At 36.1% G+C, this 108,028-nt stretch overlaps 4 protein-coding genes and 3 pseudogenes across 4 annotated transcripts; 2 read left to right on the top strand and 5 right to left on the bottom strand.

Moving 5' to 3' along the window:
• Positions 1–5,101: 5,101 nt before the first annotated feature.
• Positions 5,102–5,432, bottom strand: LOC122105690 (TP53-regulated inhibitor of apoptosis 1-like). Its single transcript, XM_042677019.1, has one exon. It carries the CDS (start codon positions 5,430–5,432, stop codon positions 5,202–5,204), a length of 231 nt encoding a protein of 76 aa, XP_042532953.1. The 3' UTR covers positions 5,102–5,201.
• Positions 5,433–40,817: 35,385 nt separating this feature from the next.
• Positions 40,818–42,017, top strand: LOC122105501 (annotated as a pseudogene).
• Positions 42,018–52,689: 10,672 nt separating this feature from the next.
• LOC122105629 (olfactory receptor 183-like) lies at positions 52,690–53,631 on the top strand. Its single transcript, XM_042676950.1, has one exon. It carries the CDS (start codon positions 52,702–52,704, stop codon positions 53,629–53,631), a length of 930 nt encoding a protein of 309 aa, XP_042532884.1. The 5' UTR covers positions 52,690–52,701.
• A 10,924-nt stretch (positions 53,632–64,555) lies between these two features.
• LOC122105500 lies at positions 64,556–65,453 on the bottom strand (annotated as a pseudogene).
• A 14,050-nt stretch (positions 65,454–79,503) lies between these two features.
• Positions 79,504–80,469, bottom strand: LOC122105634 (olfactory receptor 5H8-like). The gene has a single exon (XM_042676959.1). It carries the CDS (start codon positions 80,428–80,430, stop codon positions 79,504–79,506), a length of 927 nt encoding a protein of 308 aa, XP_042532893.1. The 5' UTR covers positions 80,431–80,469.
• A 17,914-nt stretch (positions 80,470–98,383) lies between these two features.
• LOC122105622 (olfactory receptor 5H2-like) lies at positions 98,384–99,322 on the bottom strand. The gene has a single exon (XM_042676940.1). The coding sequence runs from the start codon at positions 99,302–99,304 to the stop codon at positions 98,384–98,386; it is 921 nt and encodes a 306-aa protein (XP_042532874.1). The 5' UTR covers positions 99,305–99,322.
• A 7,096-nt stretch (positions 99,323–106,418) lies between these two features.
• Positions 106,419–107,319, bottom strand: LOC122105649 (annotated as a pseudogene).
• Between the last annotated feature and the right edge of the window lie 709 nt (positions 107,320–108,028).

The following is a 108,028-nucleotide window of genomic DNA, read 5'->3' as shown; positions in this document are numbered from 1 at the left end:
GGACACAATCAAAGAGACACCCATGGCATGGCTTAATGACTTGTGCTGGTCCAGGCCTAAATAGGGTCAACACAGGGCGCAGGTCCACAGGAAATTCCCAGTCCCAGGCAAGTACTGACAAGTACAGTAACCTTATCAGCCAAGTGCCCTCACCTGCCTCTAGAGATCCGGGCATGACCTTCACTTGGGAGGTGAGGGTTTTTTCCTTGCCCCAACATGAAAACAAGGTGCCAGACCCTACCATCCATCATGTGGTCAATATGGCACCAGCCAGACCTGACCTCCCTACTTCATTCCCCCTTTTTTTCTTATGTACATGAGATCAAATCATTGATTTCTCTGTAGGAGAGCTGAATTTTTGCCTGGGCTATTCTTGCCTGTAATTTAAGAAGTTGCCAGCCATTAAATTTGGCTTCAGGGGACTTTGTGAATTTTCTTTTCCCAGGTCAGGCAGGGGAAGGTTTACAAACCTATGCCCCATGGAAAGAATGTCTTACAACCAAAGTCTTAGGTTTGTCAGATACAAAGCAGTCTTTCACCAGGAATCATCTGCGTGTGATTGAGTTGGGCAAAAGTTCAGTCTACTTTCTCCACGGTGGAGGTGGTCAGGATGAGGATGTAGTCTCCTCCAGATTATTATGATTAGTAGTAGTAGTAGCAGTAGTAGTAATATTAATTATTTGTAGTAGTTGTATTTTGTTGTATATACCAACTGCTGAGATTTCTGTTCATTATCCAATAAGTGAGAAAATAATATTTTATGCTCACATATTCATAATAGTATGACATTAGTCTTCAAATCAGATTCATTTCCTTCTTTTGAAATTTTAGGTGCTCCATACTCTTTCTGAATCTCTCTTGATTCTTCCTATGACTCTCAAGAACCATGCCAGGTACAGAACTCCAAGGTTCCTCCTGTTTTGGTTAATAAAGTTGATAGTAAATTATTTTCAATTAATAACTTCTTTCACTTTCTCAATTTCAATTCTGCTCACCTTTGAAATGATATATGAAGTCATCCATAATAACTTGTCCTTGTATTTGAAACTGAGTTGATTTTTCCTCCTCTCAACTGACATGGTACTTATTTGCCTTTATAACACAATTTTCATTTCACCAATTGTTGCTTGTAGGTCATACCTGATTGTATAATCTGTATTAAATAGCTGAAAGTCAGCAATCAGTTCATAGATCTTCAGAATTTTACTTCTCTGCACTCTCCTTTTGCCCCCACCTCCCTTTGATATATCCATTCCTGGTGATGATTTTGTTGCACTTAAACCTAGTCTTCCCAAAAGATTATACTATTTGAACTCTCCATAAAAATTTGTCTACAACAAATAAGGGAAATAATGCAACCTTTGTTTTTCTGGATCTGGCTTATTTCACTTAGTCTAATTTTTCCAAGTCTTTCTATTTCCTTATAAATGGTACAATATCATTCTTTGTGATAAGATAAATTTCAATAGTGAACATATACCACATTTCTTTGATCCACTTGTCAACTGACAGGCATTTGGGCTGATTTCTTTTCTTGCCTATGGTGAATAGTGCAGCAGTGAACATGGTTGTGGTTGGTGACTTAACTGTAGCCTTATTTATCTTCTATTGCATCAATGCTCAGGAGTGGGATTGCTAGGTAATTGGGTAGTTCTACATTTAATTTTTTGAGAAACCTCCATATTGCTTTCCAGAGTGGTTGACTAAACTTACTTTCCCACCAACAGTGTATTAGAGTTCCTCTTTGGCCACATCCAAGCCAGCGTTTATTGCTGTTTCTTTCCTTGATAATGGCAATTCTAACTGGGGTGAGGGAGTAATCTCAATGTTGTTTTGATTCGTATTTCCTTTTTGGCCAGAGATATGGAACTTTTTTCATGTATCTATTGGGCATTTTTTTTTACTTCTTCTGAATAGTCACTTTTTATGTCATTAGCCCTTTTATCTATTTGATTGTTGTGTCTTTGAGTATTTTTTTTCAGGGTTAATTTTTTTTTAATTTTATTTTATTTTATTTGAGAACATACTGTACAGAGGGGTTACAATTACATGGGCAAGATAATGCATACATTTCTTACCAAGCATTGCAGCCTCCTCCTTTGTTTACCCTTCACCTCCCTTCCCAGCCTCCCCCCTCCCTCCCACCCAATCATACCCCCCTCCCCCCCCCCACACCGACATTGTAAAGCCGGTTTTGACATGACATTTTGTACTTCTCATTGTTGCAACAGGTCCACCTGAATCCTTAAACGACTTGTTTGTCCCCATCTCCTCCACATGTTATACTGACATCAAATATAGTGAAAGCGGGGGTTACAAATGCGTTAGAAACACATGCATGAAAGAAACAAAAACATTAAAATACATATTTGAGGGTTCGTTTTCCTAACATCACATTCTCTGACTTTTTCTGCTTGACTCATACCTATACTAGATATTGCAAATAAGGGAAACCATGGGACCTATGTTTCAGGGTTAATTTTTTGAGCTCAGAGTATCTTCTGGATATTACACTCTTGTCTGATATATAGCTGATCAAATCTTCTCCCATTCTGTGGGATATCTAACTTCAAACTCTATTAAAAAGCTATAGGAATGAAAAAAGCTTGGTACTGACACTGTCGTAGGCCTGAAAACCTAGATATCTACATGCAGAAAACTAAAAGCAGAACTTCATATATCCCTTTTCAACAGCATCAATTCAAATGGATCAAAGACCTCAATGTAAGCCTGGAAACCATCATACTGTAGCAGAAGGGGTAGAGCTTGTTGGCATAAGTCAAAATTTTCTTTCTTTATTTTTTTAATTTTATTTTATTGTAAAGGTGTTGTACAGAGTGGTGACATTACATATGTAAGGCAATGAGTACATTTCTTTCTGAGCAGTGTTACTCCCTCCCTCATTTTCTCCCACTTTTTCCCCCCAACTCCCTTCCAAGTTGTAAAGTTCATTTCCAACATGGTGTCCAGTGAGTATTGTTGTTGCATTGGTTCACCCTTTGTCCCACCATTTCAGTGATTCCCCTTCTCTTCCTCAAGTCAGATAAACTTATATACAAGAAAAAGGGTACTGAAAACAGAAACAGTGACCACAGGGAACAAACCAGAGGAGAGGAAAAAAAAGAAAGAGTAATAACTGCAAACAGTATACTAACAAAAAAGAAGGAAAAAGAAAAACAAAACAACCACAAAACATCTTCTTTCTTCCATATCACAGAGATCATTTTGATTAATGAATATTTCAGCACATTCAGCTCACTCCTGATTTATGTTGATAAATAACATTTTGTTGTATTTCTAGCAGAATATCACACTGATTTGATCTGAAAATTTTAATATCTTGATTATAAATTAGCATTCTCTAATTTTCCATTTCCTGTAGTATTTGGAGAAAATTATTATCAATTAAAATCATTTTTCCAAGGGAGGTATTTGTTTCAGAATGTTGAACGATTTTCTCTTTATTACTTCTAATTTCTTAGACTATAGATAAAAGAACTTAATAACAAGATTATTAAACTATAAAAAATGGCAATGCAAATATCTTTATCCACTTCACTAATTGAATTTGGTCTTGTACACATAAAGAACAGAGAACCATAGAATATTGACACAGAGAAGAAGTGGGATGCAATAGTAGATAAGGCTTTGCCTCTTCCCACTTTGGATTTCATTTTGAATATAATGAAAAGGATATAGGAATATGATATTAGGACTATAGCAGTAGTGAGAATTAGATTTATATTGTGAAGTATTCATTAATAATACTCTGAATCTTACATATTTCTGTTATGTTCCCATTTCCATCTCTAATTTTATTAATTTGGGTATTTTCTTTTTCTTTTTTAGTTAAAAACTTTTTGGCTTATAGTTTATTTTCAGAGCTTAATAAGACAGTCTTGTAATAAGGTTTGAGAGAATACAAATATTTCTTAGTACATCATTAAGATAGGCAGTTTATGGGTATTACATGACATTCTAAAGTATGTAAATGCTCACTTGATTCTAGCATTGTTTTGGTACCAGAACAATGGAAAATTTTAGATAATTCATATAGACTTACTATGGAAAGAATATTTAGATTTTTTTGCTTCTTCAGTGCTGAAGATTGAACCCAAGGCCTTGAGTCCCCCAACCCTTGTTTTCTGAGATAAGGTCTAGGTAACTTTACCAAGGTTGACCTTAAATTCTTGATCCTCTTGCATCTTTCTCCTGAGTACATGGGATCACACTATGTGTCACCACCAGGTTTTCTAACTGCTACTCTGTACTACACTTAGATAAATCTTCACCTTTTAAGTTATAAAAGATAAAGCTCTCTGCAGTGTATGTGTGTGACACCACGTTAACAAGGTACTAGATGTACCATAAAGTGTACTGGGTAATAGGGGCAAATGATGAAAACTTAATGTTCGAATTTTTCATCTTGATGAGTGTAGACATAGGGTAGGCTAGGCAAAAAAAAAAAAAAATGAACCAAAGCACCCATCTCCCACAATTAAGCAGATGCATTTTGCCTGTTTATAATGCAGGTTGACTTAATTCGGATGGAAGCCATTAAGGAAATCTTTGTAATTTAGGTTCTTCTGTAGTCATTCCAAGTATCATAATTCAATTTTTCCTGTGAATTCTGAGACACTATTCATTTCAGTGGGCTTGAAGCATTCACATCTTAAATCAGATAGCTCTTGCTAAGCTGTCAAATGTTGTCTTGCTCTTTGTTAACCCCAGCCATTAGCAATCTTAAATATTATGTAGAAGTAAATCCATGCTCACAAGTATTGATAGAAATGTATGCTTGGATCCCTTTTCAAAGCATCAGATCCCTGAAGAAACAAAAAGGTCCTGACTGCTTTCATGAACAAGGACCCCCATACTGCGTTTGCAACGTCTTTGCAGCAGAAATCAGAAGGTCAAGGAGCCCGGATCTCCTTGACTAACTTATCATAATTTGCCCAGAAGGCATATTTGAAGTTGATTCCAGACCATTGCAACCATAATCCCAAGAAACTGTTTACTTTACCACACAGAATTCCAGCAAGATGCAAAAGCAAGTGAGAAATCATCTCAAAGCAGCATCTTCTACACATTAAAAAATCTCATTAAATCGCACTGCAAACTTCATAGCCTTAAGCTGATAAATTCCAGAGTCCTCTTAATTTCCTGATATGAGGAATCCATTTTCAAGGTGACAAGCAAGGTCAAGAAGAATTTTCTGGCTTTTCTTTGCCATGGCCCATGAACTCCAGTCCTTCAATCGGAATCTCTTTCTCTTTTATTGTTTTCTGAACACAGTGCTGGTAATGCTTGAAGAGATCAGTACGAGGGTCCCTGGAACCGTCCCCTTTGAGGAACTTCTTGGCAAACCAGCTGTTGAAGCACTGGTTGTACTTGAGCTTCATGTTGGTGCAAGCCTCCCCGACGCTGTTCATGCCAATGGCGGCGGCATCCTTAGTTAAAATGTTAAAGGGTCTGTCAATTTTGTTAATTTTTTCAAAGAAGCAACTCTTGGGATATTTTTTAAAATAATTTTTTATTAAAATTAAGTGATCACATACATTTCACAAATTTTACAGTATTATAGGATAGTAATGCTTAAAGTCACAAACACATTTTAATCTTCACAAGGCAAATTGTCATTATATTGGTCTATAAATTGTAACTTTTATAAACTTTGACAATACTATTTCCTCCACATAGGGTGAGATGTACATTTCTTTCCTTTTGCTTAGTGTTAGCTGTTCCCTCTTTCTTTGTTTTGTTTATTCTTTCTCTGATTTTTAAATTCTCTAATTTACTTATTTATTTAATTTTCATTATTTCTGTCTATTGGTTTAGGGTTTGGGCTTGTTCTTGTTTTTTTGTTGGTTTGTTTTGTTTTGTTTTTGTTTTTGGTTCTGTTACGGGGCTTGAATTCTGGGCTTATGCCCTCTTCCTCAGCTCTTCAGCTCAAAGCTAATGCTCTACCATTTGAGGCACACTGCCACTTCTGGTTTTCTGGTGTTTACTGGAGGAGTCTCACAGACTTTTCTGCCCGGGCTAGCTTTGAGCCACGATTCAGCAAACTGAGTAGCTAAGATTGCAGGTGTGAGCCACGGTGCCTGGCTTGTTCTTGGTTTGTTTGTTTTTTGGGGGGGTGGGGGGTCTGGTCGTGGGGCCTGAACTCAGGGCCTGGGCGCTGTCCCTCAGCTCTTCAGCTCAAGGCTAGTGCTCTACCACTTGAGCCACAGCGCCACTTCCGGCTTTTTTCTTTTTGCTTATGTGGTGCTGAGGAATCGAACCCAGGGCCTCATGCATGCAAGGCAAGCGCCCTACCACTGAGCCACCTTCCCAGCCCTTGTTCTTGTTTTTGAAGGAGCATGAGGTACATGAAGTGTTGGTTTGACTTTTCTCTAATTTGTTGATTTAGGCATTTAGAGCTATAAATTGTCCTTTGTGTGCTGCTTTTTCTGTGTCCCAGAAGAGTGGGTCTTTTTATATTCATTTTTATTAAATTCCCTAAATGTTTGAATTTCCCTTTTAATCTCCTCAATGACTCACTGATCATTCATCAATGAGCTGTTCAGTCTCCATGAGTTAGCGAGTTTCTGGCTTTTGCTGTTGAGCTCTAATTTTATTCCATTGTGAATTGAAAGAATGCAAGAATAATTTCCATTTTTTAAAATTTTTCACACATGTGATTTCTGACCTAACATGATCTATTTTGGAGAATGTGCAATAGGCTGTTGAGAAGAATGTATATTCTGATGCTATTGCATGAAATAGTCTGTAGATATCTGTTAAGTCCAGTTGTTTCGTGTTGTTATTAAGTCTGAGTTTCTTTGGTGAATTTTTGCCTGGATGATCTATTCAGAAGTGACGATGTGTTGAAGTTGCCAACGATCAATGTGTTTTGAACAATGTGTATTTTAAAGTCAAGTAATATGTGTTTGCTAAAGTTGGGTGCTTCAGTGTTTGGTTCATGGATATATAGAATTATCATATCATCCTGTAGTAGAGTTCACTTTATTACTATGTAATGACCTTCTTTGTCTCTCTTCATTAATTTTGATTGAAGTCTATTTTGTCTGTTTACTTGGGTCAGTTGCCAGAAAGATTTTATTCCAAACTTTCACTTTGAAAATGTGTCTGCTTTTGTTGGCAAGATATGTCTGTTGTGAACAACGGACAGACAGGTCTTTCTTTTTGAGCTAATTAGTTACTCTGTCTTTTAATTGAAGGGTTAAGTCCATTGATATTGAGGGTTAGGACTGATTTATCTTATAATGCCTGCCATGTTATCTACCTTCTTAGGGGCTGTGCCTCCTCTGTTCTTACTATATTTATCTGGTTCTCTGGTAAGGAGCATTTTCTCTGCAACATCATATTCTTGATTTTCTTTGTGAAGAATACCTCTAAGTATCTAAGTTTGGTGGAGCTATGATATAATTTTGTTAACGTGACAAAGTAAGATTTTGAGCTGGACTTGAAATCATGATCTAATGCTCCAACCACTTAGTAGACTTTTCTATATAAAATTAACTAAGGGATATTTTACAAAATGATAGGCTAAAAATGAATGATTTGCTAGTGTTTAATTATCACATTAAAATATTTTCACTTTCATTTTTACATAATCTAAATCATATCCAGTTTTCTCTGACAAATATCTCAAGGCTTTAACATTTAGTTATCCATATACCATAATAGAGCTGTGGCTAGTTTTAAGTCTTGTATTTATATCAGACATTAGGAAACTTGGTATTAAAGTCTCCACCCACAGTGTGCTTATTCCTTCTGATGAATACCAGCCTATATATTTCCTTAAATCTTTTGTAGAAATCAGTCTTTTTTTGCTGATTTCCATGGACATTTTTTATTTACTTGGTCATTTAAATTTTTTGACTCACTTATTTCCAATCTACTACATTTATTAGAGTTCAATATCATTCAAATTAATTATAGATGTAATATAGTTTAGCAATTATAACAATATTTAGTAATTATAACAATATTTCAACTTTAGAAATGATATATGTTTTTAAAGAATGATAAATATGATTTTTCTTCCAAAACTGCTAATGCCTATGATTTCAGAATATTTCAATTATGCAATTTTGGAGGAGTCAGAGTAGTTATACAAAGGGCATTGTTTTCAAATTAGTTTTATTAGTATTTTCTGCTTCTAATTCTTGTAGAGACCGACCTTAACATAGTTTTTTGTTCTATTCACTCCTATGGTATGATATTATCTTTAGTTTTATTATTAGATAGTTAAATGAATAAAATAAATTTCCCCTTCTTTTTTCACAATTAGCATTTATTAAATATATGAGGGAGGGGGAATTCATTGTTATATGGTCAGATACTTCTACACTGGTTCTAACTTCATTCAAGCTAAAAAATTGCCATAATTTGCCTTTGTATTTTAGTTGCTTGCCTTTGTATTTTAGAGCTACAATTTTTTGCAGGTCCTGAATTGTGAACTCATGGCCTGGGAACTATCTTTGAGGTTTTTGTTTTTGTTTTTTCTCACGGTTATAACTCTACCACGTATGCCATAGCTCCAATTTGGGAATTTTGGTGGTAAATTGGGAACAAAGGTCTCACAATTGCCTTCCTGCTTAGAACCAAAATCCTCAGATCTCAGCTTTCTAAATAGATAGGAGTACAGACATGAGTCATCAGTTCCTGTATCTATAACAATTTTTAAATATTCCCTGGCATTATAATAGTTTGGAAACATATTTGTAGAAATATAAAACATACTGCTTTTGATCATTGTAACATCATAGGATGGTAATTCCACAGAAATAGTTTCTAACAGTTACTACTTGGCTTGAATGATACTGAATCAGAACATAATAAATAAAAATTCATTTTTCTCTTCACTAATACAAAATTTAATAACTTAGGCGAATCACAAGTCAACCTGACTTAAGTCTAGAGTTGTTTTTTAGAACAGCTACTTTATGAATTTACCTCTGCATTTGCTGATATTCAGAATGATCACTTAGGGTTGCATTATTTCTATCCATATGGCTTTAATTTAGGGACAAAAAAGTAGCTAAGCAATAAATGTATTAAAGTATTTTAGAGGTATATATTTTTCTCAGTGCTTACAAATATATTAGAAATCAATCCTTATGTTCTGAATTCACTGATCAAACATCTTATAGAATTGATTAACCAACTAATGTCCTTTGTTTTAGAGACAGTAAGAAGAAAGATTTTTTGTCTTTAAAACTTTGGGGAACATATTTTGAAAATTCAGAAAAATGTCTGTACTTATAAATCAGTGACAATAATATGGTAACTATAGGCCAAAATTAAAGTTTTTCATTGAATCTAAAGGGATTCCCTTGGCATTGACATCAGAATATTTATGTAGAGATTTCTTTTCCTTTTTTTTTTTCAGTTATGGAGTTTGAACTTTGAGCTTGAGCACTGTCCCTGAGCTCTTCAACTCAAAGTGAGTACGCTACCATTTGAGCCACAGCACCACTTCCAGCTTTCTGGTGGTTAATCGGAGATAAGAGTCTCATTGACTTTACTGCCTGGGCTGGCTTTGAACCATGATCATCAGATCTCAGCCTCCTGATTAGCTAGGATTACAGGCATGAGTCACCAACACCTGGCTATGTAGAGATTATAATCCGAGAAGCATGACCCCCCAAACAGCAGTAAACCAGACAAGATTAATTATAGACACATTTTGAGATTCTGAGGTAAAGTCAAATTGCCATCACTGAAGTCCACTTAAAAGCCATCAGTCTTGTTTTTTTCAACCATGTGATCCTACCTCCCAATTTTGAAAACTGCAAAATAATCTTGGATAGAAAAGCAAGTTCTGCATTAATCATTTTAAGTAGGAATTAAGCCTATTTGGAAAAAAATTCAGATTTGTGGATAAGTGGTTGCATCTATACCTATAATGAATGTGATAATAATCCTGCAGATTTATTCTTTGAAACAATTCCAGCACTGTGTTCTTTAGGTCCACTTAAATATCAGAAAATAACTGAAAAGAACTTTTTTGAAGTATGATTGGCATGCCAAAGGCTTTGAATACTAAATATATAAAACTATGAGTTTAGAATTATGTACACATGTATAAAACCATTACAATTACTAATGACATAATCATAAGATAACTTTCCGTTGGTCTCCCATATCCATCTTTTCTCTTGTATAGCTATGATTTTATGCACTAGAAAAGTTTTTAGCTCCTCATTAGTCTTCACAAATTTTACATTAGTATTCCAAGGGTTTGTAGATTAAGTCAATACCACTTATGTCTTAATTTTCTCCCATTCACAGGTAAAAATCCATCTCTGGAGACATTCCCATCACCTCTGTACTTCTTCATGCACTGGATTTTGGTCTTGAATATTTATGTAGAAATGAATGTTCATCTGAAATGCGCTCTTTGTCCTAATCTGCCTTTCAGTCTTTGTATAAAGCCTGAATCCCTTTTTTAAGATATGCACACATTTTAATGTACCAAGTAATTTCAGTCTCTATTCTAGGAAAAGCTCTTGATCAGCTTCATTTGAATATACATCCATGGTAAAGTTTCATTTGTCCTCTAATAGACTAATTTTCTTTTTGGCTTAACAGAAGGCAATTCTCTCAGTTTCTGATAATATAGGTCTTCTGTGGATGTTAATTAGATTGGTCACAGATACTGAAATTTAAATAAATGCAACATTTTTGGAATATTAAGCAGACAATCCATTGAATTAGACATTGCACAAAAGAGTCCATAGTAGAAGGGATGAGCAAAAACTGCACAGGTAGGTGGGAAATAATGTCTTCTCCCATGTAGCTCCCAATTTAGAAGGTAAAAGTTCCTTATATACAACTATACATAAAGTAGCTATATGCGTATAGTATATAATACAACTGTAATGGGAGTAGCTTAGATTTAATTAAGTATTAATAACATAACCTTACATTATGTTAAGTAAAGAAAGTTAGCCATAGAAGTTTTACCTGATCTCACTTTTTTGGAATTTAATGCTGTTCAGTTCATAGAAATTGAGAGCATCATGATGATTACAAGAAATTGGGAACATAAGACGTGCGCTGGTGGCTCACGCCTGTAATCCTAGCTACTCAGGAGGCTGAGATGTGAGGATTGTGGTTCAAAGCCAGCCTGGATAGGAAAGTCTGCAAAACTCTGTATCTCCAATAAACCACCAGAAAACCGGAAGTGGCGCTGTAGCTCAAATGGTAGAATGCTTGCCCTGAGCTGAAGAGCTGAAGGACAGCGCTCAGGCCCAGAGTTCAAGCCCCACGACCAACAAAAAAAAAAAAGAAAGAAAGAAATTGGGAACATAGGAATGAAGGGTGGATAGGGAAGCATAGCCTGATAAGAACTGTTTCAACATTACAGGATGGAATAGGAGAAACCCTAGGTCTCCTTGGCTCAGGCCGAAATTTTCTGAATAGAGACCCGGAAACACAACAAATCAAAGAAAGGTTGGACAAATGGGATTGCATAAAGTTGCAGAGCTTCTGCATGGCAAACGACATAGCTAGCAAGATCAATAGAAAGCCCACGGATTGGGAGAAGATCTTTACTAGCCATACAACGGACAAGGGTCTCATATCTAAAATATACTTGGAACTCAAAAAATTAAATCCCCCAACAACAAATCCTCAAAGAAACAACTGCCCAATAAATAAGTGGGCTAAAGACTTAAAGAGAAACTTCTCTGAAGAGAAAAGAAGGATGGCCAATAGACACATGAAGAAATGCTCAACATCCCTAGCCATAAAAGAAATGCAAATCAAAGCAACATTGAGATACCACCTCACTCCAGTTAGAATGGCAAAAATCAAGAACTCTAACAACAACAGATGCTGGAGGGGATGTGGACAGAAGGGAACCTTACTTCATTGTTGGTGGGAATGTAAACTTGTTCAACCACTTTGGAAAGCAGTATGGAGGTTCCTCAAAAGACTTCACATAGAGCTCCCCTATGACCCAACAATCCCACTTTTGGGCATCTTCCCAAATGTTTACAAACAAAACCACACTAAAGCTACCAGCACAACTATGTTTATTGCAGCATTATTTACCATAGCTAAGATATGGAACCAGACGCCCTTCAGTAGATGAATGGATCAAGAAAATATGGTATATATACACAATGGAATTCTATGCCTCCATCAGAAAGAATGACATTGCCCCATTTGTTAGGAAATGGAAAAACTTGGAAAAAATTATATTAAGTGAAGTAAGCCAGGCCCAAAGAAACACAGGTCCCATGGTTTCCCTTATTTGCAATATCTAGTATATGTATGAGTCAAGCGGAAAAGGTCAGATAAGGTGATGTTAGGAAAATGAACCCTTAGATAGGTATTTTAATGTTTTTTTTTTCATGCATGTGTTTCTAACGCATTTATAAGATTATTTCTTTGTTGCTTTGTATGTCCCTCCCCCACAGTATAACCCCGCTTTCAATATATTTGATGTCAGTATAACTTGTGGAGGAGATGGGGACAAACAAGTCGTTTAAGGATTCAGGTGGACCTGTTGCAACAATGAGAAGCACAAATTGTCATGTCAAAAACGAGCTTTACAATGTCGGTGGGGGGGGAGGGAGGGAAGGTTTGGGTGGGGAGGAGAGGCTGGGAAGGGAGGTGAAGGGTAAACAAAGGAGGAGGCTGCAATGCTTGGTAAGAAATGTATGCATTATCCTGCCCATGTAATTGTAACCCCTCTGTACAGTATGTTCACAAATAAAATTTAAAAAAAAAAAAGAACTGCTTCAGATAAGAACAAGTTCTAGAGTGGTATTGCAGAGTAGAGCAATTATATAAAACAATGATGTACTATAAAAATTTTAAAGCTAGAAAAATTTTGAAAGTATTTACATAGATATAAAACGTGTTTGAGGATAGTGGGAGAACAATAAAGGAGGGGGTAATAATGCTCAACAACTGTACTCATTACCTTACTCATGTAATCGTAACCCCACTATACAGCATCTTTACAATAAAATAAAATTTTAAAAAATATGTTTGAGAAGATAGGTATACTTTATTTAAGGTTTATGAAATGTACACATGTATTGAAATATTACACACAATACCTCATTGATGTTTCCTGATGAAGTTATATGCTAGTTAAAATAACTTTAAAATAAAGTGAAAAATAAATGCACTTTCCATCACAGAGACAACTGGTATTACCAAAAATGACATTTTTAAATGATTTTTGAAAGTTGAATTAAATTTTATGAGGCAGAAATAAGTGGCAATTCATTATAAGCTGAAGAATCAGCAAAATTAAGGGGAAAGGTATGGTTGCTTAAAAAATCAAATTATACTTAGGAGGAGGAAGAGACATAAGTTAGTTGAGTTTTTTCAAAAATTTTATAATGAAATAGTATTACAAAGAAGATACAATTCCAAATGTCTTATCAAACTTGTTACCCCCTCCCTTTTTTTCTCCCACTTTCCCTTCTTCCCCAATCCTGCCCCCCAAGTGGTACAGTTTATTTCCAATGTATTGTCTTATGAGTGTCATTGTCATATTGGTTCTCCCTTTGTCCTTTGTCTCACCATTTTTTTGTTCTCCTTCCCTTGCCTAATTCAGATAAATGTATATACAATACTAAGGGTACCAAAATCAAATACAGTAACAACAGGGGATAAACCATAGGAAAAATAAAACACAAAAAAGAAATCACATAGTACATTAAAAACAACAGCAACAAAGAAAAATCTCTTGTTTCTATATCTTGGAGTTCATTTTGCTTAGCATCATCTTATATGGTCATATGTACATAGCTATTGTTCTACTGTGATCCTCTTCTAATTTTTAAGATCCAAATTATGATTCATTATTCGACAATTTGTATTTCTGTTAGTTTCCTTTTAGGTGCATTATATTAATAATGTAGTTTTTATGTTTAAATAGATATAAAATTCTATTTATTGATGTTGACCTGGAGATAACATTGCTACAGGACATCCACGCTGGTGTAGACTTAAGCTCAGTTCAAAAAAGGTTTATCTAGTAAATGAACAAAATATTATTCATGTAAAAGTCTCTAAAAGTTTGGAGAGCATGGAACAATGATTTTCAACTCTGAAGGAAAAAAAACTGCCATGATTGATTACTGTACCTAGAAAAGTATTCTTCATAATTAGAATAATATAAAAACCTTCTATATTAAATAAAATGAGAGAATGCATGACAACTGTCAGCTCATCAAAAGATACAACACATGGAAACACCTTCCATCAGTAGTAATCATACACATGAAAGAGAAAGGTAAAAACAGCCATGAGAATTCCACAAAGAATAAAGAGAAAAAAGAATAAAAAGTAAAAAACCTGACAAGAATTAGTATAAATATTACAATAATAACTCTAATTGATAATTAGCTTAATCAAAAGATCTTAGCTGCTGGGGGCTGGTGGCTCACACCTGTAATCAAGCTACTCAGGAGGCTGAGATCTGAGAACTCTAGTTTGAAGCCAGCCTGGGCAGAAAAGTCCCTAATGTTCTTCTCTAAAATTAACTAGCAAAAAGCCAAAAGATAATGTCTGACAGGTTGGGTTGAAAACAAAATCCAAATGTTCCTTGCATAAAATGTATTTCACTGGGAAAGATATGTTTAAAGTAATCAAGTTTAAGTATATTTTTCAAGTAAAAGGCACACACAAACAAGTAAATTCGTTATTTATGAGATAGCATACTTGCAGACAAAATTTTTCAGATACCTTAAATATTAAGAGAGAATAACACATCAAGAGGCTATGAAAGTTATAGACATATATTCTCTAAATGTCAATGCATCCACCACAATAAAAAAAATACTACTGGAAAGAAAAGCACAGATAGACTTGAATGAAAAATAGTGGGTGATACTCCAATCTCATCAATAGATTATTAAGATAAAAAATCCAGGGCTGGGAAGGTGGCTCAGTGGTAGAGCGTTTGCCTTGCATGCATGAGGCCCTGGGTTCGATTCCTCAGCACGACATAAGCAGGGGAAAAAAAGCCAGAAGTGGTGCTGTGGCTCAAGTGCTAGAGCGCTAGCCTTGAGCTGAACAGCTGAGGGACAGCGCCCAAGCCCAGAGTTCAGGCCCACCACTGGACGCCCCCCCCCCTGCAAAAAAAAGATAAAAAGTCCAATAATGAACTTCAGAATCACACACCACAATAGAGCATATACTCTAGAAGACAACACAGAAATTCTTTCACAGCTATAAAATGACCAAACCATTCAATACTAAATAAAATGAAATATCCCTTATGTTCTAGTACATTTACTAGACTCATGCTACTATCATCATCTCTGGTCTGTTATAGATATGCATAAAATTTCAAGAAGACTTCAGTTTACCCCTTAAATATTAGCTACTGTCACTGGAAATTTCTTTTTTGTGTCAATACCAAGGCTTGAACTTAGGGCCTGGGTGCTGTTGCTGAGCGTTTTTGACCAAGACTAGCACTCTACTAGTTGAGCCACAACACTTTTTGCTGGTTAATTGGAGAGAAGAACATTAGGGGCTTTTCTGCCCAGGCTGGCTTCAAACTAGAGTCCTCAGATCTCAGCCTCCTGAGTAGCTTGATTACAAGTGTGAACCACCAGCCCCCAGCAGCTGGGATCTTTTATGTGCCAGGTTCTGTGTTAAAATAATTTGTACTAGTATGTTATGAATCTTTTAGATATTCACAACAAATATCTGAATTTAATTTCTTATTCTCATGACATTTGCCTTTTATAAATGAAACCACAGAGACAAAGAAGATTTGTGAATTAGCCTGGATTCCTTGTCTAGTCAACTACATATGGATCTCTTCATAGAGATACATATTGAGATTTCCCTCTCCTAGATCAAGTCTCTATCATGCTTCTTGTCTATTTTTAGTTCAGAGAGACTGAAGGTAAGTAAATGCAGGTACTAATGAATTCGTGATGCAGGTTTCTATCAATAAAATATGCATTTTTTCTTATAATAGGATATTGACTATGTTCCTTTGGAGAACCCAGGACTTGCGATACTAGGAGGGTAAAGGATAGAGTATGGAGTTAGCTGAGTGCTAGGAAATAAAAATACACAGTAAATGAATCCAAAATATTTCAGTGAGAACCATTGCCAGAATCATCTTACTTTAATGAGTCAACCTCAGCTTGATAGAAAAAGAGGATTTAGACTGTGTAATCAGATTGGTTTAGTGCCAGGGCAGAGAAAAAATCTTACGTTGGTGACAAAGTTGACTCTTGGGACTGGTAATTACTGTGTGAATACTGTTTTCATTTGAAAAAAAAAGTAATGTGGCCTTACTGAAAAAAAACCCTGTGGATTTCCTAATAAGTTCTACTGAGCATTGCATAGAAATTACATACATATTTACAATTAGAGAAGTTTCCCAATTCCCAGTCTGTATCAAACTTCTAATAAGGTCTCTAGTGGAGATTGTTAAATTCACTAGGACATTTTCAACAGTGGTTGTTAGCATTCTGCGTATGTCTTCAGTTAACAGGTGAATGAAGTGCTAGATAATTACTAACCCATGAATTCTTTTCCAGAAGTTAATAGAAGTCTCAAAATGTTTCAGTCATAATAGCTTTTCTGCAAGAGAAGTGATTCTTCTCTACTTCCTTTCATAATGAAGTGAGACAAGAGCTTTTCAGTCCTTGGTATCTATCAGATTTGTTCAAGTTCTTGATTTATATTCACAGTATGTGACATCTTAGTAAAGATTAGAGAATGGTCTAGTAATATATTGAGAGGACAAATAGTATAAAAGCAGTTAGAATTTTTAGTCTCATCAGTGTAAGCCTTATTCTCATCCCGTTTTTAGTGCTGCAGAAAATTTTAACAGGTGAGTTCTGGGAAGATGGCGGAGGAGAAGCTGGAGGCTAAACAAGCTTTTGCATAGAAAGCAGTTTTAGGGTTCCAGTGAACAGTCCTAAGCCAGAGAATCACACCAAGTGTGCCATCACAGTACAGAGAGTTAGGTCAGAGAGGGAAAATCCAGGCAAGGAGACCTATCTGAGCAGTTGCCAGCAGCCACTGCTGCGGTGGCAGTGGTGGTGGCGGCTGCAGCCGTAGCCAGAATACCTGCAACACAGAGAGTCCAGGACGAAGGAGCCAGACGCGGTAGGCAAGAGGATTCTACTCAACACCAGCAAGAACCGACAAGGAGCAGACATCATCCTGCAGTTTGCAGACTAGAGATGATCCAGGAACCAAGACTCGAAGTGAGTAGAAGCCAGACGTCCCACTCCTTCTAGGGATCAGAGGAGGGAAGGCCACTCCTCCCCCCACTACTGGAGATCTCCATCTTTGAAGGCCCAGCTGAGTTCTAGCTCTGGCTCAGGCCTTGGAAGAAAACTAGAGTCATTTAGCAGGTCACAAGAACCTAACCTGACCTGCCAGACTCAGCTCCACCCAGGGAAAAGTCACCCAGCTGGGGGGGGGGGGCAGCCCCAGGAGTGGCTCTCTTCACTGAGTAAACAGAGCCAGAGGCTGCCCCTCCCTTTAGCAGCTTTGACAATCAGTTGAAATTCAGTAAACAGAAACCCTGAGAGTGGCTCCAGGCTGGGCTCTGTGAGTCTCTCACAATCTAGCCCCTCAGGGAAAAGCCACTGTTTGCTGAAAGGCCTCAACTCTACCCAGAACCTAGCCTTATCACAGCATTTCCAAACTTGAGGAAACAGGCATCTCCCTCTTTTGTGATACTCAAAGCAGATCTCCCTCCCATTGAACTAGCCTGGGAGGAGGAACCAAAATCCTGGGTAAAGCAGAGCATTTTTCTGCCTGCTCAAACAGACTTAAGAAACCAACCAAGCCACAGGAAAATCAAACACCACAAGCAGACCAGAGACTCCAACAAGAGGCTGGTTATGGACACAAGGGAGATACAGGATCTTCCAACCCCTCCCCAGAAAAATCAAAGAACTTTTTTTTTCTTTTTTCTTTTCTTTTTTTTGTACTTTTTATAAAAAAAATTTTTTCTAAAACTTTTTTTAATTTTTACCTTTTTTTAAAAAAAATTGTTTTCTAGTAACTTTTTTTTTCTTCCTCTTATAATTTTTATTTTAGGGGTATATGTGTGTGTGCATTTTTCTTTCTTTTTAATTTTTTAATTTTTTTTTGTTTAACTCTACTGAACTTCTTATCTTTTTTTTCTTTCTTTCTCATTTGTTCACCTTTTCTTCTCTTTCATTCTTTTTTGTGTGACTTAATTGCTGTTCTGCACATCCTCAGATATACCATAGTCGAATATTAGACCTTATCCCCCATTGTGTACACACTTAATCCAGAAATTTATTACTCAATTCAAAACCTCTTAAACTTGAATTTCTTAATAGCAGTACTACCGCTTTATACCTATATAATATTTTAAGCATTTTTATTTTTTAGTTTTCCAAGTCTCCTTTATATCCCTCCCCTTCTCTCATTATATCCAGGTTCTTCTCTGAATATTTCGTTTTCAATTCTGCATGAATTTTAAGATTGCACTTTTTAATTTTTAATTTTTGCTGTTAAATTTTTTCTTGTCTCTTTTTTTCCTCTTTCCCTTCCTTCATTTTTCTCTCTCTCTACTTTCATCCTATCCAACCTATTTCACACTTTGAGATTAGGATTTAGTTAAGTTAACTCTCCCTGAGCCTTCCCACATCCCTCTATTCCTATTTTTACCCATATCTCTCCCTAAACCTAATAATTTCTGATTTGCCAAATTCTTCTTTGAGGTTCATAGCCCATTAATATATACTTGTTTGATGTTGAATAGACATATCTTTTGAAATAGATTGTATCTGCAGATTTTTGACTGTGTAACTACAGACTTTGGTTGATGCTTGCCTTAAGATAGTGTTCTAGCACAAGACTGGGACAAATGGGCAGAGTAAACCGGGAAAACACAAGAAATATGGCAAGTCCGGGTATCTCAACTCCCACTCATGATAATCAGGGGACAGAACGGATAATGAATGATCCAGCTCTACAAACACTGCTGGTACACATGGTAAATGAAAAGATTGAAAACATAAAAAGGACTCTGTATGAGCGTGATAGGGAGAGAGAGGAGGCAAACCAAACGTTAATACAGGAATATCATGAGCGTGAGGAAGACACTCAAAAACTGATATAGGGATTGCGTGAGCAGCTTGAGAACACTCAAAGAGAAAGGCAGGAATGGCGTGAGCAGGTTGAGAGCACTCAAAGAGAAATACAGGAATGGCGTGAACGTGAGGAAACTAAGCAAAGAGTAATACAGGAATTGAGAGAGCAGGATGAGAATACACAAAGATCACTAAAGGCATTCATGGAATCCATTAACAAAGAGCTGGAGGAAGTCAGGGAGACCACAAAGGGAATGCTGAATGGAACTCAACAGAAGGAATGGGAGTCCAAGGAAACTATAGCCAATCAACTAAGTGATTTGAGAATAAACACTGAACACCAAATTAAGGAAGTAAAGAAGTCCATACAAGATCTAAAACAAAGCTTCAACAAAGAATTTGAAGCCATCAAAGATAACAAAGTAGAAAGTCTTGACAGCAGGTAAGACCATGCAGAATATCAAATCTCGGGGATTGTAGACAGCCTAGATATTATAGAGAAAGAACATACAACCATCCGAGACAAGTCCAAGAAATATGAGAGATCTATCCAACACCTGGAAGACACCATCAGAAGGCCTAATCTGAGGATAATGGGTGTAGAGGAGCACCTAGAAACAAGTTAATGGTCTAGGAAATTTGTTTAACAGGATCCTAGCAGAGAACTTCACGAACATGCAAAAAGATAGGCCTATTCAGATACAAGAAGCTTTTAGAACTCCAAATAGACCAGACCAGAATAGGACATCCCACCGTCACATTATAATCCACACAGGATCAACTCAGACCAAGGAAGAGATCCTTAAAGCTGTCAAGGAGAAAAGATTAATCACCGATAAAGGGAAACCTATTAGAATCACCTCAGATTACTCAGCAGAGACAATCAAAGCAAGAAGAGCCTGGAATGATGTATGTCATGCCCTAAAGACAAACAACTATCAACCAAGAATACTGTACTGAGTTAAACTCTCCTTCATAACTGAAGGCCAAATAAAAACCTTCCATAGCAAAGAAAAATTGAAACAATATATCTCCACCAAACCAGACCTACAAAAGATTCTTAGATGTCCTACACATAGAAAACCAACAAGACCACAATAAAGGCCAAGAAACTGCACCCAAACTGAGAATCCAAGAATCACAGGAAGAACCCAGGAGGTGCAGCCCCTAAGAAGGTGGATTAAATGGCAGGAACTCCCAAATACCTTTCAGTCCTATCTCTCAACATTAACGGACTGAACTCTCCAATTAAGCGACATAGACTGTCTAGTTGGATTAAAAGCAAGATCCTTCTATCTGCTGCCTTTAGGAGTCACATCTTGCCCATAAAAACAAACACATTTTCAATGTTAAAGGCTGGAACAAAGTCTACCAAGCAAACGGCCCCCATAAACAGGCGGGAGTTGCAATCCTAATATCAGATAAAATAGACTTCAAATTAAAATTCATGAGAAGAGATAGAGAAGGTCGCTACAAACTAATTAAGCGATCTCTCCTTCAAGAGGATATTACAATTCTAAATATCTATTCACCAAACAACGGAGCACCAAAATTTATCCAAGAAACACTACTTTCCCTCAAATCCCACATAGATTCAAAGACATTAATTGTTGGGGATTTTAACACACCACTTTCCCAACTAGATAGATCACCTCGGCAAAAACTCAACAGAGAAACCGCAGATCTAAACAACTGCATAGATCAACTAGATTTAACAGACATCTACCGAATATTTCACCCAGCAGCATCAGAATACACGTTTTTCTCAGCAGCACATGGAAATCTTTTTTCAAAATAGACCACATTTAAGTCACAAAGCAAACTTGTCCAAATTCAGAAACATTGAAGTTATACCTTGCATTCTTTCTGACCACAAGGGAATAAAATTAGAACTCAACACCAAAAGCCACCAAAGAAAGTCCGGCATCACATGGAGGCTGAACAACACACTGCTGAATCATGAGTGGGTCATGGAAGAGATTAGAAAAGAAATTCAAATGTTCATGATTTTGAACAAAAATGAGTACACAAATTACTAGCTCCTCTGGGACACAGCAAAGGTAGTACTCAGAGGCAAGTTTATAGCTCTCAGTTCCTACATCAACAAATTGGAGAGATCTGAAACCAACAATTTATCTGAACCTTTGAAAAAGAGCAGCAAGATAAACCCCAATCCAGTAGACAGAAAGAAATAATTAAAATTAAATCAGAATTAAATGAATTAGAATCCAAAAAAAACTATAGAAAGAATCATCAAAACAAAGAGTTGGTTCTTCGAAAAACTTAACAAAATTGACAGACCCTAAGCAAATCTTATCAGAAAAAGAAGAGAATACAGCCAAATAAATAAACTCAGAGATGAGAATGGAAACATCACCACAGAAACAACCAAGATTCAGAACATTATAAGGGAATATTTCTCAAAACTTTATGCTAATAAGATTGAGAACTTGGCAGAAATGGACCTTTTCCTAGCAAATATTGACATGCCAAAACTAAACCAAGATGAGTTAAACCATCTTAAGAGGCCCATATCAAGCATTGAAATAGAAACAGCAATAAGAGACCTCCCATCTAAGACAAGTCCAGGACCAGCAGAATTCTACAAGGCCTTCAAAGCAGAGCTCACTCCTCCAACTCTTCCATGAAATTGAAAGAGAAAGTTCACTACTGAACACATTCTATGAAACCATCATGATTCTCATCCCAAAACCAGGCAGGAACTCATCAAAGAAAGAGAATTATAGACCCATTTCTTTGATGAACATTGATGCAAAACTTCTCAACAAAATTTTGGCCAATCAACTTCAACAACCTATCCAAAAAATCATACACCACGATCAAACAGAATTCATTTCAGGGATGCAAAGCTGGTTCAATATATGCAAATCAATTAATATAATTCATCACATCAACAGGAGCAAGGATAAGAACCACATGGTTATCTCAAAAGATGCAGAAAAAGCATTTGACAAGATCCAACACCCCTTTACCATGAAGGTCTTGGAAAAATTAGGAATCCATGGAACATTCCTCAATACAATAAAGGCTGTATATGACAAACCTGTATATGACAAACCTACAGCCAGCATTATACATAATGGTGAAAAACTAAAGCCATTTCCTCTTAACTCAGGAACAAGACAAGGATGTCCACTCTCCCCACTTCTTTTCTATCTAGTATTAGAATTCCTAGCTACAGCAATGAGCAAGATGCAAACATAAAGGGGATCCAAATAGGGGAAGAAGAAGTAAAACTCTCCCACTTTGCAGATGATGATGACATGATCTTATATTTAAAGAATCCCATAGACTCCACTCCCAAATTACTCAAGCTGATTCAAAACTTTGGCAAAGTAACAGGGTATAAAATTAACCCTCAAAAATCAATGGCTTTTCTGTATGGCAACAATGAGAAAAGTGTGGCTGAAATTAGGAAAGTAACTCTATTCGTAATAGCACCAGAAAAATAAAATACCTAGGAATTAACCAAAGAAGTGAAGGACCTCTATGATGAAAACTTTAAAAACTTGAAAAAGGAAATCAAAACAGAACTTAGAAAGTGACAAAACCTCCCATGCTCTTGGATTGGAAAGATCAACATCGTGAAAATGGCAATACTTCCCAAGGCTATCTACAAATTCAATGCGATACCCATCAAAATTCCAACATCATTCTTCAAGGAAATAGAAGAGGCAATCCAAAAATTCATATAGAACAATAAAAGACCCCGAATAGCAAAAACGATCCTCAACAGAAAGAACACTGCTGGAGGAATATCAATACCAAATTTCAAACTCTACTATAAAGCCATAGGAATCAAAACAGCTTGGTACTGGCTCAAGAGCAGACCTCAGGACCAATGGAATAGAATTGAAAACCAAGAAATGAACCTACAGACCTATAGTCATCTAATCTTTGATAAGGGAGCTAAAAAAATAGAATGGAAGAAAGACAGCCTCTTCAGTAAATGGTGCTGGCAAAATTGGTTAACTATTTGTAGAAAACTAAAGCTAGATCCTTATATACCACCCTGCACCAGAATCAACTCCAAATGGATCAAAGACCTCGGAGTCAAAGCAGATGTTCTGAAAACATTGCAGAATGGAATAGGAGAAACCCTAGGTCTCCTTGGCACAGGGTGAAATTTTCTTAATAGAGACCCAGAAACACAACAAATCAAAGAAAGTTTGGACAAATGGGATTGCATGAAGTTGCAGAGCTTCTGCATGGCAAAGGACATAGCTAGCAAGATCAATAGAAAGCCTACAGATTGGAGAAGATCTTCACTAGCCATACAACAGACAAGGGTCTCATACCTAAAATATACTTGGAACTCAAAAAATTAAATCCCCCAACAACAAATCCTCAAAGAAACAACTGCCCAATAAATAAGTGGACTAAAGAATTAAAGAGAAACTTCTCTGAAGAGAAAAGAAGGATGGCCAATAGACACATGAAGAAATGCTCAACCTCCCTAGCCATAAAAGAATTTCAAATCAAAGCAACATTGAGATACCACCTCACTCCAGTTAAAATGGCTGAAGTCAAGAACTCTAAAAACAACAGATGCTGGAGGGGATGTGGACAGAAGGGAACCTTACTGCATTGTTGGTGGGAGTGTAAACTTGTTCAACCACTTTGGAAAGTAGTATGGAGGTTCCTCAAACGACTCCACATAGAGCTCCCCTATGACCTAGCAATCCCACTTTTGGGCATCTTCCCAAATGTTTACAAACAAAACCACACTAAAGCTACCAGCATGACTATGTTTATTGCAGCATTATTTACTATAGCTAAGATATGGAACCAACCCAGATGCCCCTCAGTAGATGAATGTATTAAGAAAATGTGGTATATATACACAATGGAATTCTATGCCTCCATCAGAAAGAATGACATTGCCCCATATGTTAGGAAATGGAAAGACTTGGAAAAAAATATATTAAGTGAAGTAAGCCAGGCCCAAAGAAACATAGGTCCCATGGTTTCCCTTATTTGCAATATCTAGTATATGTCTGAGTCAAGCAGAAAAGGTCAGATAAGGTGATGTTAGGGAAATGAACCCTAAGATATGTATTCAAATGTTTTTTTTCTTTCATGCGATTGTTTCTAACACATTTATAAGATTATTTCTTTGTTGCTTTGTATGTCCCTCCCCCATGGTATAACCCCTGCTTTTACTGTATTTGATGTCGGTATAATTTGTGGAGGGGAAGGGGAAAATCAAATCGTTTAAATAGGGGTACAGGTGGATCCATTGCAACAATGAGATGTACAAATCGTTACGTCGAAAACGAACTTTACAACTTTGGTTGGGGGCAGGGAGCAGGGAGGATTGGGTGGGGGGGCGAGGGGTGGATGGGAAGGGATGGGAAGGGGAAACAAAGGAGGAGGCTTCAATGCTTGATAAGAAATGTACTCATTATCTTGCTCATCTAATTGTAACCCCTCTGTACAGTATTTTCACAATTAAAAAAAAAAGAAAGAAAAAAAATTTTTTTTTTTTTTGGGTCCGGTCGTGGGGCCTGAACTCTGGGCCTGGGCACTGTCCCTCAGCTCTTCAGCTCAAGGCTAGCACTCTACCACTTGAGCCACAGAGCCACTTCCGGCTTTTTTCTTTTTGCTTATGTGGTGCTGAGGAATCGAACCCAGGGCCTCAGCCATGCAAGGCAAGTGCTCTACCACTGAGCTACCTTCCCAGCCCGAGAAAGAAAATTTTAACAGGTACTAATGCCTAAGAGCCCCAACACTCTTTACTTTGCCCTTTACCACTGGGATACATTCTAGTCCCCTTTCCTGTTGCTTCTTACATTTCCTAGTATCTACCTTTATCACTGGTTTTGAACTGAATATTTCTCTTCTTTTCCCTGTATTTTCTCTTTTATTCATCTTTTTTGTTGGCTCTCTTGAAACTGCTATGCTCAACTTTTTTCTACAAATTTGTATTCAGATATAAAGATGGAGGTAGGATATTTCTACCTTCAAATCTGCTATTCTCTGACCCTTTCCATCTTTGTATTGTGATCCATGCTATTTATTTTATTGAGAGACAGAGCTAGCTACTCCAAACTTGTCTTGGATCACATCAAATAATCTCAAAAAAGGTTTGAAATGGTTTCAATGAGAATAGGAAAATGTATACTTTCTAAACAACTTATTTTTTCTAAGTGAGGAGAACTAAAACTAGCTCATTGATTGTAACCACAAAATTTACCATATTGATTAATATGCTCAGCCACTAACTTGGTATTTCTATATATGTGGCTAAAAAAAAAACATCTAGCATGATCATATTTCCCACCAAACCTAAATTTCACTGCTACTGCCACCTCCAATTCTAATTATTTGGATTTTTCCACTTTCTACAGATTGTCTATTTTCCCCACTATTAAAAAAAAGTATCTCATTAGTAACCACATAAATGTCAGTACTACTCTCAAACTGAACTTAAAATATGATTTCTTTTTACCACAGGGATCAAACCAAAATCTTTCACCAATTAATTCAAAAGTCATTCAACAAATTGACTCAATGATTTATATGACTCATTTTGACTCAATGATTTATATCTTTGCTATAATATACAAGAAATTCATTGTCAGAGTGGTAGTGTGAAGTCATTACTATTGAATTGATATAAGTTAGGTTTTATTTAGAATGTGTGATTATATAGTGTGTATGTTTCTATCATAATCATAAATATTTTCTATGTAAGAATTAATATATCATTAATCTTGAAATCTTATTTTAAATGCTTAATATTGTAATTTAGCAGAACTTACAAAACCATTATAAATAATATAACATTAAAGTAAGTCTTCTTACAGGGAACAGTTTAACCTACAGCTATTCACTTATCCAGATTTTAGACATTAAAATAGAACATAAATATTACTAATTTTACTTTCAATTATCCTTACATATTTTGGTATTTCGCACACAATTATTAATATCACTATATGTTAATAACCTTAAAACCCTATAAATTATACACTGTAGATAGTAACTAATATTGTAAATAATTTTCTTTTACCAATATTTTCAAAGAAACGATGAGATTCTTTAAAATGATAGATTTTCAAAATTAAAGATAATACAAAGAACAATTCTTTGTACGCTAATTTATTTTGAAGTTTTCACTTGCTAAGCTGCAGAAAATTTTATTTATATAATTTTGCTTTGCTCATAAGAGTCAGCCAATTGTATAACTCTGTGTTTGCCAAAAGGAGGAGGTTGAAGAACTGAAACTCCCCTAAGAGAGCCTGAGTGAAAATGCACATTTTGAGTGTGAACCTCTAATTCCTGTGTAACTACAGGGCTCTGGGTGGGGGCTTGTCTTAGAATTGTGATTTAGTAACTGATATACTCTCACTCCCCAAAAAGGTGAGATACTGTAGAAGCTCCCATTGTTGATTGTAAACCCCAAAGTCTGTGCTACTATAGTGCTCTGGGTAAATGATAATCTTAGATCTGTGTTCTGGAGTGTAATAGGATAAAAGATGAGATAGAGTGAAAATACCCACCATTGACTGTAAACTCCTAAAGTTTGTGCAAGTACAGGGCTCTGGGTAGGTGCTTGCCTTAGAATTTTGTTCTAATGTGTAATTGGACATACAATCACTCCCAAAAAGGTGAAAACACCCATCTTTAATCGTAAACTTCAAAATCTGTGCAACCACAGTGCTCTGGGTTGATACCCATGTTCTAGTGAGGAATTGGATTTGCTTTCATTCCCAAGTGGGTAGAACAAGCCACAGAAACACAAGAAAAATGGCAAGTCAAGGAATTTCAAGTCTCACCCAGGACAAACAGAGAATTTAATAAGAAAGCCAGAGGATACCTCTCAAAATGCTTTACAAACACTACTGGTAAACATGCTGAATGAAAAAATTAAAAGCCTACATAAGGCTATGCATGAGTGTTATGAGGGAAACAAAAGATTAATGAATTCATGGAATCCACAACCAGAAACCTGAATGAATTCCAATAAAAGGAAAGGGAGTCTAGTGAAAGTATAGCCACTCAGCTAAGGGATCTGAGAGTGAACACTGAAAACCAAATCAAGAAGGCAAAAAACATTATAAAGTAATACTTCTCAAACATTTATGCTAATAAGTTTGAGCATCTGGATGAGATGGAAGAATTTCTAGCAAATATTGATATGTCCAAACTAAACCAAGATGAATTAAACCAACTTAATAGAACCATATCAAGTATTGAAAAGGAAACATCAATGAGACCTCCCATCCAAGAAAAGCCCAGCACCAGATAGATGGGTTCACTGCTGAATTCTACAAGACCTTGAAAGTAGAACTCACACCAATACTTCTCCAACTCTTCAATGAAATTGAAAATGAAAGTTCACTACCAAACTCCTCCTATGAAGCCATCATAACACTCATCCCAAAACAGGGACAGGGACTCATCAAAGAAAGAGTCGCATTTCTTTGATGAACATTGATGCAAAACTTCTTAACAAAATTTTGGTCAATCGACTTCAACAAGTCATCAAAAATATCATATACCATGATCAAAAGGATTCATTCCAGGGATGCAAAATTGTTTCAATATACACAAATCAATTAATGTAATACATCACATCAACAAGAGCAAGGGTAAGAACCACATGATTATCTCAATAGACACAGAAAAAGCATTTGACAAGATCCAACCCCTTGTATGTTGAAAGCTCTGGAGAAGCTGGGAATCCAAGGAATATTTCTCAACACTAACGGCTGTGTATGACAAACCTACAGCCAGCATAATACTAATGGTGAAAACCTGATGTTGTTAGGATTTCTACTCTCCACTCCTCTTCAATTTAGTAGTAGAATACCTAGCTAGAGCAATAAGACAAGATGCAAACATAAAGGAAATCGAAATAGGAAAAGATGAAGTAAAACTCTCCCTCTTTGCAGATGACATGATGTTGTATTTAAAGCACCCCATGAACTCCACTCCCAAGTTACTCGAGCTGATTTGAAACTTGAAAGTAGCAGGGTATAAAATTAACCCTCAAAAATCAATGGCTTGCCTGTATGCCAATAATGAGAAAAGCACAGCTGAAATCAGGAAAGCAACTCCTTTTGTAATAGCCCCACAAAAAATAAAATACATAGGAATGAACTTAACTAAAGAAGTGAAAGACCTCTATGAGGAAAACTTTAAAAACCTGAAAAAGGAAATTAAAGCAACACTAAAGAAGTGGAAAAACCTCCCATGCTCCTGGATTGGAGGATCAACATCGTGAAAATGACAATACTGCCAAAAGCTACCTATAAACTCAATGCAATACCCATCAATATTCCAACCTCATTCTTCAGTGAAATAGGAGAAGCAATCCAAAAATTCATATGGAACAATAAAAGATCCAGAATAGCAAAAATAATCCTTAGCAGAAAGAACAATGCTGGGGGAATATCAATACCAAATTTCAAACTCTACTACAAAGCCATAGTAACCAAAACAGCTTGGTACTGGCACAAGAACAGAACTGAGGACCAATGGAATAGAACCAAAGACACAGAGATGAACCTACAGACATATGGACATCTAATCTTCAATAAAGGAGCTAAAAAATAGAATGGAAGAAAGACAGCCTCTTCAGTAAATGGTGCTGGAAAAATTGCTTAAACACCTGTAGAAAACTAAAGCTAGATCCTTATATATCACCCTGCACCAGAATCAACTCCAAATGGATCAAATACCTAGAAGTCAAATCAGACACCCTGAAAACGTTACAGGAAGGAATAGGAGAAATTCTAGGGCATCTTGGCCCAGGCTGAAATTTCCTTAACAAATTCCACCTCACCCCAATTAGAATGGCTATAATCAATAAATCTAATAACAACAGATGCTGGAGGGGATGTGGCCTAAAGGGAACCCTACTGCATTGTTGGTGGGAGTGTAAACTTGTTCAACCACTCTGGAAAGAAGTATGGAGGTTCCTCAAAAGACTACACATGGAGCTCCCCTACGCAATCCCACTTTGGGGCAGTTACCCAAATGAAAACAAATAAGGCCATACCCAAGCTACTAGCACAATTATGTTTATTGCAGCATTATTCACCATAACTAAGATATGGTGGAGGTGAGAGGTGGGGGTGGGAAGGAGGAGTGGGGGAAGGGAAGGGATGTGGGACAACAAGAAGGAAGGGAAGGGGTAACAATGATCGACAAGTAAGGTACTTACTCATGTGACTGTAACCCCTCTGTACAGCATCTTTACAATAAAATAAAATTAAAATTTTATGCAGAGCTGAGTGGATCAAGAAAATAAGGTATGTATATCTACAGTGGGATTCTATGCTTCCATTAGAAAGAATGACACTGCCCTATTTGTTAGGAAATGGGGACTTGGAAAAAAACATATTAAGTGAAGTAAGCCAGTCCCAAAGAAATTTAGGTCCCATGTTTTCCCTTATCTGCAATAATTGGTATACATATAGGATAATCTGATCTGATGAGCTGAAAAACTCAAAAGCTATGTACATATGTCCATTAAGGTGATGCTAAGTGAAATATACCTCAAGATATGGGCTCAAGAGGTCTGACTTTGTTGTTATTGTTTTAAATGTACTATGTAATTTGTTCCCTTTGTATGTTCTTCCCTCTATGGTATATCCCCTGTTGTCACTGTACTTGATTTTGGTACCCTGCATCTTCTATATACATTCGTCTGATCTGGGGAGGGGAAGGGGAATAACAAAACGCTGAAACAAGGACACAGGATGACACATGGGAACAACAATACCCACAGGACAGTATATTGGAATCGAACTTTACAACTTCTGGTGGGGATGGTAGGTGGGGGTGGGAAGAAGGACTGGGGGGAGTGAAGGGATTGGAGACAACAACAAGAAAGGGAAGGGATAACAATGATTGACAAGTAATGTAGTCATTGCCTTACTCATGTGACTGTAACCCCTCTGTACAGCATCTTTACAATAAAATAAAATGAAAAAAAATTAAATATGTAATTGCATTTTAAAATGAAAAAAAGAAATTCAAACATGTTAGTCATATTCATAATCTGTGAGTTGAATTGTTTTCCTTAGGGCAGGGTAAGACACAAAATCTTGGCCTCTAGCTTCTAGGCCTTATTTAAACCTACAGGGACTCAATGTCATGGCCCTTCTGAAAACTTTCTCTTTCCCCTTTGCAATTCCCAATTTTTCTATATTCAAGACAATCAAATCTTCTCTCATAATCTCTGTCCTCTATGATGAAGTCTACATTGACCATAAGCTCTTACACATACTAATTAGAAAGAAAGACTGCAGAGCTACAATCCACAGATACTGAAACACAACCACATTTTCCAAACTGTCTTAGAAATCTATAGGTATCCATGATAGGAAAGCATAGATGCAGGTCACCTCTTATTGAGGACTTGACATTGAATTTCTTTAGTTATTCTTGTCACATTTGCCTAATGGCATTTTTTAAATTAAATTTGAGTTTCAAATGAGGTAGCAATGTATACTTCTGGATTTGAGATTTAATTTTCATAAGCAAACAATTTTACTCAGAGTTGAGTCCTGAAGGGAAACTGGATCAGCAACTTATTAATGGAAGATCTGGATAAACTCATACTAGTCAAAAACCTTAGAAGAGTTTTATAACTGTATTCTATACATCACAGAACTGCAGGCAAATAAGCATGAAGTATCATCTGTGATAGGAATGCAGAGCTAAAGTGTGATTTAATTTGTCCAAAATAGAACTGTATACAATAACTAAATGTTGATGGCTCCAGAAGTCTGTGCTGTCTGCAAGACCAACTCACCTCTCATCCATGTCCAAATTCACTGTGCCCAGTAACATGGCTTGCATGTTATCCTATAGGGAACCCTCTGGCAATCTCTCAGGAATTATATATCACCACTCTATCCCTATCCCCTTCTGCTTGACTCAGTGTTCAAAGCAGACCTTATATAAACAGCATTCTACCAAGCATGACTGACAAAACCTCCAAAATCAACCAGTATGCAAGAATTGCTTCTTTTGTTACCATCAATTCTATGATACTCTATTTTTTTCTGTTTTATAGTTTAATACCTTAAAAAAAAAATTGTGTACCAGTTCTGGGGCTTGAACTAGGTCTGGGGACATTCCAGGGATTTTTTTTCCTCAATGCTAGCACTCTACCACTTGAGCCAGAGATCCACTTGGGCACTTTTGGTTTTTTTTTTGGTGGGGGGGAGTTACTTGGAGATAAGAGTCTCATATCTTTCCTAACTAGGCTGGCTTTGAACTACAAATATCAGCTTAGAATCCTGAGTAGGTAAGATTACAGGCATGAGTCACCAGTGCCCTGCTAAAGTCTAAGACTTTTCAAGGATTGTTACCATAGTTTGTCCTATATGGATAAGACAGAAGTGGTTTATATTTTTACATTCTTCACATGAAAATTAGATTGATATGTGATTTGTAACCATGTAGATTAAATTTACAAGATTCAGAATCTTCCAGGTTTGAAGTGGAGTGCATTATCTCTTTTGCTTGTTCTTGGGCTAAAATTTTTCATAAACAAAAACCCTAAAACTATTTGCTTCCTTTAAGGATGTGTATGCTTTGAGTCTATATGTCTTTATTTCATGATGTAGAACTTTAAACAACTTAAAATTAGGTTTCTAGGTTTAAGGATTCAACTCATTGTACTGATGTAAGAATTCTTCCTGATAAAATGATCCATAGACTTTAATTTATCATGTATTCTTCCTAAAAATTGTCAACTTGGTTAAGATATCAGCTCTACTTTTACCCACCTCTGATAATATTTTACAAGGCCCTTTTTATATAAATCAAGATATTGGGTGAAAACCTATTTCCATCAATCTTTCCAACAACTGTGGACTTAACAAGCACTCCTACACAAATTAAATTTGATCATTTTAGCTTATGTTGTTATCTGTAATGCCCAATAAAACATATCTAAACTGGAATTATTGCTAATGGTTATTGATACTGCCTTTATAATGCTCCTAATAGTTGCTTAATATTATTCTAAAAATAGTTGCTGAGTAAGAAAATGCTGCCACATTAAACAAAAATGGATTTAAGAGCAAGCTTATTTCAGTCCCTGAGTTAAAAATATAAAGAACTGTTGGGTCTTCGTCCATCCCACGAAAGACAGACAGGGTCGGAGGAAAGGTAAGTGCGGCCACTTGCCCCGCCCCAGCCCGGGAGACAATCAGACACAGCGGGGAGCCAAATCAAGCAGCCCTTTTTAAAGCCCAAAAGAGCAGGTGGCATGGCAGGGGAGGAAGAGGAACCAATCACTGTCAAGGTCACATCCTATCATGCACCTAAGCTTCCACAAGCTGGTTATGCACTGAACATAAAGCAAATTGGGCTCTGCCCACTCAACTCCCTCTCACCACCATCTTTGCTGCCCATGTGCTCTACAGATTCCCCCTTTTTTGTTTTAATGGCAGACCCACCTCTCAGTTAGTTATCCTTTCCCTCCTCTGTAAAGGTTATTTTAACAGGATTACATTGGTAAGAATAGCATTGGCTACGCAAGGGGGTTCAAAGCAAGTCTGGGGATCGAGATTTGCCAGACAAGGATAGGGAAGGCCCTTGTGCATGATCCAAGAGCCCGTCCCAGTTGCCTCACATCCCCACCTAGCACAGTAATAAACATTAGTCCCACTACAGTTAGAAATGTCCGAAGCAGTTCAATTAATTCCTGGGCATATATAAAAGTCAGTATCTCATAAGGTCATCCTCTTCAGAACATGGGAGCAGCCTGGGTATTGGGAGTGCCACACATGCGGCACGGTGCATCCTCGTGGGCCCCCACAATCAAGCCATTCTACTATAGTCCAGAGAAACAAGGAAAATTTAAAACAAACTCTGCAGACATAGACAAGCAATCCTGGGCACTTGGTGTCTTTTAAGTAAGCCAGTTCCTTGTACGTGCCTTTAAGCCAGCACAGGGGTCAAGATGACCTTTGAGCTTTATTGTCAGCTCTCAACAGCTCCCAATATCTTACATCTCCCCCATCTTTGTTCACAGAAGCAAACCCGCCTGTCTTAGGTTGGGTGGATCGCCTTGTCTTTCTTACCTGTCATCGGGAACTTCTTCAGAGCGAAGCTGAAGGCCCTGTCTTAGGTTGGTCAGACTGACATCCCCTCTTACCCGTCTCTGGCTGCGATTCCTCTCGGGGGAAATTCATTCACTTGGAGCTTGATCTTCTGTAACTGGCTGGCTAAGCTCATAAGAGTTTTGCAGTGCATGTATACTGCAAGGAGGCATAGAAAAAGCATCAGCAAAAGCATTACCAGTCCAGGAAATGTCATTAGCAGTCCTTTAACACTAGTCAAGGATGGGATAGCAGTCTTTGCCTCTTCAAGTCCAGAGGTGGGGCTTGTTCTAATCCAGCTATTTGCCTGTGGGGTTGAAAAAGATCTAAACTGGAAGCATAACAAAAGGTGGTTGTTTAATAATAAGTATGGATTCTATAATGCTGCTACACAAGCAATTAGTAAAAGAACAATTAAAGCAGGTAACACTAAAATAATTAGCTCCTACAGAAATATTAAATGGTCCATACATAATGACATAGGGTGGTGATCAAATTGAAGGTCAGGCCACTAGGTCGAAGGGACAGCTTCTCTTGTGATGCTATTGATGATTTCTGCATTGCCAGTGCTGATCACTGCCCAGGACACCCGTTAAGGTTGATACAGATTCCGTAGCCATTGCCGGGACTGGGAGGGTCAGGACAGCCACCAGCTGGAGTATCGCCATCTGCAATTGTTAGAGAACACAAGACCTTCTCAAGGGCTTGTTGCCCTTGGGGATGGTTAGCAGTTATCTTTCTGCTTTTCCTCTTTTAAACACAAGCCTTGGCCACTATAGACGTTTTTTCTTTCCTTGTTGGTTAGCTTATCCTTGGGCATCCTCCTGTATAGAGGAGATGGGTAAAAACTTAAGATTCCTGGCAGAGATCCAAATGGGGGCTGTCTCCCTTATGGGAAAAACGCATCCAAATCCCCTGCTCATAGTAACTAGAGGGTTAGGTCCTCTCCATTGTTGTGTCAGGGGTCCTTTCACCTGACTTTTACTTGGGGCTTAGGGTTTAATTGTCCCCAGTGCTTCTGAAATCTGGATTCAGTTGCCCCTTTTGAAAAATTTAAAATGTTATGGTAAACAAAGCTATCTGTAACTGTATATGGGGGCTAACTCCCTTTTTTTGTTTTATTTTAAATGTCCTGAAGGGCCATAATTATGGCCAGCATTTCTTTATATTGTGATGACCTTTGACAAGATTGAATTCTTTGTTGGCTCGGGGTCTTTTGTTGCTCAACAAAGGCTGCATATGCAGAGCCTGCTTTACCTCCATCAGTAAAAACATGGAGGGTGCCAGGAATAGGCATAGGATAAAATAGAGAAGGCATTTTGAGGGGAAGTCGCCATAACATGACAGTCCATTTGGATGGCCCATAATGGCAGTCAATTTGGCCTAGAAACCCCTCCAAGGAGAGAGCAAGATGAGCATTGGCTCCAGTGAGCCACTCAACATCTGCCATCTGAAAAGGAAAAACAATGGAGTGAGGGTCAAGGCCATAATGCCGTTGGGTCCTTCCCTTGACAGATAGCATATATAAGTTGGTCTGCTTGAGAGTACACCTGAGATGTGCCCCCCAGGGGAGTGTGAACCCACTCTAATGGTTCCCCACTTTGAGTTAAAACTGCAGAAATCATTTTAACACCTGCAAACAACCAAAGGGAAATGGGCTCAAAAATAGAATACTTCTTCAGGGAAACTTCATCCAGGGCTTTTTGGAACTGCAAAAATATTTCTCGATGGCTGTCTGTAATTGTAATAACTTCTTGGGGCATCCTGTCTTTTAATAGGGCAAATAAGGGCACAAGACTATCTTTAGGGACAGAAACCCATGGCAGCAGCCAATTGATTTCCCCTAAAGACTCTGAAGTTGGGTTAAGGTTAGAGAGGCTGTAATATCCAGCAAAGGCTTAAGGGGGCTGGCCTGAGTCAAGGTAAGGTGGGTCCTGAGCACCTTAAAAGGAGGTACCTTTTGAATTTCATTAAGGGCTATGGTAAAACTCTCCTTTTTTAATATGGCGAGAACCTGGGCCAGAAGGCCCTCCAGGTGGCTCGGGTCTTGGTGCCCCAGAATTATATCATCCATGTAGGCATAGGCAAGGGAGGTATCGACCTAGCACAGACCCTAAAAGTGTGGCCAAGTATTGTTGGCATAAAGCCAGGCTATTGGCCATTCCCTGTGACAACACCATCCATTCAAACCTCCAATCAGGCTGGGAAAAATTAAGAGAAGGGATGGAGAAAGCAAACTTCTCACAGTCATCTGGATGCAGGGGGATAGGAAAAAAAAACCAATCTTTAATATGAATCACAACCTAGGTATATCCGGAGTCCAGGGCATGTCTCTTAGAGGCGTTCCTACTAGCTCCATCCTTTCATTTATCTTAAGTAGATCTTGGAGCATTTACCAAGCCCCAGAGGCTTTTTGAATAACAAATACTGGTGTGTTCCAAGGACTCATAGAAGGGCATATGTGCCCAAGGTTTATCTGTTCCTCCAACAGAAGGTTGAGGGCTACAAGTTTAGGTTTGGTCAATGGCCACTGCTCCACCCAAATAGGGTTTCCCTCGTAAATCAAACTTGGATCGATAATCCTTTTTCCAATGGTATCCCTTCCTGCACCTGGGGGCAGGATGTGTGTGTAGGGGAATAGGGGGAGGGGAAATTGTTGTGAACAATCCCTCTTAAAGTGTCCCTCCTGCCCGTATTTAAAACAAGTCCCTCTCCCGGATGGTCTTGGGGTTCCTCTGTCCTGGGCTGCCAGCACCTGAGTAATAGCCTCAGTCATTGCAGATGTCTGAGCCTGTAAAGCTAAAGTTAATGATTGGGACTGGTGCTGTTGCGTTCCCACATCCTGCGAGGCCACCACCCATCTACTCAGGGAACTCTCTCTCAATCCTGTGCAGGCCACGTGGTGGTCTGCATTCATCTCGTCCCAGACCAGCAGCTTTACAACTTGATCTCTGAGGTTCCCTGCCAGCAGCTTGTGGTGAACGCTCTGTTGGAATCCGTCTATGAAATCAGGTAGAGGCTCACCTGGTTTTTGTCTTACTCCTGCTATGGGGGACTCAGTAGGCCCATCATCCAGTTTGTACCACGTGGCAAGTCCTGCCTGCCTCACCTGGTCATGGTATGGGCCAGGTATTGTGGCCTGTTGGACGCCAGTGGAGTACCCTTCCCCCTGTCCCTGTTAACATGGCATAAGTAATAGGTATCGCGGGTTGTGCCTGCCCCTTATTCTCCGCTCGCACTCTGCATTCCTCCTTAAAGAAAGCACATACCATTTAATAAACTTAGAACTAGTAAGGACAGCTTTGGCCACATCCAGCCAGTCCTTAGGGACACACGGGTGATAAACGTCCTATAATAGGGTCTGGGCCCAAGGAGAGTTCGGGCCATCCTCCCCAACCGCCTTGCCGAGCTCTTTAACATCCTTAGCTTCCCATGGATACCATTCCAAGGGCCTGTTAGCTTCTGGTGCCAGATTGACTGGATAAGCTTGGGGAAGCGAATCCTGTGGCCTAGGGTCCAGGCTCCTGGGTGGCATTTCCCTTAAAGGGCAGGCCTCCTAGTAGGTTACTTCCCCAGCCCTCGGCCCCTCCATGGAAGGTTGTCCCCTCTCGCAGGTCATGTAGGGCACCGTGCCTCCTCTCCAATTGGGGGAATAGGGTGGGGGCCTAGGACCGTCAAGGGCACTTGAGTCAGAGGGGGCAACTTTCACCCTTGTTTTGACTTCCACTGTGCATGCTTCAGTGCATTTTTGGTGGAATTTGACACATTTCTTTTCCTTTTCACTTCCCAAGTTCTCCTGTACTCCTTCTAGGCCTAATGTTGCCACCTCCTCCTTCTTCTGTGAGATAGCATTACCCATTCTAAGGGTTTCACATACCGTGAGGATCTGCTTAGCCTCAGCCAGTAATTTTTCCTTTTGAGCCCCAAGTTGGGCGCCAGATGTTGGGTCTTAGTCTGTCCCAGGGGTCCAAGGAAAGGTAAATGCGGCCACTTGCCAGTTCCCCAGTCTCCCTTAGCCCAGGAGACAATCAGACGCAGTGGGGAGTCAAGTCAAACAGGAAAACTCATTTATTAACACAGAGCAAGCCATTTTTAAAGCAAAAAAGAGCGGGTGGCATGGGGAAGAGGAACCAATCACTGTCAAGGTCACATCCTATCATGCACCTAAGCTTCCACGGGCTGGTTACTCACTGAACATGAAGCACATTGGGCTCTGCCCACTCAACTCCCTCTCAGCGCTATCTTTGCTGCCCATGTGCCCTACAAAGAATCTTATATATTTTATTATATCTATATGAGATTTACCCAATGATATTTTGTATAAATGGACATAATTAAGCAATCCATATAAGCCATCAAATGCACATTCCACCATCTCATATAATAATTTCTTTCTTATTTGTTTTAAAAGTACCTTAAGACCAATATTAAGATTACAATATACTATATCATTAATAAAATAATTGTTTTCATGCTGCTTCTGTAATCAAATTTATAGTGACACTAAAGTATGGAAAAATCAGCTAGGAAATATTAGTATAGTATGGAGTTATCCTAACATTTGCATGCAAATTTCAAAGCTTTCTCCTTCATTTCATGTTTAGTCTTGTTAGATACTTTGTCTCTTCTTTTGACTCTTGTACACTTAGCCATTTTTTTTATTTTTAATAAGCTTTTTTATTGTGAAAATACTATACAGAGGGGTTACAATTACATGAGCAAGGTAATGAGTACATTTTTTTTTCTTTTTCTTTTTTTTTTTTTTTGGTGGTGAGTTGGGGGCGGTCCTGTTGTGGGTCCTGAACTCTGGGCCTGGGCACTGTGCCTGAGCTCTTCAGCTCAAGGATAGCACTCTACCACTTGAGCCATAGCGCCACTTCTGGCTTTTTTTTTTCTGCTTATGTGGTGCTGAGGAATCAAACCTAGGGCCTCATGCATGCAAGGCAAATGTTCTACCACTGAGCCACCTTCCCAGCCCAATGAGTCCATTTCTTATCAAGCATTGTTATCTCCGCCTTTGTTTTTCCCCTACCATCCCTGCCCTCCCATCTCCACGGCTAAACGACTACACTCCCCAACTTCCCCACACACACACCCCTGCCAAAGTTGTAAAGTTTGTTTTTCCACATAAGGTCTTGTATATCTCATTAATGCAATGGGTCCACCTGTATCCCTATTTAAACGATTTGTTTTTTTCCTTCCCCTCCACAAAGTATACCAACATCAAATAGAGTGAAAGCAGGGGTTATACTGTGGGGGAGGGACATACAAAACCACAAATATCTTATAAATATGTTAGAAACAATAGCAAGAAAGAAAAAAAACCACTTGTGTCATTATCTTGGGGTTCATTTCGCTTAAAATCAACTTATCTGACCTTTTCTGCTTGTCTCAGACATATACTAGTTATTGCAAATAAGGGAAACTATGGGACCTATGATTCTTTGGGCCTGGCTTACTTCACTTAATATAATTTTTTCCAAGTCTTTCCATTTCCTAACAAATGGGGCAATGTCATTCTTTCTGATGGAAGCATAGAATTCCATTGTGTATATATACCACATTTTCTTGATCCATTCATCTACTGAGGGGATCTAGGTTGGTTCCATATCTTGGCTATGGTAAATAATGCTGCAATAAACACAGTTGTGATGGTAGTTTTAGTATGGTTTTGTTTGTGATCATTCCTTATTTTATTTGCTTATTTTATTTCCTTCTTATTTTCTTTTCATCCATCTGAACTCAGTGTCACTTGTATAAATGCAACCCTTATTTTCTGCTAGTTTTTTGGTAACTTTTATTAGAATTTATTACAGGAAAATACAATATATTGAGTATATATATATATATATATATAATCACACACACACAGTCTATCTCTCTCCCTCTTTGTATATATCAACTGTGTTCTATTTTATTAAACATATACTTTCCTTTTTCCTGTGGTGCTACTTTTTTCCCACCCATTCTGAGTCATTCTCTGCTTTTAACTCTATCATGTGAAACTGCCCTCACTATAGCATAAACACATTTCTTAATTTCTATATTCAAATATATCCATTAAGTCTTTCTGCTACTGTAGCATTTATTTTGGTATTAGGCACCATTCCTCACTTTGTTATTACTTATTTCATTCCTTCTCTTTATGTCCAAAGTGTTTAGTTTTCTTGTTCTGCCTTTATTTTTTGTCATTTAGCAAAGCAATTTATAAATACAATATATCTTAGTCCATGTCACCATTTTCAATATTCTCACTCATCCCTCATCTACCTACCCTTTACCTCACTCTTCCTAATTTGTAAGCTATGCATTGGCTTTTTGCCTGCTTTTTTTTCCTGTTCTCCTCTTCATTCATCTGCCATTTCCTCTTGATATCCCTAGCCCTTTCAAGTACAGGCTTTCTGCTATTGTATTTTACAGGCCATTGATAGGATCATTTTACTCAGTACTTTTTCTAGTGACTTTTATTTCTTAATTTTCAACTTAGGAATATGTATTACAATGGGAAATTTCTTTATTAAGTCATACCTATTTTTCAGTTGATTACATATACAGCATGTGGATGTTAGAAGGTCATCTTTAAACAGATTTGACAATGAAAAAGTTTCAAATTTTGTTTAAATATTGTTTAGATATTTATTTAATGTTCTGTAATGCAGGAGAATTGAGCCAAGGTTCTTTTATGTGTTTGGAAACCAGTTGACCTATACCCCAGCCTTTATTCAATTTTATTTTTCCTGAAGGCTTATCCAGTGACCAAACTACTGCTCTTTATTTCTGCGCTTATCCTTAAAATCTAGCGAATATGCATCACAATCTTAGTGACTGTACATTTTGAATTCATTATTATCTTCTGTTACTTGTTCATTACCAATGTCATAATATGACTGAAGTGATCTTCAGTGGATTCCCTCATACTTGAACTATTGACTGTATTCCTATTAGAATTTATAATCTATATTCTTTTCTAATTTTTATTTTATTGTAAAGATGCTGGACAGAGGGATAACAATTACATGAGTAAGGCAATGAGTACATTTCTTGTTGAGCATTGTTCTTTACCACAGGCTCTTCCAGGCTATGGACTATGTCTAATGGTTTGATAATCCCTAAAAATGTTACAGTCCCTGATTACAGTGGTAATAGTCCCTGATTAATACCCCTAATTCACTGTTCTCTCCCTAAAGCCATTTTATACAGTACAATTTTAAATATAAACTTTCTACATCATTACACAAATCGAAACAACTCAGGTGAAACCTATTCCTTGAAGGATTAAGTGAAAATCTCTTTACATTATAATCCAGAGTTCCTAAATACCTTTTCTCTAGGACATGAGCCAGGTGCAGGAAATGAAATTCCCAGTCCACATGATTGGTTTTATATAAGTTGATCAAAAGCTTGCTTAGAAGATCACTCATTTTAACCAAATTCATTGCATCCTACACATTTATTGAACTGAATTAATTTAAATATTTGTCAGTAAGCAAAATTATTTTCCACTGCTAGAATAGTAAGGTGAAGTGCATGATGAAAAGTATACCAACTTATTTCAACTCTACATCCACAGTTTCCACTCTATAAATCTTAGTGAATGTTCTTTTATAGTAATTTTATTTAGTTTCTTTGGTGATCCAGTGAGGACATGGAAAAAGAAAATATAACAGTGGTGACAGAATTTGTATTCAGCAGACTTACATGTCAGCCCCAGTGGAAAATCCCACTGTTCCTGTTCTTTGCGGTCTATCTTTTAACCGTTTTGAGAAACTTCAGTCTGATTGGTCTCATCTGGAAGGACCCTCATTGGCACATCCCCATCTATTTTTGTCTTGGCAGCTTAGCCTTTGTGGATACATGGTTATCATCAACAGTGACACCAGATATGCTGCTCAATTTGTTAGACTAGACAAGAACAATTTGATATCTCTCTCTGAATGTATGATTCATTTTTTTTCCTATGCAGTCAGTGTAACTACAGAGTGTGTCATTTTGGCAGTAATGGCTTATAATCGCTAGGTAGCCATCTATAAACCTTTACTTTATCCAGTGATTATGACTAACAAACTATATGCAGCTGTTAGTTTTATCATATTTCTGTTACTTAACACATGATTTTATTGTTTTATATTCAGATTAACTCTCTGTAAATCCAACATAATATATCACTTTTATGGTGATGTTATACCATTGTTAAAGATTTCCTGCACAGATCCTTCTCTTAATTATCTCATGCTTTTCATTTTCTCTCCTTCAATACAAATATTCTCCTATTCTCCATCATGACTATTTCTTCTTTTTTTTGTTCCGGTCATGGGGCTTGAACTCTGGGCCTAGGGCATTGTCCCTCAGCTCCTCAGCTCAAGGCTAGCGCTCTACCACTTGAGCCCAGCGCCACTTCCGGCTTTCTTTTTTTTTTTTTTTTTGCTTATGTGGTGCTGAGGAATTGAACCCAGGGCCTCAGGTATGCAAGGCAAATGCTCTACCACTGAGCCACCTTCCCAGCCCCCATCATGACTATTTCTATCTCTATGCACTTGTTCTCTATACAATTTTAACAACAAAGACTGAAACTGGTATGAGAAAAGCCTTTTCCACTTGTGGACCCCATCTGTTATGTGTGTCCTTATACCATGGTCCCCTCTTCTTCTTGTATGTGCATCCTGTATCTTCACCAGCCGATGATAAAGATATGATTCTCTCTTTATTTTACACTGTCATAATTCCATATCCAATTATCTATAGTCTGAGAAACAAGCAAGTCATAGGGTCTCTGAAAAAAATGTTGAAAAGAAATGTTCAGACCTTATATTATTATGGGGTTTCAAAATTGGAAAGAAAGTAATTGTATTGCATTACGTGTGATGCTGTTTAGCAATTATATTTGTTATAGATCATGGAAAAAACTATTTTGGCACTTACTTGTTAGAAACATTGTCCATAAATCTATAAAATTTTAATAAAATATTTATTTCATGTGACATTAAAACAGAAACAAGAGAAAAATGTTCCTATGTCTATAATTTCACAGAATGATGAATTAGTGAATTCCCTGAAAAGGACTTAGCCTTGGACTCATATCATATAAATGCAATTCCAGTTTTCTGTTTGAGTTAATGGAAGAAAATCTAAGAAATACCAATAGATCTCCAGTCTTCTTTAATTCTACCAGTTTTGGGAAATGGTGAATGGCAGTTCATGGGAAAATTAATCTCATTCAGTTGAGGAATAAATGTTCATTGTAACATAATCTGAAAAAATGAGGAAGTGTTATAAGAGTGTGAAAAGAACTCCATAGTAGGAAAGTGTTTCTAGCTCAGTGCACTAGAGAAGAGAGTTTTCTCAGAGAAAAGACATCTGAAGAGGCTTCTTAATTCAGAAAGCTAATAAATTTTGGGAATAGAGTTTTAGTAGACATAGAAAAAACACGAAAAGTTGAACTATTAGAAGATTTCAAACATTCTTTACAATGCGAAAAACAGTGTACAAAATAAAACCAAAGTAAAACAAAACAACCTAATTAATTAATTAATAAAAAACTCTTAAAAATATGTTAGAAACAATAGCAAGCAAGAAAACTAAATTCTCAGATAAATTTACACTCTTCCTCCATAACTTTGAATGGATTGCCATTGCTATTATGGTATGCAAATATGTGTATTTATAATATAGGAATCTTGGTTAATTCATTTATGAATATGTATAGATTATAAACTGTACATAAACAGGTACACACAATTATTCACATATATTTATATGCCTATATAATAACAAATAAAGGAAAAAATGCACTTTATCCAAATTTTTATATCTGAAAAGATGTACAATATGCTGTATTTTTCCTTAGGATAATTATGAAAATGTGTAGGTACTATTTAATGAATATTTACAGGTAAAAGATGTCATCCAGCTAATTTCTTTTTGGGGGGGGGTCTGGTTGTGGGGCCTGAACTCTGGGTCTGGGTGCTGTCCCTCAGCTCTTCAGCTCAAGGCTAGTGATCTACCACTTGAGCCACAGTGCCACTCCCGGCTTTTTTTTCTTTTTGCTTATGTGGTACTGAAGAATCGAACACAGGGCCTCATGCATGCAAGGCAAGCGCTCTACCACTGAGCCACCTCCCAGCCCCTCATCCAGCTAATTTCACCAGTTGTCTTGAACACTGATGAGTTTGTATTTAAATCTTCACGGACATACTGACAACATAAAAGAAGATATTTGTTGCAATGATACATTTCTTAATGTGATCATTCAAAAGAATTCATGTTTATATCTATATACATATGTATGAATATATATGTATGTAGACACACACATATAACACACACAGACATATATGTGTATATATATGTATATATATACCATTTTTTCATTTAGCAAATTTTATTGGTCAGGAGATGTCTGACATAATTATTCTAGAGAAAATATATTGTTACAACTTAGGTAAAAACAAGGAAGTACAACTAGATTTTTTCCCTCTAATTCTAGGTATGAACTTGTTTTGGAAGGAGATGTGTAGACTGTGTATAGCATATTGCATTGTGTTAACAACTGCATATGTATAGACTTGTCAGTAGCTTGAATCTTAACATCCTTTAATATTACTCTACAAATGAGCATAACATCATTGAAATGTCAGGGAATGAGATTCTATGTTGATAGACCTGTAGGAACAAAATCCTTTACCTGTCTTTAAAAAGCTTCAGAAAATCATTTCAACTATGAAAAATGTTTCATTAGAAGCATTATAAAGCAAGAAACTAGAGAGTCACATCAAGGGTTATTTTTGACAAAGTAAGAAAGTAACAAAGTGACTGAAGGCCAAGTTATGGTTATGTGGAAGATCTTGGTGTGAACTAGTTATGGAAAGAAATTTATAGACTGCATAGTGTATAGTTAACTACTGCATATGTATAGACTCTTTAGGTTTGTTTGATTATGCATGGTGTGGATCACCATGACTCCCAAAATACTACTCAACTTGTTAAAGAAGGAATAGATGCTACCTTTTACTGAGTGTGTGGTAGAGTAATTTTCCTTTGCAATCAGTATAATTGCAGAATGCTGTGTTTTGGTTACTACAGTTTATGATTGCTATCTAGTCACACTTAATCCAGTGATTATGTTGCTGAGTCCTTATGGTCAAAAGACTATGCATCCGATATTGGTTTTATCATTTGTCAGTGGTTTCATTCACAGTGTAATTTAAGGAAGTTATTCAGTCAGATTAATCTGTCAATCCAACATATATCACTGTGTTTGAAATCTTATACCATTGTTAAAGACTTCTATATTGGCATCTCTTTGTGTTATCTAATGGTTTTTATTTTTCTGGTTCAAGAAAATTATGTAACATTGGGCCTATTCTTGTCACTTACACACTTATTCTTTTTACAGTTTTGACAAAGCCTGACAAAAGTATAAAAGCCTTCTCCAACTATAGAGCCATACTTTAACTGTATGTTAATACTATGGCCCACTCCTCTTCATTAATGTTCACCCTGCTTCTTCACAGGAAGATGGTGGAAGATATGATGTTGCCTCTGTGTCACCGGTATAGTGCCCGTTTTAAATCCAATCATCTATAGTCTGAGAACGAAGAAAGTCCTAGGTTCTCTAAAACTTTATCCTAAAATGAATGTTTAGATATTATATTAATGTCTTAATTTTTCTTAAAAATTACAAAAACCATATAGGAGAGGATTGTGGATGTTCTGGCTCATATCAAACATTTTTACATTCTGATTGTCATGGAATGTAATAAACTGAATTTTACCAGCTAATAAACTCTTCCAAAGTTTTATGTCAATTGCTCATAAAGATGTAAACAATTTTAATAAAATGTTCATTAATTCTAACCTAGAAAACTAAAACATATTATCTACTAATTTATTGTATAATAACTATCTTGAGTAATAAAAAATATATTTTCTCTTAAAAGGACATATAAGCTGGGCACCAGTACATTACTCCTGTAATCCTAGCTATTTAGGAAGCTGAGATCTGAGCATCATGATTCAAAGTCAGCCAGGGAAGAAAAGAGTCTGTGACTGATTTACTAAATTTACTAATCAGTAAATTTACTAATTTACTGATTTACCACCAAATAGCCAGAAATAGAGTTGTAGCTCTCCCGGTAGAGCTCTGGCTTGAACAAAAAGCTCAGAGGCAGCACCTAGGCCCTGAGTTCAGGCCACAGGACCAGTACAACAAAAGGCTAAAAAGACCTTACAATTATACTTAACACACAAAATTATGTTGTATAGTCTGGGAAAATGCAACATCTTCTCCATAGCAATGTGAGACTTCTGTTTAAGTGAATATAAGAAATTCCAGAAAGATTGATATCATTCAAAAGCATTTCATTACACCTTTTTGGAAAATGGTAAATTTCACTTCTTGGTGGGAATTTATCTAAAAAATTAAAGAAAGAAGTCAATCAACATTGCGATGTAACCTAGAAAAAAAAATGAGAAGAAATTTAAATAACTAAGCTGTGCTAAATAAGACAAAGTTATTCTTACCTCACCATGCCTATTTGAAAAAAAGAAGGAATAATTTTTTCTCTTGTGACAATCAGAAGAGACTTATTAACTCAAGATAACATATTGACATAAAGAGTATTGTTAAACATTGGGGAAGAAAAGAAAAGAAGGAAATCAAGCCAAAACCAAAACAATAGAAACAGTAACCAAACAATAACTATAACAACAACAACAAAAACAGACACGAAGTAACTGAAATTTGTAATTTACGTAGGGAACTTCATTGCATATTACCAAAATTTATGAACATATATCCAGATAAGATGTCACAGTACCTAATGAGTAGCTGGGAAAGAATGTCCTGAAATGATAGATTCCTTCACTTTCTATACTAGTTACATAGCATGATGTATCCACATACATCTCTATCTTTGCCATTTATCTGTTCAAATTAGAAATTTATAATGTTACCTATTGATCTCATTGTGTCTTTCTTTCTGAAATCTATTCACTCGTGTGTTTGCAAAACATGTCTTTCAGGCTGTTGATATTCTTGATTCCTTAACATTGAAAGTTAATATAAAATTCCAAGGTTAAATCAGATCCATCTTTACTAATTTTGATGGATTTTAAGTGCTACATACACATATATGTGTATACACATGCAAATTTGTTCTTATTATACATGCTTACATGTGCACACACATGTATACATATATGCATATGATATACTTGTATATGTACATATATGTTATACAAGTGTGTGTTTGAACATACACTTATGAAATTTTTCCTTACTCTCACGTTTATTTGGTACATTCAATAAAAATATGTAGATTTGTTTCTGCAGTTTCTGCCACCACAATTCTCTTAATGAATTTTTTTCTTACCAAAATATGAGCCTTTGAACGCTTTCTAGACAAAGCTTCACTCTCAGAAAAATGCTTTTGCTCCAAGACTGCTAACACAAAATCCAAAATTTCCTATTTCACATTTTCCATTTTAAAAACTGTTGATTTTTATCTAGTTCAAGGTATTTGTCTAATTTTAATACTTTTATTATTTATTTTTTAATTTATTTACTTTATTATTTATGTATTTCTTACTTTGCTATTATTATTAAAACTTTTATTATTATTTCAGAGTAATAGTCTCTAATGATATTCACTCAATTGTATCACCTAGTTATAATGTTAGAAATAAATTTATTTTACTGTTATGAGTAGATGCTCAAGAACCAACTGATTTCATAAAACTTATTATTAAGCCAGGCTCTGGTGGCTCACGCCTGTAATACTAGCTACTCTGGAGGCTGAGATCTGAGGACTGCGATTCAAAGCCTGCATGAGCAGGAAAGTCTTGAGACTCTCTTATCTCCATTAAACCACCAGAAAACTGGAAGGGGCACTGTGGCTCACTGCATGCTCACCTTCAGCTGAAGAGCTCAGGGACAGTGCCCAGGCCAAGAGTTCAAGCCCTACAACTGACAAAAAAAAGTTATTATTATTTTTCAATAGTTCACAAAGTAATTTCCGTTTAACAAAGCATTTCATGAACACAATGTGTCTTGATCAACTTTACCCTTTCAACCTTCTCACCCATCCTTCCCTTACACAATTGTTTTTTTATGTAAGAAAAGAAATTCAAACATGTTAGCCATATGTTCAAAATTTGTGAGTTCAGTTGTTTTCTTAGGATAAGGTAAGGCACAAAGTCTTGGACTAGCCTCTAGGCCTTATGCAAACCTACAGGGACTCAATGTCATGGCCCTTCTGAAAACTTACCCTTTCCACTTTGCAATTTCTGATATTTCTATATTCAAGACAATCAAACTTCTCTCATATTTTCATGAAGCCTCCATTGAGAGCAAAGTTTTACAAATATTTATTAGAAAGGAGGACTCTTTTACAACTATAATCCACAAATACTGAAACAAATCCACATTTTCCAAAATGTCTTGGAAATTCATAGGCATCCATGATAGGAGAGCATATGTATAGGATACCTCTTATTGAGGACTTGACATTGAATTTCTTTAGCTAGTCTATGTCACATTGGCCTAATGAAAATTTTCATCATAGTTGATTTTTAAGTGAGGGAGCAATGTATTCTTCTGGAAGTGAGAAATACTTTTCATAATCCTGAAGGGAAACAGGATCTTCAACTTGGTAATGGCATGTTCAGAGAAGCTCATACTAGTCAAGAACCTCAGAAGAGTTCCATAGAACTGAAGTCAAATAAGCCTAAAATATCATCTGTAATGAGAATGTTGAAGTAAGATCTGATTTCATTTGTCCAAAGTAGAACTGTGTATAATGAGTAAGTGTTGATTATTTTATTATTCTATGATGCCTACAAAACCAACTTTCCTCTCATACGTGTCCACATTCACTGTGCCCAGAAACAGAGTTGGCATGTTATCCTACAGGGAACCCTCTGACTATCTCAAAGGAATTTTCTATCACCACTCCATCCCCTTCTGCTTGACTCAGTGTTCAAAACAAACTTCATATAAAAAGCATTCTGCTAAGAATGGCTGATCAAACTTCGCAGCTCAATCAGTGTGCACAGAATTGCTGCTTTTGTTACCAGCAACTCTATTATATTCTATTTTCTGATGCTTTATAGTCTAATGCCTTTTATTTTTGTGCACCAGTTTTGGGGATTGCTCTTGGCCTGGGAACATTCCTGGAGCTTATTTGTCTCTCACTCTCTCTCTTCAAGGCTAGTACCTTACCACTTGAGCCATAGCTCTAATTGGGAGGGTTTTGGGGAGAAGGGAGGTGAGAGTTAAAAATCAAAGTTTCACATATTCTCTGATCAGGTTGGCTTCAAACTCCAAACCTCCTATCTCAACCTGCTGAGTAGCTAGCACTAGAGGCCTGAGTCAGCAATACCTGCTAAAGTCTAATACTTGAAAATGGTCTCAACATAATTTTCACTATATCGGTAAGAGAGAATTTATTTATATATTTTACATTCTTTAAATGGGAGTTAAATTGTTACATGATTTGTAGGCACTCAGTATAAATTTACAAGAATCAAAATCAGCCAGATGGGAAATGGATTGAATTATCTTGTTTTTCTTCTTTGGGGGCTCAATTTTTTGATAAGCAAAAATCCTCTAAGACTATTTATTTCTTTAGTGATGTTTTGAGTCTCCCATTTCTTTATTTGATAAAGAAATTGGTATAAAATTAGGGTTCTAGGCTTGAAGATTCAAGTCATTGTAGTGTACTTATGTAAGAACTCTTTCTGACAATTCTGATTAATGTTCTATTGTATTTCATTTATCATGTATTCTTCCTAAATTTTTTCCAAGTCAGTTAATATTAGTCCTATATTTTCACCTACCTATGATAATATTTTATTGAGCACTTTGTTTATAAGTCAACATATAGGCTGAAAATCTATTTCCACTGGTCTTTCTAATATTGTAGACTTAACAAAAACTCCCACACAAATTAAATTTGATCAGTTTAGCTTATGTAGTTATTTTAAGTATTGGAGAAAATCAAACTCCAAGTAAAAAATATCCTAACTGAAATTATTGCTAATGATCTTCAATATTGATTTCATAAGATTCCATGTTCAGTTGCATATTTTGCCAAAGATAGTTAATGAGTAAGAAAATGCTGCCATGGTAAACAAAAATGGTTTTAAGAGAAATTGGATTTAGTCTTTGTATTAACAAAGATAAGGAACTCTGTCTGTCTGTAAATACGTATCTGACTTTCTATATGTATTACTGTATATATTTGCGATTTACCCAGTATGTTTGGTTTACATGTACATTGTGAAGCAATCCATGTAGGCAAACAGTTATACATTCCATCATCTTATATAACAATATTTTTCTTCTTCATTTTGAAAATCAGTATTACTAGCATACAATATAATATATTGTTAATAAAATTGCTATTTTCTTGTTGCTTTTATAATTAAATATATAGAAACATCTAGGCATAGATGAGCCATGAAATGTTAGTATATTTTGGAAGAATCAACATTTGCATGTGAATTTCAAATCTTTCCCCTTTATTTCATCTTCAGGGTTATTAGAAGATTTGTCTCTTATTTTGTCTTTTCTTCACTTGGCCACATTCTCTTTCATTTCTTTGCTTATTTTAGTTCCTTCTTATTTTCTTTTTATTCATCTCAAATTCCCTCTCAGTGTCATTTGTCCCATTACAGACCTTATTCCTCACTAGATTTTTCTTTGTAATTTCTATAAACATAAATTACATGAAAATATACTATATTGAATATACAGTATGTATCTACCAATTGTTTTCTATTTTACCAAGTATACTCTTTCATTCTCTTTACTGTTATGCTGCTTGCTTCCATCCATCTGAATTAGTCTCTGTTCTGAACTCTATCATGTGAAACTTTCCTCATTAAAGCCAAAACACATCTCTGATTTTCTACACTCAAATATGTCCCTTAAGTCTTGTTTTTCTTTTTTGAGTTGTTATTGTAGAGTTGAAATACAGAGAGTTATAGTTAAATGAATCAGCTAATGATTAATGAGTACAGTTTATTGAACCATGTCTCCTCTTCCATTAACTCAGACTTTTGTTCTTCTGATCTCACCCATAAGATATCTAATTCATTTCCCACATGGTGTCTAGCAGTTTCATTGCAATTGCTCATCTTTGTTCTACCTTTTATGTGCCTCCCTTACTCTTGGAAATACAACAAACTAACAAGACAAAAGGAAACAAAAACAATAACAATAGCAACTAAAAAGTTCTCATTTCCTTTTCTTGCTAGCTATGTCTTTTGCCATGCAGAAGCCCTGCATTTTGATGCAATTCTATTTATTCAGTGTTTCTTTGATTTGTTGTGTTTCTGGGTCTTTAATAAGAAAGTCTCAACCTGTGCCAAGGAGCTCTAGAGTTTCTCCTATTCCTTCCTATAATATTTTCAGAGTATCTGCTTTTACCTCGAGGTCTTTGATCCATTTAGAATTGATTCTGATGCAGGGTAGTATATAAGGATCTAACTTTAGTTTTCTACAGGTATTTAGCTAATTTTGCCAGCACCATTTCTTGATGTGGATGTCTTCCTTGCATCCTGTTTTTTTCTTTTGGCTTTCTTATCAATGATTAGGTTGCCATAGGTCTTTGAGTGCATTTCTGGGTTGGTCCTAAAGCCTGTTCTTGTGCAAGTACCAAGCTGTTTTATTACTACACCTTTGTAATAGAGTTTGAAGTTTGGTATTGTTATTCTTGCAACACTGTGTTTCCTGCCAAGGATTGTTTTGGCTATTTGGGGTTTTGTTATTTCATATGAATTTTTGGATTGCTTCTTCTATTTCATTAAGTAATGATGTTGGGATATTGTTGCATATTGCATTTAATTTGTAGATATACTTTTGCAGTATTGCCATTTTCATGATGTTAATACTCCCAATCCAGGAGCGTGGGAGGTTTTTCCACTTCCTCTTATCAGCTTTAATTTTCTTTTTCAGGTTTTCAAGGTTTTTATTATAGAGGTCCTTCACTTCTTTGATTACATTAATTCCTAGGTATTTTTTGAAGCTATTACAAAAGAAGTTGCTTTCCTGATTTCAGCCTCACTCTTCTCATTGTTGGCATACAGAAAAGCCATTGATTTTTGTGTAAGTCTCATTTCTTTCATGAAAGTTTCACCTCAAAAACCCTTCAGTCCATGTACTTCTGTCTTTCTATCTCCACATTCCTAAATCTGCATTTGTTTTTGACTGGGGAAAAATAGACCAAAACCATAATGTTAAATCTATGTGCACAGAGAATGAAATAATTTCTAAGACTTTCTGATTTCTTGAATAGCTGTTAATTTCTGTACTTCAAAGAGAATCATATGAGCCATTCATCTGAGAAAAGGGCTCATATGTACCCATGTAATACATGATGTCCACACTGAAGCTTCTTCAATATAGTTTCAATGTAAAGGTATCTTATTCTCTTTCTTTCTGTATGTTTAATTTACTCACAACTATGCCTCCAAGTCTTATGGAAACATCTAAGTCATACTAATTCTTCAGTCTATTTGATATACATCAAGTGGATGTTAGAGCATGATCCTTAAATAGATTAGACAATGAACAAGATTTTAAATTTAATGTATATATATCTATATCTGTATATATATAGATATAGATATCCATTTAATGTTTTGTAATGCCAGAGATTGAACCAAGGCCTTCTATACATTTGGAAACCAGTTTACTTATATCAATTTAATTTTTCTTGAAGGCTTATTTTTCGTGAAGCTACTGCTCTTTGCTTCATTGCTCACCATTAAAGTTTACCTTATATGTACTGCAATCCTAGTGATGGTGAATTCTTAATTCATTTGATTTATATCTTCTGTTACTTTTTTATTGCAAATGTCATAATATGTGTGAATTAGGGACTGCAATGATGTTCAAGGGACTATAATGTATACATTCCTTCATAAATGAACTATTAACTATAATTCTACAATTAGAATTTATAATCTATATTATTTAACATAAGATCTTCCAGTATATGGATATGCCTAACCTGGTTTGAGAATCTCTAAGAATGTTATAGGCCCTGATTAAACTAATAATAGTCCCTGATTAGTACCCCTGATTCTACTGTTCTCTCCCTAAAGCCATTTTATATGCTATAAATTTCAAATTTAAATGTTCTCTCACATAATTAATAGTTATGTGAAAATCCCTCCACATTATAATTTAGAGCCCCCAAATACCTTTACTATAGTACATGAACCATGTCCAGAACATGAAATATCCAGTGCTAATTAGTGATTTTATATAAGGTGGTCAGAAACTTGCTTAGATGACCTGTCATTCCTATCAAATTCACCATACCCTATATATTTATAGAACTGAATTAATTTAAATGTCACTTTTAATTTAGTAATCTTCTGTTATAATAGTAAGATAGAGTACATGATGAAAACTATACAAACTTATTTCAACTCTACATCCATAAAATATAGACTGTAAATCTTAGTGAATGTTATTTAGTATTAATTGTATTTAATTTTTTAGGACATCCAGTGAAGGCATGAAAAAAGAAAATACGACAGTGGTGACAGAATTTCTTTTCACAGGACTTACACATCAACCTCAGTGGAAAATCCCTCTGTTCTTCTTCTTCTTTGTGGTGTATCTTATGACTGTTTTGGGAAACTTCAGTCTGATTGGTCTCATCTGGAAGGACCCTCATCTGCACATCCCCATGTATTTATGTCTCGGAAACTTAGCATTTGTGGATACATGGTTATCATCCACAGTGACACCGAATATGTTGCTCAATTTGTTAGACAAGAACAAGTGGATCTCTTTCTCTGAATGTATGATTCAGTTTTTTTCTTTTGCAGTCAGTGTAACTGCAGAGTGTTTCATTTTGGCAGTAATGGCTTATGATCGCTATGTAGCCATCTGTAAACCTTTACTTTATCCAGTGATTATGACCAACAAACTCTGTATGCAGCTATTAGTTTTATCATATTTTGGTGGCTTAGCTCATGCTGTCATTCATGAAAGTTTTTTATTCAGACTAACATTCTGTAAATCCAACATAATTTATCACTTTTATTGTGATGTTATACCATTGCTAAAGATTTCTTGTACAGATCCTTCTCTTAATTATCTCATCATTTTTATCTTCTCTGGTTCAATACAAGTATTCTCCATTATGACTATTCTTATCTCTTACACATTTATTCTTTTTACAATATTAACAACAAAGTCTGAAAAAGGAATGAGAAAAGCCTTTTCCACTTGTGGAGCCCATCTCCTATCTGTGTCTTTGTACTATGGTCCCCTTCTCTTCATGTATGTGCATCCTGCATCTTCACAAGCAGATGACCAAGAGAAGATCCTCTCTTTGTTTTATACTGTAATAGTTCCTGTTTTAAATCCAATTATCTATAGTCTGAGAAACAAGCAAGTCATACATTCAGTGAAAAAAATATTGAAAAGAAATATTTAGACCTTATCTTACTATCTGCTTTCATTTTATTAAAATAGTTTTAAACTGGAGAAATTTAATTGTATTGTGTCATGTACAATGTTGTTTTGCAGTTATATTTGTTATAGAACATGAAAAATCAAGTTTTCAGCCCTTAATTTATAAAAAAATATATATACAGTTGATAAATGAATAGTGCTTTAATAAAATATTTATTTCACATGACATTAATTTAAAATATCAGGGAAATTCTTATATGTTTGTATGACATTATATTATAAATTCACAGAGATGAAATTGTGTATTCCATGCAAAGGACTTGGAATTACACTCTACATAGAAAATCTACAGTATAGTTTGGGACTCATGTTATACTAATGCAATTCCAATTTTCTATTTGAGTTAATACTAAAAAGTCTGAGAAATATCAATAAATATGAAATCATTTGTAATTCCACCATTTTGGAGGAATAGTAAATTGAACTTTTTGGAAAAATTAATCTCATTCAACTGAGGAATAAATGTTTATTATAACAGAATCTGGGAAAATGAGAAAGACTCATTGTAACAATGAGACCTAGCAGACACTATGTTGAAAACAAACTTTACAACTTTGGGGTTGGGGAAGAAGGAGTTGAGGCTGTAGAGAGGGAAGGGATGGTAGAGGAACAATAAAGGAAGGGTACCAATGCTTGATAGGAAATGAACTCATTACCTTACTCATGTAACTGTAAACCCTCATACAGTATCTTTACAATAAAAAAAATACTTAAAAAAGAGACTACATACTAGGAAAGTGTTTCTAGGTCATTACAGTAGAGAGGGAGTTTTCTCAGAAAGAAAACATCTGAAGAGGCTTTTTAATCAAGAATGCTAATATTTTGGACACAAGACTTTTAGTAGACATAAAAAACATGAAATTTGAAAATGAATATTAAAGAAAACTCTTCATAGCATTAAAAGGTTGTTGAAATTTGTAATTCCTTTAAAGAGCTTGAAATGAATATTATGAAAATTCAGGTAATATTAAGAGGATATGATGCCACTATTGCTAGTAAGTGGCCAAGAAAAAAAGAAGTCTTTGTATGTTACATTTCCTCATTTTCCACACCATTCAACTATCTATTTATAGCTCTGTCATTCCATCTATTTCTTAACACTTAACTTCTATACTTTACTGTCACAATGGAAGTCCTCATCTTAAATTCAGATCGCCAGTGAATGTCTGTGAAATCTTTCTTTTATATTCTATTGTTCTGATATTCTGATTTTTCCAAACATGAATCCAGGCTAATCCTTCACATTAAGTTCTCAGGCTAATTTACACTCTTCTTCAGTAACTTTGGATGGTTTGTCATTGCTGTGACAACATGCAAATATGCATATATGTATATTTATATTAGATATCTTGTTCCTCATAAGTTCATTTGTTCATGAATATATACATTTTATAAATAATATATACATACACAGGAATGCACACTGCTACACAGAAACACTCACATATATATTTATATGCATATAATATATATATTATCCAAATTTTTATTTCTGAAAAGATGTGCAATATGCTGCATTTTTCCTTAAGAAAAATTATGAAGGAGTTCTGGGAAGATGGCGGAGGAGAAGCTGGAGGCTAAACAAGCTCTCCCCTAGAAAGCAGTTTTAGATTTCCAGTGAACAGTCCTAAGCCAGAGAATCACACCAAGTGTGCCTTCACAGGACAGAGAGTTAGGCCAGAGAGGGAAAATCCAGGCAAGGAGACAGATCTGAGCTCTTGCCAGCAGCTGCTGCTGTGGCGGCAGCTGTGGCAGTGGCGGCCGCAGTCGCCATACCTGCAAAACAGAGAGTCCGGGACGAAGGAGCCAGACACGGCAGGTGAGCAGATTCTACTCAACACCAGCAAGAATCTACAAGGAGCAGAAATCTTCATCCTGCAGTTCGCAGACCAGAGATGACCCAGGAACCTAGACTCCACGTGAGTAGAAGCCTAACTTCCTCACTCCTCACCCTCCCCCCCTCCCCCAGTACCGGAGATCTCCATCTTGGATACTGACAAAGCTCAGCTGAGCTGCTAGCTCCAACTCAGGCCTTGGAAGAAAACTAGAGTCATTTAGCAGGTCACAAGAACCTAACCTGAACTGCCAAACTCAGCTCCACCCAGGGAAAAGTCACCCAGCTTGGGCGCCAGCCCAGGGAGTGGCTTTCTTCATTGGGTAATCAGAGCCAGAGGCTGCCCCTCCCTTTAGCAGCCTTGACAATCAATTGAAATTCAGTAAACAGAAACCCTGAGAGTGGCTCCAGGCTGGGCTCTGTGAATTTCTCACAAACTAGCCCCCGGTAAAAGCTACTGTTTGCTGTAAGGCCTCAACTCTACCCAGAACCTAGCCTCATCACAGCATCTCCAAACTTGAGAAAAAAGCCATCTCTCTCTATTGTGATACTCAAAGCAGATCTCCCTCCCATTGAACTAACCTGGGAGGAGGATCACAAAATCCTGGGTAAAGCAGAGCATTTTTCTTCTTGTACAAACAAACTGACTTAAGAAACCAACCAAGCCACAGGAAAATCAAACACCACAGCAGACCAGAGACTCCAACAAAGGCTGGTTACAGACATAAGGGAGATACAGGATTTTTCCCACCCCTCCCCCCAAAAAAAATCAAAGAACTTTTTTTTGTACCATTTATAAAAAATTTTTTTTCTAAAATTTTTTTAATCTTTAATTTTTACCTTTTTTGAAAAAAAATTGTTTTCTAGTAACTTTTTTCCTCTTAGAATTTTATTTTAGGGGTATATGTGTGTGTGAGTTTTTCTTTCTTTCTTTCTTATTTTTTTTGTTTAGCTCTACTGAACTTCTGATCTTTTTTACTTTCTTTCTTATACTTTTCAACTTTTCTTCTCTTTCATTCTTCTTTATGTGACTTAATTGTTCTGTGCATCCTCAGATAAACCCGTAGTCGATTATTAGACCTTATCTCCCATTGTGTACACACTAAATCCACAAATTTATTACTCAATTCAAAACCTCTTAGACTTAAATTCCTTAATAGCAGTACTACCTCTTTATATCTATATAATATTTTAAGTATTTTTATTTTTAAGTTTTTCACATCTCCGTTATATCCCTCCCCTTCTCTCATTATATTCACATTCTTCTCTGAATAGTTTGTTTTCGGTTCTGTATAATATTTTTAATTTTTACCTTTCTATTTTTTCTGGTCTCTTTTTAATCCCTTTCTCTTTCTTCTTTTTTTCTCTCTCTCTACTTTCATCCTATCCAACCTATTTCCTGCTTTGAGATTAGGACTTAGTTAACTCTCCCTGTGCCTTCCCACATCACTCTATTCCTATTTTTTACCCACATTTCTTCCTAAACCTAATAATTTCTGGTTTAGCAAATTCTTCTTTGCGGTTCATAGCCCATTAATATACAGTTGTTTTATGATGAATAGACGTATCTGATGAACTAGATTGTATCTGCAAACTATTGACTGTGCAAATACAGACTTTGGTTGATGCTTGCCTTAAGATACTCTGCCCAAATGGGCAGAGTAAGCCAGAAAAACACAAGAAAAATGGCAAGTCCAGGTATCTCAACTCCCACTCATGATAACCAGGGGACAGAACAGATAATGAATAATCCAGAGGAGAGTTCCCAAATAACTCTACAAACACTGCTGGCAAACATGATAAATGAAAAGATTGCAAACATACAAAGGACTCTGTATGAGCATGATAGAGAGAGAGAGGAGGCAATCCAAAGGTTTCTACAGGAATATCATGAGCGTGAGGAAGCTACTCAAAAATTGATACAGATTTGCATGAGCAGCTTGAGAATACTCAAAGAGAAAGGCAGGAATGGCATGAGCAGGCTGAGAACACTCAAAGAGAACTACAGGAATGGCATGAACAGGAAGAAGCTAAGCAAAGAGTAATACAGGAATTGAGAGAGCAGGATGAAAATACACAAAGATCACTAAAGACATCAGAACTATGTTTCTTTATTTACTTATTTTAATATTTTTATTTTCTTTAATTAGTTGTACCAAGGAGTTGCCACTTAACAAAGCAGTTTATGAATCCAAGGCCTCTTGACCAATGTCATCCCTTGTAACATTCTCACCCACCCCTCCTGTCCCAGCCTTTCCCTTTTCACAGCTTGACATACAGATTGAAATATCACTATAACATTTACTCCAAAGAACTGTGTCAATTTACAGAAATAAGAAAGTTGAAACTAATGCTTTCCATTTAGTTGCAGAAATGAGGTTAAATAATGAATGTTTTTATAATGTTCTCTAGATGATCAAATGCATGTAGAGTGTCATTTATCGGTGTATGCATTGACACTGCTGAGGAGGGTAAAGGAATAGGTTCTAACGTTTCAAAATGCAGTCATGAAGACATAGTCACATGTTCACTGGATTGAGTAAATAGACAGTATTTTCTGGGTGACTAGAAAGAAATTGGAAAATTGAGACAGAATCCTTACACAATTTGATTTGAGAAGTTTGTGATGTAGCATTCTCTGAAAATCTGAGAAAGTTGCATCTTGTAGTATATATCTAATAGAGTAATGTAAATAATGATTTGGCAGTCTTTGGCTTGGATAGGGTTTAATTAGAACCATACATACAGTGAAGCATAGACAACAATAAAAACAGCAGGTGAAAACTTGAAAGGTTATGTAGAGTGACATAATCAATCTTACATGGATATGTGTGTTTCAAGGCTCATCTCCCCGCCCCCCCCCCCACCTTCAGCTCAAGGCTAGTGCTCTACCACTTGAGCCACAGCACCACTTCTGTCTTTTTCTGCTTATGTGGTGCTGAGAAATCAAACACAGGGCCTCATGCATGCAAGGCAAGCCCTCTACCACTGAGCCACCTTCCCAGCCTCTCCTCTCTCACTCTTTTTTTGGGGAAGGTGGAGGGCTTCGTGGGACTTGAACTCTGGGTCCTGCGCTATCCCTCAGCTCTTCAGCTCAAGACTAGTGCTCTACCATTTGAGCCACAGCACCACTTCCAGTTTTCTACTGGTTTATTGGAAATAATAGTATCATGGACTTTCCTTCCTAGGCTAGCTTTGAACCTCGATCCTCAGATCTCAGCCTCCTGAGTAGCTAGGATTACATGCATGAGCCACCGGTGCCCGGCTCCCCTTCTCTTTTTAGCTAGCTGATTTCTCCCATTCTATGTTAGAGCCAATGCCAATTTATTTTTTTATTTAATATTATCTTCAGGATGATGTACAGAGGGGTGACAGTTACATAGATAAGGTAGTGAGTATATTTCTTATTGAATTTGTTTACCCCTTCCCCCATTTTTCTCCCACTTTCTCTCCCTCCTAATCCCCCCCCAGCTCTACAGTTCATTTCCAATATATTGTCTTGTGATTATTTCTGTTGCATCACTTCACCCTTTGTACTTTCTCTTACCATTTTGTGAGACAAAGATAAATGGTTATACAGTACCAGGGTACCAAGATCAACTACAGTGATAACAGGAGATAACACATTGGAAAAAATACACAAAAGGAAAAGGAAATCACATGGTACATTAAAAGCAACAGCAGCAAAGAAAAATCTCCTGTACGCATATTTTGGAGTTTATTTCACTTAGCATCATCTTATATGGTCATATGTACATAGCTATTGAGCTATTCTGCTCATCTGGTAGGACTATCCTAGACATATACTAATTATTACAAATGAAGGAAACCATGGGATCTGTGTTTCTTTGGGACTGGCTTACTTCACTTAATATGATTTTTTTCCAAGTCTTTCCATTTCCTTACAAATGAGGCAATGCCATTTTTTCTGATGGAGGCATAGAATTGCATTGTGTATATGTACCACAGCTTCTTGATCACAATGCAAATTTAAAACTCCTTTCTTATCCAAACTTCTGCATAGAGAGACAACAAACCTTCTGCTGGAGAAAAATAACAAAAAGATCCTGAAGAGTGGTGCAGAATGACACAAAGTTAAAAGAAGGAGAGATATTAAGAATGATAAATAATGACAGTGTCCTGTGGAAAAATAATTGTTCAAGGAAGCAAAAGAATTGAGATATATCCCAAGATCTGAAAAAAAATGAAGAGAGAGTATCAAGAGGAAGATATGCACAAGACACTCTGTTGGAAATGAACTTTACAATGGGAGGGGGAGCTAGGAATCTGGGGAAGTGAAAGTGGGAGACAAATAAGCAGAGTATAACAATGTTCGACAAAGAATGAACTCATAACCGTACTTCCGGAACAGTACAGAAATTCTCAGCATCTTTGATTTACCATTCAAGATTATTTTCTGATGAAATTTGTATATGACTGAGACTTTGATTTTTAATTTTCTCTTATTAGTGTGTATATCAACACTACACAAATGTTTATTCCATATTTATAGGTTGTGTCATCTTATCTTTCCAACAATTAGGACTAATGTCTCTAGAAATATTGCTGGCTTTATTCCAGAGCCTTTCTTGTATATTAATATTATTTTTAAAGATTAGTTAAATGAGATAAAGTTTAGATTTGAGTACAGATAATGCATAGAACAATTATTAATACTGCAACTTACTAAATAAAATTTTATAAACTTCTATAGAATTGGTGAGCTTGTATTTGAGATCTTTTCAAATCTTGGATCCAACACAATAAATATGATCCATATGCATGTATATATACACATATGTATAAATACACAAACAAATGGATATGAGCACAAATCACATATATATACATATGCAACAAATACTACTCTAAATTACTAAGTGAAGTTTATGTGTTGTTAAATGCTTAATTCTATCTTTTTATATGGAGCCTATATATCTTTGAAATAGAGTCATTATTATATGTCTTCAATTTTAAGCATATGTGAATATATCATATGTACTTGCATACATTCACACAACCTATTACATATGAAGGCATGACATTAACATCTAGGAGAAAGATATAGATGAATTATGTTGAACTTATAAACCTTAACTTTGAATTCGAAATTGCAATGATATGGAATGTGTTTTTATTACCACAACAATGATAACTATTTCTTGTATAATTATTATAATGATGTAAATCTGTAAATATATAGTTGAGGCATGTCTTTAAAGTTCACTAGAATTTGGCAAGTCATCACATTAGGATAAGTTAACAGATCATTTTCTTCTGGAATCATTCAACTGATAAATCTTTAGTTATCCACACTTTAATCATGAGAAAGCAAAGGTAAGGGTGATATTGTCCCAGAAGAAGTAAACTCAATGTTATGTGACTTATGGGATTGTAACCCCCCTGTATAATAACTTAAAATAATAAAATCATAATAAAAATCATGAGAATAAAATATGCTTACTTGATTCTTTACTTCCAATATAATCCTGAATAATTTTCATATTCTGTAAACCAAGTCTAAATTTATCACAAGGCAAGAAAAATTAAATCTTATAAATCTAAGATGTTCTTTAGGAACAATTAATAAATACCATAAAATTATTTGTTCTTACCAATATCTTCTAAGAAATTATGGATATCCTTTAGAATTACTAAGCTTCCAAAAACAGAAAAAAAATATGTTGTAGCACAAGGGTTACTGGTCTTTCCACACTGATTTCCCAAACTAGAAGAATATTGTTTATACAAGTTTCTTTAAATACAGCTGTAAATCAGCTGAACACCTCTGAGATTTACTAGGGCTAGAAGTCATAGAAAACAAAAAATCCCCTAAGAGAAAATCCCTTCATATCAATGTGAAGATCTTCAACTGGATATTGTGGACATGGATCTATTTGCTAAATCCAAGGTATCCCACAGAGCCTTACAATCTCCAGAATACTAGATCTCGAGTAGATAACTAGAAGACTGCATTAGTTTTGACAACTGAAATTACACTTGGGTCATTTTTCATTATTCAACTACAAGGGTTATTTCTTACAAGTTTATGCAAACGTGTTTATGTATATGATTATTCACTATCTGTTATATATACTTAATACAAAGATATTCTACATTTCTTTATTTCTATTATCTTTAAGTAGTTGGACAAAAGGGTAATTATATTATACTATTATATTACACTTTTCAAAATGTCAGTTTGATGAGTACCATGAATTTGGATCCATATTACCCAGTCCACTAACTCTACCCATCCCATCAATTTTACTAGCATATATTTAAAGGTATAAACTCTGTTTTTTGACTTCGGTACTTTTTGTCTTGGCATTAGTCTTATTATATTGTGATACATGTGACTTGTTAAATGTGCTGTTGAATTTTTTCAAGAATGTTATCAAGTTTTTTTACAACATTGTATTTTCATTGTGTTTTTATCCAGTTTTGTTATTAGCATACTATTGGCTTCATAGAATGAGTTTGGACATACTACTTCCATTTATATTGTATGAAATAATTTGAAGAGTATTGGTGTTAGTAATTTTTCAAAAGTTTTAAAATTCAATATTTAAGCTGTTATTTTTGGTTTTCTTTTTCTTTTGATTAGTTTCACAAAGGCTTATTTATCAATTCAAAGAAATAAACACATTGATTCTTAGTATTTTGTTTCAAATTTTATTAACTTCAACTCAAAAGTTTATTATTTAGTGCTTCTATAATTTTGGAAATGGCTTGTTCTTATTTTCTGACATAAACATACATTCCTAGTTTGCTGACATCAGATCTTTCCAATATTGACATGAAGACATTTATATTGATTAATTTACCACTTAAATCCACTTTTGTTTTATCTCACATGTCCTTGGATGTATTGTTCATTCATAGTCAATTCTGTATTTCTAAAAATTCTTCTCTCTTAATTCTTTAATAACTCACTGATTGTTTTAACAATAGAGATTGTTCACTTTCCATGTGTTTTGTATATTTTCTGTTGTTTTTCTTCCAATTTTTTCTTAGTCTATCTTATTTTAATCTGATAAAATAAGTTATTTCAACATTTATCTGTTTTTAAAGATGTGCTTTATATTTAAAGAGGTAAAGTTCATAGGCTGCTGAGGTGAATGTGTATTCTGTGGATTATTAGAAAATGTCATTTAACTCTTAATGCTTCTTTGTTGGTGCTTTGTGTAGATCACTTAACTGAAGGTCAGAGTATAGATTATTGAAATCATCCATCCCAATTATGCTTTTATATACAACAGTGAACAGCTTAAGAAACTAGATATGTTCATGTTAGTTACAAATGAATTCCTATTATGTCATCCAAATAGATTGTTCTCCTCATCAAAGGAAGTGATCTTTCTTGTCTCTTCTAATAAACTTTAGTTTAAAGGATAATATCTCAGAAATGAGTGTAGCTCTTCCTGTTTCCCTAAAGTTAAAGTATTTAGAAAATCAAGTCTACCTGTTCATTACCAGTCTGTGTTTATCTTTGTTAGTGAACTGCTTACATTGCAAGCATCTAAAGTCTTGTTTTCTCATCCAATCTTCCAGGATATCTTTCACTTGAACAAATGAGAACACTTTCATTCATCAGTTATTACTGAAAGGTATATATGAATCCCTGCCCTTTAATATTTTTTTGTTTTTCCATGAAAAATGAAGGAGTGAGTAACAATGTTTGACAAGAAATGTAGACATTACCTTACTCACGTAACTGGAACCCCTCTGTACACTACCTTTACAACAAAATAAAATAAAAATTTAAAAAAGAATTTTTGTTAATGTTTGGTTGTTTGCTAAATTTGCTAATGTTTAGTGAGCTTCTTTCTTCATTCTTAAGGTACGTATATTCCTATTCTGTCTGTAATTTTATTCAGGCAGATTCTGCATTGCTGGTTCATGTTTATTAAACTCCATTTGCTGCAATTATTATCAAAAACTTTTATCTTGTTAAATTTTGAAGTCTATCTTTTCAGAATATACTAATCTATGTTCATAGTTATTAATAGTCTACATAACCAATTTGTGTTGAATTACCATTAATCTTTTGGGAATTTGTTATACCAGCAACACAAAATAAACTATTATCTACTGTTTCTTTCCTGTTCTTTTTTTATTTAATTTTATTGTCAAGGTGATATACCTTGGGATTACAGTTGCATATGTAAGGTAATGAGTACATTTCTGTTGAACATTGTTTTCTATTGTCATTCTCTCGAGAAAGAGGAGTTAAAACCAACCTGCCAATTATTCTCAACTATTTTTTTCTCATAAACTATCTAGCACTAGAACTGATAGACTGTTGCTACTATGTATTATAAGTCATGAATGAAAGAGGAAGATGATTGTATTTGATCATTAAAAGGAGATAAAAATTTAAATTCTTCTTTTCTAGAAATCCATATACACAGTATCATATAACCATAAATACGGAGCAAAATTACAAGCCAAGATTGTCTATGTTTGAAATCTTGGAGTAGTTGGGAGAATCAAGCAATTTAGGATTATAGGCATAATTCTGAAGCACCCACCGAGATAGCTCTTTCTTATATAACTGGTCTATCAAAACAATAATTTATACATACTGCCTATAATGGACTGAATCAATGCAGCAGAAACACAACATTTTAATGATTTCTATATTCTGAGGAGCAAGTCGGAGCATAATGAACTATATGTGAGTATACATGGTACAGGTAGATCTTACTAAATAATTTTAATATTTTAGTAAAATTGTCAATTACAGAAATGTAAAGTCACTATCAAATAGCTAGTTTGTACAATCTAAATGCTCAGATAAAATAGAGTGCAACAACATAAACAAGCTAGTTATGAATGAGAGAAGCTGAATATATATAAGAAAACTTTATTTACAAATACAAATACAAAGCTGGATTTCTTCACACTGAGCTAACCCAGAATTGAGAGCATCAGCCCACTAATTACATGGTAAAGTGGGGGCTAACTTAATGGGCATATTATTATTATTATTACCATTATTATGAATAGACTATTTGAAACTGGTCTAATAAATATTTTTTATCACTTTTCACAAAGCAATTATAACCTCTTTGTTTCTCAGACTATAGATAAAAGGATTTAGCAAGGGAATGATGATTGTGTAAAATAAAGAATACATTTTTTTCTTATCTTCAGCTGGTCCAGATACAATGTGAATATAAATGAGGAAGAGATTTCCATAGAACAAAGAGACAGAGAACAGATGGGCACTACAAGTAGAGAAGGATTTGTTTCTGCCCTTCTCAAACTTCTTTTTCAGAATGGTAAAGAGAACACATATATAAGAGATGGCAATGTTCATAAAGGTGAAACCTTGTATAAAGATCAAAAAATGAAAACAACCAGCATATTGACTCTAGATCTATGCAAGAAATTTTGAATAACTGTACAATTTCACAGTGGAAATAATGTATGACACTGAACCTACAGAAAACTAATCTAAGTAACAAACCTACATGAATTGTTGAATTCAGAACCAATAAAATATGAAACACATATAGACTGAGTGCAGAGTCTTTTGGACGTTACTACTGGTTAAAAGAAGGGATTACATATGGCCACATAACAGTTATAGGCCATCACTGCCAGAAGGAAACATTCTGTGGTTGCAGTGGAACAAAAATAAAACTGGGCAAAATACTCAATAAGTGATATCCTGTGATCTTCAGTTAGAAAATGTGTAAGCATCTTGGGAGGCACAAAGGAAGAAATGCACACATCAGCAAAAGCTAAACTGCTGAGGAATAAGTACATGGGGTGTGAAGGTGAGAGACCTTCAATATGTGCGCAATCAGTCCAAGGTTGTCCACCGTGGTGATGAGGTTGATGAATAAGAACACCAGAAAGAGGGGCACCTGTAGCCCTGGATGGTCTGTGAGTCGTGTGAGCACAAACTTAGTCACCAGAGTCTTATTTCTATCTTCCATATGTGTTGCAGACAATCACTAAAATGAAAGAAAAAGTTCTGCTTTGATTTCCTTTTTCAGGTTTTTAAAGTTTTCATCGTGGAAGTCCTTCAGTTCTTTAGTTAAGTTAATTCCTAGGTATTTTATTTTTTGTGGGGCTATTGCAAAAGGAGTTGTTTTCCTGATTTCAGCCGTGCTCTTCTCATTGTTGTAATACAGAAAAGCCATTGATTTTTGAGAGTTAATTTCATACCCTGCTACTTTGCCAAAGTTTTGAATCAGCTCAAGTAATTTGGGAGTGTAGTCCATGGGATTCTTTAAATACAAGATCATATCATCTGCAAAGAGGGAGAGTTTTACTTTTTCTTTCCCTATTTGGGTCCCCTTTATGTTTGCATCTTGTCTTATTGCTGTAGCTAGGCATTCTAATACTAAATTGAACAGAAGCGGAGAAAGTGGACATCCTTGTTTGTTCCTGAGTTTAGCGGAAATGGCTTTGGTTTTTTGCCATTAAGTATAATGCTGGCTTTAGGTTTGTCATATACAGCCTTTATTGTATTGAGGAATGTACCGTGGATTCCTAGTTTTTCCAGAGCCTTCATCACAAAGGGGTGTTGGATCTTGTCAAATGCCTTTACTGCATATATTGAGATAACTATGTGGTTCTTCTCCTTGATCTTGTTGATATGATGAATTATATTAATTGATTTGCATATATTGAATGAGCTTTGCATCCCTGAAATGAATCCTGTTTGGGCATAGTGTATGACTTTTTTTGATGAATTGTTGAAATCGATTGGCCAAAATTTTGTTGAGAAGTTTTACATCTATGTTCATCAAAGAAATGGGTCTATAGTTCTCTTTCTTTGATGAGTCCCTTCCTGGTTTGGGGATAAGGGTTACGATGGCTTCATAGAAAGGGCTTGGTAGTGAACTTTCTCTTTCAATATCATTGAAGAGTTGGAGGAGTATTGGTGTGAGTTCTGTTTTGAAAGCCTTGTAGAAATCCACTGTAAATCCATCCAGTCCTGGACTTTACTTAGATGGGAGGTCTCTTATTGCTGTTTCTTTTTCAATGCTTGATATGGGTCTATTAAGTTGGTGTACCTCATGTTTGTTTAGTTTCTGCATGTCGATATTTGCTAGGAAATCATCCATTTCTTCCACATTCTCAAACTTATTAGCATAAATGTTTGAAAAGTATTCCCTTATAATGTTCTGAATCTTGGTTGTTTCTGTGGTGATGTTTCCATTCTCATCTCTGAGTTTGTTTATTTGGGTATGTTCTCTTCTTTTTCTGATAAGATTTGCTAAGAGGCTGTCAATTTTGTTAATTTTTTCAAAGAACCAACTCTTTGTTTGTTGATTCTGTTTATGGTTTTCTTGAATTCTCATTCATTTAATTCAGGTTTACTTTTAATTATTTCTTTCCATCTTCTGGATTGTGGTTTAAGTTGTTGGTCTTTTTCCAAGAGGTTCAGATGTCTCATTAAATTGTTGGTTTCAGATCTCTTCAATTTGTTGATGTAAGAACTCAGAGCTATAAACTTGCATCTAAGGACTGCCTTAGAGGAACTTGTAATTTCTGTGCTCATTTTGTTGAATATCATGAATATTTCAATTTCATTTCTAATCTTATCTATGATCTACTGGTGACTCAACAGTGTGTTGTTCAGCCTCCATGTGTTACAGGACTTTTTTGGGTGGCTTTAGGTGTTGAGTTCTAATTTCATTCCCTTTTGTTCTGAGAGAATGCAGGGCATAATTTCAATGTTTCTGAATTTGGATAAGTTTGTGCTCGTGAAAATGGTAATACTTCCCAAGGCTAGCTACAAATTCAATGCAATACCCATCGATATTCCAATCTCATTCTTCAAGGAAATAGAAGAAGCCATGCAAAAATTCATATAGAACAATAAAAGACCCCGAATAACAAAAATGATCCTTAACAGAAAAAACCGTGCTGGAGGATTATCAATACCAAATTTCAAACTCTACTACAAAGCCATAGTAATCAAAACAGCTTGGTACTTTCACAAGAACAGACATTTTGTCATTACACTGAGTACAAAGAAAAGAAAACTGTATCTTGCATTCAGTAAGATAAATTGTTCTATGTTCACAAGTTGACCAGTATCTTTGTTGTTACTGTGGATGATTTACAAAGGAATAAATACATGGGGATGTGAAGGTGAAGGTCCTTCCAGATGACAGCAAACCGACCAAGATTTCCCACAATGCTGATAAGGGGATTTTCCACTGTGCTTATATGGAAGTTCTGTGAGAACAAGCTCTGTTGTCAACAATGTTGCATTTTCTTCTTATATATTCTCTCTATTGTCTCCTAAATAAAATGCATTAAATGTAAGATTATTCTTTAAAAGTTTATGAAATGAAAAATATTGGAGATGGATTAGAATAAAACTAGGCATTCATAAGAATGCTGCCTATATTTGTTGAATTAGCTCTAATTAATGAAAAGAATTTTAGAAGAATTGATGGAATCCAAAAATTAAATATTTTCCTTCACTCAATACTAATTAATTAACAGACTTAAGGAAAAAGAAAAGACTTTTCAAGCACTTGCTGAAGTTATGTTAAGACTATTGAGTGATAATAATCTCATTATTCAGCTATATGGATTAAGGATTAAAGACAATGATTATTTTTTCATATTTCCTTTTAAAACTTTTTATTGTCAAGAAAATTTACAGAAGGATACCAGTTACGTAAGCAAAGTAATGAGTACATTCTTGTCAACCTTGCAATAGTGATATATACAGACAAATCTGAACAATTTTTGGCCGGAGGGGGGTGGTGGTTAGGGGGAGAGAAAGTAGAAAAATTGAGGAAAGAGGTAACAAAGTTGACCAAGGTTCTTTAAAGTTGAAATCTTTGTGACAAAATTTAATCTTCACTTTTGTGCATGGCACCCACTCTGAAACTTTTAAGACCAATTAAGAAAATCTTTTACATAAATGTTATTGAGTACATTTCTTGTTATACATTGTTACCTCCTCTCTCATTTTCCCACTTTCCCTCCCCCTAATATCCCCCAAGTTGTAAAGTTCATTTCCAACATATTGTTTTATTTTGCTGTTAAATGTACTCACTATCTTACACATGTAACTGTAACACTTCCCTAACTACCTTGACAGTAAAATTAAAATTTTAAAGTGTTCTTACAGCAAAGCAACTTTAAGGATGTGAAACTTGAGGGAGGAATAGAAAAGAGGAGATAATTTCTATTTTCCTAAGATTCCAAACTAGTAGTGTATATCAGAATTTTGCTCACATTTTGATCACCAAATACAGAATATGACGGATAATTATAGAAAGAGTTTTAAAATGAAGTATAGATATAGATTTTTCTAAAACTCCAGAGATAGATGACTCATATACATGCAAAATCCTTAGTCAATATGCAAGAAAACATTGTGTGATGAGGAACAAGACGATATTAATTCAAGAATAATCAAATTGGAGATCGATAGGAATCCCTGACACATTGACTGTGAAGAGATTTGTCATTAGAAGGTAGCAGTGTCACATCAGGATGAGAATGGGAATGAGAGCTCAGGTTTTTAGCAGAGGAACCTGCGAAAATTCAAGTGAGATATAACTAACAAAATTCTATAATTATCAAATATAATTATATGAGACGACATAATGATATGTTAGCTACAGATAATATATGCACTGAATTGTGGCAAAAGTGAAATTGAAATGAAGAGATAAGAACTGAGAAGTGATATTAAACCGATTATAAAGAAGATGTGGGTGGGCATCTCTATAATCTCAACATTTGTGAAGCAGAGATTGGAGGATCACAAGCTCCCAGGAGGCTGTCCTATATTGTAATACCCAGCTCACATTTGTTTAAGAACAGAGTAAAAGGATATGGAAGCAATTTACTAGCTAGAGGGCAGTAGATCCCCTCTCTAACCACATAAATATTGACGCTGCACAGAGACGGATACTTCTCTAGATCTCAAAACACAAATTTTAACCCTATTTACTTAGATTGAGAGAAAAAGGGTTACATTGATCAAGACAGATTGTGTTCATACACTGCTTGGTTAAATGGCAACTCCCTGTACAACTACACAAAGATAACTTTTGTTTAAAAACCCTAGGTTTGGTCAGTCAAACACCACCACCATGGATTTGGGATTTAGAGAGGGGAAGACAAAAGACTAAGGACCAAGCAGAATTTTTAAAATTGCATCTCTGGAAGCAATACCCAGACTCCAGCAGACAGACACTCCCCACAAATATACCACCACCAAAGGAGCTAACAGTGTGAGCTCTGACCTAAGGGAGCTGAGCAGTAGTAACAGTAGCCTACACAGCACTAGTGTTGGGAAGTGTTTTTTTTTCGTCTGCAGGGTGGCCACCTTAATTGATTTTGTTGGTGCTGCCCATTTGTATAGCTCATGCCCTCAGTGTCCCCAGTCTTTCTAAGTTAGAGGTAAACTAATTCAATAAATTCATTTCCTGCATTGTGGCCAGTGGGATAGAAAAAGTTCTTCATGGTACTTAGAGACTCCTTATTACACAGTGTGTTTGCTTACAGATACTATGTCAAAAACTAAAACTGAGGGTTGGAACAAATTTCTAATATATTGCAAGGCTTAAGAAATTTCACAAGGACGGGGAGTTCCGGGAAGATGGCGGAGGAGAAGCTGGAATCTGAACAAGCTCTTGCATAGAAAACAGTTTCAGAGTTCCAGTGAACAGTCCCAAGCCAGAGAATCACACCAAGTGTGCCATCACAGGACAGAGAGTTAGTCAAGAGAGGGGAAGCCAAGCAGACACATCTGAGCGCCTGCCAGCAGCTGCTGCGGCGGCAGGGTCGCAGCAGCGACCACCGCCGCGGGGGCACACCTGAGACACAGTCCGGGACGAAGGAGCCAGATGCAGCAGACGAGCAGATTCTACTCAAGACCAGCAAGAACCAACAAGGAGCGGACAACTTCATCCTGCACTTTGCAGACCAGAGACGACCCGGGATCCAAGACTCGGCGTGAGTAGAAACCCGACTTCCTCACTCCTTCTCAGGGAGCAGTGGAGGGAAGGCCACCCCTCCCCCCCCAGCACCGGTGATCTCCATCTTGGATACCGACAAAGCTCGGAGGAGCTGCTAGCTCCAACTCAGGCCTTGGAATAAAACTAGTCATTTAGCAGGTCACAAGAACTTAACGGCGAAGTGACCTCACAGACTCAGTCCCATCCAGGGAAAAGTCACCCAGCTCAGGCGCCAGCCATTGGAGTGGCTTTCCTCACTGGGTAACCAGAGCCAGAGGCTGCCCCTCCCTCTAGCAGCCACCACAATCAATTGAAAAACAGAAACCCTGAGAATGGCTCCAGGCTGGGTGCTGTGAGTTTTTTTCACAAAATAGCCCCAGGGAAAAGCTACTGTTTGTTGAAAGGCCTCAACTCTACCCAGAACCTAGCCTCGTCACTGCATCCCCTCTTTTGTGATTCTCAAAGCAGATCACCCTCCCAGTAAACTAACCTGGGAGGGGGATCTCAAAATCTTGGGTAAAGCAGAGCATTTTTCTGCCTGTTCGAACAAACTGACTTAAGAAACCAATCAAGCCACAGGACCTCAAGCTGACCAGAGACTCCAACCAGACTCTGGTTAGAGACAAAAGGGAGATACAGGACTCTTCCCACCCCTCCCAAAAAAAAAAAAAAATCAAAGAACTTTTTTTTTCTTCTTCTTCTTTTCTTTTTTTCTTTTCGTATTTTGTTACCTTATATATATAAAAAAATTTTTTTGCTTTTCTAAAACTTTTATTAATCTTTAATTTTTGCCTCTTCTGAAAAAATAATTGTTTTCCATTAACTTTTTTTTTCTCCTCTTATAATTTTTATTTTAGGAATACGTGAATGTGTGCTTTCCTTTCTTTTCTTGTCTTCTTTCTCTTTTTCTTTCATTCTTAATTATCTTTTTGTTTTTTGTCTAGCTCTACTGAACTTCTGATCTTTTCTTCTCACTTCCCTATCCTTTCCAACTTTTCCTCTTTGTTCTTCTTTATGTGACTTAACTCTTATCCTGCACATCCTCAGATAAACCCGTAGTTAACCAGTAGACCCTATCCCCCATTGTGTACACACTTAATCCACAAAATTATTACTCAATTCAAAACCTCTGAGACTTAAATTCATTAATAGCAGTACTACCTCTTTATACCTATATAATATTTTAAGCACTTTTTTAAAGTTTTTCAAATCTCCTCTATGTCCCTCCCTTTCTCTCAACATATTCATATTCCTCTATAAATAGATGGTCTTTTAATCTCTAAAATAACATTAATTTTTACGTTTCTATTTTTTTTTCTGGTCTCTTTTCATTCCCCTTTCCCTTTCTTCTGTTTCTCTCTCTCTCTACTTGCATCCTACCCAACCTATTTCCTGCATTGTAATTAGGACATAGTTAACTCTCCCTGTGCCTCCCCACACCAATCTATTCCTATTTTTTACCCACATTTCTCCCAAACCCTAATAATTTCTGGTTATCCAAATTCTTCTCTGCGGTTCGAAGCCCTTTAACTTATAGTTGTTTGATGTCGAATAGATGTATCTGTTGAACTAGATTGTATCTGTAGACTATTGACTGTACAAATGCAAACTTTGGTTGATGGTTGTCTTAAGATAGTGTTCTAGCACAAAACTGGTGCTATCTTCATCTCAAATGGGCAGAGTAAGCCGGAAAAACACAAGAAAAATGGCAAATTCGGGTATCTCAATTCCCAATCTTGATAATCCGGGGTTAGAACAGATAATGAATAATCCAGAGGAGAATTCCCAAACAGCTCTAAAAACACTGCTGGCAAACATGACAAATGAAAAGTTTGACAACGTAAAAAGGACTCTGTATGAGCGTGATAGGGAGAGAGAGGAGGCATCCCAGAAGTTTATACAGGAATATCATAAGCGTGAGGAAGCTACTCAAAAACTGATACAGGATTTGCGTGAACAACTTGAGAATACTCAAAGAGAAAGGGAGGAATGACGTGAGCAGGCTGAGAACACTCAAAGAGATCTGCAGGAATCCCACGAACGGGAGGAAGCTAATCAAAGAGTAATACAGGAATTGAGAGACCAGGTAGAGAACACACAAAGATCACTAAAGGCATTCATGGAATCCATTAACAAAGAGCTGAAGGAAGTCAGGGAGACCACAAAGGGAATGCTGAATGGAACCCAACAGAAGGAATGGGAGCCCAAAGAAACCATAACCAATCAACTAAGTGATTTGAGGACAAACACTGAACACCAAATTAAGGAAGTAAAGAAATTCATACAAGACCTAAAACAGAACTTCAACAAAGAACTTGAAGCCATCAAAGCTGACCAACTAGAAGGAAAAGAGATAAAAAACAAAGTAGAGAGTCTTGACAGCAGGTTAGACCATGCAGAAGATCGAATCTCAGGGATTGAAGGCAGCCTAGATATTATAGAGAAAGAACATACAACCATCCAAGACAAGTCCAAGAAATATGAGAGATCTATCCAACACCTGGAAGACACCATCAGAAGGCCTGATCTAAGGATAATGGGTGTAGAGGAGCACCTAGAAACTGAAGTTAATGGTCTAGGAAATTTGTTTAACAGGATCCTAGCAGAGAACTTCCCAAACATGCAAAAAGATAGGCCTGTCCAGATACAAGAAGTCTTTAGAACCCCAAATAGACCAGACCAGAATAAGACATCCCACCGCCACATTATAATCCACACAGGATCAACTCAGAACAAGGAAAAGATCCTTAAAGTTGTCAGAGAGAAAAGCGTAATCACTTATAAAGGGAAACCAATTAGAATCACCTCAGATTTCTCAGCAGAGACAATCAAAGCAAGAAGAGCCTGGAATGATGTATGCCATGCCCTAAAAACAAACAACTATCAACCAAGAATACTGTACCCAGCTAAACTCTCCTTCATAACTGAAGGCCAAATAAAAACCTTCCATAGCAAAGAAAAATTGAAACAATAAATCTCCACCAAACCAGCCCTACAAAAGATTCTTAAAGATGTCCTACACATAGAAAACCAACAAGACTGCAATAAAGGCCAAGAAACTGCACCCAAACTGAGAATCCAAGAACCATAGGAAGAACCCAGTTTTCACAGCCCCCAAGAAGGTAGATAACATGGCAGGAAATCCCAAATACCTCTCAGTCCTATCTCTTAATGTTAACGGACTGAACTCTCCAATTAAGCGACATAGACTGTCTAGTTGGATTAAAAAACAAGACCCTTCTATCTGCTGCCTGCAGGAGTCACATCTTGCCCGAAAAAACAAACACATTTTCAATGTTAAAGGCTGGAACTAAATCTACCAAGCAAACGGCCCCCATAAACAGGCGGGAGTTGCAATCCTAATATCAGATAAAATAGACTTCAAATTAAAATTCGTGAGAAGAGATAAAGAAGGTCGCTACATACTAATTAAAGGATCTCTCCTTCAGGAGGATATTACAATTCTAAATATCTATTCGCCAAACAATGGATCACCCAAATTTATCAAAGAAACACTACTTTCCCTCAAATCCCATATAGATCCAAAGACATTAATTGTTGGGGATTTTAACACACCACTCTCCCCACTACATAGATCAACTCGGCAAAAACTCAACAGAGAAACCGCAGATCTAAATAGCTGCATAGATCAACTAGACTTAACAGACATCTACCGAACATTTCACCCAGCAGCATCGGAATACACGTTTTTCTCAGCAGCACATGGAACGTTTTCTAAAATAGACCACATTTTAGGCCACAAAGCAAACTTGTCTAAATTCAGAAACATTGAAGTTATACCTTGCATTCTCTCTGACCACAAGGGAATAAAATTAGAACTCAACACCAAAAGCCACCAAAGAAAGTCCGGTATCACATGGACGCTGAACAACACACTGCTGAATCATGAGTGGGTCATGGAACAGATTAGAAAGGAAATTCAAATGTTCATGCTATTCAACAAAAATGAACACACAAAATACCAGCTCCTCTGGGACACAGCAAAGGCAGTACTCAGAGGCAAGTTTATAGCTCTGAGCTCCTACATCAACAAATTGGAGAGATCTGAAACTAACAATTTAATGACACATCTAAACCTCCTTGAAGAAGAGCAGCAAGATAAACCCCAATCCAGTAGACGGAAAGAAATAATCAAAATTAAATCAGAATTAAATGAATTAGAATCCAAAAAAACTATAGAAAGAATCAACAAAACAAAGAGTTGGTTCTTCGAAAAACTTAACAAAATTGACAGACCTTTAGCAAATCTTATCAGAAAAAGAAGAGAACACACCCAAATTAATAAACTCAGAGATGAGAATGGAAACATCACCACGGAAACAAGCAAGATTCAGACCATTATAAGGGAATACTTCTCAAAACTTTATGCTACTAAGTTTGAGAACTTGACAGAAATGGACCTCTTCGTAGCAAATATTGACATGCCAAAACTAAACCAAGATGAGTTAAACTATCTTAACAGGACCATATCAAGCATTGAAATAGAAACAACAATAAGAGACCTCCCAGCTAAGAAAAGTCCAGGACCAGATGGTTTTACAGCGGAATTTTACAAGGCCTTCAAAGCAGAGCTCACACCAATTCTCCTACAACTCTTCAATGAAATTGAAAGAGAAAGCTCACTACCGAACACATTCTATGAAGCCATCATAACCCTCATCCCAAAACCAGGCAGGGACTCATCAAAGAAAGAGAACTATAGACCCATTTCTTTGATGAACATTGATGCAAAACTTCTCAACAAAATTTTGGCCAACCGACTTCAACAATTCATCCAAAAAATCATACACCACGATCAAACAGGATTCATTTCAGGGATGCAAAGCTGGTTCAATATACGCAAATCAATTAATATTATTCATCACATCAACAGGAGCAAGAATAAGAACCACATGGCTATCTCAATAGACGCAGAAAAAGCATTCGACAAGATCCAACACCCCTTCCTGATGAAGGTTTTGGAAAAATTAGGAATCCATGGAACATTCCTTAATACAATAAAGGCTGTATATGACAAACCTACAGCCAGCATTATAGTCAATGGTGAAAAACTAAAGCCATTTCCTCTTAACTCAGGAACAAGACAAGGATGCCCACTCTCTCCACTTCTCTTCAATCTAGTATTAGAATGCCTAGCTACAGCAATAAGATAAGATGCAGACATAAAGGGGATCCAAATAGGGAAAGAAGAAATAAAACTCTCCCTCTTTGCAGATGACATGATCTTGTATTTAAAGAATCCCATAGACTCCACTCCCAAATTACTCAAGCTGATTCAAAACTTTGGCAAAGTAGCAGGTTATAAAATTAACCCCCAAAAATCAATGGTTTTTCTGTATGCCAACAGTGAGAAAAGTGTGGCTGAAATTAGGAAAGCAACTCCATTTGTAATAGCCCCACAAAAAATAATATACCTAGGAATTAACTAAAGAAGTGAAGGACCTCTATGATGAAAACTTTAAAATCTTGAAAAAGGAAATCAACACAGAACTTAAAAAATGGCAAAACCTCCCATGCTCCTGGATTGGAAAGATTAACATCGTGAAAATGGCAATACTTCCCAAGGTTATCTACAAATTCAACGCAATACCTATCCAAATTCCACCCTCATTCTTCAAGGAAATAGAAGAGGCAATCCAAAAATTCATATGGAACAATAAAAGACCCCGAATAGCAAAAACGCTCCTCAACGGAAAGAACACTGCTGGAGGAATATCAATACCAAATTTCAAACTCTACTATAAAGCCATAGGAATCAAAACAGCTTGGTATTGGCATAAGAACAGACCTCAGGACCAATGGAATAGAATTGAAAACCCAGAAATGAACCTACAGACCTATAGCCATCTAATCTTCGATAAGGCAGCTAAAACAATCGAATGGAAGACAGACAGCCTCTTCAGTAAATGGTGCTGGCAAAACTGGTTAACTACATGTAGAAAACTAAAGCTTGATCCTTATATATCACCCTGCACCAGAATCAACTCCAAATGGATCAAAGACCTTGAACTCAAAGCAGACACTCTGAAAACATTACAGGATGGAATAGGAGAAACCCTGGGTCTCCTTGGCTCAGGCCAAAATTTTCTGAATAGAGACCCGGAAACACAACAAATCAAAGAAAGGTTGGACAAATGGGATTGTATAAGGTTGCAGAGCTTCTGCAGGGCAAATGACATAGCTAGCAAGATCAATAGAAAGCCCACGGACTGGGAGAAGATCTTTACTAGCCATACAACGGACAAGGGTCTCATATCTAAAATATACTTGGAACTCAAAAAATTAAACCACCCAACAACAAATCCTCAAAGAAACAACTGCCCAATAAGTAAGTGGGCAAAAGACTTAAAGAGAAACTTCTCTGAAGAAGAAAGAAGGATGGCCAATAGACACATGAAGAAATGTTCAACATCCCTAGCCATAAAAGAAATGCAAATCAAAACAACATTGAGATATCACCTCACTCCAGTTAGAATGGCAAAAATCAAGAACTCTAACAACAACAGATGCTGGAGGGGATGTGGACAGAAGGGAACCTTACTTCATTGTTGGTGGGAATGTAAACTTGTTCAACCACTTTGGAAAGCAGTATGGAGGTTCCTCAAAAGACTCCACATAGAGCTCCCCAATGACCCAGCAGTCCCACTTTTGGGCATTTACCCAAATGATCACAAACAAGGCCACACTAAAGCTACCAGCACAACTATGTTTATTGCAGCATTATTTACCATAGCTAAGATATGGAACCAACCCAGATGCCCCTCAGTAGATGAATGGATCAAGAAGATGTGGTATATATACACAATGGAATTCTATGCCTCCATCAGAAAGAATGACATTTCCCCATTTGTTAGGAAATGGAAAGGCTTGGAAAAAATTATATTAAGTGAAGTAAGCCAGGCCCAAAGAAACATAGGTCCCATGGTTTCCCTTATTTGCAATATCTAGTATAGGTATGAGTCAAGCGGAAAAAGTCAGAGAATGTGATGTTAGGAAAACGAACCCTCAAATATGTATTTTAATGTTTTTGTTTCTTTCATGCATGTGTTTCTAACGCATTTATAAGATTATTTCTTTGTTGCTTTGTATGTCCCTCCCCCACAGTGTAACCCCTGCTTCCACTATATTTGATGTCAGTATAACATGTGGAGGAGACGGGGACAAACAAGTCGTTTAAGGATTCTGGTGGACCTGGTGCAACAATGAGAAGTACAAAATGTCATGTCAAAACCAGCTTTACAATGTTGGTGGGGGGGGTATGATTGGGTGGGGGGGAGGGGGGAGGCTGGGAAGGGAGGTGACGGGTAAACAAAGGAGGAGGCTGCAATGCTTGGTTAGAAATGTATGCATTATCCTGCCCATGTAATTGTAACCCCTCTGTACAGTATGTTCAAATAAAATAAAATAAAATTAAAAAAAAAAAAAGAAATTTCACAAGGACAATTTGCCTCCAACCTGGACATTTCAAAAATGTTATGAAATTAAATATTCTAATCTGTACTACATCCCCAAAATTTAATTTACTTATTTTCCTTTTCTTCAAAAGTACAGCTACAGTCATCTCTTCTCCTCCCCGTGGAATGCTTCCTTGGTTTCTTTTCTGACTTGAGTAGTGTGGTTTGCCAATCTACAACGTAGGCATAAGATGATCTTGACATCTATTATAACCTCATTTTGAATTTTCTAATTTCACAACTTTAGTTGTGGCCATTTACTTTTACTATTTTCTTTAGATTAATGTTGACCCTAGACTAAAAACTGAAACAGGTTTTACAGACTGCTAGTAGAAATTTAGGTAGTGACCTGTATTTTAATTTGAGATAGTTTTCATTGCATGTAATCTCCAATCACAAAATAACTGAAAATTACCCAATTTTATTTGTGTGTACTACTGTTTGCATCATAAAGTAGAAAGAGCAGTAGAGGAACATTTTCTGTATATTTCCTCATAAGCATGTGTGTGCATGCTTGTCCACATGTGCATGTGTATCGTGCGGTCACTATTACAGAAAGTGAATAAAAAGAGCAACTAATATTTGACAAAGCTTTAAAAATTTTAACCAGATTATGAGCTTTATTCAACAGAGAATCTTTTTTTCTAGTAAGAACCAAAAGGAGAAACATCTTCCAATAAGTTCCAAAAGGAGAAGAGTAACAAACATTTTCACTGAAGACAAAAGATCTTCAAAACCAGGACCAACATCAGTAGAAATCGACTATGCTTCTAGCCCCATCGTGCACATCTACATACACAATAAATTCTTGGCTCCTTGCTGTATTCCTCTGACCACCCTGTGATCACCAAAATGGGGCAGCAAAACAGAATGGTCCCATTTCACTTAATTTCCCAGGCCCAGAAAGACAAAGGATGCATATTTCCCCGTGTCTGTGGTAATGAGATTTAGCTTATAAGTAAATATGTCAGGTTGTGTGCAAGTGTATGCAAATGTATTCACTGAAGCAGGGTAGATTCAAGGAAGAATTCAAATACTAAAATTCCTGAGAAAGACAAAGTCAAAGTTCCACTAAATGAACACCAGGAAATGAGTTCTGGAAAGAAGTGGATAGGGTCAAGGGGAAAATGGTAGATGAATGATGAGGAGAAAAGGGGGAGAATGCAATACAGAATCCAATGTATATGCTACACAATTAAGAAGACTAAGGAAGAGTTTGGGAAGGAGAGAGCTGGGTGAGAATGTTGAAAGGGGGGTCATTGATCAAGATGCATTGTATTAATAAACTTCATTGTTAAATAGATGGCAGCTCCTTTTACAACTATGTAAAGATAATTTTTAAATTAAAAAACAAAACAAAATAAAATCAGAATGATTCCAGGTCTCGTGCCTTCCTGGGCAGCAAAACCTTGTATAAACAATAATAACAATAAAAAGTAATAAATTTTAAAATTCTTAAAGTCTAAGCCAATTATACTTAAAAATAGCAATTTTTCACATGGCTAAAAGTAATTTAATTATAAGGAATTTCTATTTTGTTAAGAAAAAAAATTCTCCCATTATGCCATCTAAACATTTCCTTTCCATTGTTTTCTCAGTGAGTTTATGACTTGCTTATTTCTCAGACTGTAGATAATGGGATTTAGCACAGGAATTACGACAGTGTAAACTAGAGAGTCCATCATGTCCTCCTCATCTCTCTGTGAAGAGGCGGGGCGCACATACATGATAAGAAGAGTACCAAAGTATAAAGACACAGAGAAGAGATGGGCTCCGCAGGTGGAGAAGGCTTTCTTTATGTCTTTGATGGACTTCTTTTTTAAGATTGCAAAGATAACCAAAGTATAAGAGGCAAGAACAGTCACAAAGCTGAATCCTTGAACTGAGCCAGCCAAAAAATATACCAGCATAAAATTAATTGAAGGATAAGTACAAGAATTCTTTAATAAAGGCAAAATGTCACAATAAAAGTGATATATTTTGGAAGCACAGAAATTTATTTTGACTAAAAAATGCTGGTGAATTATGGCATGAAGAAATCCTGCTATAAACGTCAGCACAATTATCTGGATGCAAAGCCTATTGGTCATAATCACTGGGTAATGTAGAGGTTTGCATATGGCCACATAGCGATCGTAAGCCATTGCTGTCAAGAGAAAACATTCTACAGTTGCACTGAATCCAAAGGAAAAAAACTGTGTCAAACATTCAAGGAGAGATGTCATGTTGTCTTTGACTAACAATGTGACCAGCAGTTTGGGTGTCACTGTAGATGATATCCAAGTGTCTACAAAAGCTAAATTCCCCAGGAATAAGTACATAGGTATGTGCAGGTGAGGGTCATGCCAGATGACACTAATCAGACTGAGGTTCCCCATAATGGTCATGAGATATATCACCAGGAACAGCAGAAACAGGGGAATTTTCCACTCCGTTTTTTGTGTCAGTCCAATGAGCACAAACTCTGTCAATGAAGTTACATTTTCTTTTTCCATGTCCTCACTGCTATGTCTCCTGAAGAATAAAAAGAAAATCACTAACTGTGAAAATAATATTCTTGATGTAATTTTGAACTGAAAATTTTTGTAAAAGAATTGAAATAAACCATAAATTTTCATGAGAATCTCCCATTCTTACTTATTTTACACAAAAATAAAACTTTTGGGACTATTGCAATAAAAATTAAATTTCAGTTTTTGATTATTTAGAAATAAAAATATTTAGAGAAAAATGAAAATTATTTCAGATAAATGCTAAATTTATCCTGAGCCTGATACATGCACAGTCAAGGAAATGATCTTTTTTAATTCAAGGGTTCTAAATTGAAAGCTGGGTAAAACTAAATCAAAAGAGTTGGCTGAGTAGTTTCATTGGGCTTTATGTGATATCATATGCAAGGACAGTGGTTTGTGAAAGAGATATGTTGAAGTTACATCTTCAGAATTTCCAGGTGACAAGCATTTAGTAGAACAGTACCAATAAAATAAATGATTCAGGAGGTACCATGATAATGAAAGGAAAAATAATGTACATTTTATACCATAAAAAGTGTCGAAAATAGAAGAGAAATAACTTAGAAAGAGCATAAGTAACTTATAAATTAAGTGTGCGTCATTCATAAGCACTTGTTGGCGCATCACAAGTCTGAAGTGTAACTTAGGTTAAATCATACAACTCTTTACACATAGGTTATAAAGTGGTGCAAGTTATTAATTCGATTGCTCAGAGCTCAACTCTCTTTCTATTAAATTGACCTTAATGACAGAGACATATTTATTGCAAGATACTCAATTAGTAGTACTTTCACAGGGAACTTAATCAGTCAAACTAACCTTTCATAGATTTGGACTTTGAGGAAGGGGAATCAAAGAAAAGAGATCAATGAGAATTTTTGAATCATATTCCATTCAAGAATAGTAAGCAAAAGTGTGTCTCCTTCAACAATGGATTATCTGGTTGAGTAGCTGAAATTTGTGAGACTTCATCAGAGCTAACAGCAGATTTCACTGAGCTGGTGTTAACAAATATTCTTTGATTTTTCATTTGTTTGTTTTTTCCTGCTCAGTGGCTGATTTTATTTGTTTTATTCTTGCCTATTTTTATATCTGATTTTCCCACAGTCCTCAGTTTTTATGTTAGTATCAATATTCATTCAATAAGTTCATTTCCTGCCAAGTGATCTAAGAGAGAATTATTTCCTGAGTCTTGGAGATTTGTTGTCAGGGAATAGATGGTGGCCTCAGACACAATGACAGAAACTAAAATTCCCAGAGAGAACAATAGTTCAATACCCTAAAAAGCCTGAACGATTTCAGCGTGGTGAGTTTTCCTCTGAACTGCATATTTCAAATAGTTTCCAGCATTTCTGATCACTGTAATCTGTGCCATTTTCCAAATGACCCAATTCAATTAATCTTGGATATATCCATGCACAGAATGACTTGCAATTGCTTTTCTCTCAACAATCATCTTTTATCAGAAAAATGTTAAGACTGCATTCTAAATCAGACTATACAAATAGACAGTGAAACTTATATCCAATTAACATCAAGAAGCCAGAAGTGAAGCTGTGGCTCAAATGGTAAAGTGTGCCAACCTTGAAGGAAAAAGCTGAAGGACAATGCCTAGGGCCTGAGTTCAAGCCCTGGCACTGGTGCACAGAATAGCAACAAAAAAAATTTAAAAAGTAAACAAAAGCAAATGTGGTATATATACACAATGGAATTCTATGCCTCCATCAGAAAGAATGACATTGCCTCATTTGTTAGGAAATGGAAAGACTTGGAAAAAATTATATTAAGTGAAGTAAGCCAGGCCAAAGAAACATAGGTCCCATGGTTTCCCTTATTTGCAATATCTAGTATATGTCTGAGTCAAGCAGAAAAGGTCAGATAAGTTGATGTTAGGGAAATGAACCCTAAGATATGTATTCAAATGTTTTCTTTTTTTCATGCGATTGTTTCTAACACGTTTATTATTTCTTTGTTGCTTTGTATGTCTCTCCCCCATGGTATAACCCCTGCTTTCACTGTATTTGATGTCGGTATAATTTGTGGAGAGGAAGGGGAAAAACAAATCGTTTAAATAGGGATACAGGTGGATCCGTTGCAACAATGAGATGTTCAAGTCGTTATGTCAAAAACGAACTTTAGAACTTTGGTGGGGGGGGGGCGGGCAGGGGACGGGGGGGGGGGGGGGGGGGGGCGGGGGGGTGGATGAGAAGGGATGGGAAGGAGAAACAAAGGAGGAGGCTACAATGCTTGATAAGAAATGTACTCATTATCTTGCCCATGTAATTGTAACCCCTCTGTACAGTATGTTCACAATTTAAAAAAAGTAAGAAAACCAAGAGGGAAGTAAAATAATCTCTATGAAGAATGTTGCCTTATACCTTATACCTTAAGAGTCTTAACCATAACATGCATTTGATTAAAAAGAATGTGTCTTTCTAATCAGAATCAAAAGAAAGACATTTTTGTGAGAAAAGTTATGGTTGAAATATTAAACTAAGCTTTAAATTAATGCTCTGGTACCATATATCTATTTTATAAGTTCATTATAGTTAGGTTGAAAAACAATAAAATACAATTACGAGGAACAAATCAATTTTCTAGCTATCTATTGCTGACATATCAGTTCTTTCCTAATAAATACAGATATAATTCATTAATAATTTTCCTTTCCACTTGTTAATTGGAGTATCTTGGAAACACAATCTTACATCACTAAGAATTAGCAAAACAATTAACTTTCTGTGCAAAAAAGAATATGTTAGAAATTATTTTCATACCTTAGAAGAAATGGTAAGGAAATGTAAAAGCATTTGTCCTTATAAAGAGATAATCCATACAAGTCATAGAACAGCCATGATAAAGTCGTAGAAAACAATGATCACATCTGTACATTTTGGAAACTTCATTTCACAAACTGAAGAAATGTTATTTTATAAATATGTCTTCAGAATAAAACCCAGCCAATTGCACTATCATTTACTTTTGCCAAAAGTCATATGAGAACTGAACTCCCTAAGGACAGTGGGCTCCTTTAGGACAAAGGGAAACCATTCTACTGGGCATTGCAGACTTGGGCAATTTACAGAAACTTTAAATTGTTCCATAGGGTTTTACAGAATGTGAATTTGTAAAGATAAAGTCTCTACAAACAATTCAATTTTAATACCTAATGTTCTATTGTACATCCCTATTTTCCTGCACAAGTGACATTTCTGGTATGTTTGGGAAAATAAATAGCTTATATATAAATGATACTCTTCTGAGAGCTTAATTTTGAATAATTTTGTAGCAATTCTTCTATCATAATTTCAATTTTATTTTGGAAAATAATATTAGCTTAAAGTTATCATGAAAATTGCAGCACAAATTCCAAACATGCACCTAGTTAGCTCTACCAGTTTATTCTGACATCTATTGAAAATTTTTGCTAACCAACAGTTACAATGGAGGAACAAAGAAACAAAAAAGCTGTTTTGTTTTTTTAAAAGCTGTTTTGTTTTTTAAAGAGAAGAGGTAGAAATATGTCCTCTCTGGCTTGGGGCTTAACTCATTCGCTGCTTTTTGCTAGTTATTTTAGAGACATAGTCTCACAGGCTATTTTACCAGGAACTGCCTCCAACCATGATTTTGTGGATTTTATCCACCTGAATAGATTATGATCCAGTTTTAGACATTTCTTTTTTTAATATATATTTTATTGTAAAGATACTGTACAGAGGGGTTATAGTTACACAAGCAAGGTAATGAGTCCATTTCCTATTGAGCATTATTACTTTTCAAGATTTGTCACTGAATCTATGACTTGCTTATTTCTCAGACTGTAGATAATGGGATTTAACACAGGAATTATGACAGTGTAAAACAGAGTGTCCACCATGTCCTAAGAAGCAGGATGCACATACATGAAGAAAAGGGGCCCATAGTATAAAGAGGCAGAGAAGAGTTTTGTCCCACACGTAGGAAAGGCTTTTCTCGCTTTCTACTTTAAGATGGTAAAGAGAACAAATGTAAACGAGACAAAAACACTCAGAATAGTAAACACCTGAATTGACCCAGAAAAACAAAAAAAAAGTATATAGAAGGATCAATATGGGAGATTTTAAACAATAATATAATGTCACAATAAAAGTGACGTATTGCATTGCAATTACAGAAGGTTAATCTCAACAACAACAAAAAAACCTTCATGAAGTAAAGCATGCAGAAGCCCACCAACAAATGAAGAGGCTACAAAATGGATGCATAGTTTATTGGTCATTATCATTATCACTAGATAGTGTAAGGGATTGCATATGGTAGCATAGCGATCATAAGCCATGGCTGCCAAAAGAAAACATTCCGTAGTTGTACTGCGATTAACTTTTTTATTGTATCATGCATTGGTGCAGAGAAATGGTGTTAATTTTCGCTAAGAAGTTACCCAGCATCTTTGGAATCACAACCAATGATACAGTTGCGTCCACAAAGGCTCCCAAGGAAGAAGTACATGGGGATGTGAAGGTAAGGGCCTTTGCAGATAAGACAGTCACACTGAGGTTCCCATGACAGTGACCACGTACACCCCCAGGAGCTATAGGAACAAAGGGATTTTCCACTATGGTCAGTGTGTGAGTCCTATGAGAACAAACGCTGACAGCAACGTTGCACTTTCTCTCTCCATGTTCTCACAGGATGTTCCCCGCAACAAATTGAAGTAAACGCTAGAGGCTTATGAAGTAAACACTAGAGGAGTAGAATTGAAATGAGTCAAACATTTAATAGAATGAAAATACAATTTTGTTGACTACAATTACAATAGATGGAAACATCTTCAGAGATTTAGAGATATAATAATTTCAATCAACAATTCAAAGTGACAGTGAATAAACAGGTTTGAAGTCTGAAAAATTTTCTTATAAGACATGTGCAACTTGTGGCATCTTGATGTTTTAGAAAATTGTATGTCTGGGTCATAGAGACGATGTCAGAGAAAGATATTTTTGTAAGTCCTTGGTGATAATGTAAATTGAACACTAAAAAAAATCATTCAATTGGAAAAAATAATAATTTTTATTCACTGAAAGTCTCTCATCTTTCTTTTTTTCTCTTGCTCTTTTTTTTTTTATTACTTTATTTATTTATTTATTTTTGGGTCCGGTCGTGGGGCCTGAACTCTGGGCCTGGGTGCTGTCCCTCAGCTCTTCAACTCAAGGCTAGCGCTCAACCACTTGAGCCATAGCACTACTTCCAGCTTTTTTCTTTTTGCTTATGTGGTGCTGAGGAATCGAACCCAGGGCCTCATGCATGCAAGGCAAGCGCTCTGCCACTGAGCCACCTTCTCAGCCCATTTACTTTATTTTTTTTAATTTTTATTTTTTTATTGTGAAAATACTGTACAGAGGGGTTACAATTACATGGGCAAGATAATGAGTACATTTCTTATCAAGCATTGTAGCCTTTTGTCTTCTTCCTCCTCCTTTTTTCTTTGACTTTCTCTCTCTCTCCCTCTTTCTCTATCTGTCCCTGTCTGTCTCTGTCTCGCTCTCTCTCTCTCTCTCTCTCTCTCTCTCTCTCTCTCTCTCTCTCGTATGTGTGTGTGTGTGTTGGTACCTGGACTTAAATAAACAAAAGGCTTGTTACTCTCACTTGGTTTTTATGCTCATGGCTGACATCTTACTACTTGAGCCTCTCTTCCAACCTAGCATTTTGCTGGTTAATTATAGATAAACGCTAAAGTAATTTTTTTTCCTGGCCTGGCTTCGAACCTCATTCCTCAGCTACAGCCTCCTGAGTAGCTAGGATTACAGGTATAACCCACCAGTTGTTTAGGTGAAATCTTAACATAGTTATAACATTGAAAAAATTATAAATTATACTTAATCATACAAGAATAGATAAAATGGGATGCTGGTAAGAAAAACTGGTACCAGTCAGATATTTTTTCAATGTCAGGATTTCTTAATCAAATTATATATCAGAACTGTCTTAAGACATTTATGAAAAATATAGATTATGACATATTTCAGTAGAAATTGATTCACTACTTTTAAAATAAACTTTAATCATCTGCACTTTTATAAACAATCACCAGATGATTTCAATTAATGTAAGGTGATTATGATTTGACATTGAGAATAATGAGGTAGACAGAGCTATATTAAACAAGTTCATAGAGATACTACTAGTATGTAACACAGTGAATCATTTAGTGAATAGACAGTCATAGAAATGAATTCAACTACTTGATGCAATAGTTACATTCTGAAAACCATGTGTGTTTAATATATAGAATGCATGTACTTCGTAGTATGAATCTAGGAAGGTTTAACAGCAGTAATGTTGTAGAGGGTTGAACTAGAGTAATGCTGAGTATACAAGGAGAACAAAGACAAGAAAAAAGTTAAAAATGAGCATTCACTCTGTGGCCAGTATTGTCCACTTTCTACTACCTAATTTTATCTCAGGCAGAAGCTCACAGCTATCGTGAAAACCAAGAAATAAGAAACTGAATTTTTATTCCTGCTAGAATAAACAATATAGTGACTTACTAGGTTTAAAATCTATCCATATTATTGTTTCATGGAAGATAAATAAATGAAGAAAAATATCCAAATACTAAAAATGTTAAAGACAACATCACAAAGACTCGCGCATAAACATCTTGCATCTCCCACAGTGTCTTTAACACTCAGTCTCATTTGGAATTCATCAGCATTTAAAACGCTCATAGAACTAATGTGTGTTTGAACCTGAATTTGAATGTGGATTGACAGATATCTTCTGTTCCTGAATATTTCTTTACTGATTATTATGTCAATTCCAGTAATTTTTTTAATTTAATTTAATTTTATTTGTGAACATACTGTACAGAGGGGTTACAATTACATGGGCAGGATAATGCGTACATTTCTTACCAAGCATTGCAGCCTCCTCCTTTGGTTTACCCTTCACATCCCTTCCCAGCATCCCCCCTCCCCCCCAATCCCAATCCTTCTCCATGCCCACCTTCCCCCCCACCCCCCACCGACGTTGTAAAGCTGGTTTTGGACCTGACAACTTGTACTTCTCATTGTTGCAACAGGTCCACCTGTATCCTTAAACAACTGGATTTTCCTCCGTCTCCTCCACAAGTTATACTGACATCAAAATATAGTGAAAGCAGGGGTTATAGTGTGGGGGAGGGACATACAAAGCAACAAAGAGATAATCTTATAAATGCATTAGAAACACATGCATGAAAGAAAAAAACATTAAAATACATATCTAAGGGTTCATTTTCCTGACAGCACATTATCTGACCTTTTCCACTTGACTCATACATATACTAGATATTGCAAATAAGGGAAACCATGGGACCTATGTTTCTTTGGGCCTGGCTTACTTCACTTAATATCATTTTTTCCAAGCCTTTCCATTTCCTAACAAATGGGGCAATGTCATTCTTTCTGATGGAGGCATAGAATTCCATTGTGTATATAAACCACATTTTCTTGATCCATTCATCTACTGAGGGGCATCTGGGTTGGTTCCATGTCTTAGCTATGGTAAATAATGCTGCAATAAACATTGTTGTGCTGGTAGCTTTAGTGTGGTCTTGTTTGTGAACATTTGGGTAAAGGCCCAAAAGTGGGATTGCTGGGTCATAGGGGAGTTCTATGTGAAGTCTTTTGAGGAACCTCCATACTGCTTTCCAAAGTGGTTGAACAAGTTTACATTCCCACCAACGATGAAGTAAGGTTCCTTTCTGTCCACATCCCCTCCAGCATCTATTGTTGTTAGAGTTCTTGATTTTTGCCGTTCTAACTGGAGTGAGGTGATATCTCAATGTTGTTTTGATTTGCATTTCTTTTATGGCTAGGGATGTTGAACATTTCTTCATGTGTCTATTGGCCATCCTTCTTTCTTCTTCAGAGAAGTTTCTCTTTAAGTCTTTCACCCACTTATTTATTAGGCAGTTGTTTCTTTGAGGATTTGTTGTTGGGGGGTTTAATTTTCTGAGTTCCAAGTATATTTTAGATATGAGACCCTTGTCCGTTGTATGGCTAGTAAAAATCTTCTCCCAATCCGTGGGCTTTCTATTGATCTTGCTAGCTATGTCATTTGCCCTGCAGAAGCTCTGCAACTTCATGCAATCCCATTTGTCCAACCTTTCTTTGATTTGTTGTGTTTCCGGGTCTCTATTCAAAAAATTTCGGCCTGAGCCAAGGAAACCTAGGGTTTCTCCTATTCTATCCTGTAATGTTTTCAGAGTGTCTGCTTTGAGTTCAAGGTCTTTGATCCATTTGGAGTTGATTCTGGTGCAGGGTGATATATAAGGATCTAGCTTAAGTTTTCTACATGTAGTTAACCAATTTTGCCAGCACCATTTACTGAAGAGGCTGTCTTTCTTCCATTCTATTGTTTTAGTTCCCTTATCGAAGATTAGATGGTTATAGGTCTGTGGGTTCATTTCTGGGTTTTCAATTCTATTCCATTGGTCCTGAGGTCTGTTCTTATGCCAATACCAAGCTGTTTTGATTACTATGGCTTTATAGTAGAGTTTGAAATTTGGTATTGATATTCCTCCAGCAGTGTTCTATCCGTTGAGGAGCGTTTTTGCTATTCGGGGACTTTTATTGTTCCATATGAATTTTTGGATTGCCTCTTCTATTTCCTTGAAGAATGAGGTTGGAATTTTGATAGGTTTTGCATTGAATTTGTAGATAGCCTTGGGAAGTATTGCCATTTTCACAATGTTAATCTTTCCAATCCAGGAGCATGGGAGGTTTTGCCATTTTTTAAGTTCTGTGTTGATTTCCTTTTTCAAGATTTTAAAGTTTTCATCATAGAGGTCCTTCACTTCTTTAGTTAAGTTAATTCCTAGGTATTTTATTTTTTGTGGGGCTATTACAAATGGAGTTGCTTTCCTAATTTCAGCCACACTTTTCTCATTGTTGGCATACAGAAAGCCATTGATTTTTGGGGGTTAATTTATAACCTGCTACTTAGCCAAAGTTTTGAATCAGCTTGAGTAATTTGGGAGTAGAGTCTATGGGATTCTTTAAATACAAGATCATGTCATTTGCAAAGAAGGAGAGTTTTATTTCTTCTTTCCCTATTTGGATCCCCTTTATGTCTGCATCTTGTCTTATTGCTGTAGCTAGGCATTCTAATACTAGATTGAAGAGAAGTGGAGAGCGTGGGCATCCTTGTCTTGTTCCTGAGTTAAGAGGAAATAAATGGTTTTCGTTTTTCACCATTGAATATAATGCTGGCTGTAGGTTTGTCATATACAGCCTTTATTGTATTGAGGAATGTTCCATGGATTCCTAATTTTTCCAAAACCTTCATCATGAAGGGGTGTTGGATCTTGTCGAATGCTTTTTCTGCATCTATTGAGATAACCATGTGATTCTAATTCTTGCTCCTGTTGATGTGATGAATAATATTAATTGATTTGCATATATTGAACCAGCTTTGCATCCCTGAAATGAATCCTGTTTGATCGTGGTGTATGATTTTTTGGATGAATTGTTGAAGTCGATTGGCCAAAATTTTGTTGAGAAGTTTTGCATCAATGTTCATCAAAGAAATGGGTCTATAGTTCTCTTTCTTTGATGAGTCCCTGCCTGGTTTTGGGATGAGGGTTATGATGGCTTCATAGAATGTGTTCAGTAGTGAGCTTTCTCTTTCAATTTCATTGAAGAGTTGGAGGAGAATTGGTGTGAGCTCTGCTTTGAAGGCCTTGTAAAATTCCGCTGTAAAACCATCTGGTCCTGGAATTTTCTTAGCTGGGAGGTCTCTTATTGTTGTTTCTATTTCAAAGCTTGATATGGGCCTGTTAAGATAGTTTAACTCATCTTGGTTTAGTTTTGGCATGTCAATATTTGCTAGGAAAAGGTCCATTTCTGTCAAGTTCTCAAACTTAGTATTTGAGAAGTATTCCCTTATAATGTTCTGAATCTTGGTTGTTTCCGTGGTGATGTTTCCATTCTCATCTCTGAGTTTATTAATTTGGGTGTGTTCTCTTCTTTTTCTGATAAGATTTGCTAAAGGTCTGTCAATTTTGTTAAGTTTTTCGAAGAACCAACTCTTTGTTTTGTTGATTCTTTCTATAGTTTTTTTGGATTCTAATTCATTTAATTCTGATTTAATTTTGATTATTTCTTTCCGTCTACTGGATTGGGGTTTATCTTGCTGCTCTTTGTCAAGGAGGTTTAGATGTGTCATTAAATTGTTAGTTTCAGATCTCTCCAATTTGTTGATGTAGGAGCTCAGAGCTATAAACTTGCCTCTGAGTACTGCCTTTGCTTTGTCCCAGAGGAGCTGGTAATTTGTGTGTTCATTTTTGTTGAATAGCATGAACATTTGAATTTCCTTTCTATAAAGTTTTGAGAAGTATTCCCTTATAATGTTCTGAATCTTGGTTGTTTCCGTGGTGATGTTTCCATTCTCATCTCTGAGTTTATTAATTTGGGTGTGTTCTCTTCTTTTTCTGATAAGATTTGCTAAAGGTCTGTCAATTTTGTTAAGTTTTTCGAAGAACCAACTCTTTGTTTTGTTGATTCTTTCTATAGTTTTTTTGGATTCTAATTCATTTAATTCTGATTTAATTTTGATTATTTCTTTCCGTCTACTGGATTGGGGTTTATCTTGCTGCTCTTTGTCAAGGAGGTTTAGATGTGTCATTAAATTGTTAGTTTCAGATCTCTCCAATTTGTTGATGTAGGAGCTCAGAGCTATAAACTTGCCTCTGAGTACTGCCTTTGCTTTGTCCCAGAGGAGCTGGTAATTTGTGTGTTCATTTTTGTTGAATAGCATGAACATTTGAATTTCCTTTCTAATCTCTTCCATGACCCACTCATGATTCAGCAGTGTGTTGTTCAGCCTCCATGTGATGCCGGACTTTCTTTGGTGGCTTTTGGTGTTGAGTTCTTATTTTATTCCCTTGTGGTCAGAGAGGATGCAAGGTATAACTTCAATGTTTCTGAATTTAGACAAGTTTGCTTTGTGGCCTAAAATGTGGTCTATTTTAGAAAACGTTCCATGTGCTGCTGAGAAAAACGTGTATTCTGATGCTGCTGGGTGAAATGTTCGGTAGATGTCTGTTAAGTCTAGTTGATCTATGCAGCTGTTTAGATCTGCGGTTTCTCTGTTGAGTTTTTGCCGAGTTGATCTATCTAGTGAGGAGAGTGGTGTGTTAAAATCCCCAACAATTAATATCTTTGGATCAATATGGGATTTGAGGGAAAGTAGTGTTTCTTTGATAAATTTGGGTGCTCCATTGTTTGGCAAATAGATATTTAGAATTGTAATATCCTCCTGAAGGAGAGATCCTTTAATTAGTATGTAGTGACCTTCTTTATCTCTTCTCACGAATTTTAATTTGAAGTCTATTTTATCTGATATTAGGATTGCAACTCCCGCCTGTTTATGGGGGCCATTTGCTTGGTAGGTTTTATTCCAGCCTTTAACATTGAAAATGTGTTAGTTTTTACGGGCAAGATGTGACTCCTGCAGGCAGCAGATAGAAGGGTCTTGTTTTTTAATCCAACTAGACAGTCTATGTCGCTTAATTGGAGAGTTCAGTCTGTTAACGTTATGAGATAGGACTGAGAGGTATTTGGGAGTTCCTGCCATGTTATCCACCTTCTTGGGGGCTGCAAAAACTGGGTTCTTCCTATGGCTCTTGGATTCTCAGTTTGGGTGCAGTTTCTTGGCCTTTATTGCGGTCTTGTTGGTTTTCTATGTGTAGGACATCTTTAAGAATCTTTTGTAGGGCTGGTTTGGTGGAGATGTATTGTTTCAATTTTTCTTTGCTATGGAAGGTTTTTATTTGGCCTTCAGTTATGAAGGAGAGTTTAGCTGGGTACAGTATTCTTGGTTGATAGTTGTTTGTTTTTAAGGCATGGCATACATCATTCCAGGCTCTTCTTGCTTTGATTGTCTCTGCTGAGAAATCTGAGGTGATTCTAATTGGTTTCCCTTTATCGGTGATTAATCTTTTCTCCTTGACAACTTTAAGGATCTTTTCCTTGGTCTGAGTTGATCCTGTGTGGATTATAATGTGGCGGTGGGATGTCCTATTTTGGTCTGGTCTATTTGGGGTTCTAAAAGCTTCTTGTATCTGAATAGGCCTATCTTTTTGTATGTTTGGGAAGTTCTCTGCTAGGATCCTGTTAAACAAATTTCCTAGACCATTAACTTCAGTTTCTAGGTGCTCCTCTACACCCATTATCCTTAGATCAGGCCTTCTGATGGTGTCTTCCAGGTGTTGGATAGATCTCTCATATTTCTTGGACTTGTCTTGGATGTTTGTATGTTCTTTCTCTATAATATCTAGGCTGTCTTCAATCCCTGAGATTCGATCTTCTGCATGGTCTAACCTGCTGTCAAGACTCTCCACTTCGTGTTTTATCTCTTTTCCTTCTAATTGGTCAGCTTTGATGGCTTCAAGTTCTTTGTTGAAGGTCTGTTTTAGGTCTTGTATGAATTTCTTTACTTCCTTAATTTGGTGTTCAGTGTTTGTTCTCAAATCACTTAGTTGATTGGTTATGGTTTCTTTGGGCTCCCATTCCTTCTGTTGGGTTCCATTCAGCATTCCCTTTGTGGTCTCCCTGACTTCCTTCAGCTCTTTGTTAATGGATTCCATGAATGCCTTTAGTGATCTTTGTGTATTCTCTACCTGGTCTCTCAATTCCTGTATTACTCTTTGATTAGCTTCCTCCCGTTCATGGGATTCCTGTAGTTCTCTTTCCTGCCGTTCGTGGGATTCCTGCAGTTCTCTTTGAGTGTTCTCAGCCTGCTCACGCCATTCCTCCCTTTCTCTTTAAGTATTCTCAACTTGTTCATGCAAATCCTGTATCAGTTTTTGAGTAGCTTCCTCATGCTTTTGATATTCCTGTATAAGCTTTTGGGATGCCTCCTCTCTCTCCCTTTCACGCTCATACAGAGTCCTTTGTAAGTTGTCAAACTTCTCATTTATCATGTTTGCCAGCAATGTTTGTAGAGCTATTTGGGAACTCTCCTCTGGATTATTCCTTATCTGTTCTGACCCCTGATTATCAAGATTGGAAATTGAGATATCCGGATTTGCCATTTTTCTTGTGTTTTTCCGGTTTACTCTGCCCATTTGAGATGAAAATAGCACCAGTTTTGTGCTAGAACACTATCTTAAGGCAACCATCAATCAAAGTTTGCATTTGTACAGTCAATAGTCTGCAGATACAATCTATTTCAACAGATACATCTATTCAACATCAAACAACTATATGTTTATGGGCTTCGAACTGCAGAGAAGAATTTGGAAAACTGGAAATTATTAGGGTTAGGGAGAGATGTGGGTAAAAAATAGGAATAGATTGGTGTGGGGAGGCACAGGGAGAGTTAACTATGTCCTAATCCCAATGCAGGAAATAGGTTGGGTAGGATGCAAGTAGAGAGACAGAGAAAAAGAAGAAAGGGAAAGGGAAATGAAAAGAGACCAGAAAAAAATAGAAACGTAAAAATTAATATTATTATGGAGATTAAAAGACCATCTATTTAGAGAGGAATGTAAGTATATAGAGGAGAAGTGAAAAACTTAAAAAAAATGCTTAAAATATTATATAGGTATAAAGAGGTAGTACTGCTATTAAGGAATTTAAGTCTCAGAGGTTTTGAATTGAGTAATAAATTTGTGGATTAAGTGTGTACACAATGGGGGATAGGGTCTACTAGTTAACTATGGGTTTATCTGAGGATGTGCAGGACAAAAGTTAAGTCACATAAAGAAGATCAAAAGAGAAGAAAAGGTGGAAAGGATAAGAAAGGGAGAAAAAAGATCAGAAGTTCAGTAGAGCTAGACAAAAAACAAAAAGATAGTTAAGAAAGAAAGAAAAAGAGAAATATGACAAGAAAAGAAAGGAAAAGGCACATTCACGTATTCCTAAAATAAAAATTATAAGAGGAAAAAAAAAGTTACTGGAAAACAATTATTTTTTCAAAAAAGACAAAAATTAAAGATTAATAAAATTTTTAGAAAAGGAAAAAAAAATTTTTATATATATAAGATACCAAAAAAAAAGAAAAAAAAAAAGAAAGAAAAAAAAAGAAGAAGAAGAAAAAAAAATGTTCTTTGATTTTTTTTGGGGGGAGGGGTGGGAAGAATCCTGTATTTCCCTTTTGTCTGTAACCAGCCTGTTGTTGGAGTCCTGTGGCTTGAGGTCCTGTGGCTTGATTGGTTTCTTAAGTCAGTTTGTTCGAACAGGCAGAAAAATGCTCTGCTTTACCCAAGATTTTGAGATCTCCCTCCCAGATTAGTTTAATGGGAGGGTGATCTGCTTTGAGAATCACAATAGAGGGGGATGCAGTGGTGAGGCTAGGTTCTGGGTAGAGTTGAGGCCTTTCAACAATCAGTAGCTTTTCCCTGGGGCTATTTTGTGAAAAAACTCATAGAGCCCAGCCTGAAGCCATTCTCAGGGTTTCTGTTTTTCAATTGATTGTTGAGGCTGCTAGAGGGAGGGGCAGCCTCTGGCTCTGGTTACCCAGTGAGGAAAGCCACTCCAATGGCTGGCGCCTGAGCTGGGTGACTTTTCCCTGGATGGAGCTGAGTCTGTGAGGTCACTTCGCTGTTAAGTTCTTGTGACCTGCTAAATGACTCGTTTTATTCCAAGGCCTGAGTTGGAGCTGGCAGCTCCTCCGAGCTTTGTCGGTATCCAAGATGGAGATCACTGGTGCTGGGGGGGGATGTGTGGCCTTCCCTCCTCTGCTCCCTGAGAAGGAGTGAGGACATCGGGCTTCTACTCACGCCGAGTCTTGGATCCTGGGTCGTCTCTGGTCTGCAAACTGCAGGATGAAGATGTTCGCTCCTTGTCGGTTCTTGCTGGTATTGAGTAGAATCCGCTCGCCCGCTGCGTCTGGCTCCTTTGTCCCAGACTCTCTGTGTGAGTGCTCAGGTATGGCCCCAGCTGCGGTCTCCGCCGTGACCCTGCCGCCACCACTGCGGCGGCTGCTGGCAAGCGCTCAGATGTGTCTTCTTGCCTTGGCTTTCCCTCTCTTGTCTAACTCTCTGTCCTGTGATGGCACACTTGGTGTGATTCTCTGGCTTAGGACTGTTCACTGGAACTCTAAAACTGCTTTCTATGTGAGAGCTTGTTCAGATTCCAGCTTCTCCTCCGCCATCTTCCCGGAACCTCAATTCGAGTAATTTTTAAGTTAAAGCCAATTTCCATTTAAAACATATCTTCCAGTTGCAAGCAGGTTGTTCTTATGAGAATTAAAGATGAAGAGTACCACTGGAAAGTTGAGGCTTCCAATTCTAAAGAGAGAATACACATTGCAAATGACACTGCAAAGGGCATTGCTAGAAGCAAAGATAACCACTCTAATAGCACCAGAGTTTAATAAAGACTAATGAAGACTGAAATTAAGAAATTTGAGTGGCAGTAGTCAGACTAGTTTCCTGTATATGATAGAGATAGATACACAGAGTAATAGGAAATAAATGGGAAGCAAGTAGTAACATAACCATGAAAAGATAAACAATTTGTAAGAATTGTAGAAGTAGGGAAAAAAAGAGTTCATGAGACCCTATCTCAAAAGAGTAGGTCATTTGTGTACATATGACTATATAAGATGATGCTAAGTGAAATGAACTCCAAGATATGGAAACATGTTGTTTTTAACGTAACATAATGTAATGTTTTAAAGTTATTTCTTTTTCTTTCATTTTTTTCTTTTTGTCTCTATGGTTTTATCCCTTGGTGCTTTATGTGATTTTAGTGCCCTGTGTATTGTATATAAATTTATCTGAATTACGGATGGGAAAGGGAACAACAAAATGGTGAAGCAAAAGACAATGTAACAGTGATACTCACCAGACAATACATTGTAAATGAACTTTACAACTTGGGAGGGGACGTAGGGGGAGGGAAAGTGGAAGAAAAATTAGGGAAGGATAACAATGTTTGACAAAAAAATGTACTCATTACCTTACATATATAGCTGTAACCCCTCTGTACATCAACTCGACAATAAAATTAAATTTTTAAAGAAGAGTAGCTGGAAGCAGTGACACAGGCTATTGTTCCAGCTATGTGAGATGCTGTGATCAAGCAGATCATAATTAGAATTCAGCCTAACCAACCCCCCCAAAATGTTTACATAGCCCCATCTTCACATGAAAGCTAGCTGTAATGAGCGTACCAGCCACTACTGGAAACATAAATAAGAGAATGGTCCAAACATGCCCCAGGCAAAGAATCAGACCCTATTTCAAAATAAGCACACACAAAAGAGCTGGAAGCATGACTCTAGCAGAAAAGAACCTGCCTAAGATGCTTTAATCACTGAAGTCAAAGCTTATTACTACAAAAAGAACACATGTTTATTACATCTTATGTATATACATATAGCAAACTAAATTATCCATATATTTCATATCTGTATTAATGTATTCATATTTGTGCAAGTATTACATATTTCATATATGATCAGGTATCAATGACAATTGTTAAAACTTAGTGAACAATAATATAACTTAATCAGAGTTTGTATAATAACAAAATCTGGAAGATAGTGATATTGCTTTGGCAATAACAGACAGAGGAAATAAGCTACTAGAGTTTTACCAAATGAGTATTTGTACAGAGTAATCCTGATTGGTACGAGTAAAAAAAGGTGATGGGTCCTGGTGCAAGTGGCTCACAATTGTAATCCTCGCTGTTCAGGAGGCTGAGATTGGAGAATCTCCTTTCAAAGCCAGCTGGGGCAGTTAAGGCTGTGAGACTCTTATCTCCCATTAACCACTAGAAAACCAGAAATGGCTCTGTGGTTCAAAGTGGCAGAATACTGGCCTTGAGTGAAAGAGCTCAGAGACAGAGCACAGCCCCTCAGTTTAAACACCTTGAACAACAAAAAGGGGCGTGGGGGTAGAAGATAGCGTGTTGTTTAAACTTGGAGAATATGAAGTAAAAGGAAACAGCATTTAAGACCCTTACACAAGTGAAACCTATACACTTGCTCATTTTCATGCCTTTGACAGATACCTACTGGAGTGCTGACATCACATTTTCTTAATATTACTAGATCTTTATGTATATATCTCAGTAAGATTTTCTTTATTTTATTTCATTTTATTCTGAAGATGCTGTACAGAGGGCTACAGTTACATGAGTAAGCAATGCGTACATTACTTCCAGATCATTGTTACCCCTTAATATTTTCTAATAACTACTGAGATGTTTGACTTCCTAATCATACTGATACTTTTGAATTTCTAGAAGAGTGGACTGTGTTTTACTTCTCATGCCACTTTTCTTCTCTATATCCATGCAAACTTAACGCTTTTGTTTCTGAACTAACAAAGCTACTCACATTGCATGTATCATAAAAGTAAAGCAGCACAGGCCTTCAAAAAGGTTGTAAATAGTCTCAAGTCATCTCTCTCTCTCCATCTAGGTACAGACTGAGAAGAGTAGCCTCAGAATTGGATCCTGCTGTCACTGTGTCATTTTTCTCAATATTGCATTCCAAATATTTATTTTTCCACAAAACATGTTAGTTGACATTTTACAAGACAACTTCACCATTAAACAATTAGTTACAAGAAAGCATTAGAAGACTAGTAGGAATCCTGAGGCATCATCTACACAGCAAACATTAATCTTCCCAACAAGATAGAGTGAATGTGATAAATCTCTACCCTACACAAAACTTCCAGCTGCAAAATAAATTCGATACTTTGGTCAGCTTGAAAGAAACATATGAACATACTTTAAGTTCTAAATGTTTTAATACTTATGATACCAATATTTTAAGGATTTTATTAGGTATATCAACGTATGTTAAATACCTTAAAGTGTTAGTTTATTTTGGATTAATAATGATAAAACATTATAAGGGCAAAAGGCATCGGAACTTTTCAAAAGATGCCCAGCTAACTGCAAAAATTTTATGAATGTTTATACTAACCAGAGAAGATGGATTAGCTTCAGAACTAAGCATTTTTCTTTAATGTTTTTCTCAGGGAATCTCTGACTTGCTTGTTTCTCAGGCTGTAGATCACTGGATTTAACACAGGGATTATGACTGTGTAAAACAGAGAATCTATCATGTCTGGGTCATCTGCTTGCTGAGACGTGGGGAGCACATACATGGTGAAAAGGGTTCCATAGTACAGAGACACCGACAGGAGATGGGCTCCACAGGTGGAGAAGGCTCTCCGCACACTTCTCATAGACCTCGCTCGTAAAATGGTGAAGAGCACTAGGGCATAAGAAATAATAACCGTTCCAATCGTAACTAGCTGGATTAAGCCAGCAATCATCAAATAATTTAGAGAAGTATCAGTACAGGAAATCTTAAACAATGGCATAATGTCACAATAAAAGTGATGGATTATGTGGGAATTGCAGAAACTTAATCTGAATAATAAAACCTCATGAATTAAAGCATGAGTAAGTCCACCCATATAGGACAAAACTATTAGCCAGATGCACCGTGTATTGGTCACAATCGCTGGGTAAAGTAAAGGGCTGCATATGGCTACATACCGATCATAAGCCATTGCAGCCAAGAGAAAGCATTCTGCAGTTACCCAAATTGCAAAGGAGAAAAACTGTGTCATACATTGAAAATAAGAAATCATCCTGTTCTCATCTGTGAAGTCCACCAGCATCTTTGGCGTGACTGTGGATGATAAGCAAGCATCCACGAAGGCTAAATTCCCAAGGAAAATGTACATGAGGATGTGAAGGTGAAGGTCCTTCCAGATGAGAGCAATCAGACCAAAGTTCCACACAATGGTGAGCAGGTAGATTACCAAGAATACTAGAAACAAGGGGAGCCACAGCTCTTGATGTTGTGTAAGTCCAGTGAGAACAAATTCTGTCAGAAACATTGAATTTCTCCTTTCCATAGCTCCAGAGGATGTCTTCTGAAATGAAATAATGTACACGGAAAAGGTCAGCCAATAGGATTAGAAAGTGAATACTTGGGAATGAACCATGTTATCAGAACTATGTTTCTTTACTTATTTTAATCTTTTTATTTTCTTTCATTAGTTGTACCAAGGAGTTGCCACTCAACAGAGCAGTTTATGAATCCAGGGCCTCTTGACCAATGTCATCCCTTGTAACATTCTCACCCACCCCTCCTGTCCCAGCCTTTCCCTTTTCACAGCTTGACATACAGACTGAAATATCACAGTAACATTTACTCCAAAGAACTGTGTCAATTTACAGAAATAAGAAAGTTGAAACTGATGCTTTCCATTTAGTTGCAGAAATGAGGTTAAATAATGAATGTTTTTTATAATGTTCTCTAGATGATCAAATGCATGTAGAGTGTCATTTATCGGTGTATGCATTGACACTGCTGAGGAGGGTAAAGGAATAGGTTCTAACGTTTCAAAATGCAGTCATGAAGACATAGTCACGTGTTCACTGGATTGAGTAAATAGACAGTATTGTCTGGGTGACTAGAAAGAAATTGGAAAATTGAGACAGAATCCTTATACAATTTGATTTGAAAAGTTTGTGATCTAGCATTCTCTGAAAATCTGAGAAAGTTGCATCTTGTAGTATATATCTAATAGAGTAATGTAAATAATGATTTGGCAGTCTTTGGCTTGGGTAGAGTTTAATTAGGACCATATATACAGTGAAGCATACACAAAAATAAAAACAGCAGGTGAAAACTTGAAATGTTATGTAGAGTGACATGATCAATCTTACATGGATATGTGTGTTTCAAGGCTCATCTTCCCCCCCCTTCAGCTCAAGGCTAGTGCTCTACTACTTGAGCTACAGCACCACTTCTGTCTTTTTCTGCTTATGTGGTGCTGAAGAATCAAACACAGGGCCTCATTCATGCAAGGCAAGCCCTCTACCACTGAGCCACCTTCCCAGCCTCTCCTCTCTCATTGTTTATTTTGGGGAGGTGGGGGACTTTATGGGGCTTGAACTCTGGGTCCTGCGCTGTCCCTCAGCTCTTCAGCTCAAGACTAGTGCTCTACCATTTGAGCCACAGCACCACTTCCGGTTTTCTAGTGGTTTATTAGAAATAATAGTCTCACGGACTTTCCTTCCTAGGCTGGCTTTGAACCTCGATCCTCAGATCTCAGCCTCCTGAGTAGCTAGGATTACAGGCATGAACCACTGGTGCCCGGCTCCCCTTCTCTCTTTAGCTAGCTGATTTCTCCCATTCTATGTTAGAGCCAATGCCAATTTATTTTTTTTTATTTAATATTATCGTCAGGATGATGTACAGAGGGGTTACACTTACATAGATAAGGTAGTGAGTATATTTCTTATTGAATTTGTTTACCCCTTCCCCCATTCTTCTCCCACTTTCTCTCCCTCCTAATCCCCCCCAGCTCTACAGTTCATTTCCAATATATTGTCTTGTGATTATTTCTGTTGCATCACTTCACCCTTTGTACTTTCTCTTACCGTTTTGTGAAACAAAGATAAATGGTTATACAGTACCAGGGTACCAAGATCAACTACAGTGATAACAGGAGATAACACACTGGAAAAAATACACAAAAGGAAAAAGAAATCACATGGTACATTAAAAGCAACAGCAGCAAAGAAAAATCTCCTGTTCCCATATCTTGGACTTTATTTCACTTAGCATCATCTTGTATGGTCATATGTAAATAGCTATTGAGCTATTCTGCTCATCTGGTAGGACTATCCTAGACATATACTAATTATTACAAATGAAGGAAACCATGGGATCTGTGTTTCTTTGGGACTGGCTTACTTCACTTAATATGATTTTTTTCCAAGTCTTTCCATTTCCTTACAAATGAGGCGATGCCATTTTTTCTGATGGAGGCATAGAATTGCATTGTGTATATGTACCACAGCTTCTTGATCACAATTCAAATTTAAAACTCCTTTCTTATCCAAACCTCTGCATAGAGAGACAACAAAACTTCTGCTGGAGAAAAATAACAAAAAAGATCCTGAAGAGTGGTGCAGAATGACACAAAGTTAAAAGAAGGAGAGATATTAAGAATGATAAATAATGACAGTGTCAAGTGGGAAAATAATTGTTCAAGGAAGCAAAAGAATAGAGATATATCATCAGATCTGAAAACAAACAAAAAATGAAGAGAGAGTATCAAGAGGAAGATATGCACAAGACACTCTGTTGGAAATGAACTTTACAATGGGAGAGGATGCTAGGAATCTGGGGAAGGGAAAGTGGGAGACAAATAAGGAGCGTATAACAATGTTCCACAAAGAATGAACTCATAACTGTACTTCTGGAACAGTTCAGAAATTCTCAGCATCTTTTATTTATCATTCAAGATTATTTTCTGATGAAATTTGTATATGATTGAGACTTTGATTTTTAATTTTCTCTTATTAGTGTGTATATCAACACTACACAAATGTTTATTCCATATTTATATGTTGTGTCATCTTATCTTTCCAACAATTAGGACTAATGTCTCTAGAAATATTGCTGGCTTTATTTCAGAGCCTTTCTTGTATATTAGTATTATTTTTAAAGATGAGTTAAATGAGATAAAGTTTAGATTTGAGTACAGATAATGCATAGAACAATTATTAATACTTCAACTTACTAAATAAAATTTTACAAACTTCTATAGAATTGGTGAGCTTGCATTTGATTCAAAATAAGAAAATAATTTTTAAAAAATAATAATGCTTGTTTGTGAGATCTTTTCAAATCTTGGATCCAACACAATAAATATGATTCATATGCATGTATATATACACATATGTATAAATACACAAACTAATGGATATAAGCAGAAGTCACATATTTATATACATATGCAACAAATAGTACTTTAAATTACTAAGTGAAGTTTATGTGTTGTTAAATGCTTAATTCTATCTATTTATACTGGATTCTATATATCTTTGAAATAAAGTCATTATTATATGTCTTCAATTTTAAGCATATATGAATATATCATATGTACTTGCATACATTCACACAACATATTACATATGAAGACATGACATTAACATCTAGGAGAAAGATATAGATGAATTATGTTGAACTTATAAACCTTAACTTTGAATTCGAAATTGCAATGATATGGAACACATTTTTATTACCATAACAATGATAATCTTTTTCTTGTATAACTATTATAATGATGTAAATCTGTAAATATATAGTTGAGGCATGTCTTTAGAGTTCAGTAGAATGTGGCAAGTCATCACATTAGGATAAGTTAACAGATCATTTTCTTCTGGAATCATTCAACTGATAAATCTTTAGTTATCCACACTTTAATCACGAGAAAGCAAAGGTAAGGGTGATATTGTCCCAGAAGAAGTAAACTCAATGTTATGTGACTTATGGGATTGTAACCCCTCTGTATAATAACTTAAAATAATAAAATCATAATAAAAATCATGAGAATAAAATATGCTTACTTGATTCTTTACTTCCAATATAATCCTGAATAATTTTCATATTCTGTAAACCAAGTCTAAATTTATCACAAGGCAAGAAAAATTAAACCTTATAAATCTAAGATGTTCTTTAGGAACAATTAATAAATACCATAAAATTATATATTCTTACCAATATCTTCTAAGAAATTATGGATATCCTTTAGAATTACTAAGCTTCCAAAAACAGAAAAAAAATATGTTGTAGCACAAGGGTTACTGGTCTTTCCACACTGATTTCCCAAACTAGAAGAATATTGTTTATACAAGTTTCTTTAAATACAGCTGTAAATCAGCTGAACACCTCTGAGATTTACCAGGACTAGAAGTCATAGAAAACAAAAAATCCCCTAAGAGAAAATCCCTTCATGTCAATGTGAAGATCTTCAACTGGATATTGTGGACATGGATCTATTTGCTAAATCCAAGGTATCCCACAGAGCCTTACAATCTCCAGAATACTAGATCTCGAGTAGATAAGTAGAAGACTGCATTAGTTTTGACAACTGAAATTACACTTGGGTCATTTTTCATTATTCAACCACAAGGGTCATTTCTTACAAGTTTATGCAAACCTGTTTATGTATATGATTATTCACTATCTGTTATATATACTTAATAGAAAGGTATTCTACATTTCTTTATTTCTATTATCTTTAAGTAGTTGGACAAAAGGGTAATTATATTATACTATTATATTACACTATTCAAGATGTCAGTTTGATGAGTACCATGAATTTGGATCCATATTACCCAGTCCACTAACTCTACCCATCCCATCAATTTTACTAGCATATATTTAAAGGTATAAACTCTGTTTTTTGACCTCGGTACTTTTAGTCTTGGAATTAGTCCTATTATATTGTGATACATGTGACTTGTTAAATGTGCTGTTGAATTTTTTTCAAGCATGTTATCAAGGTTTTTTACATCATTGTATTGTCATTGTGTTTTTATCCAGTTTTGATATTACCATACTATTGGCTTCATAGAATGAGTTTGGACATACTACTTCCATTTATATTGTATGAAATAATTTGAAGAGTATTGGTGTTAGTAATTTTTCAAGAGTTTTAAAATTCAATATTTAAGCTGTTATTTTTGGTTTTCTTTTTCTTTTGATTAGTTTTACAAAGGCTATTTATCAATTCAAAGAAATAAACACATTGATTCTTAGTATTTTGTTTCAATTTTATTAACTTCAACTCAAAAGTTTATTATTTAGTGCTTCTATAATTTTGGAATTGGCTTGTTCTTATTTTCTGACATTAACATACATTCCTAGTTTACTGACATCAGATTTTTCCAATATTGACATGAAAACATTTATATTGATTAATTTACCACTTAAATCCACTTTTGTTTTATCTCACATGTCCTTGGATGTATTGTTCATTCATAGTCAATTTTGTATTTCTAAAAATTCTTCTCTCTTATTTCTATAATAACTCACTGATTGTTTTAACAATAGAGATTGTTCACTTTCCATGTGTTTTGTATATTTTCTGCTGTTTTTATTCCTATTTTTTCTAAGTCTATTTTATTTTAATCTGATAAAATAAGTTATTTCAACATTTATATGTTTTTAAAGATGTGCTTTATATTTAAAGAGGTAAAGTTCATAGGCTGCTGAGGTGAATGTGTATTCTGTGGATTATTAGAAAATGTCATTTAACTCTTAATGCTTCTTTGTTGGTGCTTTGTGTAGATCACTTAACTGAAGGTCAGAGTAGATTATTGAAATCATCCATCCCACTTATGCTTTTATGTACAACAGTGAACAGCTTAAGAAACTAGATATGTTCATGTTAGTTACAAATGAATTCCTATTATATCCTCCAAATAGATTGTTCTCTTCATCAAAGGAAGTGATCTTCCTTGTCTCTTCTAATAAACTTTAGTTTAAAGGATAATATCTCAGAAATGAGTGTATCTCTTCCTGTTTCCCTAAAGTTAAAATATTTAGAAAATCAAGTCTACCTGTTCATTACCAGTCTGTGTTTATCTTTGTTAGTGAACTGCTTACATTGCAAGCATCTAAAGTCTTGTTTTCTCATCCAATCTTCCAAGATATCTTTCACTTGAACAAATGAGAACACTTTCATTCATCAGTTATTACTGAAAGGTATATATGAATCCCTGCCCTTTAATATTTTTTTGTTTTTCCATGAAAAATGAAGGAGTGAGTAACAATGTTTGACAAGAAATGTAGACATTACCTTACTCACGTAACTGGAACCCCTCTGTACACTATCTTTACAACAAAATAAAATAAAAATTTAAAAAAGAATTTTTGTTAATGTTTGGTTGTTTGTTAAATTTGCTATTTTTTAGTGAGCTTCATTCTTCATTCTTAAGGTACGTATATTCCTATTCTGTCTGTAATTTTATTCAGGCAGATTCTGTGTTGCTGGTTCATGTTTATTAAACTCCATTTGCTGCAATTATTATCAAAAACTTTTATCTCTTGTTAAATTTTGAAGTCTACCTTTTCAGAATATACTTGTCTATGCTCATAGTTATTAATAGTCTGCATAACAAATTTGTGTTGAATTACCATTAATCTTTTGGGAATTTGTTATACCAGCAACACAAAATACACTATTATCTACTGTTTCTTTCCTGTTCTTTTTTTATTTAATTTTATTGTCAAGGTGATATACCTTGGGATTACAGTTGCATATGTAAGGTAATGAGTACTTTTTTGTTAAACATTGTTTTTCTATTCTCATTCTCTCTAGAAAGAGGAGTTAAAACCAACCTGCCAATTATTCTCAACTATTGTTTTTTCTCATAAACTATCTAGCACTAGAACTGATAGACTGTTGCCACTATGTATTATAAGTCACAAATGAAAGATGAAGATGATTGTATTTGATCATTAAAAGGAGATAAAAATTTAAATTCTTCTTTTCTAGAAATCCATGTACACGGTATCATATAACCATGAATACGGAGCAAAATTACAAGCCAAGACTGTCTATATTTGAAATCTTGGAGTAGTTGGGAGAATTAAGCAATTTAAGATATAGGCATAATTCTGAAGCACCCACCGAGATAGCTAGTTCTTATATAACTGGTCTATCAAGACAATAATTTATACATACTGTCTGTAGAAATATCTATAATGGACTGAATCAATGCAGCAGAACCACAACATTTTAATGATTTCCACATTCTGAGGAGCAAGTCAGAGCATAATGAACTATATGTGAGTATACACGGTACAGGTAGATCTTACTAAATAATTTTAATATTTTAGTAAAATTGTAAATTACAGAAATGTAAAGTCACTATCAAATAGCTAGTTTGTACAATCTAAACGCTCAGATGAAATGGGGTGCAACAACATAAACAAGCTAGTTATGAATGAGAGAAGCTGGATATATATAAGAAAACTTCATGTACAAATACAAATACAAAGCTGGATTTCTTCACACTGAGCTAACCCAGAATTGAGAGCACCAGCCCACTAATTAAATGGTAAAGTGGGGGCTAACTTAATGAGCATATTGTTATTATTATTATTACCATTATTATGAACAGACTATTTGAAACTTGTCTAATAACTATTTTTGTCACTCTTCACAAGGCAATTATAACCTCTTTGTTTCTCAGACTATAGATAAAAGGATTTAGCAAGAGAATGATGATTGTGTAAAATAAAGAATACATTTTTTTCTTATCTTCAGCTGGTCCAGATACAATGTGAATATAAATGAGGAAGAGATTTCCATAGAACAAAGAGACAGAGAACAGATGGGCACTACAAGTAGAGAAGGCTTTGTTTCTGCCCTTCTCAAACTTCTTTTTCAGAATGGTAAAGAGAATACATATATAAGAGTTGGCAATGTTCATAAAGGTGAAACCTTGTATAAAGATCAAAAAATGAAAACAACCAGCATATTGACTGTAGGATCTGTGCAAGAAATTTTGAATAACTGTGCAATTTCACAGTAGAAATAATGTATGACACTGAACCTACAGAAAACTAATCTAAGTAACAAACCTACATGAATTGTTGAATTCAGAATACCAATAAAATATGAAACACATATAGACTGAGTGCAGAGTCTTTTGGACGTTACTACTGGTTAAAAGAAGGGATTACATATGGCCACATAACAGTTATAGGCCATCACTGCCAGAAGGAAACATGCTGTGGTTGCACTGGAACAAAAATAAAACTGAGCAAAATACTCAGTAAGTGATATCCTGTGATCTTCAGTTAGAAAATGTGTAAGCATCTTGGGAGGCACAAAGGAAGAAATGCACACATCAGCAAAAGCTAAACTGCTGAGGAATAAGTACATGGGATGTGAAGGTGAGAGACCTTCCAGATGAGCACAGTCAGTCCCAGGTTGCCCACCATGGTGATGAGGTAGATGAATAAGAACACCAGGAAGAGGGGCACCTGTAGCCCTGGATGGTCTGTGAGTCGTGTGAGCACAAACTTAGTCACCAGAGTCTTATTTCTATCTTCCATATGTGTTGCAGACAATCACTAAAATGAAAGAAAAAGTTCTGCTTTGATTTCCTTTTTCAGGTTTTTAAAGTTTTCATCGTGGAAGTCCTTCACTTCTTTAGTTAAGTTAATTCCTAGGTATTTTATTTTTTGTGGGGCTATTGCAAAAGGAGTTGTTTTCCTGATTTCAGCTGTGCTCTTCTCATTGTTGTAATACAGAAAAGCCATTGATTTTTGAGAGTTAATTTCATACCCTGCTACTTTGCCAAAGTTTTGAATCAGCTCAAGTAATTTGGGAGTGTAGTCCATGGGATTCTTTAAATACAAGATCATATCATCTGCAAAGAGTGAAAGTTTTACTTCTTCCCCTGTTTGGGTCCCCTTTATGTTTGCATCTTGTCTTATTGCTGTAGCTAGGCATTCTAATACTAAATTGAACAGAAGCGGAGAAAGTGGACATCCTTGTTTGTTCCTGAGTTTAGAGGAAATGGCTTTGGTTTTTTGCCATTAAGTATAATACTGGCTTTAGGTTTGTCATATACAGCCTTTATTGTATTGAGGAATGTACCGTGGATTCCTAGTTTTTCCAGAGCCTTCATCACAAAGGGGTGTTGGATCTTGTCAAATGCCTTTACTGCATCTATTGAGATAACTATGTGGTTCTTATCCTTGCTCTTTTTGATATGATGAATTATATTAATTGATTTGCATATATTGAATGAGCTTTGCA

This window comes from Dipodomys spectabilis, unplaced genomic scaffold, assembly GCF_019054845.1.
Source record: "Dipodomys spectabilis isolate Male_0828 unplaced genomic scaffold, ASM1905484v1 ptg000032l, whole genome shotgun sequence".
Classification (NCBI taxonomy): domain Eukaryota; kingdom Metazoa; phylum Chordata; class Mammalia; order Rodentia; family Heteromyidae; genus Dipodomys; species Dipodomys spectabilis.
The sequence above is the reverse complement of the archived record's forward strand: the minus strand, read 5'-3'. Positions and strand labels throughout refer to the sequence as shown.

What these genes read in the sequence shown, in the direction of transcription:
- LOC122105690 (XM_042677019.1), bottom strand. Translation starts at nt 5,432, where the DNA reads ATGAACAGCGTCGGGGAGGCTTGCACCAACATGAAGCTCAAGTACAAC.
- LOC122105629 (XM_042676950.1), top strand. Translation starts at nt 52,702, where the DNA reads ATGAAAAAAGAAAATACGACAGTGGTGACAGAATTTCTTTTCACAGGA.
- LOC122105634 (XM_042676959.1), bottom strand. Translation starts at nt 80,430, where the DNA reads ATGGAAAAAGAAAATGTAACTTCATTGACAGAGTTTGTGCTCATTGGA.
- LOC122105622 (XM_042676940.1), bottom strand. Translation starts at nt 99,304, where the DNA reads ATGGAAAGGAGAAATTCAATGTTTCTGACAGAATTTGTTCTCACTGGA.